Source organism: Schistocerca cancellata, chromosome 7 (genome assembly GCF_023864275.1).
Source record: "Schistocerca cancellata isolate TAMUIC-IGC-003103 chromosome 7, iqSchCanc2.1, whole genome shotgun sequence".
In the NCBI taxonomy this organism is placed as follows: domain Eukaryota; kingdom Metazoa; phylum Arthropoda; class Insecta; order Orthoptera; family Acrididae; genus Schistocerca; species Schistocerca cancellata.
This window is the reverse complement of record NC_064632.1, coordinates 200,492,983-200,637,161: the sequence shown is the minus strand read 5'-3', so window position 1 is coordinate 200,637,161 and position 144,179 is coordinate 200,492,983. Positions and strand designations below refer to the sequence as shown.

General features: G+C 40.0%; 2 protein-coding genes across 3 annotated transcripts; one reads left to right on the top strand and one right to left on the bottom strand.

Moving 5' to 3' along the window:
- Positions 1-50,403: 50,403 nt before the first annotated feature.
- On the bottom strand, positions 50,404-121,565 carry LOC126092326 (uncharacterized). Its single transcript, XM_049907862.1, has 7 exons — positions 121,193-121,565; positions 108,307-108,487; positions 108,105-108,223; positions 82,680-82,923; positions 71,735-71,838; positions 52,157-52,251; positions 50,404-51,740 (listed from the first exon to the last, which is right to left on the bottom strand). Exons 2-7 carry the CDS (start codon positions 108,427-108,429, stop codon positions 51,664-51,666), a joined length of 762 nt encoding a protein of 253 aa, XP_049763819.1. The 5' UTR covers positions 108,430-108,487; positions 121,193-121,565; the 3' UTR covers positions 50,404-51,663.
- Positions 121,566-121,828: 263 nt separating this feature from the next.
- On the top strand, positions 121,829-128,510 carry LOC126092188 (coiled-coil domain-containing protein 97). 2 transcript variants are annotated; one of them, XM_049907667.1, is made up of 4 exons: positions 121,829-122,345; positions 122,784-122,959; positions 123,082-123,462; positions 127,258-128,510. In XM_049907667.1, the coding sequence occupies exons 1-4, from the start codon at positions 121,986-121,988 to the stop codon at positions 127,499-127,501; spliced, it is 1,161 nt and encodes a 386-aa protein (XP_049763624.1). In that variant the 5' UTR covers positions 121,829-121,985; the 3' UTR covers positions 127,502-128,510. The 2 variants fall into 2 exon arrangements, with proteins under 2 accessions (XP_049763624.1, XP_049763625.1); XM_049907668.1 differs by having other exon boundaries at positions 127,261-128,509.
- The last annotated feature ends 15,669 nt before the right edge of the window (positions 128,511-144,179 follow it).

Genomic DNA, 144,179 nt, shown 5'->3' with positions numbered 1-144,179 from the left:
TGTTAGCCTCTCGAAACCAGAGAGAATCTCTTCTGATACAAAGTGACACACATCATTGGTACCGACATGAGCAACCACCTGCAGTTGGCAGAACCCTGTGCTCTTCGTGGCATCCGGGAGGACCCTTATCACATCTGGAATGACTCCACCCAGTATGCACACGGAGTGCACATTGGTTTTCTTTCCCTTCTTGCCAGCCAAGTCCCTAGGGGGCCCCATAAAGTACCTAACGTTGGAGCTCCCAACTACCAATAATCCCACCCTCTGTGATTGCCCGGATCTTGCAAGCTGAGTGGTTTCCTCTGAAACAGGACAGGCGACAGCATATGGCTCATCGACAGTGCAAGCCACAAACAGCACCTGGAACCTGTCTGTCAGACAAACCGGGGAGGCCTTACGTGCGGCCGCTTGGGAAGTCTTTCGCCGCTTGCTTCGCCCCAGGGCGACCTCCCACTCGACCACAGGTGAGGGTCAACCTCAGTGCGAGCAGTAACTGGGTTGTCCACCGGTGAGGATCGATCGGAGGACTCTGACGCGCTCGACGTCCGTTGGATCCCCACTGCCGGCCCACAACAGTGGTGCCCATCCACTGCAGCCTCAAGCTGTGTAACCGAAGCAATCACAGCCTGAAGCTGAGAGCGAAGTGTCACCAACTCGGCTCGCATCCGCACACAACAGCAGTCCCTGTCCATACTAAGGACCGTGGAAAACTAAACTATGCAGATAAACGAACTATCGGCACGTGCTGCGCAACTCTACTGTAGATCCTGACGAAAACGCAGGAACTGTGTCTAGTAATACGCAGATATTCAAAAACCTAACTACCGAAGCACTCTGGTGAAACTAAATAATTCGCCCCTGATTAGGAACTTGTAATATGTCACAAAGTCGGTTTACTTTCCGACGCAAACGAAACGGCGAGAACTGTGACTGTTAGATATTAAATTTACACGCAGAAACTCAAGAAACTAAACTATTGAAGCACACAGATGATATAATAAAATTCGCTCCTCGTTAGGAACTCGTGAATGTCACAAAAGCGGTTACTTCCCTGTTGATGCGTCTGTCTCGGTTGGCTACTACTGCCTGACTATAGACTGAACAGTAGGGGCGAAAGGCTACATCCTTGTATTACGCTCATTTTTAATTCGAGCACCTCGTTCCTGTTCTTCGCCTATTATTTTTCTCTCTTGGTTCTTGTACATTACCCCTCTTTCCCTATAGCTTTCGCTATTTTCCTTCCCATTTCGAACATCATTCACCGTTTGACATTGTCAAATGCTTACCCAGGTCGACGAATCCCGTTAATGTGTCTTGATTTTTCTGTAGTCTTGCTTCCATTATCAGCCGCAATATAGAAACTGCCTGTCTGGTACCTCTACCGCTCCTAAAGCGAAACTGATAGTCATCTAACACATCTCAATTTTCTTTTCTATGTATATTATTATTATTATTATTGTCGGCAACTTGGATGCAAGAGCTGTTAAGCTGATTATGCGATAATTCTCGCACTTGTTGGCTCTTGCGATCTTGGTAATTGTGTGGATGATTTTAAGAAGTGTTATCCAAATACAAGAAGGGACTGGTTGGTAGGACATGTTCTGAGGCATCAGGGCATCACAAATTTAGCATTGGAGGGCAGCGTGGAGGGTAAAAATCGGAGACCAAGAGATGAATACACTAAGCAGATTCAGAAGGATGTAGGTTGCAGTAGGTACAGGGAGATGAAGAAGCTTGCACAGGATAGGGTAGCATGGAGAGCTGCATCAAACCAGTCTCAGGACTGAAGACTACAACAACAACATCCTAATACATATCGTTTTTCTGTCTAGGGTTCACTGAATGAATTTCGCAGTTTCTTCTGAATGTGTCAATACCATCAGCAATATACTCTCCTGGAAATTGAAATAAGAACACCGTGAATTCATTGTCCCAGGAAGGGGAAACTTTATTGACACATTCCTGGGGTCAGATACATCACATGATCACACTGACAGAACCACAGGCACATAGACACAGGCAACAGAGCATGCACAATGTCGGCACTAGTACAGTGTATATCCACCTTTCGCAGCAATGCAGGCTGCTATTCTCCCATGGAGACGATCGTAGAGATGCTGGATGTAGTCCTGTGGAACGGCTTGCCATGCCATTTCCACCTGGCGCCTCAGTTGGACCAGCGTTCGTGCTGGACGTGCAGACCGCGTGAGACGACGCTTCATCCAGTCACAAACATGCTCAATGGGGGACAGATCCGGAGATCTTGCTGGCCAGGGTAGTTGACTTACACCTTCTAGAGCACGTTGGGTGGCACGGGATACATGCGGACGTGCATTGTTCTGTTGGAACAGCAAGTTCCCTTGCCGGTCTAGGAATGGTAGAACGATGGGTTCGGTGACGGTTTGGATGTACCGTGCACTATTCAGTGTCCCCTCGACGATCACCAGTGGTGTACGGCCAGTGTAGGACATCGCTCCCCACACCATGATGCCGGGTGTTGGCCCTGTGTGCCTCGGTCGTATGCAGTCCTGATTGTGGCGCTCACCTGCACGGCACCAAACACGCATACGACCATCATTGGCACCAAGGCAGAAGCGACTCTCATCGCTGAAGACGACACGTCTCCATTCGTCCCTCCATTCACGCCTGTCGCGACACCACTGGAGGCGGGCTGCACGATGTTGGGGCGTGAGCGGAAGACGGCCTAACGGTGTGCGGGACCGTAGCCCAGCTTCATGGAGACGGTTGCGAATGGTCCTCGCCGATACCCCAGGAGCAACAGTGTCCCTAATTTGCTGGGAAGTGGCGGTGCGGTCCCCTACGGCACTGCGTAGGATCCTACGGTCTTGGCGTGCATCCGTGCGTCGCTGCGGTCCGGTCCCAGGTCGACGGGCACGTGCACCTTCCGCCGACCACTGGCGACAACATCGATGTACTGTGGAGACCTCACGCCCCACGTGTTGAGCAATTCGGCGGTACGTCCACCCGGCCTCCCGCATGCCCACTATACGCCCTCGCTCAAAGTCCGTCAACTGCACATACGGTTCACGTCCACGCTGTCGCGGCATGCTACCAGTGTTAAAGACTGCGATGGAGCTCCGTATGCCACGGCAAACTGGCTGACACTGACGGCGGCGGTGCACAAATGCTGCGCAGCTAGCGCCATTCGACGGCCAACACCGCGGTTCCTGGTGTGTCCGCTGTGCCGTGCGTGTGATCATTGCTTGTACAGCCCTCTCGCAGTGTCCGGAGCAAGTATGGTGGGTCTGACACACCGGTGTCAATGTGTTCTTTTTTCCATTTCCAGGAGTGTATATACGGTGTGAACATCAATAAAACCCTCAAATTTCAGGGACGGATTCGTGACTGCAAATGGAGAAAAAAAAAGGTCCTATGAACATGTGTCGAGAAATGGATGGTGTGCGCGCAACGATAACAAATCGTTGCGGACCACAGTGCAGAGCTGCATCGCATTCACGTCACAACAAATGTTCAGTTGCAGGTGACAGGGATAGTAGCGGTGGTCATGCAAGATACACATATCGTACTTTGACTTACACCATGTTAGCAGGCCACTTGCCTGGAGCTTGTACTAGGGTTCGTCACAATATTCTATAGAACCCAGTCCTCCTGATCAGGTGTACGCACAGCCCACCGCCTCCCTGAACACATACGCCCAAAAAGGGCTTAAAATGTTGTGTAATGTGGCTGGCATCTGTGAGAGCACTTGCTTTGGTACAGCCTCTCAACCGTTTGCATCCGCTTGGCCATACACAGACACCATCTCGGCTTGTTCCCGACATGAATATCGGACCCGTCTGCTGCTTACAGTTCGCTGCGTCAATCACACAGTCTACAATGCACAAGCAACACAGGGCACGGGGTCAGAGGAATGTGGACACATGTTCACAGGACCTTTTTTCCTCCATTTCCAGGCAGAAATTCGTCCCTGCAGTTCGTTGTTTTTATTAATGTTCACCCTGTGTATACAGGGTGTTACAAAAAGGTGCGGCCAAACTTTCAGGAAACATTCCTCACACACAAATAAAGAAAAGATGTTATGTGGACATGTGTCCGGAAACGCTTAATTTCCATGTTAGAGCTCATTTTAGTTTCGTCATTCCAACGTGATCAAATTGTAAATTTTCACAATCAACATGTGTGGGCTGACGAGAATCCGCACGCAATTGTGCAAACACGTCATTAACACAGATTTTCTGTGAACGTTTGGGCAGGCATTGTTGGTGATGTCTTGATTGGGCCCCATGTTCTTCCACCTACGCTCAATGGAGCACGTTATCATGATTTCATACAGGATACTCTACCTGTGCTGCTAGAACATGTGCCTTTACAAGTACGACACAACATGCACGATGGAGCTCCTGCACATTTCAGTCGAAGTGTTCATACGCTTCTCAACAACAGATTCGGTGACCGATGGATTGGTAGAGGCTGACCAATTCCATGGCCTCCACGCTCTCCTGACCTCAACCCTCTTCCATTTATGGGGGCATTTGAAAGCTCTTGTCTGCACAACCCCAGTTACAAATGTAGAGACTCTTCGTGCTCGTATTGTGGACGGCTCTGATACAATACACCATTCTCCAGGGCTGCATCAGCGCATCAGGTATTCCATGCGACGGAGGGTGGATGCAGGTATCCTCGCTAACGGAGGACATTTTGAACATTTCCTGTAACAAAGTGTTTGAAGCCATCTGTGTGTTTCCATTCCATAATTAATGTGATTTGGAGAGATGTAATAAAATGAGCTCTAACATGGAAAGTAAGCGTTTTCGGACACATGTCCACATAACATATGTTCTTTATTTGTGTGTGAGGAATGTTTCCTGAAAGTTTGGCCGTACCTTTTTGTAACACCCTGTATAGCTCGCTGAGTTAGAATTAAGAGGCATATGATTAATGGCCTGCACGAAGATCGCTAACTGATACCGCAGATGAGTCTGAGCTAAGAATATTGCTCCAAAATACGCTACCTGACAAAAAAATGAAGCATCCAAAAGGGGAGGAAAAAACAAATGAAACCACAGGTTGAGAAGGTATGTGATATTACGAGCGCAGGCTGGGGCTCCCAATTTTTTACTCCGTTCTCAATATCGGTTGAGGTAGTACGTGGCACGCATATTGCTCTGTCGACTTTACCGCTTCGCTGATGCAAGTTGCAACCCTCTGCCCTAGAAGGCTCCCAACTGTGCCGTGTAACATGGCCGTGTGTAACGTAACTACGCTTGCCAAAATAAAATAAAAATTGTCACTTTTGTGAAACCCTATAATTGTCTTCCATTGCGAAGCGTAAGTTTGAAATTTTGCTCAAAGGTGATTACAACCTTCCTCTGTAAAACTGTGGCGTCCTGCGACCTTCTCCTCGGGCTCGGTAACACTTCAGACAGCAAGGTGTACTCACACCCGAAAAAGAAGGCCACAGCTCATAAGTTTATGTGATGTGTAAGGTGAGTTACTGACCTCACATTGGCCCCAAATTTCACCAAAATTCTGCCAGCGCCATCGTGGACGTGTAACGTGATCGGAAAGTTGTCTCGCCTCGTCTTACCTACATTTCATCCATTTTCTTGGCACACCTTCAGTGGAGGTCAGAACTGCGACACCCCGCGTGGGAATCATGCGATTTTCTTGTGCGTAGCCGAGGAAAACACTTTAGACACATCTACACTCAGAATCGACACGAAATGTATTCATGAGGTGGCATTAAGTGTGTCAATAAAATAACCCCTTCCCTTGGGACGTTGATTCCCACACATTTTGCGGTAGAAAATGACAGTAAGCAGTGCAATGAGCAGCTCCTTAACGGTGCTCGACACTAATGACAACCACTAGATGATTCAGCCTTGCTCTAAGGACATCATGATGCTGCAATTCTATCAAACGTGATCTGATCCGTTTTAGGTCCAGTGCGACCGCAATTTTTTGCACTGCTATACAGCGTGGACCCACTAGGGCCATTCAAAACCATTCGACGGAATTTGAATGTGATCCGAAGCAGAAAAGGGTGTTTATGCTTTTTCGGCCCTCCTGTTTCGCGGCCTCGTATGGCGTGATCACGGAAGGGTGCAACATTGACACGTGTGTGCGTGAATAAAAAGGCGAAGGGTTCCTCTAAGACCCGCCAAGATCGGCAACACCCTCTGTGCTACCTACCACACACATCCAGAGCCCTATTCTCTACCTCACCCAGACTCACTCTATCGGACTCCACATTTTGCGCTAGTTCATACATTTGCGAGTTCAGTTTCCTAATCCTGTCATACAAGGATTCCATTGATTCGCCGTACTTTTACGATGGTCTATTGAGTTTTTCCTTAATGTTTTCGCGTCTCTAACTACCCATATTCAAGGATGTTTCCTCTAACCATTTTCCCAATTTGGCGGCAGACATTACATCACTAATAAAAATTGATACATCCTCTGTTGCGTTCCCAGAAAATGGCACTATGAGTTTAACTGCCACGCAATCGATGGAATGGGTGGATACACTCAACACGGTTTTATTTTCTCCTGGCTCAAGGAGTTCTTAACCCCCAACGGCTTCCGTTTGCTCTGTTCTCCTATGCAATGCATCATTGTCTCACCCTGTTGCGTTGTAGTTTGTAACAATGTGGCTGTCTGCCCTTTCAAAGCTTCCACCCTTTTATTCAGAGTCGCTGCTCATGTTTCTGGCATTTGTATAAACTCCATCTGCCATTATCCCACAATAGAAGGAAACTGCACATACAATAGACAAAAAAATTTAACTACACTTAATCTTTAAGCCGTATCATAGCCTTTCAGGTTCTGTGCACTGGTGCCCTTTTCGACCTACCCTTCTACAAGTACTACAGGTAGCTTACACAGCTTTAACACCTGGTACATCATGTCCAGATAAATCACAGTACGGACACCTCACTGGCGCAAGTAAAGTTCCTCACCGGCACAAGTGAAGTTCTCTAGTTTTCCCATGGAACTGAGACAGGTCTCTGGGTTCCTGCGATCTAACAAACGACACTTTTAACGTACCCTTCAGCTTAACATGGCCATAACGAAAAATACAATAAGGAAGCAAGCGAATATCAGTCATTCACCACACCGCATTGTTACGAACTTCAACTCGTAGCTGTTGACCTGAAGTCGGATTTGGGTAGACGGTCAGCTGCCGTTGCCGTAGATGTGTGAATGTGGCGCCAGGCATAGACGTATCTGACATAGGCAACCACATGCTGACATCAGATACAGGAGTCCAGTCCCAGACTCCTACAGTCGTCAGAAGAGAGCTGGGTGGGATGCATGGTGAGGTGTTAACTACTCTCAAGACCGTCAAGAAAACATCGTTGTCAATAACACATTTATTATGCTGTTATACAGGATTGCCTTCCAAACCGCTGTACCACAACTGGGCCGACCAGCGGGTAACACTTCATCAACGGCGGAAGGACAACATGCGCTCGTGTTGCAGTATCGCTGACGCAGCGAAGCATCATGTGGCAGCTGCTACATGACGTGGCAGCCTTCTACCCACGGAATACCAGGTGACCATCGACCGCGGAATCCGGTGGCCTCCAGCTCTATGTATGAATCTCCAAAGTGCTCTCGATGACGCTGAAGATTAGCACTCAGGAGTCTCGCCCCAGGTCCACCTGAAGTACTCGCTGGGGTCGGCTCTCAGCCCCCGTTTCGGAAATAGAAGCAAGTAGCATCACTGTCTGTCATAGGAACGAGATTAGCAGCAGCAGTACCCACCCACTCGGGGGCAGGTGACGGACAGCGTCTAGATCACACTGATGGGGTATGGAGGCCACCATCATCTTGCAGGTATGCCGGAGGCTTGATCTATGCTGACCTTCCACCACTGATGAAGTGCTACTCCGTCAGCCCAGTTGTGGCACAGTGCTTTGGAAGACAATCCTGTATTGCTGTCTAATAGGTGTGTTATTGAACATAATGTTTTCTTGGCGCTCTCGAACGTAATTAGTACCTCACCATCGTATCTTGCTCGGCTCTTTCCTGATGACTGTAGGATTGGGGTCAGGACACTTACACCATCATGAATTGTTCTTTTAGGAACATATTTATCAAGTGCATGATCAACTATTCTTCTAAACTTGATTCACTTAGGCCTTCAATATTGATTGGACAGATCTTGATAACAGGTGCAAAGCCTAAAGCTGGATGGTCCTGAAAACAACTGTGTGAATCCAAGTCTTGTGACAAATTCAAGCCAGCCGCTGGTGGCCGAGCGGTTCTAGGCACTCCAGTCTGGAACCACGTGACCACTACGGTCGCAGGTTCGAATCCTGCCTCGGGCATGGATGTGTGTGCTGTCCTTAGGTTAGTTGCGTTTAAGTAGTTCTAAGTTCTAGGGGACTGACAACCTGAGATGTTAAGTCCCATGGTGCTCAGAGGCATTTGAACCATTTGACAAATTCATTTTAGACAGGAGAAACAATATGGCGAATTTCTAAAGAGAGATGATTCAGAACTAGGGGACAGGCTATTTCAGAAACCCATTACTGCCAGACTTATTAGGTGGACAGAGACTGCTGAGTCAATTTTCAAACATCAAGTAGAGAATCATGGTCATTACTAAGGAAATTAAGTGGAGAGACAAGACCCATATTTCAGCTAAGAAGATTACAGAGCATTTACTGCCTACATCCAGAGCACCAAGGGATGGAGTTCACAGCACACCGCAAACTTACATCGCTCAAAAGGAAGAGAAATGAGCAGTCTTGAGTTCTCAAAAACCTTCTATGCATCTGAAATTTCTACTGCTGCTCTTAGAATTGTAAACCTGGAAAGTCATTGTGAAGTTATAGAATCTATGCCGAATTATTTCTGTACTATGAGGACTAGTCAAACAGATTTTTGGCGGAATTCTTGTTTGACAATATGTTATCTAGTTCGGTTTCACAAAAAATGAAGGAACTGAGTATCATAGCCCATAGGGGAAAGTAGGGGAAACGTGCGCACCTAAGCGGAACTTTTTTTTTTAAATTTTGACTTCGTTAAATAAAGTTTATTTTATATCAAAACTCAGAGCATCTATTTTAGTATCTATAAAAAACTAGGATGACCCAAAATATTCAAAAATAAACACACCAAAAGCAAAATTCCAAGACACTACCTAAGCGCACGGTTTCCCGAACGTCGGGGAAACGTGCACATCAGGTGGAGTTATTGTGCGCATGTTAGAAGAATTGATACGCAGTAATACCTGGCTGTGTTACCTCGTTAATGGGCTTCGCGTGGTATTTTCGTATTGTTGATTCTGGTATTTTGAAGCTCCTACCGACTTCTCCGATTTTCCTCCGATCTGTTCTTACTGCATGTACTGCTTGTTTAAGCATGTCTACAGTATAACTGTACTGCTCTGTTTTCCGGACATACTTTCTCGGCATCTGAGAACAAAGGGGAAAAAACGAACTGTTGGTGGCCTGCTGGTATTTAAGTACATGAGAGGGAAACGTGTGCATTGGTGCGCACCTTTACCCCATAGTGTTTTGGAAATAAATTTTGGCCACAATTTTCTTAAAACTAATTACACCAAACAGGACTCATGTCAAAACATACCCATAACATACAGGCTTTAACTATATCACAAGTAAATTAAGTCAACGCAATAAATAGAGACTCACCACCTTAAATCTCGAGGACTGAAAATTAGATCACAACGTCATGTTTCACCATTTGCAAACTCAAGGAATGCGAAACTGTAATGGTGGCTCAGCGACCAGACGAAAGTAGTTAGCTAACCAGCCGCTAGGTGTAGCACTGGTTGCAAAGTTCAACAAAGCTTTTACATCAGAGAAACAGCGATGCTCATGTTTACCCGCTCTGCACGTTTCCCCTACTTTCCCCTACTCAAACCTGTCAAGACGTCAGACCAGCCAAAGAAATTATCTTCCAACTGCATTATCAAGCACTGGTTGTAAGTTTCTTGAAAGAATTGTAAACAGCTGCATTAATCCAGACATACAACAAAATTGATCAATAATATCTTATAATGAATTTGTTTTTGAGCATAAGACCATGCTCCAAGCCCTGATTCTCTTCCTAAGGTTTCGTCTTCCAATGTCATAAATTTTATCAGAGGCTTTAACGAAAACTCAGGACGCACTTAGAGACTCGAACAACCTCAGAAAGTCTAGCTGTTAGGCTTGCTTAGCTTGTTGTAATTGTTTTCTGAGTTAGTTAAAGTTTCTGATGATATCTGCAGCATTGGAAGATGAAATGTCAGGAAGAGAATTATGGCTTAGGTAATGGTTTTATGGCCTTAATACACATATCTGCAATTAATCAACAGCATGTTAGCTGGAAGTATATTTACTGTAACTACAGAAAAGACACCACCTGACTAAAAATTTTGAATAATCATTTATTACTGGTTTTCTCCCCCCATGAACCATGGACCTTGCCGTTGGTGGGGAGGCTTGCGTGCCTCAACGATATAGATAGCCATACCATAGGTGCAACCACAATGGAGGGGTATCTGTTGAGAGGCCAGACAAATGTGTGGTTCCTGAAGAGGGGCAGCAGCCTCTTCAGTAGTTGCAGGGGCAACAGTCTGGATGATTGATTGATCTGGCCTTGTAACATTAACCAAAACGGCCTTGCTGTTGTGGTACTGCGAACGGCTGAAAGCAAGGGGAAACTACAGCCGTAATTTTTCCCGAGGGCATGAAGCTTTAGTGTATGGTTAAATGATGATGGCGTCCTCTTGGGTAAAATATTCCGGAGGTAAAACAGTCCCCCATTTGGATATCTGGGCGGGGACTACTCAAGAGGACGGCGTTATCAGGAGAAAGAAAACTGGCATTCTACGGATCGGAGCATGGAATGTCAGATCCCTTAATTGGGCAGGTAGGTTAGAAAATTTAAAAAGGGAAATGGATAGGTTAAAATTAGATATAGTGGGAATTAGTGAAGTTCGGTGGCAGGAGGAACAAGACTTCTGGTCAGGTGAATACAGGGTTATAAATACAAAATCAAATAGGGGTAATGCAGGAGAAGGTTTAATAATGAATAAAAAATAGGAGTGTGGGTAAGCTACTACAAACAGCATAGTGAACATATTATAGTGGCCAAGATAGCCACAAAGCCCATGCCTACTACAGTAGTACAAGTTTATATGCAAACTAGCTCTGCAGATGATGAAGAAATTGAAGAAATGTATGATGAGATAAAAGAAATTATTCAGGTAGTGAAGGGAGGCGAAAATTTAATATTCATGGGTGACTAATTCGACAGTAGGAAAAGGGAGAGAAGGAAACATAGCAGGTGAATATGGATTGGAGCTAAGAAATGAAAGAGGAAGCCGTCTGGTAGAATTTTGCACAGAGCAAAACTTAATCATAGCTAACACTTCGTTCAAGAATCATAAAAGAAGGTTGTATACATGGAAGAATCCTGGAGATACTAAAAGGTATCAGATAGATTATATAATGGTAAGACAGAGATTTAGGAACCAGGTTTTAAATTGTAGGACATTTCCAGGAGCAGATGTGGACTTTTGACCACAATCTATTGGTTATGAACTGTAGATTAAAACTGAAGAAATTGCAAAAAGGTGGGAATTTAAGGAGATGGGACCTGGATAAACTGACTAAACCAGAGGTTGTACAGAGTTTCAGGGAGAGCTTAAGGGAACAATTGACAGGACTGGGAGAAAGAAAAACAGTAGAAGACGAATGGGTAGCTCTGAGGGATGAAGTAATGAAGGCAGCAGAGGATCAAGTAGGTAAAAAGACGAGGGCTAGTAGAAATCCTTGGGTAACAGAAGAAATATTGAATTTAATTGATGAAAGGAGAAGATATAAAAATGCAGTAAATGAAGCAGGCAAAAAGGAATACAAACGTCTCAAAAATGAGATCGACAGGAAGTGCAAAATGGCTAAGCAGGCATGGCTAGAGGACAAATGTAAGGATGTGGAGGCTTATCTCACTAGGGGTAAGATAGATACAGCCTACAGGAAAATTAAAGAGACCTTTGGAGAAAAGAGAGCCACTTGTATGAATATCAAGAGCTCAGATGGAAACCCAGTTCTAAGCAAAGAGGGGAAAGCAGAAAGGTGGAAGGAGTATATAGAGGGTCTATACAAGGGTGATGTACTTGAGGACAATTTATGGAAATGGAAGAGGATGTAGATGAAGATGAAATGGGAGATACTATACTGCATGAAGAGTTTGACAGAGAATTGAAAGACCTGAGTCGAAACAAGGCCCCGGGAGTAGACAACATTTCATTAGAACTACTGACGGCCTTGGGGGAGCCAGTCCTGACAAAACTCTACAATCTGGTGAGCAAGATGCACGAGACAGGCGAAATACCCTCAGACTTCAAGAAGAATATAATAATTCCAATCCCAAAGAAAGCAGGTGTTGACAGATGTGAAAATTAGCGAACTATCAGTTTAATAAGTCACAGCAGCAAAATACTAACACGAATTATTTACAGACGAATGAAAAAACTGGTAGAAGCCGACTTCGGGGAAGATCAGTTTGGATTCCGTAGAAACACTGGAACACGTGAGGCAATACTGACCTTACGACTTATCTTAGAAGAAAGATTAAGGAAAGGCAAAACTATGTTTCTAGCATTTGTAGATTTAGAGAAAGCTTTTGACAATGTTGACTGGAATACTCTCTTTCAAATTCTAAATGTGGCAGGGGTAAAATACATGGAGCGAAAGGCTATTTACAATTTGTACAGAAACCAGATGGCAGTTATAAGAGTCGAGGGACATGAAAGGGAAGCAGTGGTTGGGAAGGGAGTGAGACAGGGTTGTACCCTCTCCCCAATGTTATTCAATCTGCATATTGAGCAAGCAGTAAAGGAAACAAAGGAAAAATTTGGAGTAGGTATTAAAATCCATGGAGAAGAAATAAAAACTTTGAGGTTTGCCGATGACATTGTAATTCTGTCAGAGACAGCAAAGGACTAGGAAGAGCAGTTGAATGGAATGGACAGTGTCTTGAAAGGAGGATATAAGATGAACATCAATAAAAGCAAAACAAGGATAATGGAATGTATTCGAATTAAGTTGGGTGATGCTGAGGGAATTATATTAGGAAATGAGACACTTGAAGTAGTAAAGGAGTTTTGAAATTTGGGGAGCAAAATAACTGATGATGGTTGATGTAGGGAGGATATAAAATGTAGACTGGCAATGGCAAGGAAAGCGTTTCTGAAGAAAAGAAATTTGTTGACATCGAGTATAGATTTCAGTGGCAGGAAGTCGTTTCTGAAAGTATTTGTATGGAGTGTAGCTATGTATGGAAGTGAAACATGGACAATAAATAGTTTGGATAAGAAGAGAATAGAAGCTTTCGAAATGTGGTGCTACAGAAGAATGTTGAAGATTAGGTGGGTAGATCACGTAACTAATGAGGAGGTATTGAATAGGATTGGGGAGAAAAGAAGTTTGTGGCACAACTTGACTAGAAGAAGGGATCGGTTGGTAGGACATGTCCTGAGGCATCAAGGGATCACAAACTTAGCATTGGAGGGCAGCGTGGATGGTAAAAATTGTAGAGGGAGACCAAGAGATGAATACACTAAGCAGATTCAGAAGGATGTAGGTTGCAGTAGGTACTGGGAGATGAAGGAGCTTGCACAGGATAGATTAGCATGGAGAGCTGCATCAAACCAGTCTCAGGACTGAAGACCACAACAACCAACAAGAAACCGGTTTTCTCCTCTCTTCTCTATTGTTTACGCACACTGACGGAAAAAATCCCAACACCAAGAAATAATGAATGTAGAGTAATGAAATTTAGGGAATAAATTTGTCTAGGTGATATATTTATGTGATTAACATTGTAAGGTCACAGTTTAATGTAAGCACAAGTAAACCACTGTAAATTTGAACTTCTGGTACTTTGATAACTGGTGCATGTTGAATTCAAGTATGCGAACATGCATGCATTGTATCTCACAGGTGTCGGATGCAAGTTTATGGGACGGAGTTCGATGCTGTTACACTTTGGCGGTAAATGTAGACACAATTGTTGTGGATGACACCGAAGATGCCGTCTGATGATGTCCCATACGTGCTCAGTTGGAGACAGATATAGTGATCGAGTAGGCCAAGGCAAATTGTCGACATTCTGTTACAGCGGTATGAGGGCATGCGTCAACCTGTCGGAAAACACCCCCTGGAATGTTCTTCATGAATGGCAGCACAACAGTTTGAATCACTGGACTGATGGACAGATTTACAGTCAGGATGCATGAGATAACCACGTGAGTGCTCTTGCTGTCATACAAAATCGCACCGCGGACCACAACTCCAGGTGTAGGACCAGTGTGTCTATGTCACAGACAGTTTGGCCGAAGTTGTTCAACTGGTCTCCCTCTAAACAACACACAGCCATCACTGACACCTAGGCAGAACCGGCTTTCGGTCCGTCCTCCAATGAGCTGTCGTTTGACTGAAGTTGCAAACGGTGGTGGTTTGGGGTCAGAGGTTCGCACACTACAGGGAGTTTGGTTCAGAGCTGTCCTTGAATTAATCAATTTGTAACAGTTCGTGGTGTCACTGTGATGACAACTGCAGCTCGAATTGCTGCTGCAGACGACATACCGTGTGCCACAGCCATACAATGTACATGACGGTCCTCCCTCATGATAGTGCCACGTGATGTCCGGAGGCCAATCTTCCTGCGACCATACCCTCCCGTGGCCACTGCTGCCAGCAATCCCGTACAGTGGCTATATTCCTGCCAAGTCTTTCTGCAGTGTCATGGAAGGAACATCCAGCTTCTCGTAGCCCCAATTACAAGACCTCGTTCAAACTCGATGAGCTGTTGATAATAGCGTCTTCGTCATCTTAAAGTCATTGTTGACTAACTAAGTCCAATCTAAGATTGTATTTAAAGTAAACCCGGTTTTCATCCTAATAGAGGTGCTACTAGCGCCAGTATTAAGTGACTGGCATAAAATGTGAATAGACGTCATCTTTCAGATATAGAAACACGCCAGCCCACTTCCGTTTATCTCGCACAACCTGTTCCTGGTGCTAGGATATTTCTCCGTCAGTATATATAAATATATTCCTCCAACATAGGTAGTCCTGAAAGTTTGGCTATGTGGATGATTGAGCAATAGTACCCAACACAAGACCTTCTAAAAAAATTCTAGCTTATGATCTACACATATTAAACCTATACTTCCTAAATGGAAGTTACAGCACAACTTACGTAAAACAGATGTTTCATGATTTCATCTGTCCAACAAACTGGCACACAGAGTCCTTAGGTGTCTATTTTGTGGGAGACAAACTTCGTAATAACATGGATCTGAAATAGCTTGGAATCACATTAGACTGGACACTATATTTTAAGGAGCACTAGCCACAAACATCTGATAAGCTCTAAAGCAGAAATAACATTCTCCATAAGCTCTGCGGCATTAGTCAGTAGACACTTTTCAAGTGTCGCTACTCAGATTGGTGTAGTCAACAGCAGAGTACCATGCATATGTCCGGCTTAATAGCCTATATGCGAAAATGATAGATGTACTTCTTAACGAATCCAGGTGCACTGTTAGTGGATCAATACGATCTACCCCCACATCACGGTTTTTGGTAGGGACGACACAGCATGTTACCTAAGATGGAGAATCATCATCAGACGTAGAAGTAACTTCACTTTTGTCCCAGAGAAGTGAGTTGGGACCCTTGCTGTACATGTTGCATGTTTGAAAAAACACACTACATGCAGTTCAGAACTTGTAAGGGGTGTCCCAAGAGTATATGTCTAACATACGATGACAAGAAGATAGAAGAAGTGGACAGTGTTAAATTCTTGGGATTACAGCTTGATAATAAATTCAACTGGGAGGAACACACCACAGAACTGCTAAAGCGTCTTAACAAATCTCTGTTTGCAATGAGAATTTTGTCAGACACAGGGGATACAAAAATGAAAAAGCTGGCATACTATGCTTACTTTCATTCCATAATGTCATATGGGATTATTTTTTGGGGTAATTCATCAAGCGAAGCTAAAGTTTTCCGGGCACAAAAACGTGCAGTAAGAATTATATGTGGTGTGAACTCAAGAACATCCTGCAGAAGCCTATTTAGGGAACTAGGGATACTAACTACAGCTTCCCAATATATTTATTCCTTAATGAAATTTGTCATTAAAAATATATCACTTTTTCAAACCAACAGCTCAATTCATGGAATCAATACTAGAAATAAGAATAGTCTTCACAAGGATTTAAAGTCACTTAGTCTTGTACAAAAAGGTGTGCATTATTCAGGAACACACATTATCAATAATTTGCCAGCAGCCATAAAAAGCTTAACAACCAATGAAATTCAGTTTAAGAGAAGCCTAAAGGATTTATTGGTGGCCAACTCCTTCTACTCCACTGACGAATTTCTTAGTAAAACCAACTGATTTGTATATAAGTACAACATAACTTCTGCACAATTTCAGTGCAGTAATGTGTTCACTGAAAATTCGTGTGTGTGTGTGTGTGTGTGTGTGTGTGTGTGTAAGTATAATCTAACTTCTGCACCATTTCAGTGCAGTAATGTGTTTATTGTAAATAAGTATTACAGTAGTTGTATTACATGTTTATTACCTTATAAATAAATAAAAAACTTTTTTATTTTAAATTCAGAGCATTAGTATTTGTAAAATGACTCTTAGTGTTCATTAAAAAATGACGATCATTCCACTTGGGACCTGTGGAATGGTACATTAGCTTATTTGTTTTAGTTGTAAATATTTGTCATGTATTGTTGTTTTTCTGACATGTTCCACATCCTGGAGGACCTCCTCACTACGGATCAATTGGAATGAAAGTAAATCTAATCTAATCTAACAACCTTGCAGACAATATTGAAAGTAAAACCAGGCTTTTTGCAAGTAATGCAGTTAACTATAATGAAGCACTATCTGAAAGAAGCTGCATAAATATTCAGTCAGATCTTGTTAAGATTTCAATATTGTGCAGAGATTGGCAACTTGCCCTAAATGTTCAGAAATGTAAAATTGTGCACTTCACAAAACGAAAAACAGATATAAAAACACGCCAGCCCACTTCCGTTTATCTCGCACAACCCGTTCTTGGTGCTAGGATATTTCTCCATCAGTATATATAAAAATATTCCTCCAACATAGGTAGTCCTATGACTATGACTATAACATCAATGAATCACTGTTGGAATCACTCAAATCATACAAATACCTCACGTCGGTTATAGATGTAGATGTAGAATGGTCACCTATCTTGAGTCATATTCCACCTCTTTATCAGATGGAGGAATGTGGTACTACATTAACATCTACTTCTGCATCAGGCTCTACACCCTCATCTGGAGATTACTGGGTGTAACAACTTGTAGGGATATGAAATGGAATGACCACACAGGTTCAGTCACGCATAAAGTAGGTGGCACATTTCAGTTCCTTGGTAGAATACTGGGGAAGTGCAGCCAGTGTACAAAGGAGATTGCTTAAAAATCACGTATGTGACCAGTATCTAGAATACCGACCAAGTGTGTGGCACTCATGCCAAGTATGACTAACAGTGGACGTTCAGTGTATACGCAGAAGGGCAGTACGAATGATCTCAAGTTTGATCTATGGGAGAGTGCCACAGAGACAATGAAGGAACTAAATTGAAAGAGTCTTGAAGATAGAAGTAAACTATCCCGAGAAAGTTTATTAATGAAGTTTCAAGAACAGGCTTTAAATAGCGACTCTAAGAATGTACTATAATCCCCCAAGTATCGTTCATGTAGGGATTCAAACAAGGGCATTCAATCATTCTTCCTGCAGTCCATACATGAATGGATGCAGAACAAATCCTAATAACTGGTACAATGGGACATACACTTTGCCATGTACCTCATGTCGGTTATAGATGTAGATGTAGAATGGTCACCTATCTTGAGTCATATTCCACCTCTTTATCAGATGGAGGAATGTGGTACTACATTAACATCTACTTCTGCATCAGGCTCTACACCCTCATCTGGAGATTACTGACAACCCTGCCCTTCCAATATTGATTGAGGTATTCCCTGTGGAGCGGAAAAGATTAAGATCAAGACATCCTACTCTTATCACAGCCACGATACTTGCTGAAAATGAACTTGGTGACACTGATGAATGAAAATGCTGCTGGCAACGAAACTATCCCCCACAAATGGCAACAAAATTATCCCCCACAACATCTGCAACTGCCCTATTTCCAGACATGCAGTGAACACAACTAGAGGCCCACTAAAACAAAATGTTTAACCTATCAGTAAATAAAATAACTTTAATTACAGCAGGTAGAAGTTGAAATTTCATGTAATGTGTTGTATAATCCCATGTAATATAAACAAAGTGATTATTGGTTCACTATCTCCAAAATATTAAACAAAGTTATTGATACAGGTAAATTTTATTAAAAATTAAGTACATTATAGAGATTGACATTCAGTGTCAATAAACATAGACTTATGCTTCTATCAGTTGTTTGATGCACTTGTACTTACAAAACCTCACTGCACTCACCTTGATTTCTAGTGAAACTAGATTTGAAGACATTGATGATATCGCTGGCCAGCTTTGATTATACGGAAGCTTTCCTCCTGCCTGCATACCAGTAGAATCTTATTGCGACACATACTGCTGGGAATTTGTTGGATTATAACTCACTCAGAGCACTGAAGATGGATATTTAAACTTGAAATCTGGATATGCAAGAATAATAAATAAAAAAAAACAGGCCTCCCTTATAATATCACTGACATCAGTGTATTAGCTCTTTCACCTTCGATACTGAGGAGGCCGAGTTCACTAACTCTGTCATGGGTCATAAAATTCTGCAGATAGTTTTTATAAGTTCAAGGGTTCAGTTGAAGAAACAGGTTACTAACAGAATGAGATTTTCACTCTGCAGTGGAGTGTGCGCTGATATGAAACTGCCTGGCAGATTAAAACTGTGTGCCCGACCGAGACTCGAACTCGGGACCTTTGCCTTTCGTGGGCAAGTGCTCTGTCATCTGAGCTACCAAAGCACGACTCACGCCCGGTCCTCACAGCTTTACTTCTGCCAGTATCTCGTCTCCTACCTTCCAAACTTTACAGAAGTTCTCCTGCGAACCTTGCAGAACTAGCACTCCTGAAAGAAAGGATACTGCGGAGACATGGCTTAGCCACAGCCTGGGGGATGTTTCCAGAATGAGATTTTCACTCTGCAGCGGAGTGTGCGCTGATATGAAACTTCCTGGCAGATTAAAACTGTGTGCCCGACCGAGACTCGAACTCAGGACCTTTGCATTTCGCGGGCAAGTGCTCTACCATCTGAGCTACCGAAGCACAACTCACGCCTGGTCCTCACAACTTTACTCCTGCCTTCCAAACTTAGGAGACGAGATACTGGCAGAAGTAAAGCTGTGAGGACCGGGTGTGAGTCATGCTTCGGTAGCTCAGATGGTAGAGCACTTGCCCGCAAAAGGCAAAGGTCCCGAGTTCAAGTCTCGGTCGGGCATACAGTTTTAATCTGCCAGGAAGTTTCAGGTTACTAACAGTTTTTTTTAAAGTCAATTACAGAGGTTATTCAGGCCATTTATTTTTTCAGACCGTTCTTGAAACCTATTACTTGGTCTGAGAATTCACTGTCTAAGAATTACTGATGCATTGCGAATCTCTCCGTCAGAAGCAGAATTTAGCAACTTTAGAAAAACAATTTTGAAGAAATGGTTAACACTACACACCACCTAAAATCTGCTTTTTAACAGGCTACAATAATGTCCCAACAGCCATTAAGAAAGGTGGTTCTGAATACATATTTTGATCCACTAGCCGCTTGTCCTGCCTAACACAACACATCAAAATCTCTTTCCATTTTTTGAATTCTTTTATTTTCGATTTGTGATGAAATACCCCATCTCTTTGCCAAATATGATAACACTGATTCTTCAAAATTGTTCTGATAGCAGATAATTTATCAGCTACATTCTGAACAAGAGTACACACTTTATCAAGCTATACATTTTCTGATTGCATAATCTTTTTTTTAATTAATATTTTCTAGGTCTTTTGTAGCAAACAATACAGCCATTACAGTTGTTTTTGTTAGTGACTTAAGTTAAATTTTAAATACACATCTATTTTACACATATATAAAATTACAAATGTCTGCTTGTGTCTGTGTATGTGTGGATGGATATGTGTGTGTGTGTGCGAGTGTATACCTGTCCTTTTTTCCCCCTAAGGTAAGTCTTTCCGCTCCCGGGATTGGAATGACTCCTTACCCTCTCCCTTAAAACCCATACCCTTTTGTCTTTCCTTCTCCTTCCCTCTTTCCTGACGAGGCAACCGTTGGTTGCGAAAGCTAGAATTTTGTGTGTATGTTTGTGTTTGTTTGTGTGTCTATCAACCTGCCAGCGCTTTTGTTTGGTAAGTCTCATCATCTTTCTTTTTAAATATATTTTTCCCACGTGGAATGTTTCCCTCTATTATATTCAAATTACAATTACAAATTCACAATTTTTGTGCCAGAGCTTTAACTCCACCTCTTGTAGGTAACGTACTGTTAAACTATTGATTTTTAGATTGTTCTCACTCATTAATGTTTTAATATTTGTTGGTAAGGGGAATTGTCATTCTTGCCAGGTTTTTCCATAGGTTATTTTCATGCGAAGTGTTGTGTCTAGACAAGACAGCCTAGACACAATGAGAGGAAGCCGAAAGGCACGCGCTTAAACTCACGTAGGCTGGTGTGAGGTCTGAAACAGGATACGTAATGAATGTTACAAAGAAAAGTACGTAGCTTCTGGAATACTTAACTTTAATCCACATTTGTAGAACATCGCTCTTGATGATACATTAATAGAATCTCAATATCAATTGAATACTGCGCCTTGCTAGGTCGTAGCAAATGTAGCTGAAGGCTATGCTAACTACCGTCTCGGCAAATGAGAGTGTAATTCTCAGTGAACCATGGCTAGCAACGTCGGCTGTACAACTGGGGCGAGTGCTAGTACGTCTCTCTAGACCTGCCGTGTGGTGGCGCTCGGTCTGCAATTAGTGACAGTGGCAACACGCGGGTCCGTCATATACTAGCGGACCGCGGCCGATTTAAAAGCTACCACCTAGCAAGTGTGGTGTCTGGCGGTGACACCACACGAAGCATATTTGGAACATCCCAAAATGATATGGTGAAGATATCTGTTGTCTTGTGTATCTTCACTGGCCTGTCTTTCTTTTCTAATTATTTTTGAGGTCTGTTTTTGGGTTTTAAGTAAGTTCTCCCACTTTTCTTCAGTTTTGTGACTGCTAAATTTTTTACATGCAGTTATTCAATTGTCGATTGCCTGATTGCAGGTTGTGTTCCTCCAGCGATGTTTCTTGGTGTGAGAGGGTTATCCTAATCTGATGGCTTCCTGAATTTTCTGTTAGTTTATTCCAGTCTGTTGATTTTTCCTGATTGATTTGCATGATGATTTTTTCTTTTTTGAGTTTCAGATATTCTGGATCTGGTCTGGTACTTTTGGGTGGCCTTTTTAGCAGTCTGTTGGGTTGGAGTTTTGTTTTTATTTGGAGATGATGATGATCTGATTCAAAGACTCCTTTGCAGGTTCTGATGTTTACTGTTTCCTTTATGTTTTCCTTGGAAATTGCAACATGGTCAATTTGGTATTCAACCTCTCTAGGACTGGGTGATCTTCATGTGGTTAATTTATGTGCAGGTTTTTGAAATTGGGTACTCATGATTTTAAGTCTGAAGTTTCTGCAGAAATCAATTAGTTTTTCACCATTCTTGTTGGTATGTTTGTGTTTGGTATGGGGACCAGTGGTATCTCTGATTTTTTTTTCCTTGGCTAACTGTGAGTTAAAATCACCTAATAAGATTGTCATATGGTGCCTTGGTATTTTATTTGTTGTTTCTTCTAGTGTTCCCAGAAATTGTCTACTGTTTCAGGGTCAATTTTACTGTGGTGATTGTGGGGGCATGCACATTGATAAAAGTGTAGGTTTTATTAGCTGATTTTAATGAAAGCACGGAGACTCTTTCATTGGGAGATGTTAATTCAGTAACTGAGTCGAGTACAGAAGTGTGTACAGTGAATCCAGTTCAGAAAAGTGGTACTTTGTATCTTACTTTTATGGCAGGTTTGCCCTTGTAGGTCCTGTAATTTTCTGTGTTAAAGTGTCCTTCATCCATTAATCTTGTCTCTTGCAATGCAGAGATTTTCAGGTCAAATTTTCCCATTGCATTGGTGAGTAGCTTCAACTTGCCTGTTTTAGTGAGGGTGTTGAGATTAATTGTGCCAATAAAGTTTTTACATTTTGCTTTAAGAGTGTGAGAAGTCTTTGAGAAGCTCCGATTCTTCTCCACATGGTGTCCATGATCCCCCAGAATCCGATGATCAAGTAAATCCAGGGTATCGACTGGTGTCTAGGGTAGTGACTCTGTGGTCACCTTTTCCATCACGCGTTCAAATTGAATTTTGGTTTTTGTGGTGCTCCCTGTTGAGACCACAGGTATATGACTCAATTTTTCAGTTCGCGAAGGTTTTAGTGCAGCCACCTCAACTAGAGGAACAGACACTGACCATTGGCCACCAGATGCTGAACAGAAACCATTGGGTTTGTGGTTTATTATTATTATTATTATTATTATTATTATTATCTTTCTTTCTTTTCTCAGACGTTATGTCTGGTCAAAAATGGAAAGTGATGCAGACCTTGATCAAGCGTCACTTCCTTTTAACTGTACGGTATATGTTACATTGCATTCAGGAACTTTCGGGTAATTGAATATGTATCAATAATTACAGATTTCTGTAGTTGTATATATAAGTTTGGATGTAACTGTATTGCATTGATGTACTGGTGGATATTGTGTGGTATGACTCCTGGAGTTGAAAGTAATTGGTATAATGTCAACTTTATCCTGATGCCACATGTCCTTGACTTCCTCAGCCAGTTGGATGTATTTTTCAATTTTTTCTCCTGTTTTCTTCTGTATATCTGTTGTATTGAGTATGGATATTTCGATTAGTTGTGTTAATTTCTTCTTTTTATTGGTGAGTATGATGTCAGGTTTGTTATGTGGTGTTGTTTTATCTGTTATAATGGTTCTGTTCCAGTATAATTTGTATTCATGATTCTTCAGTACATTTTTTGGTGCATACCTGTATGTGGGAATGGGTTGTTTTATTAGTTTATGTTGTATGGCAGGTTGTTGATGTATTATTTTTGCTACATTGTCATGTCTTCAGGGGTATTCTGTATTTGCTAGTATTGTACATCCGCTTGTGATGTGGTCTACTGTATCTATTTGTTGTTTGCAAAGTCTGCATTTATCTGTTGTGTTTTTTTTTCCAATTTACTTTCTTCGTATCTGTTGATGTTATGCGATCTAAAGGGTTGTAGAAGTGGCTATGAAATTGCAGTGGTGTAGCCGATGTATTTATATGAGTGATTGCTTTGTGTATTTTGCTAGTTTCTGCTCGTTCTAGAAAGAATTTTCTTAAATTGTCTACCTGTCCATAATGCAGGTTTTTTATGTCGATAAATCCACTTCCTCCTTCCTTTCTGCTTAATGTGAATCTTCCTGTTGCTGAATGTATGTGATGTATTCTATATTTGTGGCATTGTGATCGTGTAGGTGTATTGAGTGCTTCTAGGTCTGTGTTACTCCATTTCACTACTCCAAATGAGTAGGTCAATATTGGTATATCATAAGTATTTATAGCTTTTGTCTTGTTTCTTGCTGTCAATTCTGTTTTCAGTATTTTTGTTAGTCTTTGTCTATATTTTTCTTTTAGTTCTTCTTTAATATTTGTATTATCTATTCCTATTTTTTGTCTGTATCCTAGATATTTATAGGCATCTGTTTTTTCCATCGCTTCGATGCAGTCGCTGTGGTTGTCCAATATGTAATCTTCTTGTTTAGCATGTTTTCCCTTGACTATGCTATTTTTCTTACATTTGTCTGTTCTAAAAGCATTGCTGAATACTTCTGTTATCTTTAGTAATTGGTTGAGTTGTTGATTTGTTGCTGCCAGTAGTTTTAGATCATCCATGTATAGCAAATGTGTGATTGTGTGTGGGTATGTTCCAGTAATATTGTATCCATAATTTGTATTATTTAGCATGTTGGATAGTGGGTTCAGAGCAAGGCAGAACCAGAAAGGACTTACTGAGTCTCCTTGGTATATTCCACACTTAATCTGTATTGGCTGTGATGTGATATTATTTGAATTTGTTTGGATATTAAGTGTGGTTTTCCAATTTTTCATTACTACACTCCTGGAAATTGAAATAAGAACACCGTGAATTCATTGTCCCAGGAAGGGGAAACTTTATTGACACATTCCTGGGGTCAGATACATCACATGATCACACTGACAGAACCACAGGCACATAGACACAGGCAACAGAGCATGCACAATGTCGGCACTAGTACAGTGTATATCCACCTTTCGCAGCAATGCAGGCTGCTATTCTCCCATGGAGACGATCGTAGAGATGCTGGATGTAGTCCTGTGGAAGGGCTTGCCATGCCATTTCCACCTGCCGCCTCAGTTGGACCAGCGTCCGTGCTGGACGTGCAGACCGCGTGAGACGACGCTTCATCCAGTCCCAAACATGCTTAATGGGGGACAGATCCGGAGATCTTGCTGGCCAGGGTAGTTGACTTACACCTTCTAGAGCACGTTGGGTGGCACGGGATACATGCGGACGTGCATTGTCCTGTTGGAACAGCAAGTTCCCTTGCCGGTCTAGGAATGGTAGAACGATGGGTTCGATGACGGTTTGGATGTACCGTGCACTATTCAGTGTCCCCTCGACGATCACCAGTGGTGTACGGCCAGTGTAGGAGAGCGCTCCCCACACCATGATGCCGGGTGTTGGCCCTGTGTGCCTCGGTCGTATGCAGTCCTGATTGTGGCGCTCACCTGCACGGCGCCAAACACGCATACGACCATCATTGGCACCAAGGCAGAAGCGACTCTCATCGCTGAAGACGACACGTCTCCATTCGTCCCTCCATTCACGCCTGTCGCAACACCACTGGAGGCGGGCTGCACGATGTTGGGGCGTGAGCGGAAGACGGCCTAACGGTGTGCGGGACCGTAGCCCAGCGTCATGGAGACGGTTGCAAATGGTCCTCGCCGATACCCCAGGAGCAACAGTGTCCCTAATTTGCCGGGAAGTGGCGGTGCGGTCACCTACGGCACTACGTAGGATCCTACGGTCTTGGCGTGCATCCTTGCGTCGCTGCGGTCCGGTCCCAGGTCGACGGGCACGTGCACCTTCCGCCGACCACTGGCGACAACATCGATGTACTGTGGAGACCTCACGCCCCACGTGTTGAGCAATTCGGCGGTACGTCCACCTGGCCTCCCGCATGCCCACTATACGCCCTTGCTCAAAGTCCGTCAACTGCACATACGGTTCACGTCCACGCTGTCGCGGCATGCTACCAGTGTTAAAGACTGCGATGGAGCTCCGTATGCCACGGCAAACTGGCTGACACTGACGGCGGCGGTGCACAAATGCTGCGCAGCTAGCGCCATTCGACGGCCAACACCGCGGTTCCTGGTGTGTCCGCTGTGCCGTGCGTGTGATCATTGCTTGTACAGCCCTCTCGCAGTGTCCGGAGCAAGTATGGTGGGTCTGACACACCGGTGTCAATGTGTTCTTTTTTCCGTTTCCAGGAGTGTATGTTTAGGGACTGTATCAATTTAGGATCTACTTTGTATATTTCCAATATTTTTAGTAACCATGAGTGGGGTACACTATCAAAAGCTTTTCAGTAATCAATGTATGCGTAGTGTAGCGATCTTTGTTTAGTTTTAGCTTGATATGTCACCTCTGCATCTATTATCAGTTGCTCTTTACATCCTTGTGCTCATTTGTAACAGCCTTGTTGTTCTTCATTTATAATTTTGTTCTGTGTTGTATGTGTCATTAATTTCTGTGTAATGACTGAAGTTAATATTTTGTATATTGTTGGTAGGCATGTTACGGGGAGATATTTAGCTGGGTTTGCTGTGTCTGCTTGATCTTTAGGTTTCAGATAAGTTATTACATGTGTAAGTGTATCAGGGAATGTGTGTTGTTGTTGTGGTCTTCAGTCCTGAGACTGGTTTGATGCAACTCTCCATGCTACTCTACCCTGTGCAAGCTTCTTCATCTCCCAGTACCTACTGCAACCTACATCCTTCTGAATCTGCTTACTGTATTCATCTCTTGGTCTCCCTCTACGAGTTTTACCTCCACGCTGCCCTCCAATACTAAATTGGTGATCCCTTGATGCCTCAGAACATGTTCTACCAACCGATCCCTTCTTCTGGTCAAGTTGTGTCACAAACTTCTCTTGTCCCCAATCCTATTCAATACTTCCTCATTAGTTATGTGGTCTACCCATCTGATCTTCAGCATTCTTCTGTAGCACCACATTTTGAAAGCTTCTATTCTCTTCTTGTCCAAACTATTTATCGTCATGTTTCACTTCCATACATTGCTACACTCCATACAAACACTTTCATAAATGACTTCCTGACACTTAAATCTATACTCGAAGTTAACAAATTTCTCTTCTTCAGAAACGCCTTCCTTTGCCATTGCCAGTCTACATTTTATATCTTCTCTACTTTGACCATCATCAGTTATTTTGCTCCCCAAATTGCAAAACTCCTTTACTACTTTAAGTGTCTCATTTCCTAATCTAATTCCCTCAGCATCACCCGACTTAATTCGACTACATTCCATTATACTCGTTTTGCTTTTGTTGATGTTCATTTTATATCCTCCTTTCAAGCCACTGTCCATTCCATTCAACTGCTCTTCCAAGTCCTTTGCTGTCTCTGACAGAATTACAATGTCATCAGCAAACCTCAAAGTTTTTTATTCTTCTCCATGGATTTTAATGCCTACTCCGAATTTTTCTTTTGTTTCCTTTACTGCTTGCTCAATATACAGATTGAATAACATCGGGGAGAGGCTACAACCCTGTCTTACTCCCTTCCCAACCACTGCTTCCCTTTCATGTCCCTCGACTCTTATAACTGCCATCTGGTTTCTGTACAAATTCTAAATAGCCTTTCGCTCCCTGTATTTTACCCCCGCCACCTTTAGAATTTGAAAAAGAGTATTCCAGTCAACATTGTCAAAAGCTTTCTCTAAATCTACAAATGCTAGAAACGTAGTTTTGCCTTTCCTTAATCTTTCTTCTAAGATAAGTCGTAAGGTCAGTATTGCCCCATGTGTTCCAGTGTTTCTAAGGAATCCAAACTGATCTTCCCCGAGGTCGGCTTCTACTAGCTTTCCATTCGTCTGTAAAGAATTCGTGTTAGTATTTTGCAGCTGTGGCTTATTAAACTGATTATTCGGTAATTTTCACATCTGTCAACACCTGCTTTCTTTCGGATTGGAATTATTATATTGTTCTTGAAGTCTGAGGGTATTTCACCTGTTTCATACATTGTGCTCACCAGATGGTAGAGTTTTGACAGGCTGGCTCTCCCAAGGCCATCAGTAGTTCCAATGGAATGTTGTCTACTCCGGGGGCCTTGTTTCGATTCAGGTCTTTCAGTGCTCTGTCAAACTCTTCACGCAGTATCATATCTCCCATTTCATCTTCATGTGTATGGGTCTGCAACGTAACTGTTAAATAATTTAGTTAAATGCGAATGGGTTGAGGAGATATTCTTTAGCCAGAAATTTCCTATTTTATCATTTCCAGGGGCTTTCCAATTGTGAGTACAATTAATTGCTTGGGTGACTTCATGTTGCAAAATTATCACTTCAGGCATTTGTGGTATCATCTTGTATGCGTCTGTTTCTGCTTGTATCCACCGTGCATGCCTGTTATGTTGTACCGGGTTTGACCATATGTTGCTCCAGAAGTGTTCCATGTCTGTTATGTTTGGTGGATTGTCTATTTTAATGTGTGTGTTATCTATTGTCTGGTAAAATTTCTTTTGGTTTGTGTTGAATATTTGGTTTTGTTTCCTTCTATTTTCACTTTTTTTGTATCTTCTAAATCGTTTGGCCAATGCTTGTAATTTCTGCTTCTTTTCATCTAATTGCTCTATCGCTTCTTGTTGTGAGATTTTACCTAACCTTTTTCGTTTTTTGTCTGACGTTTCATTTCTGATAAATTGTGTTAGCTGTCCGATGTCTTTTCTCAGTCTTTCTATTATTATTATTATTATTATTATTATTATTATTATTATTATTATTATTATTAGTGATACAGAAAGGTAGCCATTGTTCAAACATCAACCAGTGAAGACATGTAATGTGAAACTAAGTGAGGTGGTGCAAAATCTAAAACACTGGACTCACATTCAGGAAGAACAGGATTCAAGTTACCAGCTGTTTGACCACAATTATGTTTATGTTGTTTACCTAATAACTTGGCTAATTTCAAAAGGCCACAGAAAACTGTCTGTCTCATTCTTGTCAAAGCCAAGTTGAATCCCTTCATATGCAGACATTAAAACATACACATCCTTCATTCCTCTGAGTTACGAACATGGCGCAGAACATGTAATGCCCATTTATACAGTTAGCTAACCCTCAGTAAGGGCAGGAAACAACTGCAGATTGAACAGAGATACAAATTAAAATTAATGAAGTGGAAAGTTTACTATGTCACAGTGTGACACAATAAACTTGTTAAAGTGTATATCTTAATGAACACGTAACACTAACAACCGAAGAAAATATAGGGGCTTATTCTGTCCACTTGATTCACCATTTTTGAGAATTAACACCTTATACTAATAGTCAAGACATTCTTGGTCATGGGTTTCATCCCCACTACTGTTTATATCTATACTAATAATAAAATTGTAAAACTGTCATGTCTCTGTGTTTGTTTTAACACACTAATTTCCAAAACTACTAGACAAGTTTCCATGGGCTTTTCCCTAGGTAACTTGAGCTTTGTCTGAGGCAACATACAGGCTTTTTTTCATTGAAATCAGATCACAGAAACAAGAGATATCATAACATACTGCAACATAGGGAACCATATTAGCTCTTTGAAAAGCTGTTCACTCATTGATGTTTGAACTGTGTCACACTTGTAAAAATGCTTTTCTTGAGTGATTTTGTTACATGATGCAATTCAAAGCAATGAACAAAATCTTTATTCAAACTTCATGTTTCCAGAATAACATTTTCACTCTGCAGCAGAAGGTGCAGATTTAAATTGTGTGCTGGACTGAGACTCACACTCAGGACCTTTGCCATCGATGGGCAAGTGTTCTGTCAACTGAGCTACCCAAGCATGGCTCACAACCCGTCCTCACAGCTTTACTTCCACCAGTAATTCATCTCCTACCTTCCAGATTTCAAAGAAGCTCTCCTGCAAAATTTGCATGACTAGCACTCCTCAAAAAAAGGATACTGTGGAGACATGGGTTAGCCACAGCCTATGGGATGTTTCCAGAATGAAATTTTCATTCGGCAGTGGAGAGTGCACTGATATGAAACTTCCAGTCAGATTAAAACTGTGTGCAACACTGAGATTCAAATTCTGGACCTTTGCCTTTTGTGAGCAAGTGCTCAGGAGAGCTTCTGTGCAGTCTGGAAGGTAGGAGGCGAGTTACTGGTAGAAGTAAAGCTGTGGAGACAGATCATAAGTCACGTTGAGTAGCTCAGTTGGTAGAGCACATGTCTGCGAAAGGCAGGTATGAATCTTAATGTTTACATTTATTGCTCCTTTGCTAATACCTCTATTCGCAACACATTTAGCAGACAGTAAGTAGCCACATATACTGCTGAATGTATCTACAAAATTATATCTCTGTACGACACACAATTCAGGAGACATGAGGAAAGGAGATGGATAGAGAGAGGGGGAAAGAGGAGATGGGCAAACAGAACTGAAATACAGGGTTATTACAAATGATTGAAGCGATTTCACAGCTCTACAATAACTTTATTATTTGAGATATTTTCACAATGCTTTGCACACACATACAAAAACTCAAAAAGTTTTTTTAGGCATTCACAAATGTTCGATATGTGCCCCTTTAGTGATTCGTCAGACATCAAGCCGATAATCAAGTTCCTCCCACACTCGGCGCAGCATGTCCCCATCAATGAGTTCGAAAGCATTGTTGATGCGAGCTCGCAGTTCTGGCACGTTTCTTGGTAGAGGAGGTTTAAACACTGAATCTTTCACATAACCCCATCACTTCATCACCGAAAACAAGTTTCGCACTGAACGCATCCTCTTCCATGAGCTGTTGCAACCGCGACGAAAATTCAAAGCGTTTGACTTTTTCATCGGGTGTCAGGGCTTGTAGCAATTGTAAACGGTAAGGCTTCTGCTTTAGCCTTTTCCATAAGATTTTCCAAACCGTCAGCTGTGGTACGTTTAGCTCCCTGCTTGCTTTATTCGTCGACTTCCGCGGGCTACGCGTGAAACTTGCCCGCACGCATTCAACCGTTTCTTCTCTCACTGCAGGCCAACCCGTTGATTTTCCCTTACAGAGGCATCCAGAAGCTTTAAACTGCGCATACCATCGCCAAATGTAGTTAGCAGTTGGTGGATCTTTGTTGAACTTCGTCCTGAAGTGTCGTTGCACTGTTATGACTGACTGATGTGAGTGCATTTCAAGCACGACATACGCTTTCTCGGCTCCTGTCGCCATTTTGTCTCACTGTGCTCTCGAGCGCTCTGGCGGCAGAAACCTGAAGTGCGGCTTCAGCCGAACAAAACTTTATGAGTTTTTCTACGTATCTGTAGTGTGTCGTGACCATATGTCAATGAATGGAGCAACAGTGAATTTATGAAATCGCTTCAATCATTTGTAATAGCCCTGTAAACACATACCACAGGAATGCTGAGTATTAAGCTATTTGTAAATAAGAAGGTAAGGCAAAGAGTGATTTACTGTGAACAGTTCAGTGACAGGATTATTCTTGTCAGAACTGACAGCAAACTATTGCTTACAATGATAGTACAGGTACACTTGCCAACATTCCAAGCAGAAGGTGAGGAGACAGAGTATGTTAAGGCATTAAAAAGGTTAAGTCAACATGTAAAGGATGGTGAAAATTTAATAATCATAGAGAAATGGAATATTATCGTAAGGTAAGTAATACAAGACAGAGTTACAGGAAAATATGGGCTTGGTAGTTGGAATGAGAAAGTAGACAGACTCCTGGGGTCCTGCAGTAAATTTTAAACAGTAATATCAAATACATTGTTCAAGAATCACAGGACGAAGAGGTATACTTCAAAAACATTTCAAGACATGGAAAGATACCAGCTGGATTACATCATGTATAGATAGTTATTCCAAATAAACAAACAAACAAACATCATCTTTCATTACAGACTACCCATAGTTGGCAATACAACAGGGCATCAACAGATTTTCAGAGGATCAAATCTATGAGGTTTTCATGACATTTTCATGACCTCTCAAAAATGTGTGTGATGCAATGACAAAAACATTTTTTATGGACCTGAAAGCTGGTTGAAATGAAAGCTGAATGAAATAATTCTTATGCCACTTAAACTGTATGTCAGCATGAATAATGTAACTATGTATGACTTCCAGTGTACCATCCCTCATATGCTATAAAAATATTAAAGTCTCACTTAAGATGGGGTATGACTATTTGCAGATACACTCCTGGAAATGGAAAACAGAACACGTTGACACCGGTGTGTCAGACCCACCATACTTGCTCCGGACACTGCGAGAGGGCTGTACAAGCAATGATCACACGCACGGCACAGCGGACACACCAGGAACCGCGGTGTTGGCCGTCGAATGGCGCTAGCTGCGCAGCATTTGTGCACCGCCGCCGTCAGTGGCAGCCAGTTTGCCGTGGCATACGGAGCTCCATCACAGTCTTTAACACTGGTAGCATGCCGCGACAGCGTGGACGTGAACCGTATGTGCAGTTGACGGACTTTGAGCGAGGGCGTATAGTGGGCATGCGGGAGGCCGGGTGGACGTACCGCCGAATTGCTCAACACGTGGGGCATGAGGTCTCCACAGTACATCGATGTTGTCGCCAGTGGTCGGCGGAAGGTGCACGTGCCCGTCGACCTGGGACCGGACCGCAGCGACGCACGGATGCATGCCAAGACCGTAGGATCCTACGCAGTGCCGTAGGGGACTGCACCGCCACTTCCCAGCAAATTAGGGACACTGTTGCTCCTGGGGTATCGGCGAGGACCATTCGCAACCGTCTCCATGAAGCTGGGCTACGGTCCCGCACACCGTTAGGCCGTCTTCCGCTCACGCCCCAACATCGTGCAGCCCGCCTCCAGTGGTGTCGCGACAGGCGTGAATGGAGGGACGAATGGAGACGTGTCGTCTTCAGCGATGAGAGTCGCTTCTGCCTTGGTGCCAATGATGGTCGTATGTGTGTTTGGCGCCGTGCAGGCGAGCGCCACAATCAGGACTGCATACGACCGAGGCACACAGGGCCAACACCCGGCATCATGGTGTGGGGAGCGATCTCCTACACTGGCCGTACACCACTGGTGATCGTCGAGGGGACACTGAATAGTGCACGGTACATCCAAACCGTCATCGAACCCATCGTTCTACCATTCCTAGACCGGCAAGGGAACTTGCTGTTCCAACAGGACAATGCACGTCCGCATGTATCCCGTGCCACCCAACGTGCTCTAGAAGGTGTAAGTCAACTACCCTGGCCAGCAAGATCTCCGGATCTGTCCCCCATTGAGCATGTTTGGGACTGGATGAAGCGTCGTCTCACGCGGTCTGCACGTCCAGCACGAACGCTGGTCCAACTGAGGCGCCAGGTGGAAATGGCATGGCAAGCCGTTCCACAGGACTACATCCAGCATCTCTACGATCGTCTCCATGGGAGAATAGCAGCCTGCATTGATGCGAAAACTGTACTAGTGCCGACATTGTGCATGCTCTGTTGCCTGTGTCTATGTGCCTGTGGTTCTGTCAGTGTGATCATGTGATGTATCTGACCCCAGGAATGTGTCAATAAAGTTTCCCCTTCCTGGGACAATGAATTCATGGTGTTCTTATTTCAGTTTCCAGGAGTGTATATTTATCATCACATCAATTAAAATTGTTTTAACATAGTAATGTAGCGAAAACTTACAATTTTCCTTAGACAATATAAGAATTTTGAAGCTACAAATTTATATAAAATGTCAAACTTCTCAGTACAAGCTTCAGTGTTTAAATTTCTTAGCTAAACTAGAAATTTCAAGATATAAAACTTCAGCTTCTTCTTTTGCCTTTTCCGTAAATAATTCTTGTTTTATTTTTGACCCCTTATTTCTTGAACTGTTCTTATTTTGAGAGTGGCCACTTTATTTTCATCAGATTTTTTTAAGGCTTCTTCTCTTTTTGATGAAGCATTCTTTGTAGCTGTTATCCTTGATTTTGTAATATCCACATTCAGTTGTTTCACACTATTAAGTAAACCATCTGACTATTGCATTGTGAACACTTATTTCTGCAACAATTATATCTTCTTCTAAATTTTCAACTACAATTTCAGCTTCTGCATGAACTTCATGAAATCAAGAGTTCACACTTTGCAGTAAATTCACCAGAAAGTGATGGAGTTTGCCCTTCTTAGTGTTGAACTGTTTCAATTGTTTTTCATAATATTTACAAAATTTAAAGTATTCTCTCTTCAATACATCAGCTGTTGATGGGTCATGTTTTTTGACACAAATTAATCCACTGCAATTGTTACTCAAGAAATTCACAAAATTCAGCTCAGGATAACTTTGGGTGATAAACATGAGCCACCTTTGACATCTGTAATTTCAAAAAACTCTCTTCTCAGTAATTTTTAAATGCAGATTTTGCAAAATACCTGAGTACTCATTTCTGAAAATAACCACAAATAGCTCAACAAAGCCACGTCTCCAAATTTCTCCATCCGCACCTGACTGATACACAAAACAAAATTCATGACCACCCATTCAATTTCAATGCCTTTTCATTTCTTTATGTGATATGTGGTTTATTCATCTCATTACATACAATTTTCAAATCATTTGATTTGATGTACAGGAGACATGTCAAGGTTTACAAAAGAAACTTTTTTTTAAGAGAAATACAAAAATTTACATTATATTTTACATTTCTAAGTTACAGCTACACATGTACATAAAATAATACATGTAATACAATCCCTGTGTTCAGATTGTGAAGCTGTCCTCAGTGAATTCATTGACAGAATAATAACACTTTTCCACCAGAAGAGTAAAGAGCAATCTTTTCAGTGAACCAATCTCCATTTTAAATATATTACTGCCTTTTATTTTATTGAAAATTTTTAACCCCATATACTCTGGCGTTTGAGCATAAAGTTTTAAACGATGTGTTGGAAGTTTGAAGTTATCTCTGTGGTGAGTGCTGTAGTTGTGGTCAAAACGGAAAGTGTCTAGTGTATGTTGATTTCTATATACACTCCTGGAAATTGAAATAAGAACACCGTGAATTCATTGTCCCAGGAAGGGGAAACTTTATTGACACATTCCTGGGGTCAGATACATCACATGATCACACTGACAGAACCACAGGCACATAGACATAGGCAACAGAGCATGCACAATGTCGGCACTAGTACAGTGTATATCCACCTTTCGCAGCAATGCAGGCTGCTATTCTCCCATGGAGACGATCGTAGAGATGCTGGATGTAGTCCTGTGGAACGGCTTGCCATGCCATTTCCACCTGGCACCTCAGTTGGACCAGCGTTCGTGCTGGACGTGCAGACCGCGTGAGACAACGCTTCATCCAGTCCCAAACATGCTTAATGGGGGACAGATCCGGAGATCTTGCTGGCCAGGGTAGTTGACTTACACCTTCTAGAGCACGTTGGGTGGCACGGGATACATGCAGACGTGCATTGTCCTGTTGGAACAGCAAGTTCCCTTGCCGGTCTAGGAATGGTAGAGCGATGGGTTCGATGACGGTTTGGATGTACCGTGCACTATTCAGTGTCCCCTCGACGATCACCAGTGGTGTACGGCCAGTGTAGGAGATCTCTCCCCACACCATGATGCCAGGTGTTGGCCCTGTGTGCCTCGGTCGTATGCAGTCCTGATTGTGGTGCTCACCTGCACGGCGCCAAACACGCATACGACCATCATTGGCACCAAGGCAGAAGCGACTCTCATCGCTGAAGACGACACGTCTCCATTCGTCCCTCCATTCACGCCTGTCGCGACACCACTGGAGGCGGGCCGCACGATGTTGGGGCGTGAGCGGAAGACGGCCTAACGGTGTGCGGGACCGTAGCCCAGCTTCATGGAGACGGTTGCGAATGGTCCTCGCCGATACCCCAGGAGCAACAGTGTCCCTAATTTGCTGGGAAGTGGCGGTGCGGTCCCCTACGGCACTGCGTAGGATCCTACGGTCTTGGCGTGCATCCGTGCGTCGCTGCGGTCCGGTCCCAGGTCGACGGGCACGTGCACCTTCTGCCGACCACTGGCGACAACATCGATGTACTGTGGAGACCTCACGCCCCACGTGTTGAGCAATTAAGCGGTACGTCCACCCGGCCTCCCGCATGCCCACTATACGCCCTCGCTCAAAGTCCGTCAACTGCACATACGGTTCACGTCCACGCTGTCGCGGCATGCTACCAGTGTTAAAGACTGCGATGGAGCTCCGTATGCCACGGCAAACTGGCTGACACTGACGGCAGCGGTGCACAAATGCTGCACAGCTAGTGCCATTCGACGGCCAACACCGCGGTTCCTGGTGTGTCCACTGTGCCGTGCATGTGATCATTGCTTGTACAGCCCTCTCGCAGTGTCCGGAGCAAGTATGGTGGGTCTGACACACCGGTGTCAATGTGTTCTTTTTTCCATTTCCAGGAGTGTAGGAACACCACCATCTCATATATGTAAAATGGGGGGATAGATAGTATTTTTAAATTTTTTAACAGTGGTCGACAGGATTCCTGTTTTTTTGCAACACACATGTTTCTAATTACTTTCTTTTGTAATACTAGGAGCCTAGTGACATTTGCTCAATTTCCCCAAAAGATTATGCCATAATGAATAACTGACTCAAAGTAGCAGTGATAAACTATCTTTCTGGTATCCATGTTTGTCGCACCTGACAAAATACACATTGCAAATGCTAAGTTGTTCAGTTTATTTGCTAAGTAATCTATGTGTACCTTCCAATTTAAATTTTTGTCAAGATTTAGGCCTCAGAACTTCACGTGGTTTGCTTCTGTGATATCCTGATCATTGCAAGTTATCTTTATTTCACTCCTTTCTACTGATTTAGCTTCAAATTGCATCATTTTGGTTTTAGTTACATTTAGTTTTAGTCCATTTTGACAGAACCAAGATTCAAGTTTTTCTAAAGTATTTTTGGCTTTTTCTGGAATATTTTCAGATACCTCATTTTCAATTATAACTGATGTATCATCAGCAAATAAGACTGAATGAACATCAATAGCAAGTGGTAGGTCATTTACGTAAAAAAGAAACAGATAGGGACCCAATATCGAACCTTGTGGGACTCCTTGGGGAACTGTTTTCCAGTCTGATGAATAATTGGTTCCATTTGATGTTAAAATTACTCTTTGTTTCCTACCTGACAGCGAGAGCTAAACCATTTTAAAGCAGTGTCTCCATTCCATACATCTGTAATTTGTGGAGGAGTAATGCATGGTTCACTGAATCAAAAGCTTTAGTCAGATCACAGAATATACCTGTGACCTTTCTACCTTTATCTAACACGGAGCATATTTTTTGGATAAACTCATTTATAGCATTCACAGTGCTTTCACCCTGTTGGAATCCGAACTGGTTTTTAGAAATTATATCATTTACAGTTAGAAAGTTATTAATTTGTTTTGCTGCTATCTTTTCAAACACTTTGGAGAAGACCGGCAAGAGAGAGATAGGGCAGTAATTCCCCATATCTTCTGTCGATCCTTTCTAGAATAGAGGTTTGATCTCACCATATTTCAATACCTCTGGTAAGCATCCCTGTTCAAAAGATTGATTTATAATAGTTGACAGTGGTTGGGAAATAATATCATACACATACTTGATTACAGATGTTGATATTTCATCCCACCCACGTGAGGTTTTGTTTTTTAGAGACAATATTTCCTTTTCCACATCCCTTTGGGTGATTTTTTCAAATTGTTTAACAGATGTGTTCTGGCTGTTTTCCAAATTTGTGATGCCCTGATAGAATGTCATATCCACATCCAATCTTACTACATTTAGGAAGAATTCATTGAAACAACTTGACATCTGAACAGTGTTTGCTATAATTTCATTTTCATGTCTAATTTTCAAAATCTCATGAATTTTTACTTTGGCTCCTAGTTCAGACTGAACAGCTGACCACACTGCTTTTGTCTTATTTCTGTGTTCACATATGAATTTATTATTTGCCATTTTTTTAGCTGCCACTACAACTTTCCTAAATACAGCTTTATACTGTTTGACATAAATAACAAAATCCGGATTTCTGTTTCATTTTAACTCATTGTGGAGCTCTCTCTTTCTGGCACTAGAGATTTTTATTCATGTTGTAACCAATTTGAGTTTACCATTAACTTTCTTTTGCTTATATCTACGAGGAAATGATTCATTAAATACCTCTAAGAAACAATTTAAGAATTTGTCATAGTTTATCGAGCTTGAATTATTGTAGTCTACTGGCCAGCTTATTATACTTAATTTACTGCGGAATAAATCCATTTTACTTTTACTGAGATCCATTTTTACACACATTTCCTGAGGCTTTAGGTTATTTGCTTTTGGGAGCTCAATAAACAGAGCTGAGTGATCTGAAATACCCAAGTCTATGCAGTATATGTGCTTATTTCCACTGTCAAATTTGTAGTTAGTAATAATATTATCAATGCAGCTCATTGATCTGCTGTTTTCCCAAGTGCCTTCAGAAAAATTTAGCTTGAAACCAGATTTCTGAATTAAGTCACGAAATTTTGTGGACTCATTGCTTTCAACTAAGATATTTAAGTTTTTTCTTACTTTCTTTCTGGAGTTTTTCCAGGAGGCATTCGAATTTGGCTAAAAACACTTTTGTTACCGCAAATCCAGGAATTCTGTAGATCGCTATAACCAGTGTATTCAGATCACTTATTTCTACAGAGCAACTTTCAAACAGGCTCTCTTCATTTAAATAATTAAAACTATCTCTTACTGTATAACTTACGGAAGAATTGACAAGAATGCAGGAGCCTCCACAAGGTTTGCTTATTCTACAAAAGCTAGCAGCTACCTTAAAATTATTAATACTATTTAGTACTTTTATACTATCTTCTGTTAACTAGTGTTCATTTAGGCAGATTATTTTAATATTTACGGATTCTGAAAGCAGAATTTTTTGTTCGTCGATTTTTGAGAATTTACGATTCGGTAGTTCTGCCCCTAAGCCATTTATATTCCAGTGCATCAACAGATCATTTTTGCTTTTAGCTATTTCACGTGCATCCTTTGTTTGGTACCTAAACTTTTTATTTTCAGTTTGAATTTTTTCTTTAATAATAATAATAATAATAATAATAATAATAATAATAATAATAATTTTATTGTCATTCGGCCATTACAGCAATAGACAACGTCATATACATACTAAAATACAATTAATAGTTTGAAAGAAACAACAGGTTTCTTGTTAACATTATAGTATTATATTACAGTTGATAAATTCTCTTATGTCATAGAATGGGTGGAGGACTAGCCAGTCATGAATTGTTTGTTTGAATAATTGTTCAGGTAATTCTTGAACAGATTGAGGAAGTTTATTAAATAATTTGTACCCAATGATTTCGTAGCTGTTGAGTGACTTTGACAATCTGTGGTAAGGAATATAGAGGCACCTATTCCTTCTTGTATTGTGGCTGTGTACATTTTCTCTGGTTTTTGTTTCTGGTAATTTCTTCTTCGTATAAATTAGAACATAGTATATGTACAAGTTTATAACAGTCATGATTTTCTGTTCACAGAACAATGGTTTACAGTGTGCCTTATATGCAGAACCAGTAATTATCCTAATAGCTTTTTTTTTGCAGTATTAATATGTCATGTACACAGCTAGAGTTCCCCCACAAAATAATTCCGTATGTTATTATACTTTGAAAGAATGAAAAATAGGATGTCACCCCTAGCAGAATGAATTAGTTTCCCTTGCTTCGTAGGACTTTACACACGTCTATGAACATTTTACTAAGGTTCACAGAGCCTAATCTATTCAAGTGCAGGCCGTCTTTTCCCAGACACTTGTAGTTTAAGAATTTGTTTGGGTCAATGAATACTGCACCGAGACTGTTGCAATGTTCCCTAATGCCGGTATTTATCCTGTTGATGTAAGTATCACTTACCGATCTTCGATGAATAATTCCACTAATTACCAGCCTGGATGTTGGGTATACAGTTTTCGCCGATCTAATCAGATTCCGTGTTTCATTCACGATTTCTTCCTCACTGTTACTGCGAATGGAGTTTGTGCCCACGTGGATTAAGACACCTCTGTAATCGTCGGTACTTAAAGTTTTGTTACCAGTTTCGCCCGTGTTTCTTTTCGTGGACAATACATTCTTAAAATGTTTGAGTTGATGTGATCGGATTCCAGGTCGAACATCGACCTTGCAGTCCGGCACAATAACATTTTTTAATGAAGAATCACCTATTAACAGAAAATCGTTTTTGTCATCTTCTTTGCTCATTGCACTTTTACGTTTATCCTTCTTATTATAGGAAACTGTTTTCCATTTATACTTATCACTTGTTTCACTGACAGAGTTCTCTGTGGTATTATTTGCCGTTTATGCGGATGTTTGCCACTTTGTTCAGTAATGGATTGATTTTTACACACGCAGGATTTTCTTTCAATAACTAGTTCAGAATTTTCTTGTTTCAATGCTAAAATTTTGGCCTTCAGCACTTCAATGTCACTTTGAAGCAATTTAATAATTTCTTCTTTAGTTCACGGTACTTAACGAGTTCAGCCGTCTCAATACGCAAACAATGTGGACACGACCATGGAAACTCGTCTTTTACGGGTTTTAAATTCACTTTCGCACATTTTTCGTGAAACCAGTAGTTACACTTCACACAAAAAATGCGCTTCGAACATTCCCTACACGATGAACTATTTAATTTAACCTTTTTTGAGGACTGAGATGTGTCGCAACACTCTTCTATCGGCGCCATCTTTATTTTCATTACTTTTTCATGATTTTCATGACCTGTAGGCACAGTGTAAGTGATTCAGATGAAGTTCGTTTATTTATTATAACAAAAGAAATCAATGTTCCTATGACATGGCATCAATTATGAAGTCATTCCAAAATCAGATACCGAAGAGAGTGCAAGTTTAAGAGAATCATCAGGAAGAATCGGTGTAAAAAGACATGAGATATTGATTTGCTCAGGAATGATAATATGCGTTTCAAGTTATCTGAAGCTGCGCATACTGTGGTAATGAATACATCTACATCTACATCTATACTCTGCAAACCACCGTGAGGTGGCTGACAGAGTGTATGTCCCATTGTACCAGTTATAAGGTTTTCTTCCTGTTCCATTCATGTATGGAGTGTGGGAAGAATGATTGTTTTAATGTCTCTGTGTGTGCTGTAATTATTCTAATTTTATCCTCATGATCCCTATGTTACACTGACTGCACTTCCTCAGTATTCTACCAATAAACAAAAGTCTGCTGCCTGCTTCAACCATGACTGAATCTATGTGATCATTCCATTTCATACCCCTACGAAGTGTTACAGCCAGGTATTTGTATGAGTTGGCCAATTCCAACAGTGACTCACTGACATTATAGCCCTATGATACTACGTTTTTGCATTTTGTGAAATGCGCAATGTCTAAACATTTAGAGCAAGTTGGCAATCTCTGCACCACATTGAAATGTTATCAAGATCTGACTGAATACTTATGCAGCTTGTTTCAGACAGTATTTCATTATAGATAACTGCATCTGCAGAAAGCCTGATTTTACCATTAATATTGTCTGCAAGGTCATTAATATACAACATGAACAGCAAGGGCTCCAACACACTTCCCTGGGGCACACTTGAAGTTACTTCTACATCTGATACTGACTCTCCATCCAAGATAATATGCTGTGTCCTCCCTACCAAAAAGTCCTCAATCCTGTTACGAACTTCACTTGATTTGTCATACGATCGTACTTTTGACAATAAGCATAGGTGCGGTCAAGAAAAACTGCATCTACCTGGTAGCCTTGATCCAAAGCTCTCAGTATGTCATGTGAGAAAAGTGTGAGTTGGATTTCACATGATCGATGTTTTTGAAATCCATGCTAGTTGACATTGAGAGTGTCATTATGTTCAATATAACTCATTATGTTTGAGCTAAGTGTATGTTCTAAGATTCTACAACAAATTGATGACAAGGACATTGGATGGTAGTTTTGTGTATCACTTCTACTACAATTCCTGTAGACAAGTGTGACCTGTACTTTTTTCAAGAACTGGGGATGGCTTTTTGTTCAAGGGATCTACGACAGATTATAGTGAGAAGAGAAGCTAACTCAGCTACAAATTCAGTATAGAATTTGACACTGATTCCATCGGGGCCAGGAGCTTTGTTCAGTTTTAATGATTTCATCTGTTTCTCAACAACACTAACACTAATATTTATTTTATTCATCTTTTCAGTGGTATGTGTATTAGATAAGTTGGGGCAGCTCTTCTGGGTTTTCCTTTGTAAAGGAACATTTGAGGCGGAGTTAAGCATTTCAGCTATTGCTTTGTTACCCTCAATTTCAGTTCATGTCTCATTCACTAGGGACTAGACACTAACTTTGGTGTCACTAATAGCCTTTACATACAACCAGAATTTCTCTGGGCTCTGTGAAAGATTACTTGGCAATATTCTGCTATGGTAATCAATGAATGCATCACCCATTGATCTCTTGACAGCCAAACACATTTCACTTTGCATCTTTCTGTCTATAGCCTTACGCTTTGTTTTACACCTATTATGCAGTAATCGTTTATTGAGAAGTCTCTTTACAGTGGCTACATACCATAGAGATTCCCTTCTGTTGTGAACTGTTCTACTGGGTACATAACTGTCCAGTGCATGGTCACCTATTCCTTTAAACTTGGGCCAGAGTTCCTCTACGGGATCCTGTCCTGTGCTGAAAGTTTTAAGTTCCTTCTTGAAATATGACACTACTGATTCTTTATCTAGTTTACTGAACATATATGTCATATTGCTTATTTTAGTTGTCCTTGGTACCACTTTCAATGTGGAAATCCCAAGGAGGTCCGGTCTATCTGGTGCCATTAGATCCAATGTATTTCCATCATGAGTGGTGTTCCTAACTATCTGTTCTAGGTGTTTTTCTGAGAAGGCTTTCAGTAAAGTTTTGCAGGATCTCTTATCACGCCCACCATTAACAAAACTGTTTCCCAATTGATTGCCGGATGATTAAAGAATGATTGGGCAGCTTACATACAAGTGAATTGAGGTTTCCTCTAAGGTTTTCCATTACATCAGGAGGTGAGTCTTGTAGGCGATAGGAGGAGCCAATTATCATTTCATGCCCATCCCTGATACTGAGTGTTGGCCAGTCTCATATGCGGCTTCAATTTCTATCTCAGTGGATTTGAGTCTCTTGTCTACTGTGATAAATACACCACCATTTCCCATTTGTCTATCCTTTTGATATACACTTAAATGTTCCCCAAAAATCTCACTGCTATCAATTTCAGGTTTCAACCAGCCTTCTGTACCTAATATTATATGAGCTTCACCGCTATTCGTGAGCACATCGAACTCTGGTACTTTGTTGTGAATGCTTTGCCAGTTTACCCTTAGAATTTTAATATTCTCACCTGTGGGAGGCATTTCTTTCAATCTTACACTTATACTTCTGTGTTTCCTACAGCTGTCATAGGTTAAAGGGGAAGGGACACCTCTAAGAAGGGCCATCACAAAAACTGGACAGACAAACATAGGTTAGGTAAGAGAAGGAACTGCAAAGAAGCCTTGGGTAACTGAAGAAATACTCCAATTAAGCAACAAAAGGAGGAAGTACAAAGATGCTCCAGGAATACAGAAATATGGCACTTAGGAATGGTATAAATAGGAAGTGCAGGCAAACCAAGGAGAAATGTCTAAAGTAAGTACGTGAAGAAATCTAAAAAGAAATGGTCATCAGAAGAATTGATTCAATGTACAGAAAGATCAAAACAACCTTTGGTGGCATTAAAAACAAGAACTTCAACATTAAGAGTGCAGTGGTAATTTTACAGTTAAACACAGAGAAGAGAGCAGATAGGTGGAACGTACATTAAAGGCCTCTACGAGGGGCAAGACTTATCTGATCATGGTCTATAAGAAGAAATGCGAGTTGATATTGAACACACAGGGGATCCAGTATTAGAGTGAGAGTTTAAAAGAGTTTTGAAAGACCTGTTATCAAATAAGGCAGAAGGGACAGATAATATTCCTTCAAAGTTTATAAAAACACTGCAGGAAGTGGTAAACAAACGACTATTCAAATTAGTGTGTAGAATCTATGAGACTGGAGATGTACAATCAGATTTTCAGAAGAATCTCATTTACAAAAACCTAAAGATATCAAGGGGACATAAATTTAAGAACTGGTGCACAATCAGATTAACTGCTCATACATCCAAGTTTCTGGAAAGAGTAATCTACATAAGAGTGAAAAAGACAACTGAGGTGCTCTTAGCTGATGGCAGATTAGTCTTTAGGAAAAGTAAAGGCAGCAGGGAGGCAGTTAAGATACTGCACCTGACAATAGATGCAAGACTTAAGAAAAATCAAGATACCTTCAGAATGTCTCTTGACTTAGAAAAAGCATTTGACAATGTAAAACAGTGTATTATGATAGAAATTCTCATAATAATACAAAGGGAAACAAAGATAATATACAACATTCAGAATGGAGCAATACCACAGACCACGAGAGACAAGCTCAGATTAAAAAGAGGTTTAAGGCAAGATTGAAGTCACAGCAGACAGCACTGTCAGAAGGTATTCCTTGCTAAGAGAAGTCAACTACTATCAAATAAATATCTTAATTTCAGGAAGGCATTTCTGAGAATGTACATCTATAGCACAGCACTATATGAAAGTGGATGATGGACCTTGGGAAGACCAGAAAAGAAGACAAGATCATTTGAGATGTGGTCTTACAGTAGGATGCTAAAATTTACTTAGACTGATGAGGTAAGAAATTATGTTCTTCACTAAATCAGCATGGAAAAGAACAAAAGGAAAACACTGTGTAAAAGAAAGGATGGGACAATACGACATTTATTAAGATATCGGAATAATTGTCAGCACTAGAGGAAGCTGTAGGGGCCCACAACTGTAGGGGAAAACATAAATTGGAATATTAACAACAAATAATCAAGGATAATGGCTGTAACTACTACTCTGAGATGAAGTTGCATTGGGTATCAAACCACTTAAGGACATCTTGGTGAATGCTGCCAACTCAATTACAGTTCGTGAATTCCCCCCCCCCCCCCCCCCCCAAACAACAAATGCAAAGAATTGATTTAAATTAATTTTTAAATTGCTTCCCTGTTGACCAGCTTCAGAAACTATGCAAATACATTACATCAAATGTTTGTCACTTTCAATAATTTATGTTAAAAAATGACGAGGTAGCACACCAGTAAGTTTTGAACAAAGCCGACTGACCATTACAGGCCCCCTAATCAACTACTTAAATTACTCAGATTCAAAAGGATAAACAAACAGCTCCTGAGGGAGAAAGAAATCTAACAGTCATTCTGTGTCATATTGGCGATAATCTGTGACATTGCACTCATCTCATACGAGATTAATTTCTCTACGAATTGGCAAACTCCATGGCTGCTTCAAGCCATAACTCATCAATGGAGCCAATATATTTGACATCCAATGTTGTAAAAGGTTAGTCCGTATCAAATCAACCAATTTTTGTTAATTTTTTAACCTTGATGTGCCAAATATATTGATATTTGACAGTAGCCATGCAGTTAACAAATGCTGCAAATTCTGTAGCTTTTTGATAATGTCAGTTTTTGTTTTTAGATTTCAAAATATGAAAAAAATTCTGATTTTCCAAACACGCTAAGGAGCCAATTTGGCCTTAACTCTAAATTATTGAAACTATACAGTTGACTCTGGAGTTATTTTAAATCCCAGTCAATTTAAAGCCCCTAACTGTTCTTTAATATGATATGCAACACAACACTATCATAAATAATTTTAACTTGCAAAAATCCAAAATGTTTTTTTAACTAAAGTGCATTCATTTTATTTTTTTCTCTGAAAAATGTGTGTGCTGCTTATACACTTCTGTTTGAGGTGGAGAACGACATTGTTGAAAGAGAAATTAATGTTTAAATACAGTACTGTGTTGCACTAATTTTTCTTGATAGTTGCAAGAAAAAGTCAATGATTAACAAGTATGTAATTATTGTTGTAGCTTTTATTCTACTGTTAGATGATAGTATTCTACTGTAGTGTTTACAGGTATTACCATGTTTACCATGTATTAGAAATTTTCATCCTCTAAAGTGTTAGATAATTTGATTATGTACTTACTGGCAGCATAAAATTAGTTGTCAATGAAGTTTCTTTTGAAAATAACTGACTTCAGCTTCTGTTGTTAGTTCATGTTTGACACAAAAATGAAGACACACCAGTTTCTGGTTGTAAAAAATAAAATACTAGAAGACCAAGTTCTCAGAAACTCCAATTTTGTTGAATATTTCTCATATGTGCTTCAAGATGAAATTCAGTCCTACCAATGAACCATCAGACAAGCCACACTGCATCCTTCTGTTGTGTATCACTACAAGAATCATTTTGAATTCAGACATTAACTCTCCAATTCCGACTGCTTAGGACAAATGTGGCATTTAAAATTTCCCTGTTAAAGCTGATCGCAGTATCAAAGGAAAAACTACCTTGCATAAAAAAGATGATGTTTTTTTGATGGCAGTGCCTCACAAGACTAACTACAGTCTGTTGCAGAATGAAAGTATTCCACTTCATCACAAGGGAGCACTGTCAAAGAACTTGATGATAATATACAATTACAGGGTCCATTTGAAAATGCAATTATGACATAGAAACAGCTCCACAATTTTGTTTAAGAAACCAATATTGGATTCATTCTGAATTAGCAAAATAAACTAGTAAAATAAAATTACAGTAGAGTGTCAACTATCCAAGCGTCAGTCAACTAAACAACCACTTAACTGAACTGTTAATCACTCCTGGTTGCCAACTCCCTCTCCCCCTCCTCTGCCCCCCCCCCCCCCTCCCCACACACACACACACACATACCAATGCCGAGCAGCCAACAATATAGTACATATGCACTTTGTTACAATCACTTGTGTCAACTTTGCTGCATAAACTAAACTTGTGACATAAAATGCCGAAGCGAAAATGTGTTGTCCTTTGTATGAGGGATAAATATGAGATTCATAAAAGATTAGAAGAAGGTGAATTTGCAACCAAGCACAAGGTTGGGAAGTCTACAATTATATATACATAAAAAAAGATAATCATGACAAATTTTGCAATGAAGTATGATTCTACAGACGAATCAACTAAGTCTTAAAACTATGAAGCTCACCATGAACACAGATATGCATTATGCTGTTTACAAGTGGTTTACACAAAAAAAGATCACAAGAAAAACCTATCTCTTATTCCATTCTTTGTGAAAACACAATTAACTTTGGTGATAATCTTGGAGAGCCACCTTATTTTAAAGCAAGTTTCGGCTGATTAAAACATTAACTCAATACACGACATTCGTGAGCTTCAAATACAAGGAGAAAAACTGCCTGCTCATTCCTCAGCAGTGGACTCTTCCAAAATCAAACTAAGGAATGTATTTCTATGCCATCGGTGTTTGCTAAAGTTATCAAGAAGATTGTATATACAAGGTGACTGGAGCATTTAAATTCACATAATTTGCTGTCAAATGTACAGTTTGGTTTTAGAAACGGTTTAACAACTGAAAATGCTATATTTTCTTTTCTCTGCGAGGTTTTGGACGGATTAAATAAAAGGTTGCGAACGCTAGGTGTTTTCCTTGATTTAACGAAGCCTTTTGACTGTGTTGACCACAAAATATTACTGCAGAAGTTGGACCATTATGGAGTAAGGGGAGTAGCTTATAATCGGTTCGCCTCTTACTTTAAGAACAGAAAGCAGAAGGTAATTCTCTGTAATATTGAGAGTGGTAATGATGTTCAGTCCCAACGGGGCACTGTTAAGTGGGGCGTTCCCCAAGGGTCGGTGCTGGGACAACTGCTGTTTCTCATTTGTATAAATGATATGCCTTCTAGTATTACAGGTGATTCAAAAATATATCTGTTTGCTGATGACACCAGCTTGGTAGTGAAACATCTTGTGTGTAATATTGAAACAGTATCAAATAATGTAGTTCATGAAAAGTTCGTGGCTTGTGGAAAATATCAGACAGAATGGGCATATTATAAGCGAGACGGAACAGTTCAAGCTCCTAGGCATTTGGATAGATAGTAAGCTGTTGTGGAAAGCCCACATCCAGGATCTTGTTCAGAAACTAAATGCTGCTTTATTTACCATTAGAACAGTATCTGAAATAAGTGACAGTTCAACACGAAAAGTAGTCTACTTCACATATTTTCATACACTTATGTCGTATGGTATTATTTTTTGGGGTAATTCTTCCGATTCAAAAAGGGTATTTTTGGCTCAAAAACAGGCTGTTCGAGCTATATGTGGTGTCAGTTCGAGAACCTCTTATCGACACCTATTCAATAGTCTGGGAATTCTGACATTGCCCTCACAGTATTATATTTTCTTTAATGTCGTTTGCTGTTAGCAATATTAGCCTATTCCCAAGAGTTAGCAGCTTTCACTCAGGTAATACTAGGCAGAAATCAAATCTGCATGTGGAATGCACTTCATTGACTCTTGTGCAGAAAGGAGTGCAGTATTCTGCTGCACCCATTTTCAAAAAGCTACCACAAGAACTCAAAAATCTTAGGAGTAGCCCAAACTCTTTCAAGTCTAAACTGAGGAGTTTCCTCATGGCTCACTCCTATTCTGTCGAGGAGCTCCTGGAAGAGCTAAAAAATTAAGCGGGTTCCAGTGTTACATTGTTGATTTTCTTTATTTAAACTTAATACTTATCGCCTGAATATGGTTTTTATATTTCATTTTATCTGTTTCTACTATCGTGTTATAATTCCATGTATTGACTCGTTCCATGACCATGGAGACTTCTCCTTAATTTGGTCCCTTTATCGGTGAATTTCCTTAAATTCTTGTTCAATGTACAGATTCAGTAACTTTGGAGATAGGCTATAACTCCACCTTGCTCTCTTCTCAACTACTGCTTGCCTTTCATGCCCTTCAAGTCTTATAACTACTGTCTGCTTTCTATACAAACTGTATATAAGCTGTCACTCTATATTTTATCCCTTCTGTCTTCACAGTTCCAAAGAGGCTTTTTCGGTCAACATCGTCAAAAGCTTTTGCTAAGTTTACAAATGCTGTAAACATATTTTTTCCTTTCCTTAACCTATCTTCCAAGGAAAATCATAGTGTAAGCATTGCAAACATGTTCCTACATTTTTTCAGAACCCAACCTGCTCTTGCCCACAGTCAGCTTCTACCAGTTTTTCCATTCTTCTGTACACAATGCGATTCCGTATTTTGCAACCATGGCTTATGAAACTTACAGTTGAGTAATATTCACACCTGTCAACATCTGTTGTTTTAATTGGAATTATTACATTTTTGTTGAAATCTAAGGGCAATTTACCGGTACCCATCTCCTGTATCTTGCTCACCAGATTTAATAGTTCCATCATGACTCTCTCAAGGATCTCAATAATTCTGAGGGAATGTCGTCTACTCTAGGGGCCTTGTTTCCAATTAGATATTTCACTGCTCTGTCAAATTCGTCTTGCTGTATCATATCTCCCATATCATCATCATCATCATCATCATCATCATAATATTCTACTTCCACTTTTTCTGCTCCTCTTTCTATGACACTGTTAAGTTCATTTCCCTTGTAAAGACCCTCTAAATATTTCTTTCACCTTTCCCTTGTTTGCTTAGAGCCTCCTTGGCCACCAAGTTCTTGATATTCACACAGTTGCTACTCTTTTCCTATGGGCAGTATCTATTTTCTATTGTCTCCAGATCTCTTTGACATACACAGCATTCTTACATCATGCTAGTAATAATTAAATTATGCCCTGTGCAAAAATTCTACCAGGCAGGTTCCTCTTTCATTCCTTTCCCCACAGTCCCATCCTTTTCCTACTCGAGTTCCAGGCCCCCATCACAATTATGTTTTAATTCCTGTCAACAATCTGAAAAATTCCGTGTATCTCATCAAACATTCTTTCAAACTATTCATTATTTACAGAGCTAGTTGGCATATAATCTTATGATACTGTGGTTGGTGTTTGCTTCATGTCTATCTTTGATACAATAATGCATTCGTTCCGATTTTCATTGTAGCTTACCTACATTCCTATGTTCTTATTCATTATTAAATCCACTCCTTCACTGCCCCTATTTAATTGTATTTACAACACTATGTGCCTGACATGGCATTTCATTGATTCCTTTTGTATCTGATTTCAACCTATTCATTTCCCTTTTTAAATTCTCTAACCCCTCTGCCTGATAAATGGACCAAACATACCTCACACTGACCCACAGAATGCCAGCTTTGTTTCTCCTTTTGATATCCTCCTGAGTAGTCCCCATACGGAGATCAGAATGAGGGACTCTTACATCCCCAGAATATTTTACTGAAGAGGATGCCATCATCTTTTAACTGTACAGAAGAGCTACATGCCTTCAGGAAAAATGAACAGCTGCAGTTTTCCTTTGCTTCCAGCTGTTTTTAGGCCCAGCACAGTAGGGCCATCTTAACTAATGATACAAGGCCAGATTTGTTAATCAGCCAGATTGTTGCCCCAGTGCCACAGACCTTGGCAAGGTCCATGGCTCATGGAGGGTGTCTAATGCTTCAAGATCCAAACCTTTGGACAATCTGATACGGACAGACCCTCAATTAAGTTTCATTAGAATTCACATTGAGTATCTGCTGTATGACAATTGATCATAACATTAACCCAAGTTACCAATTTACAAAAAGAAATGTTTGTTGTGTTTAAACAATACTTCAATCATCAATATGGAACCTAGACTTCCCATTGTCCAATACTTCAGTCATTAATGTGAAATTCTTAATCAAAATTTACATGCTTCTTGTACAATGTTTGCTGAACACACTGCTCTAAACAATCACGCAAATTTCAACAACTGAGCAAAAAAGTAGATTTTTAAACCTTTTATTCATACAGAAGGGATGTCATTAATAAAAGTAATATTTACACAATCTACACAATAAGTAAGACAATTTATTAACAAATGAGACAGAATGAAACCAATATACATCCTACAAGAGAGATAGAAACTGACTAGAATTTGATTTTCATAGAATTAGTGGAATAGGCAGTCATTTAACATATCATGTGCAAGGAATAAAAAGAAATGCTGAATCTAGTAGTGTGAGGAACTACCTCTGGCAATATGGACTGTTTGACAACACGGAAAACAAGAAACTCCAGGTTCTAAACAATGAATGTTTACAACATACCTTAAGAGGTGTAGGGGAAGCAGTGATGGATAATTTGATGTAAGACATTATTGTCGTCTATTATGCGATGAAACACCCTCAAATTAACCTACAAAAGCCACCAATGCTACACCACATGCACAAAGTGTGAGATGTTGAATATCCTCTCGCCCTTTTATGCCACTGGCTTTCATTAACATCAGTGTGTTAATGGGTATTGAAATGAAAAAGACTTAAACATGTGATGCAAAAATTAATTACATTTACAATTCAGTCTAATCTTAACATGCACTTTAGTCTTGTAGTAACAAAGACAGAGAAACAAATCAAACTGTCAATTTTACACTGTTAAAATTTGCAAAACTGTGAAGGAAAATTTACATAAACATCATTTTTACAATTTGTAAATGTGTGACTAGGCCGATGGCATAAGAGGGCGACAGGATATTCCGAAGTTTCGCATGGAGTGCAATCCCTATGGTTTTTGTAGACTAATTTGATAGACTACAACTGTCCTGCATCAAGTCATTTGTCTTTACTTCCACTTCACAACTGTGGTACATTTTTAAGAGTTATTATCTACACCTTGTTTATTACCATAAGATCTAAAAATATAAGGTTAACAAAGTACAAATTGTTAACAGAAAAACCTATGAGGTAGTAAATATACTTCATCACAATGAAGCCATAGCATAAATAACCAATATAAAATACGTATATTTTATCTTACAGGTAGCAATTTAAATTTGTTGTATGACCTCAACATGAGGTCACGTATAAATAAAGTCTTTTAAAGACATCAGCATTAAAAATGCATTACACATGCATTCAAATCTTATCCTTTTCAATACTGAGCTATAATATTTTACAGAGAGTTTGTTCTTGTGCCCATTTGGAACTGTCACATTATGACAGCAACAAAACTTGGCATTGAGCAACATCCTGGTCCAAAGTTGCACAGCGAGTTCAAACACTGTCTTTCACTCTGAAATATTATTACCCACAACTACTGTTTTCTAAAACTCCTGAGGATAGGATAAATGTTCTCCATAGCATCCTGAAGGTCTTGTCGACTTTTAGCACCTATTATAAAGAGAATAAACTCTTAGTTACGCATTAAATTCAACACTAAAAAAATTATATACACATGCACATAAAAAATGCTTCCATGTGGTTACACCATAACTAAATCTGAAAACTGGAGACAATGTGTTTTGTATAGTTTGCACAGAACTTTGTACTTATAATGTGGCTGTCAGGAATCATACAGAATGCAAAAAGCATGCTCAGCTTTCTAGCAAATACACTTGTGAGAGAGTTATTATGATAGCAAGCATACTTCTCCTCCTCATTCCAAAACAGTCCACAATAAAGGAAACAGGGGTGGGGTGAGACTGCAGAAGTGGAAGAATGAAAGCAGAGAGGAGACAGGAATGGAACAATTGAAAAGATTATTGTGAAACACAAGAGACAGAAAAAAATACTTACAATTTACTTACCAGTCAACACAACTTTCCCATTCACAAATATGAGCAGTACAACACGTGGTCTCACCATTCGATACACAAGTCCAGGAAACAGCTCAGGTTCATAGCTAAATGAAGAAAAATATGTCAAATACCACTGTCATATATGGAATTACAGAAGAGGTTTTGATGATGCAATTTATCAGTAACAGTAATATTACAATTTTATAACACTGTTATGATCAGAGACAAAAAGGAGGAAGAGTAAGAGAGAAGAAGATGATTATTATTATTATTATTATTATTATTATTATTATTATTATTATTATTATTATTATTAGTTCTCCTAGATAAAGTAAAACCATTGAAAGAATCAATTAAAAACAACACCCCCTGGAGAATAAGGATACGGAAAAAAGAGCTATCAATTAACTTCTTTAATGAAGAGTAGAGATTAATGCCTTGACAACAAGATCATTAGTGGTGATGCATATATTTGAACAGGGGAAGGAAAAGGATGAGCAACTCAGCTGCATCCTTTCCAAAGGAACCATCGCAGCACTTTCCTCAAGTGATTTAGGAAATCACAGAAAACTTACATCTAGATGGCAGAATACAGAATTGAATGCCAGTTCTCCTGAAATTGAGTCCAGTGTAATAAGCCAGTGTGTGCACGACCCGCACCCTAATAATTGTGCGATCGATGTACAGCTTCACGTCGCAATGGTAACACACAACCTTGACACCTCCCCCCCCCCCCCCCCCCCCCCAAATAGCCAGAGTAAAGGCACCGCGTCACTCCACATTAACCCGGAGTTCCACAACAATTTGCAAGATGAGATCCCAGGGAAAAACCACTTCCTGGACCACATTCAGAGACAGGTGAGGGTTAACAGACACTGGAATGTCACCAGGGCAATCACAAGCGCAAAGGACTGAAGACTGGGTAGCAGAATCAACATGGAGCCCAACCACATGTTACAGATAGACTTCACTTCACCAAATTTGTCCTCTATATTCTCTACAAAAAAACAAAGGCTTTGTTGCAGTGAATATCTCCCCATCTATCCTAGTGCAGACCAGATAGTGGGGAAAGTGTCTCATTCCGATACAGCGTGCGTGGCTCTTCTCCCAAAGTGTAGCAAGGGTCATCTGCAAAATCATATTCTGTTAAGGAATAAAGAAGCCATGGAGGCAATAAGGTAGTAAAGAAAGGATGATGATATGATAATATTGTGCAAATATTGATGGAAGAAGAAAGTTGCCTCCAATAATAATAAGAGAGAAATTTAAAATCACCAGATGCTTCAAAAACATAAAAATGCTACTTTGTACTTATGAATACAATATCAGTGCATGGATGACATCAGAAACATTTACGAGGTTTTTCATGTGTGGGTGCAGAAGGGAGGAAAATGCCCTGAACATCCAAAGGAAACATCAGTTCTGAGTAATGTAAATGTTGTATTCATTCCTCTGAACAGGATAAGTCATCTGCAGCCTCTGGACCTGCGCATAACACACACTGTTAAAGTCAAATATGGAGCAGCACTTGCACTGAAGTCAGTTTCATTCCTTGAGAGGAAGGAAGTTATGAGACAGCATTCTACAGGCTGTGCATGTGTTTGTAACTGCCTGGAATTCTGTAACACTACAAATATTGTTAAATTGTTCCACAAAGGCTGTCTATCATACATCAGTTGCTGGAAGAGAACTAAGTTCCAGAAAAAGCCTGAAGTAGGATCACTGTTATTTCTGAGAATTTGACATCCCAGGACTTAAGTTTCTGGTGATGACAATGTCTTGACTTGCATATCTTGATGGATGCAAGTGAAACGCTTGTAAAGGAATACTGAAATAGGAGCTTGTGGTGACACAGTTGTTGTTGTTGTTGTTGTTGTTGTTGCTGCTGCTGCTGCTGCTGCTGCTGAAGTTTTGCTCCTGCTAAGCAAGGAATTGATACTGTCAAAATTTATTTTCTTCTTTTACTGTAAATGAATCGATTCTAACATATCAACCAACTGGGGTAACAATTTATTTCACTACAATGGGCTGGAAGGACAAAGCGAGCGAGTCGTCTTTATTTTTAAAAAAAATAAAAAAAGATACAGGATGTATTCTGTGGAAAGTGTTACTAAATTTTAACACAGGATACTGCTAATTATGTAATTAAACAGCACTTATCTAAACACGCTTGAATTATGATTCTGGGTCACTTCTTCCACGCACTCTGGCAAAACCCCCCATTGAAGGTAATAAATTTTGGTATTAAAAGGGGTTTTACTGTATGTGAAGCAGAAATGAAATAACTGTTTTTCATACAAAACAAGAGATACAACAGGGTACAGAGAAAAATTCTGGAGGGAAACACATACAGGGTGTCCCTAATTAAAGCTTTAGCTTCAAAACACTGCAGGAAGAGAACCACTGCTCAGATTGATATCAAATCCAAAAAACATTTTATTGACACAGGGAAACACTGAGGCTGTCTGTGATCAACTCTCAAAGACTTCGGAGTGCACTACCCTTCCACCTTGCTAAGAGGCGACAGTCATGACTCTGCAAAATAAAGGAGCTTGCGTGACCAGGGTGTATACACAAACAAGGAAAAAAAATTCTTGGATTTTTCCCGGATCTCCCGGTAAAAATACATTTTGTCCCGGGTGAAAATACACTTTTTCCGTGTAAAGTGACAGTATACTTTCCATCGGAACTGTAAAACTTATCAATCCTTTGAATGGATATGGTTTTATACAGCAGTGTAGTATTTCTTGGCACTTTCAAAAACGAAACTCAGGGGGAAAAACATGCTTTGTAAAGTTCTTTGATGTGCAGCAACATGTAAAATTAATGATTTAAGTTAATATACATAGTGTTGCTACAAGAAAATCAAAGCTTTCACGTATTTGTGTCCAAGATTAATAAGCTACAAGAGAAGCTAAGGTTTCACATATAATGTTCATGTGTTTAGCGCATGTTACACTTTAAGATACATCACACACATACGCCAGTAAAATTTTTAATACCGACATAATCTGATCTTCTGGGCTCAAAATTCTTCTAAATGGCTCGTCATCAAAGAGTTGACTTTTAAATGAGAGCAAACACTCTGTGATTTAAGAAATTCATCTCACATTCTTGCACATAGTTCATCTTGGTTAAATGGAAATTTACTTTGAAAATAACATTTTTGAACCACAATTCACAATATTTTCCCCATGACCTGTTAGAAATAGATTCATTTCAGCAGTTGCCAGAGAGCACCAGATAAGAGCCGTCACCGCACTTGTGCAGCTACGGTGACGTAGGAAGCCTGTATGTTCGTACATGTAAAACATTAAATTAAAAGATCTTTCTTACATTATGTCATAAAAGAAACAAGACATCAGAGGATACTCCGAGAGCATCGGAATTTCGTGAATCACACTAAAATGCATAGTTCGCCTTGAAGTCCACATTCGTATGTCCAGATTCCCAATGAAGTAGGCCTCGATCCGACATTAAGCTTTTCAGTGTGGTTTTCGGGATGTAAATTTTCTTGGAGTAACAGTACTGTATTACCTCGTCTTTCGTTCTTTATTATGGCACAATGGAATATGTACTAGAAGATGAAAACGTGCACTTTAAATGCAGTGAACAGTTGAAACTAGCCAATGGTGTGGAATTAAACACTTCGTTTCAAATAACTTTACTGCCTCAGCAGGAAAGCTTAATAAAAGCAGAATTTCTTTAGCAAACTGACAAAAATAACTTTATTGTTCTGCAAGGTGATTAATGCTTGACTGTCAGGAAGGCGGAAATAAAATAAAATCTGAAACTAGTAACATATTTTAACCTTCCATAATTATGTGAATGTATTTTAATTCACTTCATAGCTCCCAGCCACAGAAATCCGGCTTTTTTCAGTAAATGAAGAGGAAACAGAAAAATCACTAAATGTAAACACAGGTCATGTGGAGACTACTCACTCCCCCACTGTAACTCAAGACTGCTCTGAGCATCAGAACGCCAAATTTTTTTTTTTTTAAAAAAATAGCGACTTTTCAAAAATAAGTTTATTTTGTAGCGCACATCTTTCTGAAGAGTCTGATACATAAAACATATATCTTTGAGGATACGTAAGATGTGTTATTTGGTCTTAAGTGTGCCGAAGTGCAGTGCCACACCTCTTCAAACAACAGTCTTATATCACTCGTCATTGTATTTCACTCTGTGGAACTCAAACATGTATATTTTGTAATGCACACAGTTAATACTTGATGGGATTATTTGTAACCGGGAGAAGAAGAACTCTTCAGAAAATCTGGACTCTTTATTGCCTATTAGCTAATAACTTGCTCTTCTGTGTGACATAAATATAGGATACCTAAAACCAGTAAAGACAGGAGACAGGCAAGACAGTACACATTTCTTCAATCCTTAGGTCCTAGCGATTTTTCTCTCTAATTTTGCTACAGTTTTACATGGCGTACTTTCCTTTCTGCCAAAGAACTATTACCTCATCAAAGTTCGTCAAACGTTTTGCTACATGAAAAATTGAAATGTCGTCGTCTAATGCTGAAAAAGCTGTTAATACAAATAGTACCCAAGTCTGGTGTGGTTTCTTGATCTGATTATGTCTATTTTGTCACTGTGTGCCGGATAAAACAAAATATGCCTTTCTAATACTGCAGCAATTGGAACACACACCAAATAAGTGAGACTGTTTTGGCAATAATGATCATTTTCATTTTCATAGTATGACAATATAATTCACGAAATAATAATATGAAATACCTATTTGGCCTACTACAATCAGAAAGCTTTAGTTTCACATTCATACGCTCCTGTTCCTTGTGCACGAGACCAAAAAGTAGTACAACAAAATTTTTGTACCAGGTGTACTGGTATAAAATGAGCACTTTTTTGTGGAAATGAAAAAACTAATTTTGAATTGAAAAGTAAAAACATTTTATTCAAAGTACCGACCATTGCTTTATATACATTTTGACCACCTTTCTGACAATTTGTGGACACCAAGCCAATAGAAATGTTCGTCTTTTGAAGCAAATCGATCAGGCACCCAAAACAAATAATAGTCGGAAGGGGCCAAGTCTGGTGAATACAGCGGGTGGGGTAGCAGCTCCCAGCCAAGTGTTTTGATAGTATTCTGAACCAGTTTTGCTTTCTGTGCAGGTGCACTGTCGTGTAAAAAATTTACTTTGCCATGACTTCTGGCCCATTCTGGTCTTTTTTCAATCAATGCATACTTTAAATTGATCATTTGTTGTCTGTAGTAATTAGTATTCACAGTTTCACCGGGTTTTAGAAGCTCATGATACACCACACCTTTCTGATCCTACCAAACACAGAGCACTGTCTTCTTGCCGAATCGATCTGGTTTTGCAGTCGATGTTCATGGTTGTCCCGGATTAACCCATGATTTTTCCCATTTAGGATTCTTAAAATAAATCCATTTTTCATTGCCAGTAACAATTCGATGCAAAATTGATTTTCTTTCAAGTCTTTGAAGCAAAATTTGACAAATGGTTTTTCGGTTTTCCATCTGTCTTTCATTCAATTCATGTGGCACCCATTTTCCACACTTTTGGATCTTTCCCATAGCTTTCAAACAGTCAAAAATTGTTTGTTGTGCAACATTTAGCATTGCTGCCATTTGCTTCTGACTCAAAGTATCATCTTCATCCAATATTGCTTGCAATTCGGCATTTTCGAACTTTTTTGGTGGTCTTCCACGTTCTTCATTTCTTACATCAAAATCATTATTTCTGAACCGTTTAAACCATCTTTTGCATGTTGCTTCTGATAGAGCATGATAACCATATGCCTCAACAAGCGTTCAATGCGACTCTGCAGCACTTTATTTTCAAATGAAAACAAAAAATTAATGCTTTCTGCAAATCATCACTTTCTGGTACAAAATTTGACATTGTTAACACGATGAAAACATATGATGTTGTTTGTTCCATGACTTGATGTATACTAAATATCTTTGACAGATGTCATACCAACCAAACAAAAGAAAATTTAGGCTTGTTCACATCAAATGTTTCCTATCGACACATTTGTATCTTAACGCTCATTTCATACCGGTACACCTGCTATAAATTTGGAATCCTCATATTCTTCCAAAATTTGTGTGATGTCCCTGTTTCTTCTCCTTCCTCGTTCCAATAAAGAATCTTGTCATCACTAATTCTGTAACTATTACTACCACTGTCAAAACTCATTCTCTGGTTAACTTTACTAACCCCGCCATGATCACCGGTTTAGTTATCCAGCGATTATTCTCCAGTTAGACATTCTTATGTGTTTGCACAACACATTTTCCACGCTACTCCCAGAATTGAACTTAAGCGGCTGCTAGCTGTGGACTACAACTGACCCTGTTTAGTGTAGCGATATGGCCAAAAAATTTTGGTCAGAATTCACTTTCTCAGATACACCGAGAAGATAATACATAACATTTCTTACCTGTTATTCCTGTTAGTCATTTATTTCCACTCTGGTAGTCTAAATCTATGGGTTTCGCTAGTAATTATGACAACTCTGAACATTTGCAAACCGAATCAACCACATAAACAAGCAGCAGTTGGCATTCACCAGTTCGGCTTTATTCTACTCAGCTCGTATAGCCCCGACCCTTTTTGTCTGCCGGGAAGTTCACTTCTAAATACGACGAGGGTTCCCCTGGCAGGAACATCACGTACACTATGCACGCATTCAAATATCAGCTTATAATTCATTCAGAAATAAACTTAGAATGTGTTCAAAAACGTCCAAACACCAGCAGGAGTGCATTTCAAAATCATACGAATAATCAATTGACTGACGTGCGCTGGATACTAGGTGCTTTGTGAAAAAAGGTTTTTTCCCCCCTCAAGAATATGAATTTGTCCCCTTCCCCCTGAAATTGCCACCCGGTTGAGATACCCCGGTTTGCCCCCCCCCCCCCCCCCCCTCCCCCCAACTCTTAACTGCTTAAAGGAATGTAATGTTAACAGTTGTGACGTCACGCTCATCGGAGGCAATTTGTTGTAATGAAGCATTGCATAGTCCTCCTAAACCCTTTGACACATTTTGCTGTCATTGGCAGACGCTTGTACGTGCACTTTGTTATTTTATATGGCGCATTTCCTTTGCAATTTAAGTTTTATTTTCATTTTTTTCTCTCATTTATGTTTTAATGCTGCAATATTGCTCTGCAGTAGCGGGATAAAGTAATATCTTTTGTTGGAGTATCGGTTCTTACCAGTCAAAATTACAAAAATTTAACTGAAAACTAATACAACGAAAAATTCCCGGAATTCTAATAAATTCCCAGGTTTTTCCTGGTTTTCTCCCAGATGAAAGAATTCCCACATTTTTCCCAGATCTCCCGATTCGTATACACCCTGATGACCCAGCGAAGTGTGCTCTAGATCCCACCTGCGAGCAGTGCTCTATGTAACACCCAAAGGGTAGTGTTTGCATGGTGGCGTTCAAGCAGTTGAATGCATGGTATCCTTCCTTGGCCGACATAGTGCACCTAGCAAAGGAGTAACTTTTGTAGTCACAGTGAATAATTGCAGTTACAGTCTATTAATAGAGGTGCCACACATCGACAACCAGAAACATCAGATAGAGTTGACAGCTACTCATCATATTAGTTGCCTACTGCGGATACTTCCCAAGATGTGTTTGCTGATGAACAAAGCAACAACTCTGGGCACGGTGAGCATCATATTTGGATCCAATTAGTTTTTTCACTTGCATTAGAAGAGGCTCATTTGTGCTGTGGTAATTTGAATGGGGATGGTTATGATGCTTGAAGCATTACAGATAGCTTTGTGAAACCTTCTGGCTTTCAGTCAGCTGTTTCTACTGAGCTAAAATTGAGTTTACACATGTTGCAAGTGTTAAAATTCTACCTTAAAACAAATTGTATTTTCTGTTAAAATTTTTCTTTGGCACTCCTGGTTGTAAACCTTTTAATGAATATAAAGTTTTGTTACTGTGTCTTAAACTCATCTAATTTAATTTGTCTTTTACCCCAAAATTGGCTACGTAAGGTTCAAGCAGGTTTCCTAGGTAGCGCTCAGCAAGGTCATAGGGGCTGTTTGTTTGGAGGCTATGCCATTCATTGTGTGCCAACATCACTGTCATTCCAAAACTTTTTTTAACTGTTCAAATTGTATTTTTTGGTTATTTACTGTTGAATAAATGTATACAATTTGTGTGTGTTTTCCTGGGTTTTGTATCTACAGATCTTCCACAACACAACTGAGCATGCTAATGTTTTTGTCTGCTAGTACTACCAAGACTGTTGAACATCATGGGAAAAAAAAATATTTAACCAACAGATGGTGCTGCACGTGTCAGAATATGCAACAATATGCACATAGCTGTTCCTTAGTTTGCATCCTAGATGCCCAACTTGACTGTCTCTCTGAAGGATCACGTGCAGCTGGTAAAACTCTTTCACAAGAATGGTGCCAGTAGTCCTGCAGAAGTTCTGGACTCTCAAAGGTATGAAAACAGGCATTGGTCTCATGCCTGCTAAGGGTCTGGAAAAAATGACTACAAACTCTGAAAAGACAGGTTCTTTTTATGTGCAATGTGGCACAGGGAGGAAAGCAGTTGATCGGGCAACTTTTGAAGATGTGGTTATAGCGCTGCAGGAGGGGTCAAGCAGTGGCGTACAAACATGCAATGCACAGGGAATTGGCCAAACTTAGGTTAAGCCTTCGAGCATGGTTCATAAAACCTAAGAAACATTCTGTGTTGCTCTCGATACAAAATCATGCACATTCAGGAGTTGCTTCCTCCTAATCTGCCTGCAATACAAACGTTCACTCTAGAATTTCTTGCTCACATGGATGCGGACAACGAATAGTCATGGAACATTTTGTGGACAGACGAAGCCCATTTCCATCTCAAAGGACATGTCAATACACAGACAAGCAGAATAGGTACCATTTCATTCTGCAAATGTGACAGCATGGTGCGGGTTGATGGCATTGTTTGTCAGAGAGCTATATTTTTTTTTAAGGAGATGATTCCTGGGGGTCTTGTTACCTGTACTGTCACTAACTAGCAAATGCTATGCGAGTCTTGAGCACTGTCATTCCAACCTTTCAACAGTGTGGATTTGTGGGTAGGATGATTTTTATGCTAGATGATGCTTCTCCACAAACTGCACAGCCATTGAAGTGGCTGCTTCAAAGGTATTTAGGAAATTCTGGAATTATCAGCCATCATTTCCTTACAGCCTAGCCATCCACACCATCTGATCTTAATCTGTGTGACTTTGGCTGTGGGTTTATATGAAAGATGTTGCAATCAGTGCTCCAATTATGACTGTAGCTGAACTGAAGGCAAGCAATACTCAACTCATTCCAAATCCAAACTGTGACACACACTGATCTGTTGTGGAATATTGTTTCTCGATTTCAACTTGTGGCAGAAAACCATAGACAGCATATTGAACTTTACTTGCGCTAGTCTCACAATTAGAAACCAACATAATTTTATTTTTATGAGGTTTTGGCACCAGGGCCATTAAAGACCAATTTTTCGCATCTCTTGTGGTACGGCCTTGGCATGGTGGATGGACTTACCTAACTAAAAGTGCCCTAATTGTTGACTGCCAAACTTCTATAGTCACATGTACAGAACAGCACGGATGATGTAACGTTCAACTCTAACCATTAGCTGCTGTATTGTGATTCATCTGTCATTTGTCGCCATATTGCCAAACCCACTGGTAAAATTTGTTAATTTTTTATTTATTTTTTTTTTATTTTTTTGTTCCACAATGTTCCCCCTGCATCAATAAAATGTTGTTCAAATCTGACAACATTCTAAGCAGTGATTCCCTTTTTACAGCATTTTGAAACAAACTAAAATTATGGTCTTTTGATTACCATCGTCTCTACACCCATAATCATTAAAACACAATAAACATATAGGAAAATGAAATGAAAATTAGTGCTTTGAAGCTTTCATGAAATGGAAGCGCGACACATTATCAGAAGAAATGAATAGATTGCTCTACAAACTGAATTATGTTTTTAACATAGTTCTTCACAGGCATAACAGATTAAGCACAGGCACAGGGAATTAAATAAGAAGAGTAAAATTAAGTTCATACAATTCTTGGAGAAAAACTCTTGTCCCTACTCACAATCATCTACCTTTCACAGCCTCTGGGTCTACGAGCTCCCTCAGAATCTTTCTCCTTGGTGCCAGAGATAAATCTTGCAAAAGACTTCACACCAGCTAAAGAAGCTATCAATCGTATTGGCCAGAGCCATAATCACACTACAGCACTTTATTTCGTCACCCCTCTGCGACCCAGAAAAACTATGTAATTAAACTTTCTCAGAATAATTGTCATCTATCTTTTACACATCATAGTTCAGGTTTACACCATTTATTTGATGCTCTCTTCCGAATCAAACATACCAGCATTCATTCATGCAGCCTTTCCATTCAAAGTCTTAGTCTTTGATCTCACACACACTTTACACGCCCCTTTCCAATTCCAACCAACACTTCTTTCCACCCTGGAATGGGAACATACTGTTCCAAACACTGATTATTATTATTATTATTATTATTATTTCTTTACTTTCTCAGACATTAAGTCTGGTTAAAAATGGAAAGTGACGCGGACCTTGATCAAGCGTCCCTTCCTTTTAACTGTACAGTATATGTTATATTGCATCTAGGAACTTTCGGGTGATTGAACATATATCAATAATTATGGATTTCTGTACTTGTATATATAAGTTTGGATGTAGCTGTATTGTGTTGATGTACTGGTGGATATAGTGTGGTATGACTCCTGTAGTTGATAGTATAATTGGTATAATGTCAACTTTATCCTGATGCCACATGTCCTTGACTTCCTCAGCCAGTTGGATGTATTTTTCAATTTTTTCTCCTGTTTTCTTTTGTATATTTGTTGTATTGGGTATGGATATTTCGATTAGTTGTGTTAATTTCTTCTTTTGATTGGTGAGTATGATGTCAGGTTTGTTATGTGGTGTTGTTTTATCTGTTATAATGGTTCTGTTCCAGTATAATTTGTATTCATCATTCTCCAGTACATTTTGTGGTGCATACTTGTTTGTGGGAACATGTTGTTTCATAAGTTTATGTTGTAAGGCAAGCTGTTGGTGTATTATTTTTGCTACATTGTCATGTCTTCAGGGGTATTCTGTATTTGCTAGTATTGTACATCCGCTTGTGATGTGGTCTACTGTATCTATTTGTTGTTTGCAAAGTCTGCATTTATCTGTTGTGGTATTGGGATCTTTAGTAATATGCTTGCTGTAATATCTGGTGTTTATTGTTTGATCCTGTATTGCAATCATGAATCCTTCCATCTCACTGTATATATTGCCTTTTCTTAGCCATGTGTTGGATGCGTCTTGATCGATGTGTGGTTGTGTTAGATGATACGGGTGCTTGCCATGTAGTGTTTTCTTTTTCCAGTTTACTTTCTTCGTATCTGTTGATGTTACGTGATCTAAAGGGTTGTAGAGGTGGTTATGAAATTGCAGTGGTGTAGCCGATGTATTTAGATGAGTGATTGCTTTGTGTATTTTGCTAGTTGCTGCTCGTTCTAGAAAGAATTTTCTTAAATTGTCTACCTGTCCATAATGTAAGTGTATGTCGATGAATCCCCTTCCTCCTTCCTTTCTGCTTAATGTGAATCTTTCTGTTGCTGAATGTGTGTGATGTATTCTATATTTGTGGCATTGTGAACGTGTAAACGTATTGAGTGCTTCTAGGTCTGTGTTACTCCATTTCACTACTCCAAATGAGTAGGTCAATATTGGTATAGCATAAGTATTTATAGCTTTTGTCTTGTTTCTTGCTGTCAATTCTGTTTTCAGTATTTTTGTTAGTCTTTGTCTATATTTTTCTTTTAGTTCTTCTTTAATATTTGTATTATCTATTCCTATTTTTTGTCTGTATCCTAGATATTTATAGGCATCTGTTTTTTCCATCGCTTCTATGGAGTCACTGTGGTTATTCAATATGTAATCTTCTTGTTTAGTGTGTTTTCCCTTGACTATGCTATTTTTCTTACATTTGTCTGTTCCGAAAGCCATATTTATATCATTGCTGAATACTTCTGTTATCTTTAGTAATTGGTTGAGTTGTTGATTGGTTGCTGCCAGTAGTTTTAGATCATCCATGTATAGCAAATGTGTGATTTCGTGTGTGTATGTTCCAGTAATATTATATCCATAATTTGTATTATTTAGCATGTTGGATAGTGGGTTCAGAGCAAGACAGAACCAGAAAGGACTTAATGAGTCTCCTTGGTATATTCCACGCTTAATCTGTATTGGCTGTGATGTGATGTTATCTGAATTTGTTTGGATATTAAGTGTGGTTTTCCAGTTTTTCATTACTATGTTTAGAAACTGTATCAATTTAGGATCTACTTTGTATATTTCCAATATCTGTAGTAACCACGAGTAGGGTACACTATCAAAGGCTTTTTGGTAATCAATGTATGCGTAGTGTAGCGACCTTCGTTTAGTTTTATCTTGATATGTCACCTCTGTATCTATTATCAGTTGCTCTTTACATCCTCGTGCTCCTTTGCAGCAGCCTTTTTGTTCTTCATTTATAATTTTGTTCTGTGTTGTATGTGTCATTAATTTCTGTGTAATGACTGAAGTTAATATTTTGTAGATTGTTGGTAGGCATGTTATGGGGCGATATTTAGCTGGGTTTGCTGTGTCTGCTTGATCTTTAGGTTTCAGATAGGTTATTCCATGTGCAAGTGTATCAGGGAATGTGTATGGGTCTGCAATGTAACTGTTAAATAATTTAGTTAGATGTGAATGTGTTGAGGTGAACTTCTTTAGCCAGTAATTTGCTATTTTATCATTTCCAGGGGCTTTCCAACTGTGAGTAGAATTAATTGCTCGGGTGACTTCATGTTGGAAAATTATCACTTCAGGTATTTGTGGTATCATCTTTTATGTGTTTCTGCTTGTATCCACCTTGCATGCCTGTTATGTTGTACCGGGTTTGACCATATGTTGCTCCAGAAGTGTTCCAAGTCTGTTATGTTTGGTGGATTGTCTATTTTAATGTGTGTGTTATCTATTGTGTGGTAAAATCTCTTTTGGTTTGTGTTGAATATTTGGTTTTGTTTCCTTCTATTTTCACTTTTTTTGTATCTTCTAAGTCGTTTGGCCAATGCTTGTAATTTCTGCTTCTTTTCATCTAATTGCTCTATTGCTTCTTGTTGTGAGATTTTACCTAACCTTTTTTGTTTTTTGTCTGATATTTCATTTCTTATAAATTGTGTTAGCTGTCCGATGTCTTTTCTCAGTTTTTCTATTCTGATCTGTAGCCTGTGTTGCCATGCTGGTTTTGTGGGTTTCTTCTGTGTGTTGGTTTGTTCTGATCTCTGCCTAGTGTGTATATTTAGTGTAGTGAGTGCTCCTATATAAACCAGTAGTTGTAACTCTTCCATAGTTGTATTTTCATTTATTTTGTTGTGTATGATTGTGTTGATAGTTTTATTATTATTATCTGTTGTGTTTTTATCAGGAGCACTCTTAAGTTGTCTCTCCTGAAGGTATGAAACATATTAATTGGATAGGAAACCAGAATATATAACATGAGAGTTTGTTTATGAAAAGGGGGTATACACATCAAATTAAACAATAAGTTCAGAAATTTAAAAAAAATTAATCCTGTCCAACATAGACAAATGGGCAGTTATTTAACAAAGTCATGAAGATGAACAGCGCAAGACATTGCAGGAATAAAGATGAAGAACAAAAGAAAATCTTAAATAGACTAAGACAATTGTTAAATAGAAACTGAGAGTTTCAACAAACAATTGCTGACATATGACAGGAAAAAACTGGACTAAAATTCAACTATTCAAAACTGTACAATGAAAATGTTATAAGACAAATGATTGGAAACAATGGACATAAAGAAAAAGAAAAACTTACAATGTTTAGGTGCCACATGTTATCATTTAATATGGCACATCAACTAAGAACACAGATAAATTTCCTTTGAGCATTTGTATGCTACAAGAGATGAATCAGAGACAAGAGAGTCAGTAGTGAAAATACTGTTGAGGAAATAAATGCCTGATGTGGCACATAAAGCCATTGGAGATGTTACAACAGGATATGTGTCTGGAGATGACTGTATTTCGATAGAACTGACTAAAGATGCAGGAAAAATAATACAAAATGAACTTGCAAAATTATCTGCAAGATGTCCACAGAGAAATGCTATTTCCCAAAAACAGGACAATTAGAACAGTGTTCTACAGGAATTAAACATATAGGGTTGTAGTATATTACAGGGTTATTCACTTAGATACTTGAAACTACGTAATTAAACTTTTGCAGGATAATTGTCATCGATCTTTTACACATCAGTAGTTCAGGTTTTTCGCCATTTCTGTGATGCTCTCGCTTCTGAATCAAACATACTAGAGTTCATTCATGCTGCCCTTCTTCACATATGTCCAATATGCCTTGTTAGTTCCATTTGGTATGGATCTCTAAGACTGAAGCAATATTTTAGGATGAGCCACAGAGCACTGTGTAAGCAATCTCATTTGTCAGCAGAGTTTATTTGCATAGTCTTACTAATGAACCAAAGTGTGTCCCATACTTTCCCTAAGATTGAACCTATGTGGACATTACATTTCACATCCCTATAACTTGTTATACAGGATGTCTCAAAAGAAAGCTTATATCTGAAGAGCTCTCTGAGCATGCACAACAAATTAGGAGGGAGTGGGAACACATTCATTGCTTGCTTGCCCTTTAAGAATTCAGTCAATATGGAATGCTTCTCGGGAATGGACTGCGTGTTTTGTGTGTGAGAATTTTACCAAAAATGATGATTCAGCGAGAGTAGCATGGAGGAAATTTTACAGAATCATGCACTTACAAGTGTTCCCCTGATCTGGAAACAGATCAAAATATTTGAGGAGACCGGATCAACGCTGGTCAAACCGAAATTGGGGAAAACAAGGTCATCCAGAACAGGCGAATCAGTGAAGAACGTAGATCAGTCTGTTGGTGATGATCCAAACCTCTCCATTTGTAAGCATGCAATTTCTTTAAATGTGCACAGTTCATCACTACACTGAAATCTGCAAAAAGACCTGAAACTGCACCCTTCCAAAAATCCAACTGGTGCAAGAATAAAAGCCTCAAGATGCCAGTTCATTAATGATGTGAGTTAGCGCCCTTCATTTAACAACATCTTGTTTTCTGATGAGACTCGTTTTCACCTGAACAGTCACATCAGTGTGCAAAATTTCCACTATTGGAGTGCAACGAATCCTAAACAGAAGCATGAGAAATCCCTTCATTCACCAAAGTTACTGTATAGGCTGCAATGTTGGATCGAGGAATAACTGGCCTGTACTTTTTCGAGGATGAAGAGCAGTTGTGCAGTTAAAGCAAATTCAGCACGTTATGTGATGATGATAAATGACTTTTTGGAGCTGAATTACAAAACTTTCCTGGTTATAAACGAAGAACATGGTTTCAGTAAGACAGAGCCACAGCACACACATCCAACACATCTATACTGCGAGTTCACGAAATTTTCCCTGGCAAACTGATCTCCAGGAGGGGTGACAAAGTGGCCCCAACAGTCTACATTTGAGCACCATGGATATTTTCTTGTAGGGATATGTCAAATCTAAAGTGTATGTTAATAATCCAACTTCTGTAGAACAACTGAAAGAAAATATCCATTGCGAAGTGGCAGCAATCCCAGTGTCTACAAGACAAACAGTCTTGTAAAATCTTGTTCACTGTTTAAATGAGTGCAGTAAGTGTGCTGGATTATATTTAAATGACATTGTTTTTAAGAAGTATATCCCTGAACTGTACATTTCAATGATAAATAAAAATTTTGTCACTGGATTTCAACCTCTATTTTATTCTAACACATCAAATATAAACTTTATTTTGAGACACACTGTACCCAGGCTAACCCAGTCAACGAACCAAAAGAAAGATCAACTGGGGAGGATGGGAGAGGAATTGTGAGGTTTCAAATTTCTGCAAGGTACTAGGAGTGTGTTTTCTGAACAACAAACTAACAATCTCGACTGGAGGGGTGTGAGCACTGGGTGGGGACAATTTTTTGTATTTTTCTTTAATAACTCAAGCTGTAGTTTCTAGCTAAAGTGTTCCCAGATACAAAATTGAATGGACTGCGTGTTTTGTGTGTGAGAATTTTACCAAAAATGATGATTCAGCGAGAGTAGCATGGAGGAAATTTTACAGAATCATGCACTTACAAGTGTTCCCCTGATCTGGAAACAGATCAAAATATTTGAGGAGACCGGATCAACGCTGGTCAAACCGAAATTGGGGAAAACAAGGTCATCCAGAACAGGCGAATCAGTGAAGAACGTAGATCAGTCTGTTGGTGATGATCCAAACCTCTCCATTTGTAAGCATGCAATTTCTTTAAATGTGCACAGTTCATCACTACACTGAAATCTGCAAAAAGACCTGAAACTGCACCCTTCCAAAAATCCAACTGGTGCAAGAATAAAAGCCTCAAGATGCCAGTTCATTAATGATGTGAGTTAGCGCCCTTCATTTAACAACATCTTGTTTTCTGATGAGACTCGTTTTCACCTGAACAGTCACATCAGTGTGCAAAATTTCCACTATTGGAGTGCAACGAATCCTAAACAGAAGCATGAGAAATCCCTTCATTCACCAAAGTTACTGTATAGGCTGCAATGTTGGATCGAGGAATAACTGGCCTGTACTTTTTCGAGGATGAAGAGCAGTTGTGCAGTTAAAGCAAATTCAGCACGTTATGTGATGATGATAAATGACTTTTTGGAGCTGAATTACAAAACTTTCCTGGTTATAAACGAAGAACATGGTTTCAGTAAGACAGAGCCACAGCACACACATCCAACACATCTATACTGCGAGTTCACGAAATTTTCCCTGGCAAACTGATCTCCAGGAGGGGTGACAAAGTGGCCCCAACAGTCTACATTTGAGCACCATGGATATTTTCTTGTAGGGATATGTCAAATCTAAAGTGTATGTTAATAATCCAACTTCTGTAGAACAACTGAAAGAAAATATCCATTGCGAAGTGGCAGCAATCCCAGTGTCTACAAGACAAACAGTCTTGTAAAATCTTGTTCACTGTTTAAATGAGTGCAGTAAGTGTGCTGGATTATATTTAAATGACATTGTTTTTAAGAAGTATATCCCTGAACTGTACATTTCAATGATAAATAAAAATTTTGTCACTGGATTTCAACCTCTATTTTATTCTAACACATCAAATATAAACTTTATTTTGAGACACACTGTACCCAGGCTAACCCAGTCAACGAACCAAAAGAAAGATCAACTGGGGAGGATGGGAGAGGAATTGTGAGGTTTCAAATTTCTGCAAGGTACTAGGAGTGTGTTTTCTGAACAACAAACTAACAATCTCGACTGGAGGGGTGTGAGCACTGGGTGGGGACAATTTTTTGTATTTTTCTTTAATAACTCAAGCTGTAGTTTCTAGCTAAAGTGTTCCCAGATACAAAATTGAATGGACTGCGTGTTTTGTGTGTGAGAATTTTACCAAAAATGATGATTCAGCGAGAGTAGCATGGAGGAAATTTTACAGAATCATGCACTTACAAGTGTTCCCCTGATCTGGAAACAGATCAAAATATTTGAGGAGACCGGATCAACGCTGGTCAAACCGAAATTGGGGAAAACAAGGTCATCCAGAACAGGCGAATCAGTGAAGAACGTAGATCAGTCTGTTGGTGATGATCCAAACCTCTCCATTTGTAAGCATGCAATTTCTTTAAATGTGCACAGTTCATCACTACACTGAAATCTGCAAAAAGACCTGAAACTGCACCCTTCCAAAAATCCAACTGGTGCAAGAATAAAAGCCTCAAGATGCCAGTTCATTAATGATGTGAGTTAGCGCCCTTCATTTAACAACATCTTGTTTTCTGATGAGACTCGTTTTCACCTGAACAGTCACATCAGTGTGCAAAATTTCCACTATTGGAGTGCAACGAATCCTAAACAGAAGCATGAGAAATCCCTTCATTCACCAAAGTTACTGTATAGGCTGCAATGTTGGATCGAGGAATAACTGGCCTGTACTTTTTCGAGGATGAAGAGCAGTTGTGCAGTTAAAGCAAATTCAGCACGTTATGTGATGATGATAAATGACTTTTTGGAGCTGAATTACAAAACTTTCCTGGTTATAAACGAAGAACATGGTTTCAGTAAGACAGAGCCACAGCACACACATCCAACACATCTATACTGCGAGTTCACGAAATTTTCCCTGGCAAACTGATCTCCAGGAGGGGTGACAAAGTGGCCCCAACAGTCTACATTTGAGCACCATGGATATTTTCTTGTAGGGATATGTCAAATCTAAAGTGTATGTTAATAATCCAACTTCTGTAGAACAACTGAAAGAAAATATCCATTGCGAAGTGGCAGCAATCCCAGTGTCTACAAGACAAACAGTCTTGTAAAATCTTGTTCACTGTTTAAATGAGTGCAGTAAGTGTGCTGGATTATATTTAAATGACATTGTTTTTAAGAAGTATATCCCTGAACTGTACATTTCAATGATAAATAAAAATTTTGTCACTGGATTTCAACCTCTATTTTATTCTAACACATCAAATATAAACTTTATTTTGAGACACACTGTACCCAGGCTAACCCAGTCAACGAACCAAAAGAAAGATCAACTGGGGAGGATGGGAGAGGAATTGTGAGGTTTCAAATTTCTGCAAGGTACTAGGAGTGTGTTTTCTGAACAACAAACTAACAATCTCGACTGGAGGGGTGTGAGCACTGGGTGGGGACAATTTTTTGTATTTTTCTTTAATAACTCAAGCTGTAGTTTCTAGCTAAAGTGTTCCCAGATACAAAATTGAACTTCTCTGGTGCTAATAGTTTCAGTGTTGCAAGGAACAGAAAAAATGCAGATTATTAAAAAATTTCTGTAATGGTATAAAATTAATTTTATCTTTAAATGGAGTAGGTTAAAAACAATATTAAATGTGTGTACCATATCTAAGTGCAGTAGAGTTGTATTAAGGGTAAGACGTGTTCCGGGAGTGTAATAGGATGGTGGAGGCCAGTGTGTGGGGTTAAAGCATGAGGTAAGGTAAGAGAGCAGATTGTATTCATGCACTTCTGCAAACTGAAGGTCAAGCAAGTGATTCCCCATTCTATCTACCCCATTATGTCACAAGAAGCAACAACAAAGTTATAACCCTCCACAGCATGCCTTATGAATCACTGGTGACAATGACCACCACACCCGAGGGGTGTTTATTTTGCACAAAATGCATTAACACTATGCAGAATACACTAACAATACTAGCACAAAAAATGCACATGAACAGAATCTACATAAATCTTTGCACACTGTTCTACAACACTGGAGTGAAAAGTGATTATTAGTCACACTGTATCGGAGCTGCAGTTGTCTTCTGTAAAAGGTGATGCAAATAAGATTTTGTAAATTAATACTAAAAGCAAGTGAGTTCATCTCACAGTGATAATTCTACAATGCTGAAGGTATTACCTGCTAAACTGACCGTGCATCTGATTCAAATTTTCAACCCGAATTGGGAACTTCAAGTCACATGTGGCCACAATATTCTGAACCTTGAAATCTTTGAAGGAAACCTGTAATGAAACAGCTGATAATAGCACAGAATGCGTGTAACCAAGACTCATTTTAGATAATGTTTGTTGTCACAAACAAGGCAGCATCTCTCGGAAATTTTTTATAAATAACTAAGACTAGGATCTATGAAATGGTTACGAAAGTATTAAATTTCAGAGTGGATGTGGTTGTCAGGATGAACAATTCAGCACCTGTATGTTGCAACCATTGTCAAAATTTGAGTCACACTAACCGAAATTCACTGAACACTTGCCCTACAGCACACTGAACTATTTTTTTTTTTTTTTTATATATTTCCTTGTATGCAAATACCATTACAACAGAATTAAGGTAACAAAATAAAGTCTAAAATAGTAGGTAAATAAAAAACTTGAGTATCTGTCGACCAACAGAAGCCACTTACACTGCAAGGCATTTTTGTTGGTATACTAATCAAAATTTCCTGGTGTTTACGTTGTGTTCCCACAGATTCTCTAAAAAATACTGATGTATCATCCTCATCTGCAGACATCTTCAAAGGGGAGAGGGGGAGAACAGTTGCAGTGATTGATGTTTGGATGCAGCATGCTGTGGCTCACTGACAACTTATGTCAATATTCACTGTAGCTTAAATATGTGCAAATCTAACTTTTTTTTAAGGTGGTGCATCAACTGAATCAAATTCTTTACCTGCTGATATTACAGAAATGTATGAATACTATCAAACAATTGTGTGGTGAGTTTAATGAATGACACACACAGGACACTGACTACTAGCTCCCCAACCCTGTTGTGGTGGTGGCAAATCACTTAATGGAAACATTTTTACCTCCGAGAGGGTGCGCTGGGGTATTTAGTATCTACTGAGGAATTTTGTAGTGCTGAAGCACAGTGCAGAGCCCTGTGACGTGGCAGCTCTAGGTATTTTATTACTTGATTGTCTTTCCCCCGCCCTCCTTCCCTCTACCCTCCCTCCTTGACTCAGCATCCTCAGTATTGCATTGTTTCGCAGTGGTGCACTCCGTACCCTGCGTACCCTGTGAGGTCATACTTGTTTCTTTCGGACAATTTTGAGCATCTGTGAAATTTTCAATTTATCTACGCAAAGGATTGAACTGTAAAAGTACCTTTTCATGACGGTATTCATTACAAGGATGTGAAAATGTGTAAATAATTTTTTTTAATAATTTTTGCAATGTAGGTGCCATTAGCCAACAATGTGTGTTTTTTGTCTATTTGTTTCTAGTTCCAAATATTTTAGAAAGGTTGAGGACATATCTGCATACCTTCAAGAACTCGACAAAGATGAGAGACTTGGAATAAATCTTGTTGAGTTAGCTGAAAAAAGGTGATCTGAGTGACAAAGAAGTTCACTTTAGCGACCAAGGGCATGAAACTAATTCCTAACAGGAAGGCAAAAGTGGGAGTAAGGAAGAAAGAAGTTCAGAAATTGGTTTTTTCTTAGGAAAAGACAAACAATTAAAATGGGGTAAAAAACCAGCCTAAAAAACCCTAAGCAAATCAACATTATGAAAGTTTCACCCCTTCTCCCAAGCTATTCAAACAATACTTCTAATGAAATTATTGTGTTATTCAAGCTTTTTGAAACTGGTATGGTAGATATGAGAGTATCCTGTACCAACAAATATAGCGACAACCTTATAACAAACAAGACGTACAAGGGATTGCAAATTTATGGATAAATGTGAAATTAAGGCATAAAGAACGGTGAACATCTAAATGTGCAAGAACTCTGGGATCAGATGGTACAGGCATGGGTATCCTGATGGCCACAATAAGCTACAAAGGATTTCTATTTGTAATGTGTTGTATGCAGTTTAATGACGTTTCAACTTGAAATGAAAGGAAAAATCTTGACTAGTTAACAAATGTCAGAAAGCTTTTATATTCCTTTACAACAACCAAATGATCCTACAATCCTACTGCACAGGTAACAATTGACAAAACGTAGATTGGATTTATGGGGACACTGCTCCTGGATCCAGTACATACCATCAAAGCCTGCCAAATGTGGGATAAAAATATTTGCCATGTGTAACACACACACAGTTTTTACACCAGTGACACTGAAAAATATGTGGGAAAGGAGCTAGAAAAAAAAATTGTTCATTGATACCCCTGCCCACAAACCATAATATATATGACATCAACCCCAAAATAGGAATGCCAGCTATCATCAGTGATTATAATTGGAGGAGTGGATACTGTGGACAAAATGGTAGCATGTTATTCTGTTTCTAGAATTACAAGGAGATGGCCTATGGTGTAATTTTATACAATGCTTTTTTTTTTTGTCAATCTTCTGACTGGTTTGATGTAGCACGCCACTAATTCCTCTCCTCTGCCAACCTCCTCATCTCAGAGGATCACTTGTAACCTACATCCTCAATTATCTGCTGGATGTTTTCCAATCTGTCTTCCCTTCCGTTTTTACCCTCTACAGCTCCCTCTAGTACCATGGAAGTCATTCCCTGACATCTTAACATATGTCCTATCATTCTGCCCCTTACTCTTCTCAGTACTATCAATACATTCCTTTCTCCCCGATTCTCTGGAGAACCTTCTCATTCCTTACCTCATCAGTCCACCTAATTTTCGACATTATTCTGCAGCACTACACCTCAAATGCTTTGATTCTCCTCTTTTGTAGTTCTCCCACAGTCCACATTTCACTACCACATAATGCTGAGCTCCAAACGTGCATTCTCAGAAATTTCTTCTTCAAATTAAGACCTATGTTTGACACTAGTAGCCTTCTCTTGAAAATGAATGCGCTTTTGGCTAGTGCTAATCTGCTATTAATGTCATCCTTGATCTGTCCATCATGGGTTATTTTGTTGACTAGGTAGCAGAATTCTTTAACTTCGTCTACTTCGTGATCTCTGATTCGTTTTTCGCTGTTCTCATTTCTGTAACTTCTCATTACATTCGTCTTTTTTCAATTTACTCTCAACCATATTCTGTACTCATTCAACTGTTCATTATAATACCATTTAACCTTGAATTTTAATCACACTCCTGAACGTTTCTTTTATTTGCGTCACTGCTTCTTTGATGTATAGATTGAACAGTAGGTGCGAGAGACTCCATTCCTGTCTTACACTATGCTAAATATAGCTGGGATAAATTGCCAAATTTTACATTCACTTCCCAACCCAGTCAGAAGCATCAAAATTCAATGTATTCTATTGAAGAATTTAGCGTTTGCATTCATGAATGAACACTTGAAAAACAGATCAAAAATCTTATCACCACTGACTGATGTTCCAGGATTTCTAAGGAAATTTCCCTCCGAAGATCAGAGAAGATGAAGGAAGGGCATTGCCACATGTGTGGAAAAGAAAAAGACAACCCCATAATAAATGGTCGTCTGAAGTACAATTAGTTTACTTATGGCAATGCTCAAATGCAGACATGCACAGCAAAAAGACTGTCACAAATAAAGCCTTCGGCTAGTAAGGCTTTTGTCAAAAATAGAACGGGGGCGCGCAAATGCAACTCTCACGCACAACTGCTGTCTCAGGCAACTGTAGCCACACAGTGTGGCTACAGTTGCCTGAGACTGCACTCCTGTGTGAGAGTTGCATTTGCGCACACCCATTGTGCGATTGTGTGTGTGTGTGTGTGTGTGTGTGTGTGTGTGTGTGTACTTTGGCGAAGGCCTTATACTGGCCGAAAGCTTTATTTGTGACAGTCTTTTTGTCGTGCCTATCTGCGACTCAGCACTTCTGCTATATGGTGAGTGGCAGCTTCCTTTTCGTAATATTGCTACACTCCATCCTGGATTTTCCATTGTTTGATAAGCCAACTTGTGAAGCACATCTGATTACAGAGCCTATGTGTGTTACATGTCATTAAGAGGAGAATGACTGATACATCATTTATTATGAGATCTCATATCAAGTGCTCTACCATCTGAGCTACCGAAACACGATTCACGCCCGGTACTCACAGCTTTACTTCTGCCAGTACCTCATCTCCTACCTTCCAAACTTTACAGAAGCTCTCCTGCGAACCTTGCAGAACTAGCACTCCTGAAAGAAAGGATATTGTGGAGACATGGCTTAGCCACAGCCTGGGGGATGTTTCCAGAATGAGATTTTCATTCTGCAGCGGAGTGTGCACTGATATGAAACTTCCTGGCAGATTGAAACTGTGTGCCCGACCGAGACTCGAACTCGGGACCTTTGCCTTTCGCAGGCAAGTGCTCGGTCGGGCACACAGTTTTAATCTGCCAAGAAGTTTCAATCTGTATATTGGTAAACATGAAAATAAATCAAATTTATTATTTATTGCAGTATAAAATTCGAAAATATCTAGCAATGTTATCACAGATTCTGAATGTGAATTAATGTGAGTGAAGTTTAGCATCAATAGTCAGTCAAAAATGGTAATCGGTTGCTTTTATACTCCACCTGGGTCAAGAGCTGTACTAGTAGAGTGCTTCAGACAGAACTTGCAAAATATTGCCGATAACTTTCTTGTTAATTCTGTTGGGTTAGGGGGTGACTTAAAATTACCAGGCATAGGTTGGGAGAGTGTATGATCAAAACTGGTGCCAGAAACAGGATTCATGTGACGTTATTCTGAATGTTTGTTTGAAAATTACTTTTAGCAGATAATTAGACAACCCACTACTAATGGTTATGTCTTCACCTCCTAGCAACAGATCTGAATTTATCTAATCAGTTAATGTAGAGGAAGGTATCCTTGATCATAAGGCTGTGGTAGCAATTGTGACCACAAGTTTTCCAAGTAATGTTAAGAAATATAAGAAAATATTTTTGCTTGGCAAGAGTGACATGATACAAATTGCAGAATACGTGAGTAGTCAGAATCAAATATTCAGTTCTGAGGACCAAGATGTGGGAGCACAAATGAGAACAATTCAAAAGCATCACTCAATATGCTTTAGACAATTATGTTCCAAGTGAGCTCATAAGGGATAGGAAAGGCCCACTCAGCTTTAATACACATGTTAGAAAACTGCAATGTAAACAAAGAGTGTTTCACCACAAATTCAAGGAAAGTCAAAACGTAGATGACAAACGAAAGCTGAATGAAGCGAAAATGAGCCTAAGGAGAGTAATGACAGAAACCTTCACTGACTCTGAAAGTAAAACTTTGTCAACCGATCTGAGTAAAACTCAGAGAGGTTTTGATCTTATGTAAAATCATTAAGTGGTTCAAAATCCTGTATTCATTCACTCAATGACCATACTGGCACTGACACTGAGGACAACAGAGAGTAGGCCAAAATACTGAATTCAGTCTTTCAGAATTGTTTCACTGTGAAAGATCATAATACAGTCCCTACTTTCAATCATGACATGGACAAAGAAATAGCAGATATTGAGATAACCAACTGCAGAGTGAATAAATGATTTCCTTGCAGACAGAACTCAACACTTTGCTCTTAACAGAATAAAATCAGCAGATGCAAAGGTAACGTCCACAGTAACCCCCAACGAAATATAATAGGACCATTATTGTTTATAAACTATATAAATGATCTAGCAGAAAGTGTCACAAGCTCCTTAAGACTGTTTGCACATGATACAGCTGTCTGTAAATTAGTAGCAACACCAGAAGGCAGTATTGATTAGCATTGATGAATGGTGCAAGCTCTGGCAGTTTATCCTGAGCATAAATAAATTTAATATATTGTGCATACATAGGAAAAGACTGCTGGAAACAATGTCTACCATAAAGTATCTAGGAATAACTATCCAGAGTGATCTTAAATTGAATGTCCACATAAAACAAATAGTAGAAAAAGCAGAAACCAGAGAGATTCATGGTATATTCAGGACAAGTAACTCATCCTCAAAGGAAGTGGCTTACAAGATGCTTGCTCCATCAATCCTTGAGTATTATTCATCAATCTGGGATTCTTACCAGGTAAGACTGATACAAGACATAAAGAAGATCCAACAAAGAATGATGTGTTTCATTGTGGGATTGCTTCATCAGTGCGAGAATGTTACAGTGATGCTCAACAAACTCCATTGGCAATTATTATAAGAAAGATGTAGTACGTCACGGAGAAGTTTACTAATGAGATTTTTACACAGCACTTTCAGGGAAGAGTCTGGCAACATATTACTTCCTTCTGCATACATCTCTTGAAATGATCATGAGAAGAAAATCTGAGAAATTAGACCTAATACAGACACTTACCAACAATGATTCTTCCCACAAGCCATACATGAGTGGAAAAGGGAGGAAGGGGTCAGTTAGTGGTATCAGATGTACCCTTACAATACAGATGTAGGTGAAGTATCTGAGATGGGCCAAGGATGCTGGTCTACTAAGATCGAAACCAGGACATACAGGAAACAACATAGTTGTGCATAGGTGTGTAACTACTATGAAGAGGACAGTGTGGAAACAGAGGAACATAAGGAAACAGCTGGTTAGTGAAGATGATTAAATCAGCCATGCCAGAACAAATTTTTCAGCCAGGTAACCAAAACATTGTGCAATACTTAGCACCTGGCACAAATCTGAATTTCACCAGTGACAGTATGTCAGTAAACAAACATCTCCCCCCTCCCGCCTAAAATTTCACATGTGACACAGATGTGATTTCCAGAACTTATGAAACTGCAGCGCAACAAACAATCACATTTTAATAAGTTTAATCATTACTGCTACAAGTTTGTATCTTACAGTTTTTATGCGGTGCCACAGCTTGGAAACTCAGATGCCAGTAGAGGAATGAGTACGGAAAATATTGTTAATGTCAAGTTCTGCAGTTACAACATTTTGGGAAGATTAAAATATAAATTTTGATACAGGGACTCTCATAATTTATAGTTCTTAATTCTGTAATTGGTTTCGAACTTTTGTGCAATTTCAAATGGCGTACACAACATTACGATAAATCATCCAGATTTAAGCATTAAATCAAACAACGGAAAGTCCAGAATGCTATAACGACAATATTATGTAAGCCACTCAACCACACACGGGAAATGTTGAGTTGCAAACAGGTACAATGAGAATGAGAAAAAAAAATGCTAACTTCTTGTAAATGTGCTTTACTGACACTAATAAGAGCACTTTCACGTGTGAACATTAGTGTAGGTATCTATTTGTCTTGCAGATTTGTTCATAGTGAAATCACTCTTTCACTTCTAATGTTGCTACTTAGAGATAATAGTTGAATATGTGAGGTAGTAAATGACAATGTTACCTCACATCCTATAGACTTTGCTCTCTCAAATATCTACATTTTATCTTCATTCAATTTCCTGCACAAGTGCTAGTCCTCCTAGGTTCGCAGGAGAACTTCTGTGAACTTTGAAAAGTAGGAGATGAGGTACTAGTGGAAGTAGAGCAGTGATGGTGGGTCTCGAGTCATGCTAGGGTAGCTCAGTTAGTAGTGTACTTGCCTGAAAAAGGCGCAGGTCCTGAGTGTGAGTCTTGGTCTGGCACATCATTTTAATCTGCCAAGAAGCTTCATACCAGTCCACACTCCACCCAATGTGAAAATTTCAGTCTGAATACAATGTTAATTTTAACTTAATGGTGAATAATGAACCACATGCCACAAATAACTTTGCAGAATGATGAAAACGTCACTGAAGTGAATGATCATAGCTGGTGTCAAAGAATAAATTAAAGAATGCCAGTTCTACATGCCAAACTTTAAGGGAACCGAAGAAAGGAAGATTTCACAAATTGGAGCAGCAGGATGTTCAGTACATTCAAGAGAAACATAATGAAGACTTCATCACTCTAGAAAATATCCAAATGCAGGCATTGGAGGTAAGGAGAAATTTTTTAGCTGCATGCATTGCAGAACACAAAGCAGATACTGTTTAATGTGTGACAGTAACAATGAAGGCAGGGCTTACATTACAATACATGATGACACTTAGCGATTTCCCGCAGCATTTGATGAGATACTATGTGCATATCAGCATCATCATATAATCCAATCTATGGAGACGTTACAATTATTTACTAGGCCCTTGAGCAACTCCAATCAGATGCCTGTTTATTTTGATATGTTGTCGAATGTTATTTGTCACTCGATGAGCTATAATAGTATTCCTATAAGAAGTTCTGGCAATGAAGAGACCAGAACAACAGTAAGGCTGTGTACACAGGCAATTGGTAGGAGTCTTCCTCAAACGTGGGTCTTTACAGGAAAACAATACCAAAAGAAAAGCTATCTGCAAGACTTATCTTTAGAAGTCAAGAAATGGGATGAATGACAAATCAAGGACCTGATGCTAGATCGGTTGAAGACTGCTTGGACCGGAACACCAGGCCCATTAGTATAATTCTGTGATAGCTGGTCAGTGAGGAAGCAAGTACTTGTTGCAAAGAAGTATGTAATTATGTGTTGTCCACTGTAGAACCTCTTGTAGACAGCTCTTTAAACTGCTCGGCCTACTGACAACAGTCACATGGTAAATTTGCTTATTTATGCAGTTTGTGTCAACAATCGATCCCAGTGAGGAGTGACATATTCATCTGAAAAAAAAATCTTTGACTATTTATTAAGTTATATAAGGAATTTTACCGATAATAAAATTGAATTCATATACAAACTGAAATAATATTTGTGTGTGTGTGTGTGTGTGTGTGTGTGGGGGGGGGGGGGGGGGGGGGGGGGGGTTGGACCATGGACGCATGTGTGAAAAGACAGTAATATAAATGGGTTGCAGTTTGCTATATTTTTCACTCAAGAGTGTACTACTGTAAAACTGATGTTTGTCACAGTCAGATATCTTCACCATGATAAGTGGAACACGGGTCATTCCATGTTAAATCGCCTGATTTCAGAACATTTTACTGCTCCACCATTATGGATTTCAAAGAAATTTTACGTGAACATTTGCACATGTCCCCATTGAACATTGGTGATGTATAATGTTTGTTGAAATAACACTGGCCAAGTTATTGTTACTTCTTTGACACCATGCGCCACTTTGGGCCAAAAATGAAATTTGGCCATCTTGTACAACTTTATGAGTTCTCTTAATAATAACAATGAAAAGAATTTTACAAATGGTATTCCACCAGTAACTTTCAGGCAAAATTGCTTGAAAAAAATCACTGCCTGCAAAAATTTCAAAGTTTGGCTTCTTATATCTCAGGGTATACAGGTATGGCAAACATAAAACTTGACATGTAATAACCAAAAAACACAAGGTTCTCAAATATGAAGTTTCATTGATGTATCACTTTCCAGTACTGAATAAATTAAGTGCAAAGTTGAAGATTTTGTATAAAACTGTCAAAACTGCGGTATTTGCAATCCGATTTCGCTAAGAATTATTTCCTTTAAAACTCTCCATGCTGGGCTCATTAGAAAGACCATGGTTAGAACCACAAAACAAAGTGTATCTGATTACCCATCGTGTGCTAACAATGCTACATAACTTGAATCATATTTGGGAATGAAAATCACACTGAGGTAAAACTGTAAACTTTGGATTCTTATACTTCAGAGTGAATGCATGCTGAACATGAAACACAATATGCAATAGCTCAGTAGCATAACAATGCGGGATACAAAGAGAATGCATACAATTTTACAAGATGAGCAAATTTAACTTCTTTCAAGAATATATTGCGCGAAATATAATAGTTTAAAGTCACCAGAAATTCTCACTAGCTCTACACAAAGTTTTGAATGCAGGCAAACATATGACTACATCTTGGCCAGTATTGCTGCGAAGAATGTTAAACTTTACCAGTGTTCATTGGGAACATGTGCGAATGTTCACATAAAATTTCCACAAAATCTAAGATGGTCGAGCACGGAGGCCTAGGTACCTGACATGGAATAATCCACATGCAAATAACAGCTATCCTAACCCCACCCAATGCCACATCATTGTGACACTCACTGTACAACAACATTAGAATGTTTACACCTGTTTCGTTACTACTGAAGATGAGACAGTTCATTCCAATGCTGAAACATGTGCAGTATCTGCTGCAGTCTTTCTTTACAAGCTAGTGTATAAAATGATTGATAAACCTACTTTGCAACAAATAATCTTCTGCTTGTATTTATTTACTTTCATTCCTGTGTTACCTACTCTATTTCACCATGGAATTTTATCTATCTATCTATCTATGTATATTCCACTCAAAGCTGTATGTCCTTGCATTATTTTTATTCAAATGTGGGATTGAATAAAACGTCTAGTCAAAGAAGGAAAAAATTTTAGGTTCTTTTAGTCCTTCAATGATGTCAGCAGTGATGGAACCAAAGCCTGATTGAGTATACACCGGGGTGGAAATCAACAGTATCATATTCAAAGGAACTATTCTGGCAAATGTCTTGTGCAATTAGGGAAACCATGGATAACCTATGTCTGACAGGGGATTTGAATGCCATCCCTCTTGCATGATAGTTCTACATCAACCACTGCACCACTTTCTTTTGTATGACAGTTGGACAGTTGCCACTTGCCTGTTAACCCTCCAGCATCATCAATACCCTCAGCCCAAATAGCATGTTCCTATGTTTTCTTGGAACAGAGGTCTCTGAGACAGTGATTGGTTCTCAGTCATTTAAAAATTTTGTTCTCATGTTAATTTCCAACATTGTTCTCAGAATAAGATTTTTTAAGTTGCAGTGACAAATTTTGTCTCTACATCCACCATTTCATTTCAGTGCTACTGTCTTCTTCCTTGCTATCTGGTATACGGTATACACAAAAACAGAAGAAGAAAACCTACCCTGAAAGCATTCTTGTCTTCTTTTGTTCATTTGTATGTATGTTGACACATAATCAGCAGTTTTCTATCATTATTTTTATTTAAAAACCATAGCTAACATGATAAAAACAATGAGTAAACTACAACTTACTTTAAAGCCTAATTTTTCAATTATTCTTGCAAATTTACGTGCTGCAAGACGTGAATCAGCCTCATTCCTAGCACCGGTTACAACCATTTTTCCTGAGCGGAAAATTAGAGCTGTTGTATGAGGCTCACGAATCCGCATAACTATTCCTGTGAAGCGTTGCGGATTATATTCAGAATTTCGAGTCCGAAAATTTATCTGCATGAGATCTAGCTGGCAGCACAAATTCACTGTGGAAACAACATTCCTGCAAAAGAACAAGAAAAGGTCAAAGCATAAATGTCAAATTCACACACTGGTAAGTCTACATGGATTTTGTGTGTCAAACATTACATAAATGACAACTGAAAGGTAAAACATGCAGTTGGGGAGGGAGGGAGGGAGGAGGGATGAGTGTGTGTGCACTCCCCCCCCCCCCCAACACACACACACACACACACACACACACACACACACACACACACACACACACACACACACACACACTAAAAACGTGTGGTAACTTGCTTTAACAAATTAAGTCAATGTGCTCTTTAAAGTGTCGCATGCTGCACATGAATTACCCATAAGTAATCTGATCGCCTTTCCTCATTTCTTTATCATTTCCTTCACCATCCATCCAATACTGTGGCAAACAACTCATTAACTATAACTAAAACCATTGTCTTCACAATTAATTTTCTTTTTATATTTTACTTTCCATGGTGAATTCATCTTTATGACCATTTACTGCAGAAAATTGCTTCCATTGCACTACCTGATCAAAAGTACACTATGTGATCAAAAGTATCTGGACAACTGGCTGAAAATGACTTAGTAGTTTGTGGCACCCTACATCGTTAATGCTGGAATTCAATATGGTGGTGGCCCATCCTTAGCCTTTATGACAGCTTCCACTCTCGCAGGAATAAATTCAGTCAGGTGCTAGAGGATTCTTGCAGAATAGCAGCCCATTCTTTGCTGAGTGCTGCACTGAGGACAGGTATCGTCTGTCAGTGAGGCCTGGCATGAAGTCAGCATTCCAAAACATCCGAAAGATGTTCTACTGGATTCAGGTCAGGACTCTGTGCAAGCCAGTCCATTACAGAGATGTTATTGTGGTGTAACAACTACACCACAGGCCTTGCATTATGAACAAGTGCTTGATCGTGTTGAAAGATGCAATCGCCATCCCCGAATTGCTCTTCAGTAGTGGGAAGCAAGAAAGTGCTTAAGACATCAATGTAGGTCTGCACTGTGATAGTGCCACCCAAAGCAACACAGGGTGCAAGCCCCCTCCATGAAAAACACTATCACACCATAAGACCACCGCCTCCAAATTTTACTGTTGGGACTACACACGCTAGAAGATAACGTTCACTGGGCATTCGCCATACCCACACCCTGCCATTGGACCATCACATTGTGTACCGTGATTCATCACTCCACACAACGCTTTTCCAAATGGTCCAATGTCTACACTCCTTATACCAAGTGTGGCATCATTTGGCATTTACTTGCATGATGTGTGGCTTATGAGCAGCCACTTGACCGTGAAATCCAAGTTTGCTCACCTCCTGCCTAACTATCTTAGTACTTGCAGTGGTTCCTGATGCAGTTTGGAATTCCTGAGTGATGGTCTGGATAGATGTCTGCCTATTGCACATTATGACCCTCTTCAACTGTCGGCAGTCTCTGTCAGTCAACAGACGAGGTCGACCTGCATGTTTTTGTGCTGTACATGTCCCTTCACGTTTCTACTTCACTATCGCATCAGAAACAGTGGACCTAGGAATGTTTAGAAGTGTGGAAATCTCGTGTACAGATGTATGACACAAGTGACACCCAATCACCTGAGCACATTCGAAGTCCACAATTTCCACAGAATGCCCCATTCTGCTCTCTCACGATATCTAATGACTACTGAGGTCGCTGATTCTTTTGATCACATAGTGTATCTGGACACCCCCATGTACTAAGATTGACCACTAGATGTCACAACAGGTGAACCTGCCAGTATAAAAGGAGGTGGGGAGTATTGTGTTATCACTGGCCCCTCTGCCCAGAATGCAGTTTGAGGTCCCCAGAGCATGGTATGCAGTGGGAGATGCACCCTCTGCATCCCACCAGCACCATCTCACCACCTCACAAGCAACACACACAAGATGATAAAAGTTTAGGGAACATAAAACATTAAAAATGGCAAACATGAAAGAACAAATAAAATAAAAAGGGCATGGGTCACACCAAACTGCTGAGCAAGGGCCACCCTGGGACCCCTGGGCCAAGGCAGGCAGGGTCACCCCTCCAAACCTTCATGTGGTCAATTGAAGTCAAAGTGCCCTATCTCTCATAAATGAGTAGTAACCACCTTCGCCGGTGAAATGTAAAACTAGGTCAGCAGCTTTGGCGCCATCCACTGGCAACAGAGGTAGTGTGTCAGGAAGTTTAAGATATCGCCGAAAAGCAGTCAAATTTGGGCAGCCTAGTAGGATATGGGCCACCATCAGGCAATTCCTACATCAGCAGTAAAATGGGTCCTAACATCAGTGAATATGGCTGTGGGTCAGCCAAGTGAGGCCAATGCATATCTGACAGAGGATAGTGGATTCCCTGAGACAAGCACAAAGGGACGACTTTCACGTGGTCGTTTGTTTGGGGTGTCCAGGGCAAACCATTCCAATTTCCAGACATCAACAACTAATGGCGTAGAGTCGACTGAAGGTCAAGTTCTGTCCCCCATTTCCAAATTCAGTACTCTGTTAGCCAACTTTTCCAAATGGTCAGCATGTTTATTCCCTGATACCCCAACATGTCCAGGGGTCCAAACAAAGACGACTGGCCGCGCAGCTTGTTGGTGGTCAGAAAGATGCTGGACAGACGTGACTAATGGGTGAGGAGTGTAGCCTGAAGGCTGCTCAGGGAGCTGCTGCAGATCAGAATCATCTTGCTGGTACAAGGACGAACATGGCTAATGGCTCATTTGATGACCATCAATTCAGCAGTGTAGACACTGGATCCATCCAGCAAGGAGCATAGGTCACTGTACCTTGCATGTGTGTATTCATCCATCGCCTTTGAGCCATCAGTGTATGCCACTACCAAACCTACAAATGCACTGAGGACAGCCAAGAACACATGGTGAAACATCAATGGGGTCAACTGAATCTTTCAGTACAAAGGATATATCAAGACAGATCTGAGTTCAGGACATACACCATGAGAGTGTACATGATTGCTCCCTGAAAGAGGTGGCATTGTGGGAAGTTAACAGTTCAGGGCAGAGACATTGTAGTCGAACTGCAATTTTCAGTCCAGTTCTGGGTCTATTGTGGGAGGTCGACCTCTCTACTAGGAAAAAGGGCATGGTAGTTTGGATACTTAGGGAAGCTGTGAATATATGTAGTATAATTGAGTAGCTGTTGTTGGCACCTGATCTGTACTGGAGGGACCCCAGCCTCCATGAGTAGGCTGTTCACAGGCTACTCTGAAAGGCTCCTGTTGCAAGTCTGACACCACAGTAGTGTATTGGGTCCAGTGACCACAACACCAAGGGCAATGCAGAACCACATGCCAGACTCCCAAAATCAAAATGGGAAAGGATCAGTGCTCTGTAAAGGTGCAGGACAGTAGTGCAGTCTGCACCCCAACTGAGGCAGCAAAGCATATTAAGGTTTAGCCAGCACCTTTGCTTCAGCTGGCAAAGATGGGGAAGCCACATCTACTGGGCATCTAAGACCAGTCCCAAAAAGTGGAAAGTGTCAACCACATTGAGTAATTGGTCGTCGAGGTAAAATTCTGATTGTGGATGAACAGTACAACACCAACAGAAGTGTATGTGGCGAGTCCTGACAGTGGGAAACTGGAAATCATGAGTGAGTGCTCACAACTATGCCTTTCGAATGGCACACTGCAGCTGGTGTTCAGCAACACCCACATTAGAGCAGCAACAGTAAAAGCAAAAAATCATCAGCATACAATGAGGGTGACACTGAAGACCCCACAGCTACTGCTAGACCATTGATGGACACTAAAAAGAGGGACACTTAATACAGAGCCCTCCAGGGCCCCATTCTCTTAGGTGTGGAGGGTACTGTGGGAAGCACCAACTCAAATGTGGAAAGTAAGGTGCAACAAGAAGTTCTGTACAAGAATCAGAAGTGGGCCCCCAAGACCCCACTCATGTAAGATAGCAAGGATACAGTATTCCCATGTGATGTCATAAGCCTTTTGTCAGTAGAAGACAGCAATTAGGTGTTGACGTTGGTGAAAAGCTGTGCAGACTGTTGACTTCAGGCAAACCAAATTATCAGCAGTGGAAAGGCCTTCGCAAAAACTGTCCTGGGATGGAGTGAAAAGGCCCAAAGACTCTAGGAGCCAACACAGCCGATGGCTCAGCATGCGTTCAAGCAACTTAACGAGAACGTTGGTGAGATTAACTGGGCAATAGCTGACCACCTCTAAGAGATGCTTACCCAGTTTCACTACTGTGTGATGCTCTCCCGCCATTGAGATATGAATCCACACACGCTCCACATACCGCCGAAGATGGTAAGGAGATGATGCTGACAATCCACTGATAGGTGTTTGAGCATTTGGTTGTGGATGTGCTCCGGTCCTGGGGCTGGTGGTAGTTGGTTTGAGGGAGAGGATCAAACAGCGATGTCATCAATCACATTGGATTAGGGAAGGGTAGGGAAGGAAATCTGCCATCCCCTTTCAAAAGAACCATCCCGACATTTGCCTCAAGAGATTTAGAGAAATCATGGAAAACCTAAATGACGATGGCCAGGCATGGGTTTCAATCCTGGGGCTATATCAGGGGCAAAGAGGCAGGGCACTAAAGAATTCCCACTCACTAAATGGAGCATTATATCGCTCCATGTGGCATGAAGTGAAACATAATTGCAATTGCTCAATCCCGGTTTAAGGACATGAAAAGGAGGTTGACAGTGTGCAAATGCAGAGGGTCGAGCACAATGCAGAGCAAAATTTTTGGCTACAGCATCTGGGTCAATAAAAACACCACCGTTCAAGGATATATCAAGTACGCTTACAGAGGACTGGCGTCCATAGAGGTGTGATTTTCACCCAGACCTACCAAGGAGGCATAATTGATCCAACAGCCGAAATGTACCATTCGCAGCATTATTGCTTCCTAGTACAGAGGAGGTACTGTTATGGCATTGGGGAGTTTCTAGTAGTTATAGTATGATTCCCTTATTCAGAAATGCAGAAGGATATGAACACATTTTACTGCAGTTTGTACAGAGTACAGTAGAGGAACAGTTTGGAGATGACTGGTGTTATCGGCATGACAATGCGCCCTGTCACACGGCAGCATATGTGGGACTATGGTTTGTGGACAGTAACATTCCTGAAATGGACTGACGTGACCGGAGTCCTGACCTGCACCCAATGGAACGTCTTTGGGATTAGTTAGAATGTCAACCTCACTTAAAATCCTTTGGCTGGTGGACACACACCACGGGTGATTCCAAACAAAGTGGTCAAAAAAAAAAAAAAAACTAGCTGGTTGCTTGAACATCTCAGAAAAATTTATACTTGTTGTGCAAGTTCCATAATGTGTAATGAACTCAATACTTCAAAACAAAAAAGTTACTGTTTATCATTTTGAAACAGCAGTTATTTGTCTTTCACATGCATTTTTTCACATTTGCCAGCACCTGCATTTTTTTAAAAAAATGTCCAGCAGTGGGTTGCCTTCAGTATTTCAAATAAAAAGTGTTTAATTCAGCACACACTGGCCTAAAAATTAAAGCCATCACCACCTAGCCAAATGTATTCCTTAATGTATTTTTAATAGCTCGAAGTTACTGGTCACAAATTAAAAACCTCAGTATTTGAACAGTTGTGTTCGAAAACAGGAGTAATTTCTCAGCCTTAATATCTGCGCTATTACACTATACAGTATAGTTAATTTTTATATAGTATCCATCATGAGAAGGCTGCACTCGAATAACACTGTTTTAAAGAACAGACGTGTATTTTTCACTTTCTGATCAGCAATGTCTTTGTTAAAGGACCAAATAAAAGTCTAAAAATTACACACTTAGTAGACCTTTATAATATCAAACTTCATTATAAATTTCAGCTTTGAGATTCAATTGGAAGTTACTGAAAAAAATGCAAGTATGAGTCAAAAATATATTTTTAACATCGGCGATATCTCTGCTAATGGAATAAAGTATATCCATTATATAACTTAAAGACATCAAATTAAGGTAACTAATGATTATTTGCAGACACAATCTTCTGCTAAAAGTTTCAGCAGACTAGCAGACAGCATCTGCAAGCCTGTAAAAGTCTGTGTGTTGTCTTGCCCCTTACACCCATTGTCTGTACACTGGCACTCTGTTAACTATGAGGCCTTGAAATGTGCAGTTGAAAAATAGAGTCTCAGTATTCTTATTAATGAAGTTTGTCATACCAGTAGGTACAGAGTGTTTCCTAAAGACCTAACTTTAAATGAAAATTACATTGAAGAAAAAAAATTATTGTTTTACACGAGAGTTGACTTAGAGGTTAATCTGCAAATACCAAGTAATGAAATACTTTTAAAAAATCTCATCACCATTTGGTCAGCCTTGCTTGGACCCTTTTAAGTAGTGTAAGATGCCTATAACTAAAGGTCTGAGAGAAATAACATATGATCATTATTCTAAAAATAAAAGCCTTTTATCAATATGTTGTTGTTGTTGTTGTGGTCTTCAGTCCCGAGACTGGTTTGATGCAGCTCTCCATGCTAATCTATCCTGTGCAAGCTTCTTCATCTCCCAGTACCTACTGCAACCTACATCCTTCTGAATCTGCTTAGTATACTCATCTCTTGGTCTCCCCCTACGATTTTTACCCTCCACGCTGCCCTCCAATACTAAATTGGTGATCCCTTGATGCCTCAGAACATGTCCTACCAACCGATCCCTTCTTCTGGTCAAGTTGTGCCACAAACTTCTCTTCTCCCCAATCCTATTCAATACTTCCTCATTAGTTATGTGATCTACCCATCTAATCTTCAGTTTACTACTTTAAGTGTCTCATTTCCTAATCTAATACCCTCAACATCACCCGACTTAATTCGACTACATTCCATTATCCTCGTTTTGCTTTTGTTGATGTTCATCTTACATCCTCCCTTCAAGACACCATCCATTCCGTTCAACTGCTCTTCCAAGTCCTTTGCTGTCTCTGACAGAATTACAATGTCATCGGCAAACCTCAAAGTTTTTATTTCGTCTCCATGGATTTTAATACCTACACCGAATTTTTCTTTTGTTTCCTTTACTGCTTGCTCAATATACAGATTGAATAACATCGGGGAGAGGCTACAACCCTGTCTTACTCCCTTCCCAACCACTGCTTCCCTTTCATGTCCCTCGACTCTTATAACTGCCATCTGGTTTCTGTACAAATTGTAAATAGCCTTTCGCTCCCTGTATTTTACCCCTGCCACCTTTAGAATTTGAAAGAGAGTATTCCAGTCAACATTGTCAAAAGCTTTCTCTAAGTCTACAAATGCTAGAAACGTAGGTTTCCCTTTCCTTAATCTTTCTTCTAAGATAAGTCGTAAGGTCAGTATTGCCTCACGTGTTCCAGTATTTCTACGGAATCCAAACTGATCTTCCCCGAGGTCAGCTTACACTAGTTTTTCCATTCGTCTGTAAAGAATTCGTGTTAGTATTTTGCAGCTGTGGCTTATTAAACTGATAGTTCGGTAATTTTCACATCTGTCAACACCTGCTTTCTTTGGGATTTTCAGTGCTCTGTCAAACTCTTCACGCAGTATCGTATCTCCCATTTCATCTTCATCTACATCCTCTTCCATTTCCATAATATTGTCCTCAGGTACATCGCCCTTGTATAGACCTTCTATATACTCCTTCCACCTTTCTGCTTTCCCTTCTTTGCTTAGAACTGGGTTTCCATCTGAGCTCTTGATGTTCATACAAGTGGTTCTCTTATCTCCAAAGGTCTCTTTAATTTTCCTGTAGGCAGTATCTATCTTACCCCTAGTGAGATAAGCCTCTACATCCTTACATTTGTCCTCTAGCCATCCCTGCTTAGCCATTTTGCACTTCCTGTCGATCTCATTTTTGAGACGTTTGTATTCCTTTTTGCCTGCTTCATTTACTGCACTTTTATATTTTCTCCTTTCATCAATTAAATTCAATATTTCTTCTGTTACCCAAGGATTTATACTAACCCTCGTCTTTTTACCTACTTGATCCTCTGCTGCCTTCACTACTTCATCCCTCAAAGCTACCCATACTTCTTCTACTGTATTTCTTTCCCCCATTCCTGTCAATTGTTTCCTTATGCTCTCCCTGAAACTCTGTACAACCTCTGGTTCTTTCAGTTTATCCAGGTCCCATCTCCTTAAATTCCCACCTTTTTGCAGTTTCTTCAGTTTTAATCTACAGGTCATAACCAATAGATTGTGGTCAGAGTCCACATCTGCCCCTGGAAATGTCTTACAATTTAAAACCTGGTTCCTAAATCTCTGTCTTACCATTATATAATCTATCTGATACCTTTTAGTATCTCCAGGGTTCTTCCATGTATACAACCTTCTATCATGATTCTTAAACCAAGTGTTAGCTATGATTAAGTTGTGCTCTGTGCAAAATTCTACCAGGCGGCTCCCTCTTTCATTTCTTAGCCCCAATCCATATTCACCTACTACGTTTCCTTCTCTCCCTTTTCCTACACTCGAATTCCAGTCACCCATGACTATTAAATTTTCATCTCCCTTCACTATCTGAATAATTTCTTTTATTTCATCATACATTTCTTCAATTTCTTCGTCATCTGCAGAGCTAGTTGGCATATAAACTTGTACTACTGTAGTAGGTGTGGGCTTCGTATCTATCTTGGCCACAATAATGCGTTCACTATGCTGTTTGTAGTAGCTTACCCGCATTCCTATTTTCCTATTCATTATTAAACCTACTCCTGCATTACCCCTATTTGACTTTGTGTTTATAACCCTGTAGTCACCTGACCAGAAGTCTTGTTCCTCCTGCCACCGAACTTCACTAATTCCCACTATATCTAACTTTAACCTATCCATTTCCCTTTTTAAATTTTCTAACCTACCTGCCCGATTAAGGGATCTGTCATTCCACGCTCCGATCCGTAGAACGCCAGTTTTCTTTCTCCTGATAACGACATCCTCTTGAGTAGTCCCCGCCCGGAGATCCGAATGGGGGACTATTTTACCTCCGGAATATTTTACCCAAGAGGATGCCATCATCATTTAATCATACAGTAAAGCTGCATGCCCTCGGGAAAAATTACGGCCGTAGTTTCCCCTTGCTTTCAGCCGTTCGCAGTACCAGCACAGCAAGGCCGTTTTGGTTATTGTTACAAGGCCAGATCAGTCAATCATCAAGACTGTTGCCCTTGCAACTATTGAAAAGGCTGCTGCCCCTCTTCAGGAACCACACGTCTGTCTGGCCTCTCAACAGATACCCCTCCATTGTGGTTGTACCTACGGTATGGCTATCTGTATCGCTGAGGCACGCAAGCCTCCCCACCAACGGCAAGGTCCATGGTTCATGGGGGGGGGGGGGGGGTTTATCAATATAATACCACGAAAATCATTGTGTCTAACAGCAGGATGTTCTACGATATTTGTAATTAACAAAGAAATGGATAGTGATAATTCAGGCAAAGACTTATGACTTATCGAAAACAATAAAAAAAGTAGACTCCAGTTTCCGAAATCTTAGTTGTATTGCATGCTAATAAAATTAGAAAACTAAGTGAAGAAAAAAGACCGTTTTCTGTGCCTGGAAAAACTGAGAAACTGACAACTACACTCAAGAGTTTGGAAGTTTCATTTCAAAAGCTAATTTGTACTGTACCAAATGGAAGTTCTAAAAATTCACCAACCAAATACGAGGTTTTCAAATCTTGTCCAGTGCAGTCCCCAACAATCAGTCTTTCCTTCTCATCCCGTCCAGTAAGTCTCCCCTGACCCACAATTCTGTGTGACCTAACTATACCCCTTTCCCTAAACCTCTCCAGTCCTTTTCTTTCACCCTTCTTCCTTCCCATTTTCTGCCAGAAGAAGGAGCCACTGGCTCTGAAAGCTTGCAAATGTCAAATCATTTTGTGTGTGTTCCCCTGCCACCGTTAGGTGAATATGATGATTTGATAGAAAAGCTACAAACTAAATGCTGTATTTCAAACAAATGAGATACAATTAAGATTATCAGTTTACTGTCAAATTCGAGGAGTCAAGCAAAAGTTAGTGATGAATTTGATGGGCCAGAACATTTGGTTAAATTAACAGGGCATTTAGTAAAATTTACAAAAGAAAATGCATGTAATTTGATAGAAGAAAACGTGACTGAAAAGGTAATTTGGCTTTATTAAGATGAGAATAGCAGTTTTTTGACGCCTGGCAAAAAGAGACTACTTTTCTGTGAAAGAAAATGGTACTAAGGTTCAAACACAAAAAAGGGTTAATACTGTGCAACTTAAATGAACAACTCACTGAATTCAATAAAGGAAATCCTGACATTTAAATGGAAAGATCAAAATTTTGCGAATTGAGACCAAAATGGGGTATTGTCGCAGAGGCGTCTGGCACCCGTAACATTGGTTTGTCTCACAAGAATGTGAAATTGATGATAGGTGCGTCCACAATCTTACAGCTGCCTATGAAGACCTTTTGGAAGTTTGAGTAAGCAACATTGAGTTACAATTGTATTATCATGGAAAATGTCAAGATTGTCCAGGTATACAGGCTTTACTTGAAGAATCTGAAGAAGACTACTTGATGAATGACAATACCGAACACAAACAATGGGTGACAAGTCAGAACGGAAATGGTGAAAATCACAAACCCACAAGAAAAGGTTTTTTGAAGTGTTGGTAACTAACCTTGAAAATCTGAAAATGCATCATTTTATTGCCAAGTGCAAGGTAAGTTTATGGAAGACAAAAAGCAAACTTTGGCAGTTGATGAATGCGTAATTAATGTTGACTTCACTGGAAACTGTTCCTTGGTTGTTTAAGACTACTGTAAACTTCAAGATAAACTGAAGAGTAGTCACAGTTTTTGTGCCTAAGTGACCACTTTTCAACTGCAGTTAATAAACTACATAAAACAACAACACCCCTCCATAAACAAACTTGATCTACTTCTCTTATGGTGCTAAAACCCAATATAAGAATTAATAAAAATACTTTTTACCTCTCCTTTCACCAACAAGATTTTGAACTTGATATAGAACGGCCCTTATTTGCATTATGCTATGGGAAAAATGCATGTGATGGTGTCGGGGGTTGAACAAAGCGAACTGTCAGTGGTCCTATGAGAATCAGAAACGTTTCAATTCTGTAAAGAACATGTAAAAAGAATTACCTGTGCTTCTGTAAAATGTGAAGAAATACAAGAACTCCATACCAGTGTCTTGAAGGAAAGATTCACCACTTGTCAGAAGACTAAAAGCACTATCTTTTCATTGTTTTATATCTGTCAGATAGTGTGTTCAAGTGCAGTCCCCTGATAGGGAACTTCAACATGGAAAACTTGTGCTACTGACTCTTCAAAATAAAGGTACTCTGGCTCATGTTTACAATGAACAAGGGTGGATTGCCAAAGTTGATAATATTGCTTGTTAAAACCAAGATGTGCATGCTGCATGTTACATTTTACCATCCACCAGGACCAAGGACCTCATTTAAGAAAGTTGAGAAGTATCAAGTTTGGATGCCAGTTAAAAATGTATTGAAGCTGTCTCCCCTGGAATTCACAAATGTGACTGGGCAAACTTTTAAACTAATGCCCAAACCAAGTGACGAAATTTCTCAGATGTTCAATGAACAATGTAGTAAAAAGAAATAAGATGAGAACAAGCTACCTCGTTTTCAATAAAAAATAACAAGTAAACATGGATATGTTTAAATCATATAATTAATAGACTTTATTCCATTAGCTTACATACTGCAGATTTATTTTTGATTCATATTTGTATTGTTTCATAATTTCCGATCGAATCTTAAACCTGAAATTTAAACTGAAGTTTGACATTATAGAAGTCTTAAGTACGTAGTTTTTAGATTTTTATCTGGTCCCCTAACAAAGATACTGCTTGCCAAAAAATGAAAAATTTTTAAAAATCGATTTTAAAATAGTCATTTTTTAAGTGTAAGCTTCTCACCATTGATACTCGAAGAAGGTAACTATACTACTCATTGTAATTGCAAAATAATAATAATACTGAGAAAGTACTACACCACCTCTGGAAAACTGGTGTTGAAAACTCGAGGGGCTTTTTTTTTTTTTTTTTTTTTTTTTTTTTTTTAAATTTGGGGCTGACACTTTGAGCAACTAAAAATATAGTAATGAATACATTCGGCTAGATGATTATGGTTTTCTTTTGTAGACCAATGGTGGCAAATTAAATGCTTGGGCAACCCAGTACAGAGCAATTAAAAAAACTGCTTGCAACCTGAAAGAAAAATGGCCACCATTTCTAAATGACAAATAATAGAAAGTAAATGACAAATTAAAAAAAACACTTTTGAGTCTACTAAACATTAGGGAATTCACCTAGTAAATATTTCTCCTCAGATGGTCAAGCAACCTGCAACTTGTTATTGATTGATGCCCATATTAATGCCCACTAAATGTCCTGGTACTTTTAATCAGATAGTGACTAAATGTATCTTGCCAAATCTAGGATCTGAACAATAATAACACAACAAGAGTAAGCATTAAGAAAAGTCCCCAAGTGAGGATATGTATCACAATATGCATTCACCACCACCACCACCACCACCCACTTAGGCCTACCACTTTATCTAGATTAAAGTCTCTTCCAGTTTTCTCTATAAATTACAGGCTACAGCAATTCAAATCTGTTCTGCTTGCTTGTTTATGACATAAATCCATCTTCCATTAGTTCATCCTCTTGGTCTTTCCTTATGACAAGGACTTCAACACCGAATCTCCTTAGTCATCTCAATACACACTGTCATAACATTATAATGTCCTCAATTCCTGTATTTTCTCTTATTAATATATTAATATGTTTATGTCATTGTTATGCACAAAATGCATCTTTTCACCGAGCAATCTTCAATTTGTGAACCGTTTGAATATTTAACACCCATGCTCCATTTCCACTAGTTAGTGCTGGCCGAGTACATTGGATTCTGTTTAAGGTTCATTGAGAATTTACTCCTGAATAAAGCACCTACTTTAGCAAATGGAATCCAAGTCGTCCTGTTTATTGGTCTCTACAAATCACATAATAATTTTTGTCCCAATTTTCACAGCCAAAAGGAGAGTGGGAAATGGACAAATTGGTATCAAATTGATCAAAGAGGTATACTTTTGCAAAAAATATTTCATTACTTGAAAGTAATCTGCAGAATTAAGAGAAGCTTAATTATTTGAGTGAAAACTACACAATGGACTTTCATACAAGCTTTCAAAGACAGACGAAGAGTGGAAAATGGACAAACAGGTATCAAACTAAACAGTGTAAGGTCTTTTTTTCTTTTTTAAAATGTTTTAAGGTAATTAAGAAAAATTTAGTGATAAGAGGGAAACTCGAAATATTTCACCAACAGCTGCCACTTGCTATGTAAATGAAATGATAAAACCATCAAAGCACAGCATAAATTAAGACTTCTCTGCTCTCTCAATCTACATATTCTTAATAACAACAGAATACTAACTGATATTTAAATAAATTAAACCTCATGCTTTTTGGAAAAACTGAAAAGTTTTATTAAATGATTAGTCTAAAAGTGAGAAATAAAATAGGTTAAAGAAACATTTGACATGCCTTTGAATGATGCTCTAAATCATATACAGCAAATGAGGTTCTGAGTGAAAATTTGAAGATCAGTGTTTAACTTAGAATTTTAAAACAGTACCAGAGGAGATTTGTGTAGTGGGATTTCACTCTTATCTATTTTATTCCTTACAAGACAAATCATTTCACAAAACAGTTGACCACTTTTCTGACTGTCTATACAACTCCGTGGGAGCCCTAATTTTTCATATCTTATATCTTTGTGGTCCTTATGTCCAATGTATGTTGGCAGCAGTACAATTGTTTGGCAGCAGTACAATTGTTTGGCAGCCAGCTTCAAATGCTGGTTCTCTAAATTTTCTCAATAGTGTTTCTCGAAAAGAACATTGCCTTCCCTTCAGGGACTCCCATTTGAGTTCCTGAAGCATCTTCGTAACATGTTGTTCAAACCTGTTGGTAACAAATGTAGCAGCCTGCCTCTGAATTGCTTCAATGTCTTCCTTCAATGCTACCAGGTACAAATACCAAACACACTAGCAGTACTAAAGAATAGGTTGCACTAGCATCCTACAAGCAGTCTCCTTTACAGGTGGACCACTCTTTCCTAAAATTCTCCCAATAAACCGAAGAAGACCATTTGCCTTCCCTACCACAGTTTTCACATGCTCATTCCATTTCATACTGCTTTGCAATGTTATACCTAGATATTTAAATGACTTAACTGTGTCAAGGAGGACACTAGTAATATAGTATCCAAATGCTACAGGTTTGTTCTTCCTACTTTCCTACTCATCTGCATTAAGTTACATTTTTCCATATTTAGAGCTAGCTGCCATTCATCACACCAACTGGATATTTTGTCTAAGTCATCTTGTATCTTCCTACAGTCACTCAACTTTGACACCTTATTGTACACCACAGCATCATCAGCAAACAAACACAGATGTAATCAAATACAAACTTTAGCCTCGTTGTACGTATTCTTCTACAAACTGATGGAGGTACATTAAATGTATGGTTCTCAAGTTCAGCCAGCATGTATTTTATAGCAACAGAGTCAAATCTTATCAATTTGTAAAATACAAAATTGTAGCTTATATTTGTTGCTTCTTTCTGTAACTTCATTGACAACCTTTAGATGGTCCACTGTGCTGAACTCCGCTTCTAAAGCCAGCTTGTTCTTTTCCACAGCTTGTTCTGTTCCATGGTTTTTCTTAGTAATTAGTGAGAATTTTCATAAAAAGAATAATACACCACTAACATAAGACTAATGAGTCTAGAGTTCTTCACATCTTTCCTGCTTGGTTTTTCCCTCTTTCCACACACTGAATTGGTTCCCCTAGTTCTGACACTACTTCTGAATGCAGTCATACATTACACAAGGGCTGTTTCCATACATTCAATATCAGCTTTAGCCCTACTTTTACGTTAAGTAACCTATTACTATCCTACAATCTGACAAACTTTTGTTTAACAGTTCTTGTAATAGATCATAAAGATCTTCTAATGTGATGTTGTTGGGGCATAAACTTGGATGTACTATTTAGATTATGTAGCTCTTATTTATACATAATACTATTCTCGTTATTAGGCCTGAGATACTTTCAGTAACTATAACTTGAATTTAATTTTCTTGTTAGTGATAAGATCTACTTCTGGTTAGTTTATTGACTGCAACTCTATCTGATCCTCTTCCTTTGGTTTGTACCTCTGATACCGCAAAGACATCCAACTTGGTATTATTTAGTTCCAATTCTAGTTCCAGATGTCTATCTTTATCCCAAAGTGACCTGCAGTTCATGATCCCTGAATGGAATGTGGTACAAGTAGTTGTTTGATATTTTGTTTTAATCAGACTGTCTAGCAAGGTGCAGGTGCAGAAGTAGCTGGATGTGCAATCTGTTACAAATGCTCTGCCCAAGTTCCCTCAGTCTATTTCCAAACACTTTAATCCCAGGGCAGATACCAATGTCACAGGAATAAGCAGTATGGTCTCCAACAACCACACCTATGGGCACTAGTCTTCCAAAGAGTTTGGCAAGTCACACGTCTAGAGCTAGGCCTCAGTTGAGAAAGCCTCACAGGACAAATAACAATATCACCAGTTTCCATGCTGATCACATGCCACCAAAGGATCATCCAGTTATGTTTCATCAGCATCACTAGTCATTGCAGACACTTACTCTCTATGCTGACTGATGTGGGTTGGACAGCTGCCCTTCTGTCTTTTCACCTGACTGATACCCACTTAGGTTGTTGTCACATAGCACTATTGTGTGCAAGGTTACAGGAAAATGGTAGGATGTAAGAGTGGTGAGACACTGTGGCACACATTTTGTCCGATTTAGTTGCTAAAACTGACCAGCTTAAATGCTTGGACTGCATAGTTGTTAGGGCATTATCCACAAAAGGCAGGGATCCATCATACAATTTTCTGCATACTACCCAAACAACACACACTCTGCATGAAGTAAAGGAATATATTCTGAAGCCAGAAGCAGCTTCTGTGACTGTACAAGTCCATCCATACATTGTGGCCATGAGACCAAACTGCTCCTATTACCTTGTTAGAACTGCTTATCAGTTAGGTTCAAGACATTTTTACAGTCTGGAAAATAATTGTAGTGACCGATCATACAGAACAAATTCTAGGGGGCTAATAGTGGATGAATCATTCAAGACAATGTCTCCACTCAAAGAGTGTACAACAGTGCATTGTTAGTCGCAACAGGCAGAAGACATGTTTTGCATGTGCTGCACATTTATCAATTTTGATAGAGAAACTCATGCTGCATTGTTCTTCTTCGGCAAGTCAATGTAATAGCAGGCACAGAAACAGTTACGTGAAAAATATGTGCAACTCTCACATTTATTTATACATAAAAGCAGACTTCAGAATTTCCACTTTGTGTACAAGATTCATGTGCTAATTTGAAATTCAAAATTCACATATTTTACTGTTCTCATAACTTCTGCAGAACCTTTCACTGACTGTATCAATACCCATTTGTATAGTGATATATTGTGAAATTTCGAACAATCACAAATGCTGCGATAAACTTTTACTGTTGTTAACTGTAGACTTAAACTTATTTGTGCTCTTTTAAAACATTTGAGGAAAGTAGGCCTATCCTCATTCAAAACAACTGTTCGCTAATTTCAATGTACAGTAGAGTCCCACTATTCCAAAAATCTGCCTATTCTGAAACAGATTCCAGAAAAAATACCAATTTTTTTTAAACTTAGAAACGGGAAAAATTAAACAGATGTTTGTGAAAAAACATGCATTTATTATTACACAAAGAATCTAAATAAAAGCTGGTTGGCTCCATTTATAATATTCTGCACAATCATTTTTAATTATTGCTAAACATGAAAAATAACCAATTTAAACACACTTAAGAAGTAAAGTCAGTCATTTTTTTCTGAAGAAGAGCACTGAACCAACTCAAGGATCCAATGTTCAGTCATTGCCGCATGAACATAATATGATGAAGTGTGCTGTTCGACACAGCATTAGGCGAGGTCAAGAGCATTTGCCCCTTTTGCGTGTGGTGAGAATTCAGTTTGAGCATTCACCACCACCTCCTCCTCCTCCTCCTCCTCCTCCTCCTCCTCCTCACTTTTCTCCAAGTCGATCTGAACTAATGAGCCCAGCACCATTGCTATGACGTCTTTGTCTCTGTACTCCTGGTGGTCATTGCTGTTAACAGCAGCCCACTCCTCAACACAGCTTTCTTCTGTGTCTTCACAGCCAGGGATTTTCTTAACTAGTGGGAAAAGGTCACAGTCTTCCACTGATGTAAAAGTTGTTTCAACAAATTCCTATGTACACCAGAGATTTTCCCATGATTTTTGTAATGCACCTTTAGTGATGTTATCCTGTGCTTCAGCCAAAAGGGAAATGACATCTTTTATTGTAAGTGTACTGTAATTGTAATACAATGATATTTTATTGTAACTGTGATATGTTTTTCAGGATTGTGTTTTCACTTTCATCCTCTTCAAGGAAGGTGCAAAGCGGCATTTTTCTATATTTCTGTTTAATGGCCTGCAACACATCCTGGTCCATGGGCTGAATAATTGAGGTTACATTCGGTGGCAGAAAAACGGCTTTGATGTCTCGACAAACAAGTTTCGTTTCTTTTGGGTGGGACAGAGCACTATCTATAAACTGCAGAGCACAATTAGGCAATCCATTTTCTCTACTGAATGCAGTTCTTTAGCGACAAATTGGCACTCAAACCATTCCTTGAACAAGTCTGGCTCCATCCAAGCATTTTTTTTATTCTCACAATACACAGGAAGTGAGTTAATGTTTTTGAACACTTGTGATTTCACCGATTTACCTCTTACCATCAGCCCAAGTTTGTTTGGTGCCGAAGCATTGCCGCAAGCCAAGTCAGATTTCTCTTCTTGCGAAGTACATCTTTTGGTAGGTACAGCCTCAAAATTCAGTCCAGTCTCATCCACATTGTAAACTTGCTGAAGTGTGCAGTTTTGAGAAGAAACAAGGTCTTTATTTTCATTTAGGTAATTAGCAGCTGCTTCATTGTCAGCCGACAGCTTCTCTCCAGCAATTGTGAGCTGTCAAATTCTGTGTCTTTTCTTCAAATAATACAAAAAACCACAGCTAGCTGAAAATGACCGGTCACCATCCATAAGCTTGTTCAGTTGATGTGCCTTTTCTTTTGCCAAAGGAGCACAAATGGGGATTCCTTTCTGTCTTTCTTAAGTGACCCACAAGAACAAGGCCTCATCATTTTTTGCTACTTTTCAAGAGTTATTTTACTTGAAGCAGAACAAAACTGCTCAATTTTAAAGTGACTTTTTTCTAGTCACTAATTGTTGCTTCTCTGACACCATATTCAAGTGATGATTTAGCAGCACTTTCTCCCTTGTCCACTCTTTTAATACTTAAAGTTTCCATTTTAAACTACGAAAAGAACAACTGTTTACTTGCCATGTTTAATGTTTAACAGAAAGGCATAGTGACTTGGTAAAGTAACTCAGCCCTCACAGAACAAAGTTTAACAATAAATTCGCAATCATGTGTTTGGAACGTGGGAGAGAGAGGGATAGGTACGGTGTCTGGGCTACAGGTTGTCAAAGGTTACTTAATTTTAATAATTAAGTCAATATATTGATAATCTGCATGAAATCCACTTACTCCAAATTCCCACTATATTGAACAGTGTTTGGTCCCAATTAGTTTGGAAGAGTGGGGATCTACTGCATAATTACATGAGAAATAGGTAATTTTTGAGAACTTTTGGATGCTTACAAAACTATATTTTCATATAGTTACTGGTACAAGTGTTTTGGATATGTAACTTATTTTGCAGCAAATTAGTGTTTGTGGTTCACAGTTACCACCAAAGAATAGATCATCCCCCCAATTGCACTGAATATCTATGAAATAAATGTGCATGTTTGAGAATTTTTGGAAGCTACCATTGTGTCATGCATAATCTGATTTGTAGTAAATCAGAGTTAATAATGTCAACAATATTAACAGCAATCTCAGACTTTTTGCAGATGATATCATCTACAATGAAGCATTGTCTGAAAGAAGCTGCACAAATATTCAGTCAGATCTTGATAAGATTTCAATGTGGTGCAAATATCAGCAACTTATTTTAAATATTCAAAAATGTCAAATTGTGCACTTGGCAAAATGCAAAAACATAGTATCCTATGACTACAATATCAATGAATCATTGTTGGAATTGGGCAACTCATATAAATACCTGGGTGTAACATGTTATAGGGATATGAAACGGCTTGATCACATAGGCTCAGTCGTGGGTGAAGCAGGTTGTAGACTGATTTATTGGTATAATACTGGGGAAGTGCGAACAGTCTACAAAGGAGATTGTTTACAAATGACTCTTATGACTGGCTCTGGAATATTGCTCATGTGTATGGGACCCATACCAAGTAAGACTTACAGGGGTACTAAACATACACAGGGAAGTGCAGCACGAATTATCACAGGTTTGTTTGATCTATGGAAGTGTGTTACAAAAATACAGAAGAAACTGAATTGGCAGTCGCTTGAAGATACATACAAACTATCCAAAACAAAGTCAACTAACAAATTTTCATGAACAGGCTTTAAATGATCACTCTAGGAGCATACTGCAACCACCCTGTGTGTTGCTTACGTACAGATTACGAGAATAATATTAGAATAATTGCAGTACACACTGAGGCATTCAAACAATCTTTTCTCCCACACTCCATAGTGAATGGAATAGCAAGAAAACCTAACAACTGGGATAATGAAATGTACCCTCTGCCTTGACTTCATGGTGGTTTGCAGAGTATAGATGTAGACGTATATATTTACATGTTTCGAAGTTTTTGTCTCCATGACACCACTACCTCAAACCTATTTTCTTTGTAAGTCACTGATGAGAATGCTATACCGGTAAACTAAAATTGTATCACCCCACCAGATAGAGGTTTCCTCATGCCCATTTGCATCTGCAACAGGCATCTTCAATGCTACAGTATATACTGATTCTTCATGCAAAGCTGTGTAAATAACTTGAAAATGGCACATCTCACTACGTAAATAGCATCAAGACTGACTTAACTGTTGGTAATTGTTGCTAAGAGGAATGATATGAAGTGAACACAACAAATTGTATCTCAGATCTGAGTAGGCACTAAAGTTGTTTGTACACGATTTCCTCTGCTTTGTAAATGAAGTTCGTTGGTGTTTGTTACCTCTCACCAATGTAAGATGCACAGTTCAGTCGCACCTAACCACTCCTCAGAAATTGCGATTACAAAAAAACAGCCAAATATTTGCCATAACCCACAGTATTAATGGTCTATTAGGTCAACACCTAATCTTTTTACTTTACTCCTCAGCTCTACAGCCCTTGTAGGGCCTTGGCCTGCATCATAATATCCTGCCATTCTATCCAATCCATGGCTTCCGTCTCCATCCTCTGAAACCCAGATTTTTCATGTCTTCTTCAACTCCATCCCACCATCTACTTCTGGGGTGTCCCCTCCACCATCTGCCTCCAGCCTTGCCATCAAAAATCCTCTAACATGCTCTGTCTTCTTCCATTCTGACCACGTGCCCTGTCCAGACAGTCTTCTTATTTTAATGGTAGTGACAATGTCAGGATTTTCAAAAAGGTGTTTTAGTTCTGCATTTGTACGAATGTGCCATCCTTCTTGATCATGTATTGGGCCATATATTTTACGTAGCACATTTCTCCCCCAAATGCTAAGGATTCTTTCATCATTTACAGTCATGGTCCACGTTTCGGCACCATACATAACAACTGGTCTAATAATTGTTTTGTAAATGAGGATTTTGGATTTTCGTGATAGAAGCAAACTCCTAACCATGGGTAATGCAGCAAAGTAGCATCTGTTACCTGCTGCTATTCTGGATTTCACCTCACTGCCAATGTCATTTGTCTACGGTAAGTGATAGTCGACCAAAGATACTTGAAGTCTCTCACCCTTTCAAACTCCCTGTCAGCTATCCTGAGATTTGGTAGGTTTTGTTCGTTGGTCATTGTCATACTTGGTCTTTCCGACATTGACTGTCAGGCCAAGTTCCCTTGCACCTTTCTCCAGATGTTGATAGGCTTCGCCTAGCACAGCAGTGTTTCGTGCGAGTAACGCCACATCATCGGCGTAGGCTAGGTGCTGCAGTGAATGATTAAAGAAGGTTCCTCCTATATTTTTCTATCTGACTTATGACTTTTCCTAGGCAAAGGTCGAATACCAATGAGGAGATACTGTCACCCTGTCCAAGTCCCTTCTTCACTTCCACTTCTCTGGAGATTTCACCCTGTGTTTTTACTTTACCGTTGGTTTCGCTGAGGGTCATCATCATAGAAAGTTTATTGAGCTTCTTAGGTATTCCATCCTCTTCCATTACATTCCGCAACACCTCTCTTGAGAGGCTATCATAGGCTTGTTTAAAGTCGATATAAAGCTGGTGTATGTTAATTTGATGTTCATAACATTTTTCAAGTATTATGCACAATGTGAATATCTGGTCAGTTGTTGACCTATTTCTTCTTAAGCCACTCTGACAGTCTCCAACTTTCTCTTCCAAATATGGAGTAAGCTTGTTGGTCAGAAACTTGGAGGAAACTTTATATGTAGTACTTAGCAGGGGGATTCCTCAATAGTTCAGGCAGTTTAATTCCTCATTTTTTATGTATGGAGCACATTATAGCTGTTTTCCACTCCATTGGCATGCTCTCCTCATGCTAGATATTCAGTATTATTTTTCAAATTGTTTTCCAAAGCGTTTCCCCACCATATTTGAGAAGTTCGGCCTGGATCTGATATGATCTCCAGGCACCTTATTGTTTTTTAAGGTCTTAATAGCTTGCGTCACTTCCCCCAGTGTAGGTTCTGGTGTTAAAACCTCTGGTCCATAGTAAGTTAGTTCCACCAGTTCCTCTCATTCTAACCCTTCTACTTCTGGGCTCAGAAACTCTTAGAAGTATTCTGCCCACCTGTCAAGAATTTTATTACTCTCCCCTGTCAACTCCCCTTCTTTGTTCCTACACATATTTGTTCTGACTTGGAACACGATCTTTCCTTCTTTACTCTTTTGGTACATTTCACAAATTTGCTTCTCTTCTCCTAGCAGTTTAGTTTCTTCCATTTTTTTTCTTTTCTTGAACTCTTTTCTTCTGTCTGCGGACTCTCCTTGCTACATGGTGCTTTTCATTATATTCATTTAGATTTGCTCGAATTGTTCTCTGCAATAATTTCATTCATGCTATATTACTTCCTCAGTTCTCAAATTCTTCGTCAAACCAATCTTCCTTCCTTTGAGCCCGTTCACGTCCCTAAACCCCTCCAGCTGCCTCGAGGATTTCAGTCTTACATTGTTTCCACATTACTTCTGTGTGTGCATTTGACGTGTGCCCTCATCTCAAACCTCTTTTGTTTGTGGCCTTTTTGTTTACTCAATAGGACAGGGAGGGCTCTAGGTGTGTGGTGAAGAGTCTCCCTAAGGGAGTAAACCCGATACAAATCACCTGCAGCCTTGCAGTTAATAGAGGGATGGAAGGCCAAGGATGCTCCCCTGAACATGGAGCCAGCTATCTGCGAGCTGTAAGGGGCAACCCCCCAAATGGTTGGGCGGAAGATTAACAATATGCCCCAGTAAAAAATCAATTCTTGTGACTGCTAGCAAAGGAATAAGCTGGACAGATATTTTGATGGTGACCCCAGCAAACGAAAAAAAGGATAAGAGGTATGTAGATAGGAACATGGAATGTGTAGAGCCTATATCAAGCTGGAGCCCTACGTCAGCTACTAACGCAAGTAAACAACTACAATATAAAAATATTGGCTCTCCAGGAAATTAGGTGGAAGGGGAGTGACATAATGGACACAGAAAATTTCACTATCTTCTGTAGTGGCGGGACGATGAATACCTTTGGAACAGGTTTTTTGGTTGCTAAAGAGCTGAAACATGCGGTGATGTGCTTCCAACCAATCAATGGACAGATGTCCATATTCAGACTATGGGGAAAAATTTTCAACATTACAATGATAAATGTACATGAACCCACAGAGGAGGCAGATGAACAACAAAAGGACAAGTTTTATAGCAAGATAGAACAGCTGTATGATCAGGCTCCCAAACATGTCAAGATATTAATAAGAGACCTGAATGCAAAGATATAAAAAGAAGAGGCCTTTCAGCCAACTATAGGAAGATATATGAAATATCAAACAACAATGGAATTACGACTGTAGATTTTGCTACCAGTAAAAGCATGACTGTCAGCAGTACATGTTTCCCAAATTACACAAAGAGACACGGATTTGACCTGATGGACAAACCAGAAATCAGATGGACCATATATTGATTGATCAGAGACACGGATCAGATATAATGGATGTTAGGAACCAACGTGGAGCTGACTGCAATTCAGACACCACCTAACCACAACCTTGAAAAATCTTGACATACATGAGGTACAAATGTTTAGATTGAGCAATTCTCATAAGCTATCATGTACTATTACCCAACTGGCTCCAACAGGTGACGACAAATTACCAACAGCAACATGAAAATGACGAGCCATGGGTCCTGCAATTGCACTTAGCCATCAGCGTAGCTTGAAGTGTAGGTTAGGCTTAGAAGTGACAGTTTGGTTGTGGACTGGCAAAGTCAATGAATGAGAATACAAAATCTTTGGCTCATTGAAAGCATCTCATTCCATCTGTCTACTTTGGTCTATAAGGTAATGGGTGTGTGACATCACTATGACGTGCTGTGTTGAGTTTGTTCGTGTTTATAGATGTCATGTTATGTTTGATGCTGCCCTCTCATGGTGGATGCTGATGTGTTGAATTTGATGTGTGTTATTGGGTTCATTTGAGTCTTGATTATCACTGAACATGTGGGTTTATTTCAGCCTAGGTAGTAAGTGCTGTAAGATGGATTTGGAAGGGTTTGCTTTGTTTTCAGGGAGTTATGTTTTTCTTCTTTTGTTTGGTGTTTGGGTTTTTTGTTAGCTCTGATTAGTTTGGTGTTTGTTTCTCCCCCTCCCTTCAATCCCCCCACCCTCCTCTCTCTCTCTCCAGTAATTTTAGTTCTGGTTTTATTCTAGAGAATTTGTGAGGTATTATCAGTTTAATGTTTATGGCACTTCAGTTGTTTTTAACTGATCTAGTGGATATGGAATTTTTTTAGGTTTCTGAGTTGTCCAGGTTTTGGTGGTGTTTTGTGAGTTATGTAGGTGTGTGGAATTTGTGGTTGCGGTTTTTTTTATTTGTGGTTTGCCAGTACGTATTTAGAGTTGCGTCTGAGCTATATAGGACACGGGAAAAGTCCAATTCCACTTCAAAGATGGTGGTGGTGGTGGTTATTTTGTTGTGGTATCAACAGCTTCGTTTGAGCTATACAGGGTGAGTGAAGTGTACGGTTCCTGTTGGTTTTGTGGCTGTAGCGTTATGTTGTAAGTTGAGACATTTTTTATAATATTTGTTTTGGGATGGTGTGGTCTTTTTCACTGATTTATATTTAGCTTGTCCCTGCCCTACACCCCCTATTTCCTATGGTTGTCTTGTCAGTTTCATTTTATTGTTGGAGTGGGAAGTTCTTGTGCCATTTTTATTTTTGTTTACATTTGTTGTGTGTGTGTGTATGTGTGTGTGTGTGTGTGTGTGTGTGTGTGTGTGGTGACCAGCCCAAGGACAAGGTTAGATTCAAAGCTGAAAGTTTGGTTGAGAGTTGGAAAAATGGCATCAGTTTGTCCAATTTTTGTGGATACTGATCCAAAAACAGATACAGCATACCTTGAGTTGGAACTATGTTTCTTGGGGATGAGATACACCTGTCAAACAAAACACTCAGTTCACAAACCAAACTGTAAACACTGTTCATCCATTTAGAGCAATACATTAACAAAAGACAAAATCCTTACAACAATGTGGTTAATACAGCACAGTATGAGCTCCTTGCAGACACATCTATGAGACTCTACTGTTTTTGGTCCTTATGATTCTGCCCAGCTTTTTGTCTGACAAATGTGGCAGTCTAAAAATATATACACAGTGATTATATAACTTTATATTTGCACTGTCTGACAGAACATCTTGATTTTTTAGGCTATAACACAAATGAGAAAGAACTCACTGCAATGTAGGTGTGATTGTCTGTTCTAGTGTTGGAGTCGGTACAGCCACAGGACTCATCAATGAATGCGGTACTGGAAGTACGCTTGATGTTGATCCAGTTTTATTCTGTGATGTACCCTGTAATGACACCATAACTACTGCTGACAAAAGTCTTTGATGTGGATATCAACTGGAGTTTACCTTTAGTGAAGATATCTTACCGATGATGAAGCTTTCGAAGGAGTAACTGGCGGCGAGTTCATGGCTGAAGTAGTCAAGTTTCTATTCTCTACGTTAACTCCACAGTTCTTGGTATCTTTCCCTGTGGCACTCAGCATGATCATACGGTTTTCTGCTACAGTCTAAATTATATATCTACTTGTGGTAACACATGGACCAAATCTGGAAAATTTTACAAGAGTTAACAGCAAAACACAATTAATTACAGTAATGTAGTCAACATTTTGCATTGGCTTCATTCAGATTACTTCTGTGTGTAAACATATGGTATGTCATTTTTAAGGAGCAGAACAAAAGTGTAGGAGAAGAAGTGCTTTTAGACGACTCCATTTCGTCACAGTACACTGTGATGAAATGAGCTCCATTCCCCACCCCCTGGTATAAAACTTGCAACTGTTCACTTCCTTAAAGATACAGCCAAAGGAAGAATTTTAGAGATGTTTGGAGTTGAATCATTAACTGAAGCTGTGGCTCCTGTCTGTCTGTAGTATCACAGAAGCACACCATTTGACCAGTCTGCTTTGACCCATGATATCACCAACATTGTGGACACCCTACTTCCAGCATATATAGCATGCTGACCATAATGTCACTACACACACCAGCAAACAAAAATAAAAATTACCTGAGAATATTTCACTCCAGTAATAAAATGAAACTAACAGGACACCTGCAAGAAGTAGGTCAAGCAAACTAAATCTCTGACAACATGAAAAACAGATCCATCACAAAACAAATACCACACAAATCAAAAACCCAAACACCCACATACACTTGACCAATTAAAATACGAACAACAAACTATACACCAAAACAATCACTCAAACAATGCATTAAAAATCAAATGAAACAAAAAATTACTTACCAAAATTAGCCACCGACAAATATGACTAGCTGGTTAAATTTTCTAAGAAACTGACAAATGAAAATTTTATAAAATACCCCAAAGAAAATGAAACTGATATAGAATATACTGAGAAAGAAATGAGAAAAATCATGTGAAGAACACCATGTACTGAACTATTCGAAAGCTCAAACAAAATATCGGACACAAATGAAGTTTCCAATAAATTTAATTCCTATTTCACAGACGTAACAAAAAAGGCTGGGAAAGACTAGGTTGCACACAGATTAAAGTATTTTTCTTTTTATACCCAACAGATGAGAAAGAATTATGAAACGTTACTGGAGGGTTAAAATCAAAATCCTCATCTCATATTGGTAAAATCCCTTCCTGTAAGTTACATAAAGGTGTAAAAGCAACAGCAAAGCCCTTTGTGGATATCTGTAACTCCTCATGCATTTTTGGGATCTTTCCTGAAAAAACTGAGAATAGCAAATGTGAGACCACAGTTTTTAAAAAGGGCAAAGAGCAGACATAAAAATAACAGACCAATGACTTTGCTGTCTGGTGTGTCTAAAATATTCGAAAGAATATTTTACAAATTCAATTCATTTTAGATGAAATAGTCTTTTATCAAACTCACATAATGGCATCTGGAAATGTCGGTCCAAAGAAAATGCAATCTTAAATTTTTAATTAGAAATATGGGCAAAAACGAACAGAACTAGATTTGGGAGATCAAATGTTTGCACAAGGGCACCAGGCACAAAGAAAAGAGGGCTCTGAAATGCAGCTCAACTGGCATACGCAATTTTTTTTTTATTTTTTATTTTTTTTTTGGGGCACAAAACTGCTACGGTCATTAGCGCCCGGTCTGTGACTTAGGAAAAGGTAAAAAAATGAAACTGGAAACCAGCAGCAATGGGAACGAAACTCAAAAAATTGGGGAAACTAAAAACAGAAGGAAAGCTTAAAAAACCACTATAGAAGGGGGGGTTGTTTGTCCCCAAAAAGAGCTTCAAATGACTGACGTCATCTCACTGGCACTAATATACTCGAGAACACGACCGGCTGAGCATGTGTCATCTGCTAAAATGGAAGATATATCAGGCAACAGCTGTAGACGGGTGCGTAACAGAGTAAAATAGGGGCACTCAAGTAAAAGGTGTCTCACCGTCTACAACTGAGAGCAGTCGGGACAGAGTGGGGGAGGATCGCCGCTTAGAAGATGTCGATGGCTAAAAAGACAGTGCCCTATCCGGAGTCTAGTTAAAATTACCTCCTCTCAATGACGAGTTCGGGAGGAAGAAGTCCAAGCACAGGGAAGAGCTTTCACGTCCCGCAATTTATTATTGGGAGGTGTCGACCAATGTGCATGCCATAAAAGAGCAACACGACGACATAAAACACTCCGCAGATTGGCAAAGGGAATCATGCGAATGGCTTGCTGAAGAGGAGAGATTGCAGCCTTGGCTGCTGTATCTGCCGCCTCTTTTCCACAGATACCAACATGTCCTGGGATCCAGAGGAACGCCACAGAGACGCCCCCCAAGTGGAGCAAGTGGAGGCAGTCCTGAATCCGGTGGACCAGAGGGTGGACAGGGTAGAGAGTTTGGATACTGAGGAGAGAGCTGAGCGAATCTGAGCAGATAACATACTGTATCCGCTGGTGGCAACGGACATATTGGACAGCCTGGAGAACAGCGTAAAGCTCTGCAGTAAAAACCGAACACTGGTCAGGAAGCCGAAATCAATTGGGGATGTCATCAACAATATAGGCACTCCCAACTCCAAACGATGTTTTTGAGCCATCAGTGTAAATAAATGTGGCATCCTTCATTTGTGCGCATAGAGCAGCAAATGCCCGACGATAAACAAGAGAAGGGGTACCATCCTTGGGAAACTGACAAAGGTCACGGAGCAGGCAGGTCCGGGGCCGGAGCCAAGGCGGTGCTGTACCCCAAGTTGTCAAGAAAGTTTTAGGAAAGTGGAAGGAAAGAGAATGGAGCAGTTGACGGAAGCGGACTCCAGGTGGTAGTAGAGAGGAAGGGCGGCCTGCATACCCTAAATCCAAGGAGGCGTCAAAAAAAAATGTCATGGGCCGGATTTGCAGGTGTGGAAGACAGATGGCTAGCATAACGACTCAGAAGGACAGCTTGCCGATTGGACAGCGGAGGTTCAGCAGTCTCAGCATAAAGGCTTTCCACAGGGCTAGTGTAAAAAGCTCCAGACACTAAACGTAATCCACGGTGGTGGACAGAGTCGAGACGCTGAAGGACAGACGGCCAAGCAGAGGAGTAAACTATGCTTCCATAGTCCAATTTTAATCACACTAAGGCGCGACAGAGGCGGAGAAGGACCACTCGGTCCGCTCCCCGGGAGGTGCCATTCAGGACACGGAGGGTGTTGAGGGATCGCAGACAGCAAGACAAAAGATAGGAAACGTGGGAGGACCAGCACAGCTTTCTGTCAAACATAAGACCCAAGAATTTTGTGACGTCTGCGAACGGAAGGTTGACAGGGCCTAGATGTAAGGAAGGCAGAAGAAACTCCGTACGACGCCAAAAATTAACACAAACAGTCTTACTGGGAGAAAAGCGGAAGCCAGTTTCGATGCTCCAAGAGTGGAGGCGATCGAGGCAACCTTGAAGACGACGTTCAAGAAGGCTGGTCCGTTGAGAGCTGTAGTAGATCGCAAAATCGCCCACAAAGAGGGAGCCCGAGACATCAGGAAGGAGACAATCCATAATTGGATTGATGGCAATGGCAAACAGTACAACACTTAGCACAGAGCCCTGGGGTACCCCGCTTTCTTGGGAGAAAGTATGGGAGAGAGTAGTGTTCACCCGCACTTTAAATGTGCGCTCTGCCAGAAATTCACGAAGAGAAAGGGGCAGCCGTCCTCAAAAGCCCCAAGAGAACAGTGTGCGGAGGATGCGTGTTCTCCAACAGGTATTGTATGCTCTCTCCAGATCAAAAAATATTGCTACTGTTTGGCGTTTCCGGAGAAAATTGTTCATGATATAAGTGGAGAGAGCAACAAGATGGTCAACTGCAGAACGATGCTTTCGGAAACCGCATTGGGCAGGCGTTAAAAGACTGCGGGACTCCAGCCACCAGGCATAGAGAAAACAGTATTATAGCTTTCGCAACTTTGAGTGGAGAAAGCTAGAGGTCGCACTTCCGCTGCACGTTTCTTTGGGAGAAAAGCTGGCGAGTAATTTGAAGAGCTCGAAATCTCAGCACAGTGTTGACCCAATGAGATAGAAATTTCGACGGGGTCCACTAATTTATCATGCACGACAGTCAGCCCAGAGACCGGGGAGAAACTAGGTGCGCCAGATAACTGTCAAATCTGACTCCAAACTTCCATGGAGGGAGTGAAGGTGTTAAATGAGCAAGTAAAGAAGTTGCAGCTTGCCTTCTTGCTATAGCGGATGACGTGACGGCATCGCGCACGGAACTGCTTATAGCGGATACAGTTGGTCAAAGTAGGATGGTGCCGGAAAATGCAAAGAGCACGTCACCGCTCACGTATTGGGTCTCGGCATGCCTCGTTCCACCAACGAACTTGGGGGCGCCGGGGCAATTCGGAGGTGCGAGGTATTGAACGTTCCGCAGCTAAAAGAATAACTTCTGTAATATGAATGACCTCATCGTCGACGCTAGGAAAGTGACAGTCATCGAATGTCACTAGAGACGAAAAGAGTATCTAATCGGCTTGGGCAAACTCCCAAACATCTCGGGCGCATATACAGCAGTTGTGGCTGCAATCTAAGGACACATGGGAAGTGGTCACTGGAGTGTGTATCAGCAAGAGCGAACCATTCAAAGCGCCAAGCTATTGGAACAGTACCGACCGAGAGGTCCAAATGAGAGAAATTTGTTGTGGAGGCACACAAAAATGTAGGGTCCCCAGTGTTGAGGCAAACAAGATCTGCTTGGTGGAAGACATCTATCAATAATGAGCCGCGCGGACAAGGACGCGGAGATCCCGAAAGCGGGTGGTGGGCATTGAAGTCCCCAACCAGCAAATAGGGAAGTGGAAGCTGACCAAGAAGATGAAGGAGATCTGCTCTTGCCATTTGTGTGGACGATGGAATGTATACAGTACAAAGAGAGAAGTGAAAGACAGACTGCAACAGCTTGGAAGGAACTGTTTAAGGGGATTGGGTGATAATGGAGAGAATCATGAGGCCTCCATGTGCTGGAGTGCCTTCAACAGAGGGGAGATCAAATCGGACTGACTGAAAATGGGGGAAAACAAAGCAGTCGTGGGGACACAACTTTGTTTCCTGAAGACAGAAGATGACCGGTGAGTAGAATCATAAGAGGATCGACAATTCATCCCGATTGACTCGAATGTCACAGATATTCCAATGGATAATGGACATTGGGTGGACAGAAAAGGGAAGAATGTGACCAAGGTTGCCCTCAACTCAACGACTGCTCAGACCTTGCGACCGACAGCGTGGAACAGCTATCAGCTGAAGGCAGAAGATCTTCATCCATAGGTTGTCCCGGAACAGCTCCGGCCGCCAGCAGTGCGCCTCGGCGACACAAAAGACTGCCGAGGGCGGTTACTGCCAGGTGGTGCTGTAGATGAGACACGCTGTGGTGGAGAAGGAGAGGAACTGGGTTTCTTATTAGCCTTCTTGGAAACTGGACATTGATATGAAGGAGGAACCGATGGTTGTGAAGGTGGGGTACGTAAAAAATCTTCACGAGTAGGCTCTTTTTTGGAACTCCGGGTGTCTGATTTTGGGACTCGAGATTTAGCAGAACCCGATGAAGGGTGAGCCATAGAGTGAGCAGGTGAGAGTGGGGACGTTAAACGGGCGATCTTTGCACTGGCCGATCTGACGACCGAGGCACTAAAGGTGAGATCACAAGTCTGTGTGGTTGCTTCCTTCGTTGGCCGAGGAGAGGCAAGGACGGTGCTGTATTTACCTGTGTGAGGCACAGTGGGCTTTCGACTGGCGAATATCTTTCGAGCAGCAAAAGTCGACACCTTTTCCTTCACTCTGATTTCCTGAACAAGCCGTTTGTCTTTAAAAATGGGGCAATCTCGAGAGGAAGCAGTGTGGTCACCCACACAGTTGATGCAATGAGGGGATGGAGGTGGACAAGCACCCTCATGGGCATCCTTGCCACATGTAACGCATTTGGCCGGATTGGAACAGGACTGGCTGGTATGATTGAACCGCTGACACCGATAGCAACGTGTAGGGTTTGGGCTGTAAGGGCGAATGGAAATTATCTCATAGCCTGCTTTTATGTTTGAAGGAAGTTGAACTTTGTCAAATGTCAAGAAGACAATTCGGGTTGGAACGACGTTCTTGTCAACCCTTTTCATGACGCGATGAACAGCCGTTACGCCCTGGTCAGACAGGTAGTAGATGATGATGAAACCACTGTGGAAATATCCCCCATGATTACCGGCGTCTCCGATGGTGTGCTCCTTCCTTGTGGGGGCCCCTCTCTGTCTACCCGGGGCGGGGAATTACGCGTTACCCCATCATCAGCTACGCATGGGAATGCGTGGGTCAGCCTTCACACACGCACAGGGAGGAAATAGACTCCACCTCATATCATTTCCATATTGGACTGTGGGAAGCTCCAGGAAATTAATCACATCATCTTCAATACAGCTGGGAGTGTGATTGGTTGACTACAGAGTTGATCCACATGTATCAACCACTTCCTTCTTGTCTGTTAATCCTCTTGTCTACAAAGAATTTGGACATTTATAAATTACTAGAGATTCAGTTTTAAAGGCTAAAATCAAATTTCAACTGTCTGATTGAATAAAATTCTTCTGGGTATTGTACCGTGTCACCGGAGAAAAGATTTTAATTATAAAATGCAAGACCAACATTTTGAGCATATTACTAAGGCCTTCCTCAGGGCAATGTAGTTTAACTGTTAACTTAGAGTGTGTGTGGGGTGGCGCCAGGGCGGTGGGGCGGGGGGGGGGGGGGGGGGGGGACTGTTTGAAATTGACTATTATTTTGTTTTAGCTATCCAAGATGGATTTCTGTTTCTGTATTATTCACTGTGGCGTCTTCTGTCATCGTCCAGCGCCGTAACACGCGCGGGTGTTTGAAAGTACAGTACCGTAAAACTTTCCCGTTCGACACCAGAGATGCTATACACAAGTGACATTTGTTCTGTGATTTACTCTTTGATTGTGGATTTCTGTTCAACGTTCTACTCCTTGGCGAAAGCGTGAATCGAAGTGTGTTAGATACGGAATAATTTACCGTACTGAACTTTTGTCACACCTTCGCACGACTTATCGGTTGCAGTGTGTTATTTTCTGTTCCGACCGCAGGGTGTCATTAATAAATTATTACATCAAGCTGAGACAAGCCTACTTCCCTTATTCAGCCTACAAGCACACGCAGATGTTAAACCGTCGACCGTGGTAATTCAAATCGGTAATGACACGGTGGTGACCTCGACAGGATCTCTTGTGTGCACGCTAAGTTTACAAGAAGTCCTTGCAAGAAACTGATGGCGAATCCACCAGAGCCGACAAATACTTCTGTGGCATGTCTATTGGTGCGACTACCATCCTTCTGGCCGCACAATCCATCCCTGTGGTTTGCCCAAGTCGAAGCAAATTTTTCCTACACGGGTATCACAGTTGACGCCACGAAATTCACACTGGTGGTCAGCTAACAAGATCACCAGTACGCCACTGAGGTTCAAGACGACATAATTAGCCTGACGGCAACAAACAGCTACGACTAACTGAAAGCAGAACTAATTCGGCGCATGTCCGCTTCGCAAGAAGAACGAATCTGGCAGGTGCTCACCCAAGAGGACATCGGTGATAAGAAACCTTCACAGTACCTATAACATCTGTAGAGTAAAGTAGACGCAGATACAGTCCCAGACAGCTTACTGCGCACAATCTGGAGCAGCCAGTTACCACCACCAGTGAAGGCAATCGTGGTGTCGCAGACTGACGCGTCTTTAGATGCAGTGGCCGAATTAGCTGACAAGATCCAAGGGGCAATGACGCCGTCAATAGTTAGCTCCGCCACCGCAGCATGCACCTGCGCGGCGACAACTGTCTCACGCACGGATTATGATGTTCTCACCGACATAGTGGACTTATTATCACAGCAAATCAGTGAGCTGTTACAATGCTGTGACACAGACAACAGGTGCCGACAAAGATTCCGTCATCGCTCACACAGCTGATCGACAGCCTCGACTAAGACAGTGACAGAACAAACAGTCTGTCGGTACCATTGCAAGTTTGGCATGTAAGCACGTAAGTGTACGACGCCCTGTGCCTACCCAAACGGCAAAGGCAATCAGAAGCGAGTGCCTCCTCCAGTTGCTGTCAGACATCCAGTTGCCTGTTTGTGAGTGACCGACGTTCCACCTGGAAGTACTTAGTAGACACTTGATCTGATTTGTCTATCTTTCCTCCAACCATGCTACGTCGGGAGTGACCGTCCACACCCATTTGCCTCACAGCTGCTAATAACTTGCAGATTACAACATATGGCATGATGCGCTCGGAACTCTACCTCAGGTTGCGGTGCGCTTTCACGTGGGACTTAACCATTGCAAACGTCGCTGAACCAATCATCGGAGCCAAGTTCCTCGCCCACTACAACCTGGTGCCTGTCATAAGGAACTCTCGCCTGGTCGACAACACCACCGGCCAAACAACTTCAGGATCTCATCGAGATACCGCTGTCCCTACTACCAAGGTAATTCAGGTAGTGGATGGTGAGTACGTGGAGCTGCTGCAAGGATTTCCAGCCCTGATGCGACCACCCGGAGCACCTAAGGAGGTAAGACATGATACCGTCCATTATATTGAGACTACTGATGGACCCCCTAACTCTTGTAGGCCACAACGTTTAGCCTCAGATCGCCTCAAAATAGCATAGGCAGAATTTGACTATGTAGCATGAAGGTGTAATCCGGCCTTTGAACAGCCCTTGGTCCTCACCATTACATCTAATGCCATATAAGGAAGGTGCATGGAGGCTGTGCAGCGATTATAGAGCCCTGAACGCCCGGACAATACCCGATCGATATCCCGTATGCTTGTTGCGCGATTACAATTATGCACTGAGTGGTTCAGTAGTGTTCACTGTGTTAGACTGTGCAAAGATCTACACACAGATACCTGTAGCCGAACGTGACATTCCAAAGACAGCCATAATCACTCCTTTTGGTTTATTCGAGAGCATGTTCATGACTTTTGGACTGAGGAATGCCGCACAGACATGGCAGTGCTTCATAGATTCTGTGCTACAGGATTTACCTTTTGCGTTTGCATACCTGGACGACATTTTGGTTTTTTTCGTTGTTGCCTGAGGAACATCGCCACCATCTAATAAGTATTCAGGCGATTGGAACACTACAGAATCGTGCTCAATCCCTAAAAATATCTTTGTTCAACATGAAGTAGACTTTCTCAGATATAGAATTTTTGTGGCAGGGTCACTACCACTACCTGAGAAGGTGGAAGCCATTTCGCACATTCCTTGGCCCGCTACAACCAAGGAACTAGGGCACTTCCTCAGGATGTTAAATTTTTTCTGCCGCAATTTGCCACACTCTGCTAAGCTACAGGAACCTTTAGTCACAGTGTTAACTGGCCCAAAAGCCAAGGGTAACACACCCATAACTTGGACTCACGAAATGACTGTCGCATTTCAAGCGGCCAAGAAAAGCATCGCCAACACCACCCTGCTGGCACATCCAGATCTTACCGCCACGTTAGCACTGGTAGTAGACACTAGCCAGACCGCAGTCGGCGCTGTGTTACACAACAATGTAGTGACACGTGGCTGCCACTCTTACTTTTTTCACGCAAGTTGACCACCTCACAAAGACTTTGGCATGCATATGGCAGAGAACTTCTAGCCATTTACAAATCTGTTAAGTACTTCAGATCACAACTAGAAGCAAGTGACTTATCTTTATGGGTCACAAGCCACTAACATATGCATTCCCCCAGAACAACATGAACTGTTCCCCCAGACAACACAACCAGCTCATATTTATTTCTCAGTTTACAACTGATAAATGTCATGTGTCTGAGATCGACACTGTAGTGGCCAACTGTTTGTCCAGAGTCGACAGCATCGCCAATACAATCGATTACACCAAACTTGCTGCAGCACAGCAAGCTGATGCGGAATTACAAGCGATTCTGTCAAACGGTGAATCAGCGCTGGACCTGCAGCTGGTAGATATTCCTGGAAGCAACGTATAGCTATATTGTGACTTGTCCACATCGAAGCCAAGACCCTTCCTACCTCTGGAATTTTGGAAGGACGCTTTCCATTCGCTGCACAACTTGTGTCACCCAGGCATACGAGCTACAACACGCTTAGTAACAACGCGTTACGCGTGGCCTGGAATGCAAATGGATTGCTGCGAATGGGCAAGATGTTGCTTGAAATGCCAGTGTAGCAAGATAAATCACCAAGTCCATTCACCGGTAGGAAGCTTTCCAACACCACAATTCACGCATGTCCATCTTGACATTGCTGGCCCACTGTCATCATCCGATGGTCACCATTACGTACTAAGGATGATTGATCGGTACACTCGATGGCCAGAAGCTGCACCAGTGGACAATGTTATGGCAGAAACTATCGCTTTCACCTTCATCACACACTTGGTGTCACGCTTCAGTTGCCCAGTGCACATTATGACACATAGGGTACGTCAAGTCAAGTGCGATTTGTTTCGAGAGTTGACAAAATTTTGTTGCACACTTCACCACCGGACGATGAGCTATCACCCTGCCAGCAATGGTTTAATAGAGCAATGGCACCGTACCCTAAAAGCTGCCCTAATGTGTCATGACACCGGATGGGCCAAAGCACTTCCTGTGGTATTACTTGGACTCTGAAGCACATTCAAGCTAGACCTGGATGTTTCTTCAGTTGAATTGGTTTACAGCAAAGCATTACACCTGCTGGGAGAATTCATGGCTACCGACACTCTGCCAAACCCTATTGGTGACCAGCCGGAATTTCTCCGCCAACATGTGGCTCGCCTCCGTCTGCAGCAACCTCACCGACACGGGGACTCCTGCCATGTTTGTCCATCGTGACCTATCCTCCTGCACACATGTCACGTTACGAACGGAATGTACTAAACCCTTGCTCCAATCACCATATTCCGGCTCACACCGTGTCATAACCAGAAGAAGCAAGATCGTGGAAATCTTGATCAATGGGAACCTGAGTAGTCCCCATTGATCGCGTGAAACCAGCGTACATCCTTCTGGAAGTAACTACGCCTGACCTACCATAACTTACGCCTCACTCAGCAACCCCTCCGTCAACGTCGTCGCCGACACAGGCACAGCCGGGGGCCGCAGTTGACCCACCACCACGCACCTCAAGATATGGGCAAAATGTCAATTTTCCAGCACGCTCCGCTTCCACCATGGGGGCTGATGTGGCGTCTTCTGTCTTTGTCCAGCGCCATGAGATGCACGGGTGTTTGAAAGTACAATGCCGCGAAACTTTCCTGCTGGACGACAGACGCTATACACAAGCGACATTTGTTCTGTGATTTAGTCTTTGATTGTTGATTTCTGTTCCACGTTCTACTCCTTGGCAAAAGCGTGAATCCAAGTGTGTTAGATACGGAATAATTCACCATACTGAACTTTTCTCACGCCTTCGCACGAGTTATCGGTTGCAGTGTATTGGACATATATAAATTAATAGAGATTCAGTTTTAAAGGTTGAAATCAAATTTTAGCTGTCTGACTGAATAAAATTCTTCTGGGTGTTGTACTGTGTCACTGTTGAAAAGATTTTAATTATAAAATGCAAAACCAACATTTTGAGCATATTACTAAGGCTTTCCTCAGGGCAATTTAGTTTAACTGTTAACTGTGAGTGTGTGTGGGGTGGCGGGGGGGACTGTTTGAAACTGACTATTATTTTGTTTTAGCTATCCAAGATGGATTCCTATATTATTCACCAAGGAATTCCATTCTTGTTCTAACTTTTTAAGACACTGTGTGTTTAGACTGGCTGTAGGCTACAGATGCTACTGAAGGCAAGTAAATACAAAAACAAAAAATAAAAGTTCTATTATAAGTCCAGTCTTCTGGCAACTGTTTATTAATAACTCAAGAGAGTCAGCAGTCCCTTCCCGAACATGGAAAAATTCGCAAATGACAACGTTCTGATAGGAGGGAAGACTGTAGAAGAATTGAAGAACAAAATCAAACTGTCACACACATCACTGACTGTTCTGTAGAGTCAGTCATCAAATGCAAAAAAGACGATAACCATCCACTTACATATTGCACAAAGGATATGTCCTTTACACCCTACTGTAATATTATCTAGTGAACATCAGAAACTGTAAACAACACTAAATTTCTTTGAACATGGGTCGAAGAACATGTAAAATGGGACAATCGTGTAAGCTTCACCAATAAAAAATAAGTACTAGGCCTATATGCTACTGTATGAAACTAATAATATATACTCTGTAGGGTCTACAGTTGCTTTACTGTCAAAAAAAGAATTTTAAATACTATAGAAAACGTACGGTGCTTTCTAGAATTTTATGGAGGGCACTATTTAAGAAATCGCAAATTTTACCACTACCTTATTTATATCTTATCGAAGTTACACGTGCCACGAAAAATTTATCTTATAGGCTAAATAAATTGTACTACACTGTTAATGAGGGTATATTACCCCAAACTTTATAAAAGGTAGTGAAGCTAACAGCTCCTGTGGTCAAGATGATTGTGTTTAACGTTCCATCGACATCGAGGTCATCAGAGGTAGTCAGCCTCAACACACAATAGAGAAAAACAGAGGAGAATATTACTACCAGTGCAAAAATATCATGTTACCATTTACTCACATAATTTATATGTAACAGATGGTCAACTGTAATTAGGAAATTTCAATTTCGTATAGTATAAATAACGCACTGCCCAATACTTTATGTGGTGAATTGTACTCTTAAAACTTACTAGGCCACATAAAATTAAATACCTTTTATGATTGATAGGGTCTCCGATTCCTCCAAAAGGCAAGGCACAGTTCTTCAGTTTGTTTCGCCAAGCAAAAAAAAAAGGCTGTGATAAACGGTGACGATCACGTTCTCTACGACTGGTCACATCAAATGATTTAAAGCTCGGGCTGAAGCCTTCACATAAGAAATTCGTGTCTATGGCAGAGGGTATTTTCAAATTTCAGAGAACTACACCTGAACTATTCCATTCCTGTTACAGACCGTGGTCTCGATGTTACTATAGACCTCACATGGTACAAAGAGTTGACAAGCTTAGCAAGTAACAAGCAAACCCATCTGGCTTACAGTCAACTAGACAACTACACATGGCCCACAACAACAACTACATCAAAGATATGTGCCGTCGGCAGCTGCAAAGTATGTCCACACTACCACCACAGTTTTTTTGTGTGTGTTAGACGGATGCTTCCGCAGGAGTTCAATCCACAATTGACGGAACTGAACAGAACTTCAGAACATTCCACAGTGCATTTCAGATGGCAGCATTCACACAGACTTGCAAGAGGACGGAACATCAACGATTCCCGGGAAAAGTTTTGACGTCGATATTGTTGCCGTTGTGTTAAGATCGGAAATAACATCTTTGACTCAGTCTTGTCTTTGAAACAGTATAGTCCCATCTCTGTTTTCACAAAAACAAACAGGTGTACTGTTAGCAGTAAACACAAGTTGTAAATGTTTTTTCTTGTTTAACTGTTTTACGAACATCAGAATGCTATCTATACATGTGTGTTTTGCTTAAATCATATTGAAATGGAAGTAGATGAAGTTTCAAAAGGACGAGAAATAAATGGCCAACCTAATGAAAAGACACGGTCATTCAACGATGAGAAGGAAAATATTCTCTGTGAGAATATGCTAAACCACGTAGCAGTTAACAAGCTTGCGCATTTCAAAAGTCAGCAGGTGGGAGAACCAGAACTGAGCACGCAACAGAAGAGGGATATAGCGAAAGAGCTTCTAATACGGAACCCAGAACAGTTTCTTGCGAGGTTTGGGAACCACCTTGAGGAAGAACATTTAGACTATTTTTCGGGTATAAAATTTGATACGTACGAAATCCAATTTCATCTCAAACAGTTGCGAAGAGGACTCAGCAAGAAAAAGAAACAGGTGAGTGTTTTGCTTAGAGTAAGTTTTGATTGCCGCAGAAGTGTCATTACTTTTAACGTGAACGTATGTGCGGTTGCATAAGCAACTTTTTGAATTTTCGATCTGTTCGCGATGGTGGGTTAACGTTCATGCCGTATGTTAGCAGCATATTATGTTTTTTGGTGATATGTTCGTGCTTTTCAGATAATATACTGCTTTAACTTTTCAGTTGCCGGTGTTTATAATGATATTTCTGTTGTTGTTTTGTCCAGTACTTGTTCGATACGATTCTTCTATTATTTGAGAAGTGGAGACATAGTCACTACAGTTAATGTCATGCAATTACTAATATTGGTATTTAGTTCCATGGTATGTCTTTGTAAACATTTCCAAAATGCTTTGATACTCCCCCCCCCCCCCCTCCCAAATATATATATATATTTATAATTTTGTTCGTAGATCGACATACGAAATAGGAGATATCAAGCCTTAAAGAAATTATTGGATGAAGGAACATACTTCAGTGAGACAGAAATGATGAAGCGAAATCCACTTTTATATGAACAGCTAATTGGGCAGTTCCTCACCAAGAAAGAAATAAGAAATAGAGACAAATGTGATGAAAATGCAAAAACGTAAGTTTATGCAAATCCATATGGAGATGTATTTTTAATAATTGTAAAATAATTGAATTAATTTCTAGTGATATCTTCTGTTATATGTGAATTCTTATTCAACACCTTGTGTAATGTTGCAGATTTCTGTCAGTACTGATGGATCAGCTGGACAGAGAAGAAATAGAGCGTCTGAAACAACAACAAAGAGACGACGAGGAGGCAGCAGTGGAGGAAGTTGATACCAGTGATGAAGAATCAGAAGAAAATAATGAAATAAATGAACAAGATCCAGTGAGGGAGGAAGAAGAAGAAGAAGAAGAGGATGATGATGAGAGTGATAATCAGATGAGTCCTTCACAGAGTGACAGAGAGAATGATGATAATGAGGCTGAGACCAGTCGAAATAGCTCACAAAAGACAAAGAAATTGTCTAGGAAAGAGAAGGAGCTTCTCCGAGAAGAATTTGTCACTAGCATGTATCAGAGTTTTCTTGATGGGAATGATAAGGATTTTGATTACAGGTACAGTGTGCTTCAGTTTTGGCTGTCATACTTTTAAGTCTGTCAGTAGGAAGGAAAAAGTAGCAGTGCTTTGGTTTACTTCTAGACGCCAGGACACTTCCCTTTTTGAGAGCCCTTCTTGGCACAAAGTAACAACGCAGGCGTGATTGAACCATGATATTGACCATCAAGGCATGATCAGACAACATGAGCTGTGTACCTCCTTCCTGGTGGAATTACTGGAACTGATTGGCTGTCTGACCCCCTCCATCTAATAGGCGCTGCTCATGCATTGTTCTTTACATCTCTGGGTGTGTTTAGTGACATCTTGATTTCATAGGTTTATGTTCGTTAATGGGATCATTTGATTTAGTATTAGTATTAAGAAAACAGTCTTAATCATGATTTTTATTTACTTAGTGCCGACCGGTTTCAGTCCAAAAAAAAAAACACGATTAAGACTGTTTTCTTAATAGTAAGTTAATTTATACTAATCACTGTTACTCCAAACCATGGGAACATTTCACCTGGGCACCCAATACACATGATCGTAATACTTTTGAAATGATCATAAAAAGAGAAAAAGAAGGGAATATGGAAAGATAGAAGCAGCTGTTGGAAGGATGGGAAAAGAAGCTAGCATAAATTTAGACTGCACAGCACATGTTGGAGGGCAAGTCAAAATTTCAGAGAATACATTTGAAAACATGAAGAATAACCAGTATTCCAGCAGCGACAACTCTGTCCTGGTCCACACTGACTGCTACCACCATGCAGCAACACAACTCTGTCAACAGCAAGAGTAGTTCTAGGTTATTCTTTGTGGTTTAATATCCCTGGTAATACATGTCAATAAAACAAATGTCGCACTAGAGTAATATGGGACAGTTCTGTTGAATGGATAAATAAAATTCCAATTTAAAAATGATTGTGTTTGTAACAGCAAACAAGGCAACCCTTTTCATCAAAATTGAGTGTCGCATGAGAGAATTAATGAATAGTTTCGGCTGATTCCATATACATATTCCAAGAAGAATTTTGAAATGCTGCTGAAACATCAGAGAAAATGTGCCTCAGGACGCACAGGAGGGACACCCAAATGTATCATCTTTCACTCAAAATGCTGTTGTAGCTTCTCTTGTAGAGTAAAGAGGATTCGTCAGTAGTACCTAAGTATGTTAAGAAAGGAGCCACCATGTACCTGACTAACTTGAAAATACTGGTTAACTATTTTATACGTGTATATTTCGCAGATTTCTTTGGCTGCACAAAATCCAGGAAATTGAAGTAGTATTGGTGTGGGAATAGGTACGGTTTAAATCATAATGACTTTCAAATAGTAACCAAACATGTATTAAAACAGTTATCGCTATTGCCATTACTCTTGCAGCTGCATGTGCTATTACTGTTTACTTTGTTGCTGTGGTTACTACCCTTGCTAAGAAGCTTCAGAGACTTATAACCTTCCATGTATTGAGCTGTATACACATAGGGGATCTTCAAACTCATTGTCATCGGGTTATTGTGCCTCTCGCTCCTATATTTAGTATCACATATTGAAATTGCTTCCCAAGAAGGTGACTTGATGGGCAAAGGTTCTTTAGAGATGCTATTTCCACAAGCAGCAAATTGTGACATACAGCTCTTAGGTTTGTGTGCAGATGTGTAGTGTAGCATTTCAGTCTCAGTGTGCTTTGACTAATGTGCTATTCAAGAGGAGTAAGCTATGCGCTGGTACTGCATTTCACCCTCTCCCTTCTCTCGTCATCATCATACAACCCAAATATAACACCATATTCTAGCCTCATCCATTAGACTCACCTACACTCCTCAAATACTCATAAGATACAACTCTCTCATATCTGAAGGAAAGGGGCCATTTTGTGTGGTGTAAGAAAACCCTTTCTGAAGAGGCCACTCAACTTACCCACTGGGGTCTCTCAGCCAACAATGCTGTACGGCTTTACTTATTACATTTATGCTCATGAGAAAGTGAAGATACATGATCTGGTTTATTGTCTGATATGTCGTCAGCATTAATGGAGATTATGGTAACCTGAGGTCCTGCAAAGGACCATCTCCTTGCAACCAGTGTATGTAATATGGTTCTAGGAAAAAGAAGAATATTTCATCATATGAGGAAGTGGTGACTGCTGTATTGTCATAGAAGAAATTATGCAAATGAAAATAGTTGATAACATTCACAACCTGCAGCTGAGTAATTGTGGGAGCCAGCCATTGGGATGCTGAAGTGAGTGGAATGAGAGTGGTGTGAATCCAATTTGTGACAATGGACAAGGAACTTTTGATGACTCGTACATCACAGCTATCTCAGGGTAATATTGTGATCTGCTACACAATCAGTAGTTACTGTCTGGCAGTATCTGGAGATACTTGGCCGAAACCTTATGTAGTGGAAACTGCTTAACTGGAAACCATTTAGCATAAAACTTGTTAGATAACTTGCTATTAATTGATAAAGTTCCTTGTTTAGATGAATTATTGAATACGTCATCCATTAGCTGTAGCATTTCATTTTTTCTTTCAACTTACCTGATTTTTCATTATTTTTCTGTTAGATTTAGAGCTTTCATACTGTTTTATATCATATGAACTAAAGCGGCAAAACATTATGACCACTACCCACTGCAGGATCAAATGCTGCCTGATGGTGTTATGGCCCCATAATGCCATAAAGGAAGAATATAAGCAGGGCAGAGACAAATGGGGAATCATTCTAGTTCCCTATGGGGAAATCTGCTGACAAAGGGTAGGTTGTTATAGCATGGCACCTGGGAACGGGCACCTCAGAAGAGACAAAGTTGGTCGGCTGTGTGCATATGTGGAAAGTTATTGAAAGACAGTGAAACCACAGGTAGGAGACAAGGTGTTGGACACACATGCCATCACAGAATGTGGAGGTCAGAGGATTGTCTGTTGTATAGACAATGATCAGTAATAAAGCTGACAACATAGTACAATGTTAGTGTCGGCACATGTGTTACACAGCTTATCTTTCAACACATATTGTTGAACATAGAACTTTGTATAAAACAATCCTGTGCGTTCCCACACAGTAGTTACATTTGTAGTGGGCAAGGGATTATCAAGACTGGACCACGGATCACTGGAATCGTGTCACCTGGTCAGATGGCTCACATTTCTTGTTAAGCCAGGTCGATGGTCATGTCCGGATATCCTGTCATCTAGTGAAACAGTTGCTCAAAACATGCTCTGTGCCACAGACACAGGGCACTTGGGCCAGTGTTATGCTATTCACCTTGGCTGCCATTAGACCTGTGGTAGTAATCAGAGGTGCCATACAGCTGTGAATTACATGAAAATTATTGCAGATTACCTGCATCGATTCATACTTGATGTCTTCCTCATAGCAGTTGTTTTTCCAGTAGGAAAACTGCCCATATTAAAAGGCCAGAATCATGCTTGATAGTGAGCTCAAATTGATGTCTTGGCCACGAATGCCTGATCTGAAACCAACAGAACACACCTGGTATGCTGTTGGGCACCAGCTCTGTGCTCACAAACCAACAGCTCTTAATTTACTGAGACCTATGCATAGACTTCTGGTGCCACAGACCTCGAGAAACCTATCAAGGACTATTCAGATCCACGCCACGCTGAACCACTGCTGCACTTCATTCCAAGGGTGGACCGATATGCTGTTGAGTAGAGGTCATAATGTTTTGGCTCATCGTTTAGTGTGCATGCATGGGGGTGGGGGGGGTGCATGAGAGAGAGAGAGAGAGAGAGAGACTGACTTTGTTTCTTTCGCTATACATATGTTTCCCCACACAGCAGCAAGGTGGATGGTAATCCAGACTATGAGTGCCTGGCAGTTCGCACACAAGATGAGGAAGAAAAGTATTTTGATGCCGAATCACCAGAGATTTTATCAGGAGATGAAGACAATACCTGTGCCATGCAGCAGGGTAATCGCTGTGACGATGATGATGAAGAAGATGAACTAGATTTATTCATGAAAAACTTGAAACCTGAAGCAACACCAAGTGACCTTGCTACTGAAATGGAGAAAATATAAATCAGAAGTTTTGTGATATATATGTAGACCATAGAATGGTTCATTGTTTACTATTGGACAGAGAGATTATTGGAGGAGTATGGCAGCAAATTATGGAGACTGATACTCAGTAAAGATTGAGGCACTGTTATTAAGACAGGTTTAATGATGTTGACAAGTTCTGCAAAGTTATTGTTTCCACATTTGGAAAAATCAATAAATGTTTCAACTGTAACCATTCGCCTGATTTGATTTCATTCAATACATTTATTGCCCAGTGGCATGTCTTCAGTTTTTGTATTGGCATTAGGCTTGCAATGACCATGCGAAATTGCGCACATTCACTTAAATGATTTAAATCATACCTGCAGAAGTCCATTCCATTGATAGCATTTTCATTCTTTTTTCTCCCCATAAAATACAATTATTTATGTTTGTATGATTAATTCTAATTTTGAGATATTGATTGGACTGTGGACACGTGTCCTCTTCCATATTTACCCTTTTTCTATAATTTAAAACCATAGTTTTTCAAGAGTCAAATGAAAGTACTGTGAGTACTTTTCTCACATCTCCACATCATGCGTTAATCTTTTTTATTTAGCAATTTTACCATTTGTTAATTAAGGTGTATTATAAATAAGACATTCATGGTATGATTGTGCACACTTAGTGTTCCTTTAAATTGGTGTTACAGTTATTCATAAGTAATGTCTCTGTTGTAACTAGATCCATGATAAATATCAAATAACTACAGAGAAGTAATTTGGTGCACAAAAATTCACAATCCAAATGAATTTTGTCCATAATATACTTCTATCTCTTGACTTTCTGAAATGGTATTTAACTGGATTGTTGGTAACTCAGAAACTTAATTTTGCAACTTCTTCTTAGAGAAAGATTAATGCAGTGAAATATAATGTTTGTTTTCAGTTCAGTCTCACTAATTTTAGCCACACTTCAAAGGACTGTATTTATTTACTTTTTATCTGTTGTTCTATGTACAGTGTACATAATCTTTTTTATGTGAATATTGTAAATAAATTACGAATAAAACAATAATTTTACATACTTTTGTCTGATTATCAGTTGGTGATACAAAATAAGTATAAGAAGAAAATAAGAAAAGATTACATCAGTTGGCTCCCATCTTTAAATATTCTTAAGTATATCCCATATTGGAAGAAAAGACAGGCTGACACTCATAAAAGTTTAAAGAAATATGAGTAGTGATGTCACTCTGTACCAAGAAAAACAGAAAAGTATCAGTGGAGTGCAATAACTGAATAACTGACACTGAAATTTCAGCTCTGACAGTGACCTACAGGGATGCGAAAAGTCAGCAGTTGGCCCAGGCCGAAGGCGGGGCGGGCTAGAAAAGGTGGGTAAAAGACGAAGAGACCACAAAAGGAGAAAAAGAAATAAAAAGTGAATATGTATGATGCATGATTTCAGAGGTTTTAGTGATGTGGCTTATAAGTCCTTTATGGTGTTTTTTTTTTTTTTGGTGTCAGTTTGCCTGAACAACAAAATACACAATCATAGTAATTATGAAATGATTGTAAAAGGGATAAAGAAGGAAATCTGGAAAGAAAGAAACAGGTGATGGAGGGATTGAAGGAGAGGTAAAGTTAGACTATGTTGTGGTCGGGGGGGGGGGGGGGGGGGGGGGGGGCTGATCAGGCTGTTCAGAATGTCCAGAAATGAGAATCCTTAATTTTGGGTTTGTATTGGAGGGGGGGGAGAGAAACAAATATGACATTTGTGCTGTTATGTTGCAGTGATCATACCGTTCATCCAGCTAACCACGCATACTTTCATGAATTATGTTCCATTCACTATGTTTGTCTTTGCATTGTGCTGGTAGTATGTTCTAGGTGTGGTAGTGCTCAAGTCGAATCATAGAAGCGGGTCACTGTGCCACTCACATGGTAAAATCATTGAGGTGCAGTACCGAACTAGTCTGACAAACTGAAGTTTTGCGGACAGTGGTGTCAGTGTTATTTTGCTACTGTATGTCATGACACTAACATATATTCACATTTTGTTCTGAGCTTGCTAATAATTAAGTAAATCAAATGCAACAAACGCTTGATTATCTGGGCACAGATTGTCAATGCATAGATAGTGATATGTGTAAAAATAAAAAATGAAGCCTAAATATTCTGTTATAATTTAAAAAAAAATTATTTACAATATAAATTTCTGAATGTGGTAATGTAGGTCACAAAAGCATCCACAATTAGTTTAAAAAACAATGCCTATAAACCAGGTTTTGAGTAGCTGCTGTTCTCTTATAGTTCTTTATTATTTACCAGTAAAGAATGGTGTGTGTGTGTGTGTGTGTGTGTGTGTGTGTGTGTGTGAAGAGAGAGAGAGAGAGAGAGAGAGAGAGATAGATTTTCCCCATCGACAGTTCAGTGGTCAGTCATGGTAAATTTGTGATTATTGGCAAATGACATCATAGTTTGCTGTACTCTTCCCACATATGTGCAAGTGTGCAGACAACAATGCTGTTTGGCACCCTAAAACAATCATTGCCACCAGGTGTATGAGAATATGTGACACAAAGCCAACCACAAAAATTTTCATATTAAAGCCAAAGCTAAGCAGGCATTGTCTACTCATTGCACACTTAGTGCAACAAGATTGATGTCAGATTGTTGTGTCACTAAATCACCTTTTTTGAGCTTCTGATTGTATGTAAGCATTGCATTTATCATTGGTCAGTGAGGTGCTATGAAGGTTTTGCATGTGTGTAGTTTGTTTCCTTATTCCATAAATCGAGTTTACTGCCTTTCTCAAATACTGCATGTTACTTGATGTGGGCTGCTTGTGTATCAGTCACACCTTTCATTAAATACTCTTAAATAAACACATATATTCTAAAAAATTTAAATCAATGAAATCACAGGATTTACCCAACATTATTTCAACAGAGTTTTTATGAATTATGTTGGACTGATCTAATGATGGCTTAGAGCCCCCAGCTGCTAACAACAATAAACTGTTACTGGATTTAAGTGGCTTAAAATTTATTCAGTGTCCTCCTGAACACTTACATAATTGCCTGACTGTAGTATTGCCTCCAGCATAGAAAACAGAGGGCTAGACTGTTCTCCGGGGTCACACAGCATGAGTAAAACTTAACTTATAGTAGATGAAACATAAGCATGGCACCTCACAAGGCTTGGCACTTAGTTAGTCCCTGTTTTTGATTGACGCATAAGTCAAAGACTCAAAAAACAAACAGTGGAAAATCCAGGATGGAATGTAACAATATTACGAAAAGGAAAGATGCCACTCACCATACATCGGCGACTCAGCATCTCCACTATATGGTGAGTGGCCACTTTCCTTTTCATAATATTGTTTCAAAAACTCAAAAGTAATTTGAAGTTGTTGGTTTATTTATTTATCTGAAGAAAGAACTGTGGCTTGACTGAACTAGTCACCCAAAATAATAACTGAACAAGTATGTAACAGTTTCACATCTTTTCAGCATTATAAAACCTATATTTATGGTTACAAACTAATAAAAGTGAAGAGCTTTATTCTACCACAACAATTTTAATTCATGTGTTTATTGTTGGGCATACGTTAAGAGTCTTCAAATTGCAAGAATAATTATACAAAGGTTTCTAAATTACTGCATATCAACACAGCTCTCCAGCATAATTCAAAACAAATGACAATAGTTATGGTGGAATATCAAGTTCTTTTATATAGTTTATTACACTGCCAGGAAATCTTCAGGACGACTCTTGAATGCATGTGTGGGACATGTTCATACTACATGAGCAATTGTCTGTTGTTCAGCACCAGAGTCATATGGCGGTGCTGAAAATTGGACCCATTTCTGGAGTGTGTCTGCACATCTTCAGAAGCTTGTTCGAACATGATTCAGAATAATCTAAATTGCCTGAGGCTGGTTAAATCTGGGAGGCTTCTCCTGGATGCAGGACAATTTCAGGCATTGTGCAGGACAGATATGTTGCCAGTGGCAAGAATTCTGTCTGTGATAAGAGTGGGATGTCTTGGAAGGTCAGGGTTATCAACAAATTTTTGATATTCACATAGTAGCAAACTCCTCTGACTGCTAAGGTGGAATATGACTCAAGATAGATAACCAGTAAGTAGATTGAATTGACACACTAACAACGTGCATGGATTTTTTAAGTAGTACACCTATCTTTTCCACAAATGGATTATTAAACCAGACAGACACACAGTACTCTGCCATTGAGTACGGTATATGAATCTGAGTGCCGATACTGAAAGAGTGTCTGCTGATGATCCCCAACTATTGCCACAGAGCTTATAAAGATTGTTATTTGTGCCTTTGAGCTTGATGCTTGCATTAAAAGGAAGTGTCCTGTCTAATTTTAACAATTTGTGTAAGGAGGCAAAGCTGTAAATCTCCGACATTTTAAATGTATCTTATAAACTCTTTCTGTAAGTTATTCAGACATTTGGATTCTGGGTTTATACGTCTTCATTACCATTCTAGGATACAATGTTCACCATTATACAATACAGAGTTCACTAATAATAAGCCACATGCAAATAAACAATGCATTTGCCAGAAATCACCTACAATGTTACTCTTAAAACACAATATTATGGAATCTACCCACATCCTGTACCTCGCAGGACATTGTAAACTTGATATTTGTGACAATAATAAAATTCAGTTGCAACTGAAATGCAATTTATGTTATACAAGGCACAAAAATAAGTTATTTGCATTTCACCTCCTACTCTAGAGTTCAGAATGTGACTCTAGTACAACTGAGGGAGGAAACTGTGAATCCCTTCAAATCATGAGACATTATTATCATTGATATTATTATTATTATTATTATTATTATTATTATTATTTTACCCTCTTCCATTATGGTATACTTAGGCTCATTCTGCATCTGTGAATGTTGTTCTCAATTATGGTGATTAACTGTAATGATTTAAAAGTAGTCAGTATATTCATTTGAAAGCTGGGTCTCTGGTAATATGCAAATAGTGTATATTAAGTGAATAGTGTAGCTGAAGGTAAAAAGGGACATTTTTGATAAAACAGCTCTTCTAATAACTGCCAATGTATAAATTTGCCGGGATCATTGTTCTTGATTTTAAAAAAAATTGACCACCTATAACTGTGCATCACGTCTACAAAAATTCTCTCTTTCTGCACTCCTTTTTATAGGATGTCAACATGATGGGAATGAGGATGTGAAGAAAATATGTGTGTATCCTTTTGTTTTTTCACTTTCGAAACATCAAATTCAACAGTGGTGTCTCAATATTAATGACAATGGCTATTCGGAGTTTAGCTTTTCCTTCGTTAATAGACTTCATATAAATGTAACTTTACGTAGCACCATAGATACATCCTGATGTTTCATTCTTGATATCAGCAGAGGCAGAGAGATTGGTTGTTTAAATAAGTGAAACTTTAAGCTTTGAGAACTGCGATCGCTTCAAAAATGTATCACTTGAAAAATCTGAGTCTCCCATTCACTTCTACAAATGTTTCAATAACTGAGCATTGGGTTCTGTTCCGGCGTAACGTCAAGTGCTGGTACGTCGTCCAGGAACATTACAGCAGAGAGGGCTGTGAGACGCTGACAGCCAATAGTACACTGACAGACCCCTCTCTAAGACGACACTGACACAGGATCGGCATCTAGGCCAAGAGAATATAAGCCCCACTCTATCTGGCCCCAGCCCGAGTTGAAGATGAGCTATCCTACGAACTTAAGAACTGTATTGTTTTGCTAGTATTAGAATTGTATATACTGAAGGACATTGATTATTTGGCTGTCCCCATTTGCTTGCGACACACGCCTTTGTGAATACGCAAAGTTAAGTATTGCCATTTATCTTAATGTAATAAACTCTATTAATATGATTTGCTTGAATTGTTGTCTAATGATCCGAGAAAGCAGGTTTACTACGCACCCTGTATTAGATGAGTGGGCAGAACATAACAGGTTCAGGGTCTACATAGGATATTATTGGTTTATGGGTAAAAATATGGAAAAATCAAAAACAACCCGGTACATGAAGAACTGGGTAAAAGAAATGGAAAAGAATCAGGGTGGGAAGGAGACAGAGACCAGGACTCGAACCCAGCTGCTCCACTTCTTTAGAATGGTTACCTTATCCGTCTTGACATGCTTTCTGTCAGACCCAAAATCCCAAGCTTTCTGCATGCTGAACTGCAATGATGTCCACACATTAACCCCTTACTTGCAGTTTTCTTATTCCTGTGGGTGTTGTGTATCCACGGTGTATCTTCTGAGAGATATGTCTGACAGAAAAGACATCACTTATATCTATAATTCTATGGGCATGATGGTTGTTTGATGAGAAAGCAATACCTGAACTCCTATGGGAGACAAATCTGTGAGTAGGGGGTTTAATGGGCAGGGTTCATTGTGGAGAGGTCAATGGAAAGTTGAGAATTTGGGTTTTGACAGAAAGCATATCTAGATGGCCAAAGCAGGTAAGTCAACCATTTTAGAGAAGTGGAGCATCTGGATTCAACTCCCGGTCTGGCATAAATTTTCAATTCTCATTGTTGCATTGTCGCAATACCCTGAGCAGTTGGAAGTCATTATTTCCTTCCTATCTCTTTATCACCCCATTCCCTTTCCTGTCCACCTAATTAGCCATTCTTTCAGCACATTATCTGGACAGTCAGACTGAAGATTTCAGAAGTTCTAATAGTTAGCAGGCAATTAGTAGTGTTTTATAAAGCTGTATGACAAGCAATAATATTCTGTAAATAAAACTGTGTATCTAATGGTGTAAAAGATATTCTTTGAAAAATACCACTGTATTCAAGTAATCAAGCATTGCACATTCCATCCTGGATTTTCCATTGTTTGATTCAAGTAAATTTTAAGTTACGGATAGCAGTTAAACAGCAAATATACAGTAAAACTGAGGAGACGGCAGATTTTTTTCAGAGCAACAGCTTTCCTACTAATTTACTCAGTTAAATTTGGATGGCACAACATGATCAGCATTAAGCAGTATAGTGATAGACTATTGTTAATTCAGTGTATACATTATGTATTTATGATGTCTTTGTTTTGACTCATTCTGCATCTCTGAAGGTTCTTCTTCTTGAAGGGACCTAAAAAAACACAATGAATGAATAAATGAACATAAATAAGTGCAATAAAAACAATGAAGTCCATTAGATGTCAACACACTGCCATGATTAGCTTCTGTCAAATCTTAACTGATGACTCTATATTGTTACCAGACAAAAAAAAGTGATTGGCGTGCTTGTCAGAGACCCAGCTTCAATTTTCATCTGAGGAGAACATTTTTTTTGGATTTTCCATGTACCATACATTTTAATGGAATAAGAAATGGATGAAATTAATCAATGTTTGAATGTATAGCACCAGCCTAATTAAAATCAGATTTCCTGGGCCATCACATCCAATACTGGTACTGATGATCACTCCAAAACCAACTGAGGAATACACCTCTTGTCACTAAGAACTGTTGAAGGTATTAATCAGCTACTTCGACAAGGCTATTACGTCCTAAAATCATGCACTGAAATGAACTCCATTCCGTCTAACATTTTGCCCACCACAAATAGAATAGCTTTTTGTCACACACTACCCCCAATATCCATGACGACATGATCAGACCCTAGCTCCTCCTGCATCCGTTTCCCTACCCTGTAGTTCCTTCCCCTATGACTATCCTCAGTGTAAAACTTGTCCTACGCACCCCTACTATCACCAGTGAGACCAATGCTGTCACTGGCAAACATATCCTATCCAAGGGAGAGCCACCTGTGAAACAACACGTGTTGTGTACCAGCTGTTATGAAAACACTGCTTGGTCTTCTCCACTGGTATGACTGCCACCAAGTTATCAGTTAAGGTGAAAGGGAATAGACAGAGGGTGAATTTTGGTACTGTGCTGCAACATGGCAGTCATGATTTCAGTGCCCGACACTAGTGTCTCAGAACTCGACAGGTGGGAATTGGCATTACAGCAAGTGCTTGGTCTTGCCAACCACATGGCCTAAAATTGCGTTATTTCTATGGTGTCAGCATTTATTTTCAGTAACTATTCCTTTTCTTCACTCCCTTTTATTTTTCTACATCTTTCAGTTTTTGATCTGTCTATTTCTCCCCACCTATCTACTACATGTCATGCACTTAGCTTCCCACTTATTACTGCCCTTTTGCACAATGATTTTTCTTAAATTTTTTTCCTCCCTGTAACCTCTGTCTTACTTTGCTTCCCTATCTTCCACATCTAATTTCTCAGGTTTCCAAATCTCATATGGCACAGACACCAACAATCAGTCTTTCCTTCTCACCCGGTGCAGTAAGTCTCCCCTGCCCCAGGGCTCTTGGGAACATTCCATAACTCTCCCAATTTCTTAACCTCGCCAGTCCTTTTCCTTCATCCCTCTTCTTTTCCTTTCAAGTGTTCTGCCAAAAGATGCACACTGAATACAAGTAATTTAAATTCACTGTTCCTAGTGTTACCAACAGATCATAGAAAGTAATAATAGAAGGTAAATACCAAATGTGCTTTTCTTTTTTTCTCATTCCTAGAAATTTACTTTCATTTATAACTCAGAATCTTCAGTTTTTACAATGAGTCAATAGTTCAGCAAGCTTTCTTTTATTAAGCAAATGAGTGATATATTGTGACTGTGTGACTAAGTGTGTAAGTACCAAATATAAATATGGAGCTGATCAGAGGGTATTTTCAGTCAATGTGTCTTTTAGCTTTGGCAATAATTTGTGAATGTGAAAAATGGCACATTGCACCATGGTTTGGAATATACACTCCTGGAAATTGAAATAAGAACACCGTGAATTCATTGTCCCAGGAAGGGGGAACTTTATTGACACATTCCTGGGGTCAGATACATCACATGATCACACTGACAGAACCACAGGCACATAGACACAGGCAACAGAGCATGCACAATGTCGGCACTAGTACAGTGTATAACCACCTTTCGCAGCAATGCAGGCTGCTATTCTCCCATGGAGACGATCGTAGAGATGCTGGATGTAGTCCTGTGGAACGGCTTGCCATGCCATTTCCACCTGGCGCCTCAGTTGGACCAGCGTTCGTGCTGGACGTGCAGACCGCGTGAGACGACGCTTCATCCAGTCCCAAACATGCTCAATGGGGGACAGATCCGGAGATCTTGCTGGCCGGGGTAGTTGACTTACACCTTGTAGAGCACGTTGGGTGGCACGGGATACATGCGGACGTGCGTTGTCCTGTTGGAACAGCAAGTTCCCTTGCCGGTCTAGGAATGGTAGAACGATGGGTTCGATGACGGTTTGGATGTACCGTGCACTATTCAGTGTCCCCTCAACGATCACCAGTGGTGTACGGCCAGTGTAGGAGATCGCTCCCCACACCATGATGCCGGGTGTTGGCCCTGTGTGCCTTGGTCGTATGCAGTCCTGATTGTGGCGCTCACCTCCACGGCGCCAAACACGCATACGACCATCATTGGCACCAAGGCAGAAGCGACTCTCATCGCTGAAGACGGCACGTCTCCATTCGTCCCTCCATTTACGCCTGTCGCAACACCACTGGAGGCGGGCTGCACGATGTTGGGGCGTGAGCGGAAGACGGCCTAACGGTGTGCGGGACCGTAGCCCAGCTTCATGGAGACGGTTGCGAATAGTCCTCGCCGATACCCCAGGAGCAACAGTGTCCCTAATTTGTTGGGAAGTGGCGGTGCGGTCCCCTACGGCACTGCGTAGGATCCTACGGTCTTGGCGTGCATCCGTGCGTCGCTGCGGTCCGGTCCCAGGTCGACGGGCACGTGCACCTTCCGCCGACCACTGGCGACAACATCGGTGTACTGTGGAGACCTCACGCCCCACGTGTTGAGCAATTTGGCGGTACGTCCACCCGGCCTCCCGCATGCCCACTATACGCCCTCGCTCAAAGTCCGTCAACTGCACATACGGTTCACGTCCACGCTGTCGCGGCGTGCTACCAGTGTTAAAGACTGCGATGGAGCTCTGTATGCCACGGCAAACTGGCTGACACTGACGGCGGCGGTGCACAAATGCTGCGCAGCTAGCGCCATTCGACGACCAACACCGCGGTTCCTGGTGTGTCCGCTGTGCCGTGCGTGTGATCATTGCTTGTACAGCCCTCTCGCAGTGTCCGGAGCAAGTATGGTGGGTCTGACACACCGGTGTCAATGTGTTCTTTTTTCCATTTCCAGGAGTGTATATTAAGTGTAGGTCTTCCTATATATAAATGGCCTGGTAAGTCAGTTCACTGGTCAGAGAAATGCCACTATCAATGTGATCATGATCACTAAAACACTACACTCTTCAAACTATCATCAGGTTGCAGAAAACTTAATTTTTTTAAAGAATAAATATTGTTGTTCCTTTATTAGCAGCAGTACCACATGCTATATCATCTAAGGATGGAAATATATTTATCTGTTTATAAGATATGGGTAAACTGCCTCCACCCCGATTCTTTAAAGAAGTAACTTCTACATATAGAATATCTTCACACATCTCATTATTTTACAATTGAGTAATATGCGCTACTGGGTAAGTATAATCTGGCTAAATTGCACTCTGTTTTAAGAAAAGCTAGTTTTACATGCATCTTAATGTTTATGATGTCATATCACTTGAACTATATGTTGTACAATGATACAACCGTGCAGATACAGTCCACGGTATATGTAGATACTGTCTGCAAAATGTGTTTGAAATATAGTATGCGGTAAAGAAGTAATAAATTAAACAGCAGTGTAGTAAGTGATAAACTTTTTCCTTGTATTATTTTGTAGGGGGTGTCAGCTAAAAAGGTTTCAAAGAGGTTTGAAATTATGTGCAAGGTTTGTTGTAAATTGGTCATGTTATCATTTGCAAATACTGGTTGACTATAGTCTGGGTTATATGCTGCCTCAAGACATATACACAGCTTCTAACTTAAATACTTGAGTTATTGTGTTGAACCTTTATTGTAAGGTTATGCCTTTTACTCATGAGAGTATGACAGATTTTTAAATTTGGTCAGTAATAGTATGAAATAATGAAAATCAAATTTTTGTTGCCCCTGAAAGACATTATATGGGCAACCTGCAAGTGGGCTCAGGTGACCCTCTTAGTCATTTATTCACATATTTTTTATGTCTATGTCAAAAATAAGTTTCTAGGCTGTAAAAATGTTATCAACTCACCAAAACAGAGACAGAAAATGAATATAAAAAAGTAAATCAGTAAGGAAAACAAGGAAGATCAGGACTTAGTGCACCTTCACATCAATAAGAAATGCAAAAAAAGAAAATGAGCAGAAGTATCTAAGTGCTGCACAATCTCAATAGTTGTGAGAGAGCATATCAAGTTTCTTTTATTAATGTGACCAGTATTAATAATTACAGGTGGTCCAGTTACTTAGGTAAATACATAGGCCTAGTGATGCTCTTGTTAACATTCCACAAATAGCAGAAAGCTATCACTTGGAAGGAATTATAATAAAAATCCCTTGTCTAAATGTCAGCATCCATTTTGAGGGTGCATTTTACAGTATATTTGGCTCAATGAATTTTCGATTCAAATACACTTAACACAAGAATGAACAATAGCGTTTAACCAGCTCAATTACATGCTATGGGGGGGGGGGGGGGAGACTTTATTCTTATTGGGATGACTAATTTCTGATCAGTTCACTCTAAGGTATCATAATATAGATACTGTAGATAACACAAATGTTGGACAAAAATGTGGAAATACTATGAGAAATGCATGCTTGCAAAAACAAAGATGCTACTCAAGCCTGTAGGTTAGACTGCTGTATTTGACCATGAACAGTGCCTGTGCAATGTTCTCAATATGTTGTAAGTAGACCCATGGTCAGAACAGTGTTCTGTCTAATTGTGAGTGCATTATATTGGAGCTAAGTGAATTCGAATGTTGGCGAACTGTTGCTGCTCATATGCATTTTCTGTGTTTCAAGAGGCACCATATCCAAGATTTGTACTGCACACAGGTAAAGCAGAACATCATCATCCTCTGAGTCACAATGCAGATAAATGTGTGTATTGTGTAAATGTGAGTGACAGTAATTGAAGAGGATTGTGAAGAAAAACAATGACAGCTGCAAAAGTCACTCCAGAACCAAATGTTGTGCTTGTGCACTCTATCAGCACCAAAACAACAACATTAAGGGTGCTCCATAAGCAGGGAATTGCAGGTAGGGTGACTATGCATTCCAAATTTCACTGCAAAGTTCCACATTTTGATACATTTTAAACTGTCCTGGGTGAGGCCAGGTTTGTCCCATATAACGTGTTTTAGATTTTTTTTTTTTTTTTCCCCACATGTATTCAGATTTCAGGTAACCATTCATCTTATGTTACTCATCTCAGCTTTTTGATTGTTGGTTCAGCTGTTGTATTTATAGGTTACGTTATACACATCAATTTACTCTAGTGTAGTCTGTGGTTGTAAGTGAAAAATGAGGTTTCAGAAAGTGAATATGACTCACAATAAGACAGTGGCAAAAAGAAGAGGACTAAATTGGGAAGTATCTCCAAAACTAAAAAGCATTTATATGAATACAATTTGAAGTCGAAAATGGAGGCACCATTCTTGGAATCATGTGCAAGTAACAGGTTGAAAGCCATGTGTTCAATGTGTAATAAGACTTTAATGCTGGTCATAGTGGTTTTAATAACATTACTGAACATGTGACTGGGCAAGAACACAAAAACAATGTGAGCCTCTCAGTGAAGAACAAGACAATAACTTCATTTTTTGGATCAAATTCTGATTTTTCTGTAATGGAATCCCCTAAAAAACAGTTAGAACAACAAATATCAGCTAGGTTTTTGGGTTCAAAGCTATGATCTGTCTTAATCTTCTACCAGCAGAAAATATGCAATTAATGGAGTTAGGGTTTATACACTGGTATGAAACAGTATTGGAGTAGTTGATATCTAGGTTTTATTTTTCAGTAAATAATGTATTCTGTAAAATGAGTATCATGTCTCTTGAGAAGAAGACTGATTTCATCTCTGTTCTGAAAATGCCTCAGGTATTAAATTTAGAAAATAGAATAGATGTTGATGAATTGTATAAATAACAAAAGTAAAGAATTGAGTAAGTAAATGAATGGCAATTCTAAAAGTCCTTCCAGTAGAAAAACGTTTATTCTCAGTTCCACCAAGAAATTCATTTACTGAAAGAATAGTCAGCCACGGACTAAGGTTGTGGACAGAAAGTAGCAGAACTTCAAGTGAATATAATTATAATGTAGAGCGTAAAGACTTTCCCCATGATAAGAAAATTTTGGTATGCACAGGAAGCAACAAGAAATATTCTTTTACACAGAAATAATGTGTGTTATGTGTATGAATGCAAGTTGCAAGAAATAATATGTGTATTTCTAAAAATAAATCATGTCAAATATATTTATAATCATGAAACAGCAATTTGAATACTGATTTTTTATGTTAGATAACCGTAAATTGTATTTTTAGAAACCATATTTCTATGAATAAGGGAAGGAAGAGAACATAAATATGGATTTAATTACATGTTGTACTGTGTCCCTCAAAATCCTGAAATGCACCTCTTTTATGGCACTCTTATCCCTCATCCTACTCCTACAGAAGTGGTCACTCTAATTGCAGGGCAAGCTAAAATTCGAAAACTACTCACTATGGAGCAAGTCATTTGGTTAGATGAGTCTTGTTTCACAGTGTTTCCAGCTTCTGGCCGAGTTTACGTACCAAGAGTGAAACAAGATGGGTTTTGCTGATAATTTGGGCAGCCGTATCATGGTATTCCATGGTCCCCAAGCTTGCTCTGCAAGGTCACGTTACTGCCAAAGATTGCGTGACAACTTGGGCTGATCAGGTCCATCCCATGGTCCAGTGTTTGTTACCCAATGGTGATTCAGTGTTTCAAGATGACAGTGCTCTTGCTCACTCAGCTTGTATCATCCAAGACTGGTTTTGTGAGTATGATGGTGAATTGCCACATCTTACATAGCCACCAGTCACCAGATCTTAATATTATTGAGTCTTTCTGGTCTACTTTGCAAAGAAGGGTGCATGATTGCTATCCACTTCCATCATTGACACCTGGACTTGCCGCTATTTTGCAGGAAAAATGTTATGAGATTCCCTTCATAGCCATACAGGACTTGTATTTATCCAGTCCAAGATCACTGGAAATTGTTTCGAATGCATACAATTTCCCTACACTGTGTTAGGTATGGTTATACTTAAACTTCCTCTCTTTAACATGTTATAACATGGAAACTAATTACCATATTAGTACCAAACTTAATACCATTAATGTCAAGAACAAGGGGAAGAGAAATGATGCAGAATTCAATTCAATTGAAACACTTTTAATGTACTGCTGTGGTACCTCATACCAAAACATAACGGTTCCATTACTACTACAAATGGAGCTTAATATTGCACCCATCAGTAACCAGATGAGTCTAAAAGCCCAGGAGTGCATTCTGCACAGCAAAATGAAGCATGTCCGTAGGTACGATGTCCACTTCTCCTAATATGCAGTACTTCAGATCAGCACTTGTGTGAATATTCCCCTGGTAAACCCTGTCTTTCAGGTAGCTCCACAACCAGAAATCACAAGGAGTGAGATCAGATGACTGTACTGACCCAGCATTTGGAAATGGTTGGCTGATAATTTGATCATTCCCAGATATGTTTCAGAGAAGCAGGTGAACATTACGAGCGTTGTGCGGTGGGCCCCCATGTTGCATTAAAACTACTGAGTTCAAAACATCTCTCTGCTGTAGGGCAGGTATGACATGCTGGTGAATCATATCACAGTAATGCTGGCCAGTCACACTGCACATCTTTGGTCCTTGAGTGCCAAATTGTTCAAAAAAGAATGGGCCAATGGTGAATGTAGCTGTGAAGCCACACCATATGCTGACACATTTACCATACAGAGGAACTTCATGCACAGTGACTGGAGATGAACATCCCACAAATGGCAATTCTGTGTGTTCACCTCACCCGTCAGAGAAAAATGAGCTCCATCTGTCCATAGGATAGTCCAGCGCCAGCCCTCATCAACTTCAGTCTTTCTGAGAAAGTGGAGAGCAAAGTCAACACATCGTTTTGTGTCCTGTGGTACAAGCCGCTGTACGATATGCATTTAGTACAGATACCATTTGAGAATGGTTCGAAGCACCTTCCATACAGTGGACCACGGGATGTCAACTGTTGCGACACAGCACACACACTGCCTGACGATCGGGAATTGCATGCAGCGTTGTCTGCCATAGCAACAGCAATTTCGTCAACCACCTGTGGTGCAACCACTCATCAGTCTCTTCCTGGAGCGACACTCAGTTCTTCAGCTGATTCGAACTACTTCATCATGCTCTGTTCAGCAGGTGGAGAAAGAGGACTCTTCTGTAATCCTTTCAGTCAGCAATATTCTCGAACTACAGCTGCAGCATTACTGTTTTCTTGATAACAGAACTTCACCCTGCTCCTTTTATCCAAGCTCATGTTGATACATCAACAAGTGCACTGTGACTGGTCAGGTGTGTGAGATTATGAATCACGATGACTGATCATGGCACCTGGTGGCCATAGTTGGAACTGGACAGTGGTGCTGTGATGCATGGAAATCATGCACTCCATGCTTTGGACATTAATGCTACCAAGTTTGGTACTCGTATGATAATTAGTTTCCATGTTATAACTTATTAAATAGGGGAAGTTTAAGTATAACCACCCAGTATATGCCACAGCTGCTTCATCACGAGAGGTGTCCGGTCTGTTGGAGCCGTCCGATTGTAGGGATGCTGAATTTCTTACTTTATGTCAGATGGGAACTCACTGAATGTCAAACCACCAGAGTGCATAACTGTGTTCTATACCCTGGACAAGGAGGCAAATTCTGTGTGAGAACTAATTTTGTGTCTTTTATCATGATTGTATATATCACAGTTCAGCTGAAACTGATTTTTATTGTCAGTAACAAGTACCATTAAGGAGTAATATATTGAGAAATGAGTATAAAAATTCCCAAGATCCTTAAAAAGGATTCAGCAAGTGCTTGGTAGATGGTATCTACTTTACACAATGTCCTTACTGTTCATTTCTGATGCACAAGCACTTTATTTACTATAGGTGCATTACCTCAGTAGGTAAGTCCATAAGATAACAATAACGAAGATGCACAGAGTAAGCAAACATTCCTGTGTGTAGGTCAATATAATGAGAGATGCTTCTAAGAGCATAACGCATTGAACTGAGCTTCTTTATTAGTTTATCCTTGTGCTGACTCCATTTTAATGTGTTATTCAGCAGGACAACAACGAATTTTGCACACTGCTGTACTTTCAAAATATGATAGTTAATGTCTGCTTCTGGTGCTAGAAGGTCACCATTGCTTTTGAAATTGGACAATATGAGTGTGAGACTAAAACAGAAACTGTTAGCTGTGAGTCACTTGTAGGCCTGTCTAAATATCATTTGAGCTGTGTCTGCTAGGACTGACTGGGGTCCCTTAGTTAGTATGCTTGTGTCAGCAACAAACAATATAGTTTTTTAACTGCCCTTTGAAGTCACTGAAACATCATTTACAGAGGCCAAAAAATAAGAGTTGCCCCTCTACAATTGCAGTGGCATTCCACATGCTATGTTCTG

Excerpts from the sequence above, each read along its gene's own strand:
- LOC126092326 (XM_049907862.1), bottom strand. The coding sequence starts at position 108,429 with ATGATCATGCTGAGTGCCACAGGGAAAGATACCAAGAACTGTGGAGTT. Across the intron at positions 108,224-108,306 it reads CTTCGAAAGCTTCATCATCG|GGTACATCACAGAATAAAAC; the intron begins GTAAGATATCTT and ends GTGTCATTACAG. Across the intron at positions 51,741-52,156 it reads TGGGAAAGTTGTGTTGACTG|GTGCTAAAAGTCGACAAGAC; the intron begins GTAAGTAAATTG and ends TCTTTATAATAG.
- LOC126092188 (XM_049907667.1), top strand. The coding sequence starts at position 121,986 with ATGGAAGTAGATGAAGTTTCAAAAGGACGAGAAATAAATGGCCAACCT. Across the intron at positions 122,346-122,783 it reads TCAGCAAGAAAAAGAAACAG|ATCGACATACGAAATAGGAG; the intron begins GTGAGTGTTTTG and ends TTTTGTTCGTAG. Across the intron at positions 122,960-123,081 it reads TGTGATGAAAATGCAAAAAC|ATTTCTGTCAGTACTGATGG; the intron begins GTAAGTTTATGC and ends GTAATGTTGCAG.